Here is a 144,179-nt window from a genome sequence, read left to right on the forward strand (position 1 = left end):
GGGGCCCTACCTCGTCGTGTGTGTGCCGCTGGTCGAGGGGTCCCAAGCTCCTGACAGCATACATCAAACGGTCCGCCGATCTGTTCGCTCAATTAGCAGGGCAATTTGTGGCGGGGGCCGCGGTTTCTTCCAAGGAAGATGCCGTCTTTGTTGTCCTCTCTGGAACGGCTTACGGCGACGTGGCGACACGACGTCGGCTAGCAGGGACAGTACCTGGCAGGCATAGGCAGCCGGCCAGTCATCTACTTGTTTGAGGATTAAAAGAGCGCCGCTCCCCCGTCAGCTCTGGACGCTGGTTCCGAGAGAACTGGGGTTCCAGGCGTGGGAGCGCTGCCCGGCTACGCTTCTCAGCGACAGCATGGCGCCTACTAACGACGGTCATAACGACGTGCACACAGTCATGTTGGCAACGTGTGCCCTCCGGCCCTAGATGTCAGCTTTACTTTCCAAACAGCCTTTTGTGCTTTCACCAACTTTGCCCCGAATTCTGCCCCACCCTCCCTCCACATATGGAATGTGTCAGTATAGTTTCAGCGAAAACGAAACACGTGTTTCTCCTTTCCTTTTTCTAACTCACCCCAGAAGGGGCCCAATCAGGCACTCTCTCTGCCGGAGTCCCTCGTCTTGCTACAGGTAATTGTCTGCCGCCCAAGCTCACCCACAAAGTCCCTCCGCGACCTTCAAAGACTCGTCGCGGAAGGCGCCCTATCCCCCTGATTCCTTCTGCTCCTACCCCTTGTTTCTTTTTTTCTTTCTTTTTTTCTTTCTTTTTTGGTTCTATTTTGGTTTGCTCCAGCGAATGAGACGAAGGTTCGACACAGCATATGTTCGACACAGCATATGTTACCACTGTGAAACACCACAAATTTGTCGCTCTCTCCCGTTTCCTTCTTGCACCACCATGTCGATGCAGCATGTTCGCATAGCGTCGCACTTGTTCGCAAACCCTGACGAAGAGACCGGTCCACCGGTCGAAACCATTGGTAATAAAATTAAGTCAACCGCAAAGTTGTGTTTATTCTCTTCCCAAGTACGTTTGGCCCATTGGAAAAAACTTCTTCAGTACAGGCTCAAAAGAGTGTACCACACTCGCCGCCATGGCTACTGGTGGCGCTGACTGACACTCCCACGTTTAAATTCACACATAAACCCAATAAAGTGGCTGGGGGAATAGCCACCGCGATAGCTCAGTGGCAGAGCATCGAACGCGTTATTCGTAGGTCGTATGTTCGATTCCTGCTCACGGAAAGTTATTTTTTCACCCACTTTTCTTTCTTCTTATTTACTTTACATTGGCTCTAATAACTTCCCCTATACATTCCTGGGCATTTTTGTCAGTTGGATCTTATATATATATATATATATATATATATATATATATATATATATATATATATATATATATATATATATATATATATATATATATATATATATATATATATATATATATATAGTTATGACATGTAATCTTTAGGTATAATCCAAGTAAGTAAGTAAGTGGCTGTCTTCTTCCGGATTTGCAGCTCACATACGGCTATCTCTAACGATGATTGAAAGGCCGCCTATGCATATGTGTCTTAGACAAGTGAGCTTCGTTGCTAACGGTTGGCTTTATCTTTTAACTCGAATTAGTTGCCCTAATCCAAAATTGAATTAAAGCAAAGTTCTTCTAACTGGGATGACGCCTTCTTAATCCCACGTCCAACTCCTGTTCCGCTTGTTACCCATATTCAGCAACTTCTCGTAATTTGTTAATTTTTCCAACACAGCGGTTATAGCCAGAGAGTATTACTATTTGTATAGTCTCCGAAATCGGAAATTCGGGTTGCTCTGAGACTTCTCTCCGAGTTGATGATGGTTACAGCTTTCTTGAATTTTTTTTCTTTTCCACTTACGCACTATTTCTACTTGCGCATTTTTCCGGAAATCTCTTTCAGGATCACGAGGATCGCAACGTCCAATGTCAGTGTCACTCCTCTACCAAGACGGATATTTCTTTTTTCAACTTCGAAAGTTTCTGCACGAAAAAATTGTATGACTCCCTTATACCCTCGTATTATGCAAGCATATCAATTTCATTCCACGATAATTTATTATTTCTGCGGGCGCAACAAAAAGCCGTACTTGTCGTCTTCTCCCTTTAGGCCATAAGTCCGACTTTTTCCCTTTAGGTCTCTCTCCAAATGCTTAGTTTGACGCCAATATTTCTCTCCGAATTCCTGTCAGTGATCTCGGCAGTCAGGAAAAGTAGACCCTCAGCACTCAGAAGGTGTCGTTATTGCGCGTGCGTTTCCAGCATGACCGTATTGCTACATGTATAATGCCAGCCTCCTGAACCACGCGCGTTAGTGCCCGACGAAGAGAACGAAAATCTATCGCTGCTCGCTCTCCGAGCTGAACCGATCAGCTGTGCGACCGTTGTTGTAAACAGTCTGCGGTGCACGCAAATAGTAATTCACGTTACGTCTTTGGTGGAGATGAACTTGTGCGTTCTGTTCACGCCACCATCTCGTTTAGGGGCGAAGCTGCTTACGCCGTGGGTCGTATGTCTCGTGTCGTAGTAGTAGCCAGTTGCATCGCATTGCATATCGATAAAAAAAAAACGGTGTCACAGCATATACACAGAGTGAATGGTGATGAGTGGGGCGAACCGTCCGTCAGTTCGTTCGTTTGACTCTCCGTCTATATGCGTCCGTCCGTTGTCGCGTCGGTTCGTCCGTTCACTTCACCCCACTCGTAATCATTCACCTTGCGGTTATGCTGCGACATTTTGTGTGTGTGTGTGGGGGGGGGGGGGTGTTTCCAGCCGGGTTGTTCACCGGTTGTAAGAAACAAAATTCATTAAAAGTCACGGTTGCTGTAGATTCCACTTAGCCTATGGGGCCGCAGCAACATGTACGCGGATCAGCGACGGGCGGTACAATCAAAAACACCAAGGAAGACATGGACACAACTGACGCAGTTTGGCCTAGCTTGTCTTGCCAAAGTATCATCGACGTGCAGATTCACAGAGCATATCGATAGTTAACACTGATTCCACGACTGACAAGCTGTCAGAAGACAAACCAAACGTCACAGTGCTTCAGTCACTCTTATACCCCTGTCACACGGCCACCACCAAACTCTGTTAAACTCCGTCAACGTAAAGCTCCGCTAGGCAGTTCGACAGAGATGGAGTTGTATCAGTGTCACACGGCAATGACAAGGTTACGATAGTTACTGCGAGGAGGCTCAACCAGCACTGTTTCAGTTTCACAGAAGTATCCCAATTTCATCTCCAGGTGCTTTTTTGTGAATCTTTGTTATGCGGTTTTTACGAAAACACAATATTAACTACGTCTGAATGCAACAATGCATTAAAAATTATTTCAAATGGAAACACATTCGCTAATTGTAGCAATGCTGGCAGCGACGCTGGCCACCTTGTGCCTAACGCTATGTTTATTCACAGTTGAGCTGTTCTCGGCGAGTAGTTCGTTTTGTAGACCGTGTACCAAAGTTCTTGTGTTTCCTTCCCTCATTAGTGCATCCCAAGTCGCCCTTGAATTAGGTCTGGTACCATTACCCATTCCTGCAGTCGTCGAAGCAAGTGACGATGATGCAGCGCTGTCAGTCATTCCTCTCCCGGGCACACGCAAACACGGTGACAACAAGAACCGTACGCATGGACGATGCCGTCCACACCGCGCCAAAGAAACACGTTATGAATGAGTACTGCAACAGAAGAACGTTTAAAATAGGCAAAATGTATTTATCGTTGTCACTGTGGCGATATAGTGCTCGAAATTTTTTTATGACCAGCCAATACTGGGAACGAGATTACCTCGTTTCGCTGCAAAGGAAGATCGTCGAACGCCCTTTGCGAAATGCTCCGTTTACCTTCGTTTGCTGGGTATTAAACACACTTTGCGTGCTCATTGGCTTTCTGAAATCACCGTACGCTCAGTCCGTAAAACAAAACACTCTTAATCAGGCCCTGGCTAATCGCTAAATATATCCATGGAAGCGGACAAAAATTTACCGGTTTCCTGACTATATCATCATCATCATCAGCCTGACTACGTCCACTGCAGGAGAAAGGCCTCACCCATCAACCTGACAACGTCCACTGCAGGATAAAGGCCTCTCCCATGTTCCGCCAGTCAACTCGGTCCTGTGCTTGTTACTGCCAATTTATACCCGCAAACTTGTTAATCTCATCTGCCCACCTAACCTTCTGTCTCCCCCTAACACGCTTCCCTTCTCTAGGAATCCAGTTAGTTACCATTCATGACCAGCGGTTATCCTGTTTACGTGCTACATGCCCGGCCCATGTCCATTTCCTCTTCTTGATTTCGACTATGATATCCTTAACCCCGGTTTGTTCCCTAATCCACTCTGCTCGTTTTTTGTCTCTTAAGGTTACACCTACCATTTTTCTTTCCTTTGCTCGCTGTGTCGTCCTCAATTTAAGCTGAATCCTCTTTGTAAGTCTCTAGGTTTCTGCTCCATAGCTATATACAACTGACTATATACAACACTTTAAACGGTCCATGATAAAGAGTAGCTTGCCGGCGGATTTAGCCTTGGAATATTAGCTGGCAATTTCCTCGCCCAGTTTCCCTTTTTTTCTGATTGTCACTCATCACCAGGTCACATGCGAGGTCTTTAGCGGTCAAACACTTCAAGAGTAGTCGCTAACTCTGCTTCTTGAAGGTCCATTGACAATAGGTTCGTACGACATGTGGTGGACGCTGTATGGCCAGTGACTCTACTATCTACAATGGAATATACGGCACGCGTGAGGTTCATGCGTTCAGTGCTACAAATCGCAGCAACACTAAGCCAACGCGATTTTTCCCGCATGCTTAGTTCTTTTCGTCCTTCAATATTTTCATCCCTTTAACCCTTCCTCCAGAGTGTACAGGATAGCAAGTAGCTCGGCCGCTTGGTCGATCTTGCTGCATTTTCATCCTTTTCTATAATAAAGTTCACACTCACTGACTCCTTCCTGTTCCTTCTCCCCTTTTACGGCTCTTGAATACACAGTGGCTTGTCTAAAGTTGAATTATTCGCAAGTTTGAAGAATTTCGACCCCAATGTGCTTCGTGGATGTCATTTTCGCTTCCGAAGAATGTAATTTCTGGCACGTATCGACAACCAACTACTTTCGAAGTTCTCCACTTTGAGTAAGTGGCAAACATATTCTGGAGGCCAAAGAATAAAAGTCACTATGATATTTTATATTCTTGTTGAGGTCAAATAGACTCGATAAACGGCTGCAGTGTTTCCTACTTACGTTACTTCATTCATCCATTTCAGTGGTGGTGTGTACGTACACGTAGAATGCCACGCATTCCGTGTTGCATCAACTGGCTCGAAGCTAGATGTCCCGAGCGGACAGCAGTCAATCAATTCTGCCACGCAATGCTGCACAGGAGCGGTCACATCGCTGAATACGCGACCTTGTTCGACGAACTTTTGGAAGCGTCGCGTTTTGGAAAATACCCCAATATATATCTTCTTAAAAGAGATGAAATAAATAAAGCAAACTGCGCTTACCTTTCGAACTTCACATTTCATTCACTTCATGCAGTAAAATGGGACGCGACTGTCAGCAGAATGAAAAAAAAATTGACTATTACTACTATTGGGATAAACTTGCAACAACTATTACTTCGTTTGTATTTTATCAGCTATAAGTGTCTTGTAGTAATGGTGTGCCAATTCGACATGTTTGCGGGCAGTCCATTGAAATTTGCGACTATTACGTTTCTTTTTCTTTCAAATCGCCATTATCATTTCGGGTGGTAGGGCAATTGTCAAACATGTAATCTGCATTTAGCCGTATCATCCCCTGACATTTAACATGTTGAAAGTGAACATTATTATTATTTACGGCTTTCATCGTCTTGCCTCTATCTGCGGCTCTCCTTTGATCCCATCGCCCCCACGCGGTAGCCTAGTGCCTATGGTACTCGGCCGCTGACGCGCAGGTCACGGCATCGAATCTCGGCTGCGGCGGCTGCATCGTCGATGGAGGCGACAGCGCTGTAGGCCCATCTGCTCAGATTTGGGTGCACGTTAAAGAACTCCAGGTGGTGCAAATTTCCGGAGCCCTCCACTACGGTGTCTTTCATAATCATATGGTGATTTTGAGACGTAAAACCCCACATATCAATCAATCATCTCATCCCATATTTCAACAATGAGCGGTAATCTGGAACAGCGTCTCCGTGAATGTCATTAAACTTTGTTCTCTTTCATATCTTCGCAAAAGGCCAGTGCACTGACGATCACAACGTATCGAAATTGGCCAGTGAAGAGTGCACCGATTCGTGTCATAAAAATGGACTTTGTTTAGTGCCACACAGCTTGGTATTTTTACCAGCTTCGCGCTTCCCAGCGACTTTTGTTGCCAAAGAAGAAAAAAAGGAGGCCTTTTTCTCGTGCTTTGTCTTTTGCGCTGTTTTGTTTCCGTTACGTCGGGCAAACACTCCCAACCTTCCGCTTCAGCTGCTACTGACGGTGTCCTCTTATCGCAAAGTGAGAATCCCGCTAAGCTGTTTCAAGGTGACGAAATGTGCGCGGTGCTCATGGTCCACAGTATCCGCTATCAGGTACAAATGTGGTGGGAGGAGGAGGTGTAGAGCCCCCCCTCCCTTTCTAGTTACCCAAGAGGGGACGCAAAGTTAGCCTCATACATTGACATAATGGGCGTCGAGAGGAGGGCGCAAATTCAGCCCCCTACCCTCGCCCTCCCCTTTCGCTCACTTAAGGGGAACCCTATACGAACGCCTAAGGTTACTTCACGAGGAACCGTAGAAGGCGCCTGTACGATATAGAATTTTTGTAACGCGATTACTCTTTCAGTCTGATCGCGTGCTACTTACGATGACTGCGACAGATTTCACTTTCGAATGTACGCACGTTTGCTGTAATCTATGAGAACCTCAGCATTGTTGTTCAGGACAGAAGCTTGGTGCGTGCCCTGTTCGTACAAAAGCGTGTATGTTTTTCGGAAATTGACTGAAAACGTCGTACCTAAAGTGCATCATTCGGTTGAAGATGAGACGTATTAGACAATCCTCCGTTGACAATTTGACTTGTGACGCATGCACTGTCAATAAATGCTGCTGGTTGATAGAGACAGCGGCCGTATGTAAAGTGCAGTTAACAAGGTGCAAAAAAAAAAAACGGACTCACGTTTATCGCTTATTATAGAAGATTGTTCACGAGTAAATGACACCAATCAGTCAAGCAATGAATATATCGATCAGTTTATTGCACGGAGTTGGTTACATATTTTGATAATTCTGATGAACTTTCAGGTAATAGTGGAGGCCTTGAGTGGAGTTCAAGAACTTCTCCAGGTTGAGAACCATTGGCAGCTGCTCATTCACAGCTGTCCATCGCCCTCGCCTATTCGATGACGAAGATTCGTATCGCTGCGATTGAGCATGGAGATTCGAATCCAAGAAGTCGAGTATCATTGTTGCCATGCTGAGAACTAACTGGCTGACCTGCGATTTGGTCTCCATACCTGCTTAAATAACTTGAAATATAAGCTTCATGTGCACTTCAATTGCAAGATGCAGGTACACACGTCCAGCACACATGCGCATGCACTATGCGAGCTCACACAAAGCACATCGATTAGAATGAAGGAAAGAACTTCATTGAAAAGAAACAGCCCAGGCAGGTTTGGGTTGCGACAGAAAGGAAAGCACTGGCAGCGTTATCTGTGTCACGCTACACGAGCGTTCAGCGAGCAACTGTGAAAACATGCTACAGGAAAAGAAAAGAAAAAGAACAACGTTCCTTACTCACGCAAATCGGGTCCTTGCGTGGGCGATTCGGCGTTGGTCGAGTCGCACCAGAGGCATTGCCGTGACGACGATTTCAGTGAAGTCTCGTTGTATTCGCGCCACTTATCATTTGCACTCCAAAAGATGCCTGGTTGTTCTCTATGCACTCCAGAGCACCTGATGAAGTACAATTAACTGGTGGCTGGGCCGCACACAAACAGATGACGCCGTAGACTAGTGGTTGTTCCTTCTCGGTTTGTTTCACTGATATGAACGACAGGTACCGTACCTCTCTGCAACTGTAGCGCAGTGCCTATCCCTTTTTATTCACTAAAATAAATTAAGTTAATTTTAATTGCGGATGTCCACAGACCTCTGGTAGTATCGCAGCTTTTGCTGTTACCTAGTTAAATTTCCCAGACCTTCAGTAGTATATATTTATCACAGCTTTTGCCGATACCTTGTCATAATACCATCTTATTTTTTTATGCTAATTTTCCTTTCGTCAGTTATCTTTCCTACTAATATCAGTTCCCCAGTGACATACAAGTAACATGTCTATGCCTGCTATGGCTCGCGGTCCCGGACGATGTTGTATCTAACTTATAACCGCGAGTCGACTCCACTGGGCACTTTGTCGACTCAAAACGACAGTCGCTACACTCCCCACATTTGCACGAACGAACGGGGCCTTCTAAAAGGCTCCCGGGCTGACGGGGACTTCGCTGCATGGTTGGATGAACTAGCGGCGTGTTTTGTGCGTGCGGCGGCGTCTCTCTTGACGGGCCAAGGTCTGACGTCCAACGCGTTTGACTCGGGCGTTCACTTCATCTCCAATTCATTCCCTGGAAGAAGAACAACTCACCTGCTCCGACTGCGGGCTTCTTTTATTACAAGGTGACCGGTGGGCAAAGGAGAAAAAAACTAAGAAACATGAAGCGCAAGGAAAAGGCACATCAGAGGAGTGGCTCGCACGTGTCGCTCACCACACGGATGGCCTTGACCGGGGCAGCTGGCATTGCCGCGCGCTTACACAAGCGTATCACGCTGTCTTGCTGTTCACCTGTTCGACTAGGCAGCAGGCAGGCGCTTGCTTCACTTCTTCAGCAGCCGACAAGAAGGGTTAGCATCAAACGGAGATGGCGGCCTACCACATGCTTTCTCAGCAGTAGCCGAAGAGTTAAGCGAAGGAGGGCGAAATCGGAATATGAAGAACCCCCTCTGCGTGGCGTAATGTGAACTGACATTCAAGTGCAATTAGAAAAGTCAAGGTACTGAAAAAAAAAAAACAATCTACGCATATTCGCAAGGAGAAGCTAAGATGGGATGGCAATGGGCAGCTCACCTGTGGAAGCTGGAAAGCATACAACAGGCCACCCGCCATCGGCAATACGTCGCCGCTGAAATTAATGAACGTCGACGACTCCCTCACCTCCTCACACAGCATGGCAGTGAGTGGCTTCATTACAGCACGACGGTCAGCGCAAATGGACTTCGGATGATATGCTGGCGTCGAAGCAGTGTGACACGCACGGTTAGAAATCAACGAGGGGTTCCTACACGAAAAAAAAAAGAAAAAAAAATTAGCGGACGTTCCAGGCATGCAGCTGCTCTGCATTCGCTGACCACGTGAACGAGGTTAAATTGGACGCGGACCCAACAACTGTGCGAACGAGGACGAGGAACAAGCCAACAAAGCAGCTGTGACCTTCACAAAATAAAGAGATAGAGAGATTGCCTGCCGTAGCAATCAAAAATAAAAGCTTTCCGTACACTCGGAGTCGAACCTTCAATTTCCCTGCACGTCAAGAACAGCTGGAATCGCGAGGCACTGTCGAGCGAAGCGTAGGGCGCCGGCCTCAATCCGCGTTGCCGTGGCAACCATATTGCGTGCGTATATGACGGGCGAAATAAAGAGGCACGGCGAGTGAGATGACATAAAAATAACAAGACATAACGCCGGGCCGCAGCTGGTCGACACTCCGCGCTCCCTGTCCCTCCGCTCCCGTTTTATGGCGGCGGTTAAATCAAAATTTTGCTCGTCACAGGTTTGATGAATGGAACAGAATGGCCAATGTGCACCCATCCGTGTAGTTCTCCGAAGACGCGTGCGAAATGCTTCCCTGTATATAACTCCTTGGTAGCGAGCTTAGTAAAGTATATTGATTGATATGTGGGGTTTAACGTCATAAAACCACCATATGATTATGAGAGTGGAGGGCGTAGTGGAGGACGCAGGAAATTTCGGCCACCTAGGTACAGTGTATTTATACGAAATAGAACAAAATAACCGGGCCTATTAGCGGAAATGTCAATCTAAAGGCGACTTGAAACACGGTGAAATCAACCAATACGCTTGACGTTGTGTGCTGGTAGAGATTATTCTCAGACGTGGCCTAGTATAAGTGCGTCGGAAACGTTTGGCGGCGCAAAAAAAAAAAAAAAGCAGAGAAAGTGAAGGCCTCTGCGCATCAGAAACATGCTCCGGTGTCTAGAAGTGAACGACAACTGGCTACTTTCGACAACTGTCCTTTTTTTTTTTTGACAAACTTATACGTCCAAAACGGCGAGGGAAGCAATCTGTCAAATCTTCAGAGTGTCATGTTCATTTAACGGTCGAAAGAATACGAAACAATAGTGACAATGTCGCGGCCACATTTACGACAGGAAACACAACGAAAGTCAAAGGTCATACGTACCAAAAGCAGTAGAAACGGCCACATTCAGACTTTTAAGAAGAACAAAAAACACACGAACAAGACAGCGTTGAAGCTTTGAATGTACCTTGGAGGTCAGGAAATGTCGTGCTGAAGAGCTGCTGTCGCAATAACGCCGTTGGCGTTGCCACCTGGCGTTCACGGGCGACTGTCGAGGAATGGCATCGCCTCCTTGACTGCTCACAGAGAGAACCGAATCGAGAAAGAGATGAAAAAAAATTGTAAGAGAAGTAACGATGAATTCTAGGAAGGAATAAGAGAGAGTAAGCACGCACAAGTGGGAGAGAAAGTAGATGTGGGTGAGGAGGAAAGAAGAAGCAGGAGCGGGCGCATCCTTGCGATGGATGAACGATCACCTGTCACTTACGTAACGCCGTCGCCGCACATGCGTCGCCAGAGTGCAGATGTCGCCGAGGAAACGGTACTGCTATGGCAGCCGTCCAAAGCGCAGCCACACAACTGTTGCGCCTCTTTCCGTCGTATACTGTCGTATAGACTAGAATAAAAAAGGAAAGAAAAGGGCCGCTCGGCATCCAGACTTCCGCATTTCGCAGTCACACTCGTCGGCAGCGACGCCCAAAATGGTTACCCGCGATGATCACACAAGCGTCGTACCGGTCGTCTAGTCGTACAGGAGAAACTGGATGCACACTCTCGTGAGCGCAAAGGTGGCCGCCGACACGGTACAGCTTTGTCTGCGGCCCGCGAAGACCAAGAAGAATGGGGCGAACGGCCGTCGACGCACGACCTCAAGGCGCCTGTGCCCGACACGCCGCTGCCTGCTCTACGACCACGTGTCTAGCCGTCACGCTGCAGTGCGTTTTAGTCATCGCTCGGAGCACTGGCCGCCAATCCCGGAGGAGATCGTGAGAAAGGAAGAAGTAATCCAACGGTCTCATTCGCTGACTGAAAGAGGGGGAGGAAGTAGCGCAGCTTTGTGATGTTGATCTCGAGAAGACCGTTCAGGGAACTGCCTCTCGCACGCGCGAATAAACGCACTTCCGATAATCGCGCAAATAATAAGGTGTCCATCGTAACTTCGATGATCCTCTTATATGCCACACCATCCTCTTGTCCATTAGGACTAGGCCGTTCTCGTCATTCGAGATCGAATCTTACTAATGCTTAACGACCGCTGAGCACCAAGAATTATCAGTAGATTGACTGCCGGATGCACAGCTACACGTCTGTCCGCTCATGCACACCATAATGCACGCTCTCTCCATTGCCAGAAAAGAGTGACAGTCGTAAAGAGACAGGCTATCGCGGAGTAAGTAGAAGCATCTGGTATACCTACGAGATAAAACGAGTGCGACAAGCAGCTCATCCTCTGCCCGGCTTCCCCACGTGGGAGCAGCGTCGGGCGCTGGAGGGTCTCTTATGACGAGGCTCCCAAGGGCCGCGGCCCGACGGGTGGCTTCCCCGGTCCGACCGCGCATTAGCACACAATGCAATCGGCTCGCGATCAGCGGCGCGTGTATCGCGCCGTCACGGCCCCGCGATCGCCCGATATGGATTTCGGCATCGCCGCCGCTTGTACGTACATGCCTCCAGACAAGCAAGCACAGCGTAGCGTGAAAGGTCCGCGCAACGGCTGCTGCCGTACGCCATCGTGCACTACAACAATCGGACGACCGCCAATACGTCCTGCGATCCCGCAGCATACTATAGCGGCTCACTCGTAAGAGGTGCACGAAATATTAGCTGCGCGCGACGGTCGTTAGTGGGCAGGATGTGCATGCAACGCCCGTTGTTCTGGCAATAAAGTAATTAGTGAGGAAATGTAAGAGCGCTGTGACGGTAATGTAAGCGACGGCGAGCCACCGTTCGTGGCGTCTCGACAGAGGAACAGTATACACGTGCCGAAGTATTTATACGGCGTCGATTCATCGCGAGTTGCACCCTATTATTGTTTCTATCACTTTATTGTTTTCTCGATTGTCAATGCCGTAACCAACCGAGACCTTGCCTTTTGTCCCGTCCAAACGGGAAGTGAGTGCAACAATGCAACATATCTCGCGCATGTTGCTCTGTAAGGTGTGTAATGGATATATGATTTAGTCGCCCCTGACATGGAGACGCTGGTCCCCGGCAAACATGGTCGCTTAAAACAAAACCGTAACGAATGCGGTAATTTTTCAAATTCTCACGCGTTAACATGGCGGTATCACGAACCTGCTGCCTGATATCGGGCTGCTAAAATAATGCCATTAGAATGGTCGACCTTCTCCAGTGAGCCTTAATAGGCCGTCAGTCATGATACGACCGACCATATCGTCGAGGTTTGCAGGCTACGGCTTCATCAAGCGTGAGGCTCCCGGAACGGCTTTAATTCTCTCCCATAGTAGAGTACCGCAAGTGTCCTGCAAGTGTTAGAGTACCAAGTACTGTAAATCCTTAAGCACTTTTTCCAAACACGATTGTAAATGTCTGTTAACACGTTTGTTCAACAGACAGGTCGTCTATTGAAGGTTTCTCCAACGTGGATATAAATAATATGTTACTACTTCGGGCTAGGCGATTTACAAGACCATCTAACGTATGAGAGTACGTCTGCATCCGGTTTAAGCTCACACATTCAGTTGAACTTTATGTGTCCCCAATTAGCAGACAAAGGGAAGAACACAAACGAAATCATCTTAACAAGCCGAGAGCAATTAATAACAGCTAAAGATAATTCGAGAGAATCAACAGTTAAAGATGATTTAAGACAGTTTAAAATGGTGACAAAATTACTTTTCTGTGAATGCACAAGTGACGACTCATCTCCCGGCTCGTCAATGTCGAACTCAAAGGGGATTTCTCGGTGGTCCGCCTGGCACGCAAGGCGTATAGTCGTCACGCGATTTGGCGATTCATTTCAGACTCGCTAAGCACGCCATTACGCGGCACGAGTACAGCACGCCACCGCATATATCTCGGATATTTGCAACATGCAGGTATCTTCGCATAAAATACAAGTTTCTTTATCTTGACTCATACTGTACTATGTTTACCGACGACAGTCCCTGGGCCAGATGTAATTACGAATCCCACATTAAAAGATTTACTTCAAGCATCGCCTAATGCTCTTTTAGATATTGTGAATTATTCGTTGAACTCATTGATACCGCTACAATGAAAACTAGCCAAAATTATACTGCTAAAGAAACAAGACAGGCGGTACATATTAGACAACGTGAGGCCAATTGCCTTGACGTCAAATCTAGCGAAATCGATTGAGAGAGTTAGCCATACTGGAATCAGTAAATTTATTGAAGAGAAGTCAATTCTAAGCCCCCTGTCAAATCGGGCTCAGGGCCGGTCGTTCAACATGAAATGCTCATGTTGTTTTAGAGAGTCGTATACAGCTGGCACGACAGCACACAAATATGCGGCTTTAGTTACTTTGGATACCGCTAGAGCATACGATACTGTAGAGCACGGTATTCTGATAGGGCAATTGGAAAACCCTCGGTTTTCAGGCGCACATAGTAACGTGGATTCGCGAATCCTTTATGGACGGGAAGTTTTACCGTTGTAAAGGCGGCTTTTCATCGACTATTCACACATCAACGAGAGGAGTACCGCAAGGCTCAGTGCTGTCCCTGATGCTATTCAATGTGCTACTGAGCACGATTTCCCGTGACCAGAACATAACGACTTAAGTTTATGAGCTTCGGAATCTTGATCTTATTTTAAGTACTCTTAGCACTGTGATATACTTTCTCCAATTCAAAGACTACTGTGACTCTCGAAACATCTTGGGTGAAATTGCTACCCGAACCGACACTGGTGACCACGATTACAACCTTCATGACCGAATGCTGGCGGCTCTTAATTATTATAACTGTCATAAACGTGAGAAAACAGGTGAAATTTGTTTCCGTTGATCAAAATCAACGCACCAAAAATACTTTTCGGAGTGTGCGGAGAACGCCTGTTGACCATTTGTAGAATGCCGTTTCTGGCTCGACTAAACTTCGAGTCGCTGCAAACGTGTTCCGCGCTTCGCTCCGGGAGTTTCCGGCACCCTCGTGGCACTTCACCCTTTCGCAGAATCAGTGGCCGCCGCAGCAGGGAGTCGAACCAGTGGACAATGGCAGCAGCCGGCGCAGCAGATAAATGGCGGCGGAGAGGGCTGGCAGTCGGGCACAGCCAGCGGCGGCCGTGGACGGCGATTTCTTTTTTCTCACCGGCGGTGCAGCCACGCCGTCTCGAGTCAGCGCCGTCATCACCGGCGGGACGAGAGAGGGTCGGTGGTTGCCGGCACAAAGGGAGTCGACGAGGCACGGAAAAAAAAAGCGATGCCAGCCAGACAGGGAGGAGAGAACGAAGGCTGGGCCGGTCTGGCACCTCGGCGCGGCGAGCGTGCGTGCGTAGCTACAGCGGGGCCAGCAGCCCAGACGGCCTGACCTCGGCGCCTTGGACGTCTTCCCAGAAGACGGCCTGAACGGGTTAAAATAGGACCGACAGTACGGGGTGCCCACGCCGACCGCCCGGAGCAGAGAGCGAGACGTCGACGACACGGCGAGGCGAAAATAATATTAAGCCGAAGCTCCCACCTTCGCACGAGGTAACAACCCTCCCAGCAACACTTAAGCGTGGAGTTTGTGAAAATTTATCCCCATGCGTCGACCGGCAAGCCTCGCGTGACCACACACTTGAATACGTTTTAGATGTACAGGACATATGCAAGTTCCCTTTCACTCGCTTGCGTTCAGGGTAGGGAGAATATACGCTAAACACGAGGAAGTTCGATTGAAGCAATACGCAAGAACTGTCCATGCGAATTTCCGTGACAAACCTGGGGAGAGATCGCTGCCGCTGCGTTACATGGCTAGTATTCCGGAGTAACGTGCAAGTACCATCTCGCGATGCAAAATCGTCTTTGGTGGCCAAATTTCCCGATGCTAGCTGTTCACTATCATTTAACTCTCTTTGTCTCCACTATTGTCAGTGCAACCCAATTCACTTTCTAAGCTGTGAGTAGCCGCTCCATTTTCTATCAATGCACAGGGCATACGAAATACGGAAGGAAACCGATCTAAACTTGATTACAAGGCACGGCATTCGCCTGGCACGCGAGGAAGGATCAGCATATCGGGTCCTCGAATCACTGTTAGTTGCTATAAATCTGTAAGACCAATGGAACAGAAGCACGGTTTGAGCGTGGAGACGCCATCATGACACGTGGAGCAGTGCGAGTGGGAACGCTGTAGAAATCAACGCAGGAAAACACCTTGCGACCGCCTTATCGGCCTCCACTGAACGTACGACGCAGTCGACAGCTAACTCTTTCGCGACGCAGTCGAAGTCTTTCTTTGATTTTGCCGCTCGAGGGACAGATCGTGTGCACGCAAGCTCGGTCATGCGTCAGGGAACGGTGCCGGCAGGTCGCCGTTCCAAACAATGCGGCCGGCCAGCTACGGCAGCAAAAAAGAAAGAACACCGATCAGCCTGTGTGCACACTCACTGCTGGAAGACCCTGAACGAAAAACATGCGGCCTCCTTGCACGGCGTCCGCGTGCCCTACATTTTTTTTAGGCGGCGGGAGGAGGGACAGCACACGCTGTTCTAGTTTGCGACTGGTTATGCGACCGAGGCGACGAAGCCTTTCCTACAGCCGACACTGCAGCGGCGCTATACAATGCCATTACATTGTATCCGCGTCTCACGTGCGGTGTTTCCCAATCAATGAGGTTCGCTTTATCGCCTTTTGTATTGCACCTTACGAGCGGCGCACTGAAGACTGCATCCTACTTTCTGCTAGATGTCTTAGCTATAGTCTGACTTCGCAGCAGTGCTCGCTCAGCAGTGCTCGCTCAGTAAACGGGCCTTTCCACTGTGTTGTGTCAGGGCGTGTTGCAGAAGAGGTCCACGTTGAATGAACGTGACAACAGCTATGAACGTTTCTCTTTTATCCGTTAGTTTTCAGGGCAGCTTAGAAACAAAGGCCAGTGTCGCCAAAGGATGCTCGAGCGTTAGCTTTATTTCTAAATGCACACGTACTACCAGCTTCCTTTGCAACGGGAAGACGCTGGGTCGTCTCAGCTGCCACACACATCGCGCGCATCCTACGCGTTCACGGACGCCATAGGCGCGGTCGTTGGAAAGTACCCTATACGTATTTCTGTCCTTCCCACTTGAGCCGCCCAAAGCAAACAGCGGCGCGTTTCCACACCCTTGGCGGGGAGACTACAGTGCGAGAACGGTGGCCGCCACGTTGAGAAGGTCCGACGGGTGTTTCCCCGTCTGAAGCACGAATCCTGCCACACGTACGCCCGAACGTAACGGGAGGCGCGCACACACACGCGCGCGCAATGCACGCGGCCTCGTCCCATAAATAAACCCACGGAACATGACATTCGCTTAGGCTGAGCGCGCCAGCGGAAGTGCGAATGCAGCCTTTCCTTACTTCGAGCTTTGTTCGCCTTCTTTTTTTGCGCCTCACGCCTTCTACCACTGGCTCGTTTCCCCTCCACGGCAGTCTACATAGTGCTCGAACGGGCCCGTCCGGTGCCTGGCTACGGCGTTGCGCAAGACAGCGCTTTATTGCCTGCCCCGGCGTCTGGCTCGCCAGCAGCCTGCCAACCTGCGACAACGCCGAGACCTACTATGATGTATAGTGCGGCCCGCATCTGCGAGTCAAATGGATAGTCGCGTAGCTCCTGAGGAAGGTGGCAGCTAGGGGGCGCTGAGCAAGGTAGACGCGTGAGCGGTGGACGAGGGAGGGCTGCTGCCGCCGCCATTTGCGGTGCTGCCGTCCACGTTCACTTGCTACGTTCGCGTTCAAGGTCGGCGGCAGGGATCATCACTTGCCGTCCCTCGCAGAACCGCATCTGTCAGCGCTTTCGAAATGGCCGTTTTTATTGCAGCCCTTCGTTAAGCCACGCTACATACGAGTCTTACGCTGCACTCTGGCAAACTTTATCACATGCCGCTGTTCATTACACGGCTCTATCACACGCCGGACCGGAAACGTAGACTTAAACAAGAAAACTCTATAAATTCGCCGTGTTTTCTGCGCGCAGGCCTTGGAATGAACTGTCTTCCCAACCTTGAAGACCACGGAATTAACCTTTAAATATTATTTAGGAATGCCCGAGAACGCGGTTGCTACAATATCTCCTTATACTAGCATTTTCTATCTGGATCAGCGTTGTCTTGGCGACAATTTCCCGCTCCTGCGAGTTAAACGACAATCTCGGAATGCATGCCACTAACATCTGTAAGATCCCTCATCGACGGCAGAATAAAAGACGGTGGAAATATCGGGACCCCTACACTACGGTGTGCCTCATATTCATATCGTGGTTTTGGCATGTAAAACGCCGCCGCGTTTCATTTTACCGTTGACGAAGGAAAAAATAGCGCCAGCCCCCCTGCTGCACGCGTACAGCTGAAGCCGAAGGACGCATTGACATTGGCAAGGGAGAACGAAACCATCGCGAGGACAACTTCACCGAATGCCCCGGCACGTGCCTTCTATCAAGTCATAAGTGCCGCGACAGCCGGACAGCAACTGCCTGTCTCGAACGATCGAGTTGCAACGCACCGACGTCAAACCTCAGCTCGGAGCGCTGACAACGTGTCGTAGCACCCTGGTCCCAAAGGCACGCACGGACGGTTGTCCAGTCGGCTGTCCAGCCGTCAAAGCGACTCACGAAGCGCAAGCACGAGGAAGAGAGGAGGAGGCACGCGCACGAATTTCACGCGCCGTGATACGTAACTTCTGACGACATGACGCGGTCGCGCGCACCGAATTCCTCACGTCGGTCATGCGGAGTCGCGAACGCAATGAAGACGTCTAAAATCTAGGTGCAGGCAGCATATCACCATAAGACCGCTGTGCGCAAGGCGATTTCACATGTCGTCGCCATGCTCTTATTGAATCGAAGCTGCACCTTGTAGTAGATGTGAACCACGAATCGGTGTGTTCAGGCTTAATAGACAGATTTAGTTGTGAGTCCGCAGCAGCCGTGCGGATCCAGGCTGTCATCATTGTGAAAATGCCTAGCAGGCGGCATCCATACGGCTGCTATGGACGCGCAACTAAATCTGTATTATATAGTGCCCTATATTGTGTGCCCTGTACACTTTTATTTCAAACAGCTGCAACTTCGGAACGCAAAAACAGAGCAATATTTCAATCCCTTCATTCATATCTCGTTTTCAACCATTGCTTCTATTAAGCAGCCACCTGGAACATTCCAAAGCTGGCCTCGCAGCACCGATTCAATCTAAGTTTTCCTGACATGCTTTAGCATGCAGTGTTGTATATAGGGTACACCGAACTAGAATTTTGTTTCCGAAGCGGAAGCTAGACCAATCGTTGTGACGTGCTTACATAACATCTATCCATCGATCTTTCTACAGGATAACTTTTTTTTGTACTCATGGGGCGATCCCCTAAAAGCCACGCCTTACACCTTGATGGCTTGCGCTGACGAGATCACCGAAACCGCTATGAAGGGGCACGAAATCTGTGACGAAACGTAAATGTTATCAGTAAATCGCATGATATCTCTTTCGTTGTCCGCGTAGAGGCTATAAACGTTCCAGTGTCGCCATGACATTGAAGCCAGTTGATAGCCAGGAGACCACAGTTAGTGGTACGTTGATGAGACAGTAGAAAAAGAAACAACAAAGTAGTTTAAACTGGTAAGTTACACTCTGAAAAAAACTCCAGTATTTTTTCATTTCAGCATCATAGGTTTTCTGACAAGCAAGGAAACGAATGCCAAAAGTTTCAATTTTAAATTCACCGCCGAAATCCCCCGGTAAAGGCGCCATGGTTTTCGAAGTGCTTGTTTCGCATTTTGACCGCAGTGGCTCAACGAAATTGCCCGGAACTTGGTATCTGAAGTCTCTGGCTCCTACTGAAAACAATGTGCTTCAATTAGACCAATTAGGAGCTACGTAGGGCCTAGCAAGCATAGAGTTTCTTAAGGTTAACTAGAGGGGACTCAGGCACTGCGATAGTTCAGCGACCATGAGAATTATGGGTAGTACACAGGTTTGCCTATAGTCTTCGTACTTGCGGGCGGCGTATCGCATTTGCGGCTTCGTTTATTGCTGGTTTCGGTTTTGTTTTCAAAGAAAGAACGAATACTTTTCGATTTCGTGGCCCGATTTGTAAGTGTAAAAGAATGAAGTGGTGAAGCGCAACCGCTGAACATTTGTTGACTTTTGGTTCGTGAGAAAACAGCTCTACGCCACACGAACACACATGGAGCCAGAAGCAGGCCAGAAGTACGAAGACTAGACAAATCTGTGTACTACCCATCATTCCCATGCTTGCTGAAGCGCCGTGCGTTGCAGCTCCTATGGTAACTAGCGCCAGAGTTTCTTGTAGTGTATATATTAGTAACCTATACGTATATATTAGGAAACTCTATGCCGGCAGGGGCCATCAAAGCCTATGACGTATGACATCACGGCGACTGGTGCGGGGTTTTCAAGATGGCGCCTGCACTTGCCTTTTCGGGCGTCGTCTCGTTCTCCGCAGCAAGCGTGGCATTTTTTTTGTGTGGCGAGAAAGTAGTTTACTATAATCCGAGTAAAATTGTTGTTACCTCAAGTGTCCCCTTTAAGAACCTTCGCACATGACGTCACGCCAGACAGGCTCAGCTGGCCGGGCAGGTAGAGACGCTACGCGCGTGTTGTGTTCGGGCGCAATGCAGGGAGTACCGCAGGGGAAGAAGAAGAAGAAAAGAAGCGAATGAGGTGAACGGCCCGACAGTCACTGCCCTGGCAAAGAGCGATCGCGAGACCCGTCACACGCGCCCAAACACTCAGGTGGCCGCGCTTTCGCTAATGGAGTCGTCACGAAAAACGCCGGCGCGCGCGCCCCCGACCGCGGCTGCCGTCGCGAACATTCTGGGGTCGTGCTCGGCACAGCGAGCTAAGCGAGGCGCCGGTGACCCCAGCTGGCTCGAAAAGAAAAAAAGAAGGCACGATGGCGTGGACAATGCGGCGGCGGCGACGTCGAATGCGTGATATACGGGCCCGTATATGTGAACGGAGCGCGCTTGCGGTGTGACCGGGGGCAGCCCGTCGCGCAGTCAGCATTATGAACGCCCGCGCGCTGGAAGAAGAAGGGACGGCGACAGTCGAGCATTCCTAATGCGAAGAATGGCCGCGAAAAAAGAAAAGAACGCCCGAAATGGAAGAGCAGTGCGTTGCCCTCGTCGAGTCGCCTCCTCCTTTAGCTAAGCTTCATACTTCAGATTCTCAGAAACGATCTCTTTCACGGAGAAGGAACGCCTCACGGAGCGTCGCGACTCTGAAGCTGTTGTATACGTATGCAAAACTCGTAACTTGAACGAGCCCGAAAGCGGTATTTGCGAGTGATCTTGATAGTAGCTACTTCGAAACGGGTACGCACAAACAAGAAGGGTTACGACGTTCGAATACAGCAGTACTTTGAAGGAAATGGAGAGAGAAACTAACGGAAAACGCAGAGAGGTTAACCAAACTTTCGTTCGGTTGACTACCCTACACGTTGGGTAGGGGAAAGGGGAATGACAGATTAAAACATAAAGAACAACAGTACTGCAACTTGAAGACGACCCGACTTGACGAGTGTCTGCGGACTACAAGCGCGAGTTAGTGTTGGGTGTGTTCACATCGATCACGTCGACTTCGTTATAACCGAAGTTTCGGTTTAAGTAACCGTAGGCGCGCCCCGAGCACGAGGTGCCAGTGAGCCGGGAGGCCGGCGACGTCTCGTCGCGAGAGCGATCGATATCCGCTGTCCTTCGGCCCGGCCAAGAGAGAGAGAATAAACTTTATTGGGTTCCAATGTCGGCCCGGCCAAGTGACCCTCCCGCTCCGCCACAACCTTCCTCTCTGAAACTTGGCGCGAACTCGGAGCAGAGAGTGCCGCACGAACGCCCACACACGCAGGCGTACTGCGCGACTCGCGCTTCTGGGAACCCGAGCCTCGTATAAAAAAGCCCGTATCTGTGGCAACCAACCGTCGACGCGTGACCCCGAGCACGTCAATCCTCCGGGCCGCCCGTCACGCCGCTGTAGAGTGACGAAAGGGCCCGCTTCCGTTACGTCACGAACAGCGCCGCACCCTTTTCGCCAGGCAAACCGGGCCGGGGGCCCGACCACTCGCCCTCATCAGCAGCTTGGCCGAATAAGCGCTGCCAACATGACCGGCTGGACCATGTACGTTATAAGCTGTCACGATCGTTTATAGCAGCATTTCCTCCTCCCTTACAGCACACCAAAGTGATGGCCACCACCACTGAAGCAGCCTAAGCCTGTTGCAGACTGCCAGATAAAATGCCGTCATCCCAACCCAACGAGCTAGATTTCGAAATGTAAGCCCCGCCGAACATTGCGAGGCTTGAATTGAGGCTACGAGCTCTGCGACTGACTGGCAGCTTACATTTCTTTTATTTGACGCCTGATACTTACGAGATAACACCTTTCTATTTTCTTGGTTTTAGGGCTTAGAATGACGCAACGGACGTCGAAACCACAGAGAGCGGCGGCATTAGCCTGCTTGTACCTCTCTCAATCGAAAGTGTAGATATATTCAACGTTGTTAAGTGCTGTAGAGGGAGAGATGGTGACAGAAAACTGCAAGATCTACGCAATAATTTCTAATAGATATAAAAAAAAACCTGTCCAAACGGAATACGCTGTATAGGTCCTACGAGCAAGAAAGGCCAAGCGCCGGCTTAGTCAAAGCACTACGCGGGGAAAAAACCCGGAGTGACAGGCGAGCTCATCGCGGTGGCGCTGCGAGCGGTCTATCGACTTTCTCTCCCGATTTCCTCCTCCTTTCGCAGAGCATATTGCGCAGTCGCAGCAGCGGTGTTGGCTTCGCTGAATCGCCCCGGAGCCCGCCGCTAGCGATCTGCGAATCGCTGCACTCGTTAAGCACTGCTCTTCTCCTCTTATAACGAAAAAACGTCTCCACTTTCTCCTGTTCACACCACAAAAAAGTATGACCTCAGACCAGAAGCCGCAGCGCGCGCACGCGCACTTCTTCATTCGCTAAAAACGGTGAAATGTAGTTCGTGCCAAGCCTACGATTTCGTTTCCAACCTGAGTGCACTCTCTTATCCAGTCGTATGAGTTAGAGAGATATAATTTCGAAATGCGCGTCATTTCGCAAGGTTAGAACATTTACTTCACGTCGCGTTCAACACACTGGATCCCTCCCTGATATAAAGTTTCACTGGCGAGAATGATAGAAAATGTACTTATTCTTCAAGTTCCATGATGTTAAATGTATTGACGTTGGCTGATGTAACATAAGGTCCAAACCCACTTTTATAATCTTGAAGAATTACAAAAAAAGAACGCACCATCTGACAATGCTTCCAGGTTGTACGTATAATGTACGCACGTAAAACTATACTAATGTTTCAGAACTTAAAGGGATACGGAAAGAAGTCGGAAATAATGCGAGTCAGAAGCGGCAAAACCGTTCTCAGGCATGTCACTCTGGGTTTTATTTTCATTACTTTTTTGGCGCGCAATTTTCGCAAGCCAGTAGAATTAACAAAGCAGAGCACAATAAGCGATGGAGAATCGGTGCCCAGCTACAACGCAAACGAAATAACATATAACTATTCTCGCCACAAAAGCTAGGCTTATGAAACGGAAACGACTGAACTTGAAATCACACGTCAGTACGCCGCGTTAACCGTTATCGCGCTTCCATGTTCTTCAACACCGGAGAAGCGAACTAGCCCGAAGAGAGCGCCAGTTATGGCACTTAACCGAAAAAAGTCGCATTGCCCGCGCACAAAAGACAACCTAAGACCGGGATGGTAATTAAGAGCGGATGGAGGAGGCAAGATGCGGTTGCCCGTTGCCATGGGAGACGGCGGAGACGTCGAATGCTGTTGCCAAGCAACGGCAACTGCGAGGAGGCAGTTTCTCAGGCTCCCTGCCGCGCATTCGGTCTTCGATCGCAGTGAAAATGGAGACGCCCTGCCCTCCCCTCTCTCGTCCCCTGGGCACTTCGCGACGGAGATTTCCAGGAGGCCGAGAAAGGTCACCGATACGGTCCGCAGTCTAAACTGTGCGAGTGCGTTATGCCCACGTCTTCGTCTCCTATCTCCTCTCTCTCAACCCCCCCCCCCCTACCCCTAGTCTAGCGCAAAAGCCAGCCGATTTGATCATGCGGTTTCTACAGTTTACGTCGAGGTGACTACGAAGGCGTATATGTGATGGAGGTACATCTCTGGATTTCAGAACTGATAACTGTGAAAAAGATTCGGCGCTTCCATCGACGGACAGGAAGGCGGTGTTTGGGGAGATAAAGAAGTTGGTGATTTGGACGCGCCTGAATCCGCCATTATCGATCAGCTTAAAAAAAGAAGAGAGATAGATGAGCCGCTCTCCCTCTTATACGGTTCGCTTCGGCGTCCTCCGTTCTAGGGCCTCCAGCGACCACTTCACTTGTTGCGCGCGACATGGATGCTTGCGCTGTATAGCAAACCTTTGCACACCTTTGCTACGCTAGTGTCTATGCGAATGTTTGCTACGCTAGTGTTCTTCGAAGAGGCCCGAACACGACAGAACTTAAACTGCCAGCGATATATTAATTAGGAAAGAATGCACTACTGCTAGACGAACTGAGGCCTTTCAGGTAGTAAGCGAATCCATCGAATCTTTCAGGAACTCTGCGATTATTTCGTGAGCAACCCAAGATCATTAACTGCCGTGGGAGTCGCGTTCTAGTAGAGCGGCTATGTTTAACGGGCCGCCATGTTGCCCTTACGGCTATATCGTTTCGTCCCGAGCGGAAAGGCGAGGCAGCCGCGGAGAATGAGAAAGGAACGAAACGGGAGGGGAAGGGCATCGCAGCGGCGAAATCTCCCTTCCGTCCCATAGCGCGCGAGTGACGAGCAAGGGGAGACATGCGCGCGCAAGACCCGCGCGATGATGCCACGCCCCTCAAATCCGGCGGACGCGCAGGCGCGCGATCGGGAGCTCCTGCCGCATCCGCATCTGCATCGAGAGGAGAAACCACCACCCTCCTCCTCCTCTTCTTTATCCGGCTCCACCGCATCTCCAGCATCACCTTCCAGCCTCCCTCCCTCCTCCGGCGCTTCTTTTCAACCTCCGTTATCTCGCGCTCCTTTACATGCCGCTTCCTTTCCACTCATCCTGAACCCTCGGTCACTGAACACACGCGCTCCGCCGCCTTCTCCTCTTACACGTAACCCTCACATCTTTCCTCCGCACCGTGAACGCTTCTCTTCACCGCACACGCACCATGCTCACATTCGCACATCTCGCACTCTCCGTTTCTTGCGCACCACAGTCCGCAAGCGCGACTGCGCGGAGGAGCCGCCAACGCCAACAGCGATGGCCCTTGACTTTTGACATTTGCGCTGTAGCGAGGCGCGGGCAGCGTCCACCTTCACCGCATAGCACTTTCCCCCAAGCCTGGGTGAGATCGCTCCGCCGATACGCGTGCTGGTGCTGCAGGCAAGCCAAACCACAAAAGGCTATGATTTCTTTTGCATCGATTCTCGAGAGTAAAGCTGTCTCCATTGATCTTACGTGAGCAATCAGGTGTTCCGTGGACTGCTAAAATACTAATGACTGTTCAGATAACTTAAATAAGGCATCTGGACAATTTTCGTGCAGTTGTCTTTCTCCAATAACATGAACATTAGCGCTTGTACCATGAAATTGTACGCACGAAAGCAATGAACCCATGAGGAATTTCATCTGCGAACCACGGTTTTAGTTGCGTTCGACGCTATAACTAGGCACGACTTAAGATGCACAGTTATTAAGAAAAGGATCATCACACACACTTGCCTGCCGCACAGCGAAGCAGCCATGAGGGCTAAAAGGTAACTTGAAAATCTCGTCCGAAGATAAGCGGCCCGTTACGAGGTCCTGGAGCTTATACATCACGTGAGACGGTAAATCATGGCCTATCTGCGGTAATAGAAATTCTCCTTTGAACGCAATGAATGGCCCACCATGGCACGAAATCTTACTCAGCAGTATGGCGCCTGAGAAACTAGAAGAACATGGCTTCCATGCAGCAATCCTGTACCGCTTCTCTCCAGCTGCACTTAGCGAGCTTTATTTTTTTTATATAATACGTAAGTGTTGCAGCGGTTAGACAAAGGAAGCTGGATACTATGTTGCCTATTTCAAAGCCTAATGTATAATTCACGGCGAAGTACGCATGACATTAGCGGCCATGACGAACCGGTCTCCCGACGGCGCCCTGACCGCGATCGATAGCGCGAGAGAAGCGAAGGGAATCACCGAAAGCTCGAGCAGTACGACACACAAAACTCACGGTTGGAAGTGGTCGCTCGCTGTTCCGCCTCGCTGAGCTCCGGAGATGTCGTCGGCCAACAGCGGCTGGCAGGGTCCGAAGTGGCGGCAGGCGACCGCGGCTGCCCTCCGTTGAGACTGTCGCTCGATCTGGTCCTCCGTCATTCCCACGGCGGCAAATGGAGCATCGCTGATTTTCGCTCCGTCCTCCCCGCTGTGGTCCATCGATGAATGGAGGCCCAAGGTTCGAGCCTTCCGCGCGCTACTTCAGGTACCTGACTTTCGAATGCGTAGTCACAAGCACCTGATGCAGCACGTAGAGGCCAGGGGCAGAGAACGGGGGCTGGAGACAACCATGGCGACCAGTCGGGGAAGGCAAGAGGACGGCCGGAAAAGGAGCTGAAGATATCTATCACACGGACGCAGGCGATGGGGTAAGCAGAAGGAATAACGAGGATGGTCAGGGGACGACAGGGACGGGATGGGTGCGACGACGAAGACCGGGGAACGAAGAAGGCGCGCCGAGGATCCAGGGAGCGAACGGGTTGCGGGACCGCTAGAGGACGATCGTCTCGGTCCGCGCGTCGGGCCGCGACTACGCCCGGGCGGCCGCTGCGCCGCGGCAAAGTCTCCGCGCCGATCGATAATTCCGTTGCGGCGGAATGCAGAGGTGGACCCCGGCGCTTCGCTGAGCGCCCAGCACAGGACAGTAGTAGAAGTAGCGGTGGAGGGAAGGGGAATACCAGGGGGTGGTGACGCATGCGCCAACCGGCCGGCTAGACCCATCCCAGCAGCAGCGCACACGGCGGAACGATATCGTAGCGTCGCCAAGCGGCGGCGCGCTGACGACGAGTGCACGCACCTTGGCGGCGATTGCCGTCGCCGCAGACGCAAAAAGAGGAGGAGGAATAAGAGGAAGAAGGTGAGGCCTGGACCGTCGCGTTTGCGCAGGCGCGCCAGACGGCTTCATCATTGTACTTGCCGCCGAGCGCAGCCAAAAAAGAAAGGGTGAAACGAGACAGAAAAAAAGAGAGAGGCGCGTGGGAGAAGGCACCGCTGCCAGAGGAAAGGGCAAGGGAGACAATAAAAACGAAATGCGCCCGGCGAAGTGCGCCGCCTCATGGAAAGCAGCGCGCGAGCGGCTAGAGCGCATCGCAACAAAACGCGCGGGAGTTGCCCAGGGCGGCCGGTCGCCACCAGGGGCCTTCCCCCGACCGCCATTTTGTCTGTGAATGTCTGATGGGTGCGAAACTCCTGACCGACGTGCTCGGTCAGTTCCTTATCTGAGGCTCCTAAGCCCTTCCCGGACAGCTTTCCGGTACCACTCCAGAGACACCAGTTATGTCGCCGTTCTCGAACCAGCACCGCCTTTTTTTTTTTTTTTTTTGTAGGCGGACGCGCAACTAAGAGAGCGGGTGATCTTCCTCGTTTGATAAATCACGATAAAACCGTTGCAGCTGTCGGTGACTGGGAGTACACTGCGGCTAAGGAGAAAGCAAAAAGGTCGCGCCTCAAAAGAGATGCAACAAGTAGCAGCCCTCACTCAAGAGAACGCTGCCGTTTTCACTCTGTGCCCTCATCACAACGTCCTCATCACTGGAGTATGCTAATAGGGTGCGACCCTCCCACCACATCTTGCCACATGGCAAATTTACTTGTTAATTCAAACAACGGTCTTGAAACGAAAGAAACCACACATTAGCCTGTTTAACAAATCGGCAAGTATTTTAGCACGTGCGTTCTGAATTACAAAGTTTGCGCTTGTTATCGAACTGCCATCACAAGCTTATGTAAAAAAAAAAGACAGAAAAATGGCGCCTGACCTGGACATAGTTTACAGTTCCTATCACCGCTTCTCACGACACCTTTGCGTGGTCCAGTTCTTCAAAGGCTTTGGCGCAGACTGTAGGTGATCTCCTCCACTCGGACCAACGGTGCAAGGACACCGGTCTTCGGTAACCAAGGCGGGGCCTCGCTCCGGACGGTGAACAACCTCTCCTGGACAGAAGAAAAGAAACAGGCGGCTCAGGGGCGTGAGGCCATCCATCTCTACCCCATCGGCACGAATTCCGGCTATCATTAGCCAGCGTGGCGGCTCGCTCCGCACGATGCCGCCGCCGGGAAACCAGTCCGCGTCGCGACGCGCCTGAACCATCCCGCCGCGGCGCGCTCCAGACGGTCACGGGCCGCGCAAAGTATGCAAGGATCGCGATCAACCACCCTCCTCCTCGACCCGAGTGCGGGAAAGGATGTTGTCCTCCACGGCGAGAAAGGATGCGGATAGAAGTCTTCTACCCAGCAGTGTTCCGGGCGCGGGCGACCAAGGTATCAGAAGCAGCCGGTGGATGCTATGTATCTTCGGCCTAACGGGACTGCCCTCGTTCTTTGGTTTTCTATGACTCCCCTCTCTCTCCCTCTCTCACACGGGAATTAATGGATGGACAGCGTCAAGGCTCCAAGCTCGAAAAAGAATCAAGGCCGGGTCTTGCAAATGGCCGTCACATTGGAACTTGGTGTCCCTGAAGCGGACGTGCGATTTAGTGTTAGAAGAGCAGCCGGCCTGGTATGCTGGTAATTATAAGAGCCGCTAAAATTTATGCTGCTTTGATATGTGGTATGCCAGTATGACCAACGCCCCACTTTAAACGCTGATAAGACAAGTCATTCCCGATCGATGCCGTAAGCAACGCCCCTTAGGAGAACAGGACGCATCTTTCGAGGAACACATCTAGAGTTTCTTCGACGATTTTCAAGTCAGGGGGTCAGACGGAGTCAGCCGTGACAATTATGACATTTTAAATTCTCCGTCTCAGAATATAGGGGCCGTGAAAACGGTATTACCAGTGTCGGCGCCAATATAATATACGCAACGTAGTCCAAAACAGAAGACAGTCCTTCCTGACCGACAGATATACTAAAGTGAACGGGTATACTGAGAACCTGCCCAACACCCGCAAGCATGCACGTCTGAGGAATTGTACTGAAAATTTCTTTCAACTGCCTCTTCTGTTTTCTTGTCAACCTTCTGTAGCTCTTAGAACTATTATCCTGACAGTGACTGTGCCAAAAGTATTGAGCTACGTCAGGCAGGCAGGCAAATGTCCCAAACGTCCATACACAAAGTCATTCATCGAATCACAGAGTGTCTGACTCAAACTCTACAATAATCATGATTCGCGGCGATCTTTGCGCTATCACCGGCGTGGCAGATGCGCGCAGGGGCGTTCGAAGGCTCCTCGTGTTGAAAGCACCTAAACCTCGTATGAATGAAGCACGCCAGGCAGCGATATGCGCCTTTCGCGGCGCGCAACTTTGACAACCACGAACGCAAGTGACTGACAAACCCAACGTCAAGACAACTGCGCGGTAGGATCAGGACCACAGATGAGGCAGCGCGTTGGCCAAACGCATCGTCGCGGTACCCTCGCCGCCAGACGCGCCCGCAGAATGAGGACTCCAGCGTGCCCGAAACAAAGGCAAGCACAGATCCCAGAGAAAGACAAACCATCGCCATCGCCAGTCAATAACCGAATCGGGCCGGAGGTGTCACCCCGCCGGGAAAGCTGCCACCAGCCGAGAGCAAGCACTTTGCAGGCGTTCGGCGCTCCCAGAGCGAAGCCGAGCGGTCGCGACGACGGAGAGCGGACCGAGACGGCGCGACCTAGGGCTAACGTCTCCGCCTGGAAAGTGGGGTTCCTGGCGCCATCTGTTCGGGCGGAAGGGAAGCCGGAATCGGTGAGCGCTCGAATCGCCGCAGCGGGAGGAAGTCGTGGTGGTGACGTCATGAAGAAGCACGAGGCGCGGCAACTGCTCAAACTGCCGCGAGCGCTGGTGCGCGGTCTTCTCAGGTCCAGTCCAGCTCATCCCGCGTGACTCTTCGGGTATTCCCCGGTTCGTCGATCGGTACAGAGTTCAGGAAACTACGCGATGGTAAGCGGAGCTCCCCGCGACTGTGGCGCCAGCTGGGGCGCGCACACCGCTGTTGGAGGCACCGGCCAATAGCAACTTCGAAGAGCGCTCTTTTCCAGCGCCGCAGTGCTGACTCACGCAGTTCGCGAACAGCGGGTGACGAGCCGGAGGGTATTTCCATTTGACCGACTGCAAGGATTTCCCAATGATGGAGCCTGAATGTCACACAAGCGATCGTGCCCACAATACAGGAACTTTCAATGCGGCTTTCTATACTCGGGGACAACTTTCTGTGGTAAGGAAGGGAAGGCTACCGAGCCAAAGTGGGCATGTGACACCGCTGTAGAATATAGTGTCACAAAGGCGTCCATGTCTTCCGCAAGAAAATAGTAAAAAAGAACATTATTTTCTACTGGATGCTGTTTTTAAAGAGACGCTGCACGCACCGAGGAGATATCACTATTTGTCGCAGCTTTCTGAAGAGTCATTTTGCGTCGCGTCTGGAAACATCGCACGTGTTTACGTGCACCTCACAGTCAAAATGGCGTCTTCGTCTTTAGGTGAGCACACGTCGCCCTCCAGCTAATCCGACGACTCGCCGGAGGAGTTTATGTCGAATTTCACTCACAAGTGGCTGTGTAAGCGCACGTATCAAATTATGTGCAGTGGAATTACTTGAACACGGCCTTCATTCCAAACGAGAGCCGAACCAGACTACTTCGCGGAGGAGTACAAAAGCAGTAGCTCCACCCACATAGCTTTCCCTCCACTGCCACAGAAAGTTGTCCCCGAGAACAGACATCCTGTGGAAGGTAGCGTAATACGTTTTCCCGTATACTTATTATATCTGGTGCAAATATACCATGAAGCACCGTTTAAGATAGGCCTACTGTGCTTTAAATTAATCTTGCGTCATAACCGTGTCAACAAACGATGCCAGTTCTTGTTGCTTTATTTTTTCAACAGGTCGCTGTGCTGCAGCTCATTCACTTCTGAACAAATATTAATACGTTTCTTTGCTTACACCGGTATGCTCCAAATGCGCGAACCTCCAGTGTAATGGAGAACCTTTTTTGTCGAGATAGAGACCAAATACCAGAGTACAGTCCGATTGTCCTCTACACTCCAAATGACATTTCCGACATGTGCGCCCGGAGAATAGCTATGCATTTTCTATTTTACGTGTTCGTCTGCAACGTCTCTCGAACAATAAGCCCCAGTCTAGTAGTGCAAAGAAATAAACCTCAGAAAGAGAACAGCAAACGTTTTCATTCTCTTTTTCAGCTCATAATAACAGCGCCGTCCCGGCACACGCAGCCACATATACACAATCGCGGCGGCGCCTTTGGCGCCCCTTCATTGGATGTCGCCTCACTTCGCTTGTCGTTGGTGTGCAATGAAAAATTAAAATTTTGACGCTCGAGAGGTTGGAAGTTTAAAACACCGGAATCGTTACCTACTTCCTATATGACTTACAATGTTACGCTATATGGTTAGAAGCTTACTACTCCGGGACTGTTGAGCGCCTCCTGCGCGGCTCGACCTGGTATTGTTTATATGCTACAGTATGTCGGAGGACAATATACGGGCTCACGTGAAGATGTCGAGCGTCCTCAGAGCAGGAAACAACGGTCTGAAGCATTTCCCCTTCTCATTCTACGACGTACGAGGTTACGTTAAGACTATAGTTATAGCGCGAGAACAAAACGACGACACAGAGACAAGAAGGACACGAACTCTTGTCTCTGTGTCGTCGTTTTGTTCTCGCGCTATAACTATCGTCATGCCATACCAACTAGCCCAAGCTGCCACACTAAGTTACGTTAAGGTTACGTATGGGTTATGTTAAGGCCACGATACGAGTTCTCCAGCCTCTGTCCCCTGCCTCCTGTGCGACTTGACCTATATAGTATTGCCTATAAGCCATAGTATCCCTTTCACGAGCATCTGTGGCAGGACAAAGAACACGACTACGCCCTCAGAATAAAAAAACAATGCTTCCGAGCCTCCGCCTTTCTCTCTCTCTGCGACATACGAGGCTACGCAGAACAGCCACACAGCTGCACCGTCGCTTGTATACGGGGAAGCCCATTCATCAGGCACGTGGACCGGCTCAGAGCGCTGGCTGCATGCTCCGGAGCCAGAACACGGAGGGCCCCCGGCGCCTGCGGTCGACCCAGGACGATGACCTCGCGTTCGCCGCCAACGTTCGCTAAGCTGGCCAGCCGACGACGCGTGTGTCGCGGCTGCTGGCAACGGGCCATTCAGACACGCGCGGGGGCTTTGCAGCCACCACTGCAGTCGACGTCGTGACGCACGAGACCGCCACAACCAACAACCCGCGTGGGTGTCGGGGGCCCAGACGTTGAGAGTGAGGGGTGGCCTTTCAAAGGCTTTATCCGTGTTTTTCTCGTACTTCTGAGGCCATTATTGTCGTTTTTTTCCTTTCGCCCTTTGTTTTTCTCAAAAGAAGACATTAAGGAGGACGACGAGCCAGCGCTTTTTTTTTTTTGATAAAAATTGCCACTGATAGCTGAAAATATACCTCGCTGAATTTGGCATTGTGTGTGTGTGTGTGTGTGTGTGTGTGTGTGTGTGTGTGTGTGTGTGTGTGTTTGGACTGCCTCGTTGTCTCTTGAATTTATTTATCTGGTATAACGTGATGAGTGTAGAAATAACACCATTTCGCGAGGCAGCATTCCATCCTCGTGCATCTATAGTTTTCGTACTCTTCGGTCCTGTACGGTATTTTTCACTTCCTTTCATGCCTCGCCAGTTAACCTGCAGTAGCTTGTTAGGGTCGTCGTCCAGCCTCATCGACGGTGGATTCACCGCGTTACAATGTGACAGAATTGCGTTCGTTAACACCGACAACTAAAGATTTAGAAACAACCGACCCACATGAGCACCGTATTCCGAGCACTTCTGGTTCATGGCGTCGACACTGTGTGTCGCAGGCTTCCAAGATGTTTAAGAAAAAGAGAAGAAACAGAAACGACAACAATCATTTTAGTCTGTTGACCATTTATATGCATTGAGGCTGCTTGAGGGGCTTTCATGTAGTATATATCCCGATCTCCGCCAACACGGAGAGCATATAAGAGCTGCGATTGGCAGGAGCACATCGTTATGCGCAATGCAAACGCGTTGACGTTGCGCATGAAGTAACACAACGCACGGTGAAGGATCAAGAGGTACAGGAAAGAGCGTCATTCGCCGTTCGTCTATAGCTTTGCGTTTTTACCGTTTGCACAATATGAACTTTCTCTCCCCTCTATCTTTCATCTTCCCCCTCCCATGCGCAGGGTAGCAAACCGGCTGCCTATAGGCTGGTTAACCTCCCTGCCGTTATTTTCCTCCTGTTTTCCTTCATTCTTCCTTCTTCCTTCCTTTAGCCCAACAACACGTTTCACTAAGCATCTACTTTGCGCCGCATGCCTGAAAAGTAATTCGGTCATGCGTTTTTGCGTGACCGCTGTCGTAACGACTGAAGCCCTTGTAGCGACTCAGACCCAGGGGGAGCGCGCATCGGCTTTTCGAACATTGCGACTCTCGGTCGCCATTTTGCCTCGACAGCCGCGCCCAACGCACTTTTCTACCAGCAATGCCTCGCTGCGCGCCTATACCGAGATACAGCGCGATAAGGAGGAATAAAGGAAAGGTCGCGGGAAGGGGTGCGGATGCGAAGGGGAAGAGGTGCAAAAAATCGCAAGGAGAGACGGGACCGTCGATTTCTCTTTCTCGGCTATTATGTCACTCTCACCACCATCCCCGCCGAAAAGGTCAACTAGAGGCGCTCCCGATCGATACGTGAACACCTCCAAGAGGGCGCCACGCGCCGCCGTTTGCCCTTCTTCCCGTCACATTCACTCCCACCCTGCACATTTCTCAGACGCTTGCGTACATTACCACTGTAGTCTGCAATATGGCGGTCGAGCACAAGGACTAAATGGACGGACATTCAGTATTTCATTGAGCGTCAAAAAAATGCCGCAGTAAGCATATACTCTGCGTAAATTCCTACATGTGGCGCGTGTTTCATTTATGTCTGTGGGAGCCCTGCATACTGTTGTCTATGTTAAATACTCTATTTGCATCACCTGTAACCTACTCTTTACTTTTCATGTGCCATGTTTTGATACGCAAGTTCCCGTGAACCGTTTCCGGGCGAGTACCAAGAATAAGCAATCACCCGCAATCATTTACTACTGTGTAGAATCTGACAAAAGTCGATGTCAATCAGATGTTGAGGAAATAATTGCCAATTGAGCAATCCCCTAAACACTTTCTCGGCTTGCACTCCATATACTCGCAGAACATGCTCCGAGTCATGCACCAACACACATTTCGAAACCATATACTTGCAAATCCGTATAGACTATCTTCACGGTAAGCGAGGCAAATACCCCCCGCTGACGTTTACAGTCTTTACAGCCAATGCAAGCAGGATATCGAGCTTCAACGTCCAGACTAAGAAAACGGTCATTTAAGCATCACATCCACACGGCGAGGTGTGTTATCAGCGCCAACTTACCGCAGTACAGGCGAACGGTATACCGCCACGTGTTCTGCTTCAAAGCTAATGGGAACGGTTGTACGTCTAGTCGCGTTACAAACGTCGAACTTTATTACGCCCGCACATCAGACGCCACATCCGAAGTCCTGCTATAATCATAGTCGATCCGTCCCCAATGCCGCTGTGCCGCACTCACGCACCCCGCAGCGAGCAATTTCGCGACAAACGAGAACTCAGCTGCAAAGCCGTGACATTTTTTTTGTTTCGTTTCTTTCTCTCTCTCTTTACTTGAAGCCCCTGTGTAGTAACTGTGAAGCCCCTGTGTAGTAACTGTGCTCGTGTGCGCAGCTCCATTCATGAGTCTGGCCGGGAGCTGTCAGGTGCTTCCGCCCATTCATTGGCGCGGTGCACTTCAGTGTGTGTGCAAAACGCTACGTGCGTGGCGCGCGTGGGACGAAGGCTGCAGTGAATGACTCTATAGTTGTGCCAAGTCGCACGCAAATCTAGTGCACTGCACACACACATGCGCATATGCCGCCAGCTGCGAAATCATCCGTGTACGCTGTAACTGCACCGCATTCGACTGACACTGTAAAGTTCTCTATAAGCTGTATGCAACGACGTGGTTGGCACCACAATTTTTCGTACAGCCAGCGCGGCAAAAACATATATACGTATAAAAAAAGAACTCTTTATCTGGATTTCTCAATTTTCAGAAGTACTGCGGAAGCTTCGAATTGTTAAACAAGATAGCGGTCGTTGATGTCACACGAACACGTGGTATTAATGAGCACATTAATAAGCTGTGGGACATTACTGTGGGTTGATTCTATAGTACAATACAGATTGCAGCTCTTTAATACTGAAGCACTACGTGGCGTTAGACCGTGTATGTTCAACGTTATATGGATCAGTGGTAAAAACAACGATAGTAGAAAGCTTACCGACACAGGATGAGAGTCGGCAGTGACGTACGTAATGCAGTACGATACTATTACATGGCGCGACCTATACGTTCAGCATCGACCGGTTGGACGTCCCGCACGATCTACTTGCTGCAGTTCGTGTATTTAGCTAGAATGTTCACTTCCCAAACCATGAGCACCGTGCGGTACTTGTTATTTCTCAACTGCGGACGTAGTAGCTTTAGTCAAGTTCTATAGATAGAGCCGCCCCCACCCGCCACTGTTGCACGACCGCTTACGAGTCTGCAACAGACGGCATTCCCGTGACAACAACAGTCAGTGTACGAGTCTGCACCAGACGGCATTCCCGTGACAACAACTGTCAGTGTGTAAGCGACACCGTCTTTACAGAGCCTGCATAGTAAAACTGTAGACCACGACCCCTTCCGAAACGCGCTGAGACGACAAATGGCGTCCGCTGCATTTGCGAATCGGCATCCCTCTCGAGTACTACGTGTCCACACTTTCAGACTCTTCGGCCGCGCAATGACGAAACCGCGTGGGCGAACGAGCGCTATCCTTGCCGTGCAGCTGATACGCGTTATCGTAGCCGTGGACGCAGCAGCACTCGATGCGACCGCCCTTCGCACGACGACGAGGGGAGTCCCCGGGCCGCTCTCACACACAGCTGACCTCGTAAAACCGCCGAGTGCGATTAAGATCTTGCTTCGAATAGCTGATGATACCAGCCGTCCGCTTTTCGCGTGATGCGGCTTTACGTATATATTATACGCTGCTGCCCGCGAACAATCGCACATTGCGGCCGTTTATTCTAGCCTCTAATTCTATCGCGACTTGACAGGCAACCCTAAAGAAAGGGAACGAATCGAGGCCCAGCACTAAACCTTCAAACTTTCAGAATGGTGATCTGGTCGTTATTGCCAACAAAAAACACCTTTTGGGTGCAGATAATTATCATGAGATATGAAGAGACGTGGTGAGAATGACGCTGCCGAAATAGTCCCAGCAATCATGCCTCATATACGCAAATTAGCATGACATCATGCTAATTCATTAGCATGAATTAGCATGAAAGACCCCAGTTGTGGCCACTTGAAAGGAAGCTATCCGAAGCAGTTGTTACGTGAGCGTTCTTTCCCTTATCTGACTGCAGTTTATATGGTCACGTGACGGGAGATTAGTGAAGCGAAGCTGCTTCGAGAAATCACAGACGCGGAGCTGCTGAGGTTTTCCTTCTTTTTTTTTCGTTCTTTTCCTTCGTTTACTTGTTATTATTCGGATTCAGTAAACACATGTGCCACAACTTTCACATGTTACTACGGCGAGCACACCGAACATTTCTTAACGGAAAAACGGAGCGAAACGCCACTCGTGGTGCCAAGAACAACGCCGACCTCCACAGCCTAACCCAAGCCACTTTCGTGAGATTTTTAGTACTCTCGAAAGAGAAACCCTGCAATAACTGTCATATAGCTATCCCAAGCCATGCTCCAGAAAACTAATCGCGCTCTTCAGACTACTTAATTCAAGTTCCCTTTCTCGCGCGGATTAAGGTATACTATTACCCTTTTTACAACGTTACGCAACGGCTAACTTGCGAAAACCCCGCGCCGCGACTGCCCACTTACGTACAAAATGACGTCGCTGCGGCCGGCTATGCCCCGGGGCAAAAACCACTCAGCATATATGTCACCGTCGTTCACGGCCTGTCTATGCATGCGCAACGTGGCCGTACGGAGAAGGTAAATGGGACGGTAGTGTTAGTTAACGGCGGCTCAGTTGGCGGTGCGCCAGAAGCGGGCGTCACTTTGTCGCACCGTTAATGAAAGCCGACACACGCGCAAGGACACAAGGTTTCACTTTCGCGGCACGTCTGCACAGAGAGAAAGAAGCGCAGGTACGATTACTAATAGTTAGCCAAGACCGACAGAACGCGAAAGCTCAAAGGCGCGAGGAGCGGAGAGTTAAAGGAAAAAAAAACATTATTATGGCCAGTTTACGCGCTGGTATATCGTTCGAGTGCTGCAAACAGGCAGCGGTTCCTGGAGTGCCTGGCGGCGAAAAGTCTGTTACCTTGAAGTCCGGCAGCCAGGAAACGAAAGAGAAGCTATATACCAGAGAACACGCGGCGTATTATACGCGCAGGTGGTATTCCGGTATAACCTGGCAAAACGCCGCTTCCTCGACGTACGCACAAAAGACTACATAGCGTAGTTGGAGCGTCTTTTAGGGGTTCATTATGCATTATCGCCGCTGCTGACATGTGATGGAGATGATACCTCTAAAGACAACATCTTGCTTTATACTAACACAATGATTAGACACGCTTGCGCGATCGTGAGCGTAGTCTTTGAAGGCTGACGAGAAACGATGAGAACAGATGACTATGATGCGGGCGATTCTAGCGTTGTCGGAAACGCAGGGAGGAAACGGGCTGGCAGGCTGTAATTTAAAAAGCAACCGTCATCGCTGAACGATGAATATAGCGACATAATGAAACCCACGTAACTCCGCCTGAATGGCGTGCGATCGCCAACATCTATAATCGTTCTCGAAGGACGGGATGGGATTTTTGTCACCCGCTTCCCTCGTGCACGTGTCTGCATGCGTTACCAGATCTAGAAGGAGAAATCCATATCAACCCTATATCTCAATTTTCTGTCGCTCTAAGGGACGAGGAATGAAAAAGCCCTGATAAAGAATGGGTGAAGAGAAGAAAGAATGAAATAAAGAAATGCCTCTTGCGGAGCTATTCACTCAAGCGAACGTCCTGAAGATAAGCAATGCACAAGTTTGGAGGCCGAAGTTGCATGAAAGCGCAACGCACGGAATTATAGTGCCTGGTAAGCTTAGATCATTTTTGTAAATCCCTAAAGCTGTCACAAACGATTTCGACAAAGGTTACTAAACGTCAACATGCGAAATAATTTCGAATTATTAGCTGATGAAACGCTTAGCGTTCAAGGCTACTTGTCGAGACGTGTCATCCCTTATCTCACTTAATCTGTGAGAAGGCAACTGGTTCCGCATCTTGCCTTTTTAACAACACAGTCAGTTTTCCAGAACGAGAACTATAACTCACTTGGCGCCTTGTTCGAGCCGGTGATTGGTGCATGCCCCTACGCATTTTCTCTTCATCCGAAAGGTCTTCGGTGACGTCACGTGCCGCTGCGTGCAACCTAGCGAGAGAAAAATAAAACGAGAAGAGGATAATATGTTAGCTTTATGATTGTTACGACAAAGATGCGAAGAAATCAATAACGACGTAAAGGCGATTACCGCTTTCACGTGTAGCCTGAACACAGGCAATAACTTGGTATTCGAGGTTTGTGACTAATAAATAGCTCGAAAGTTGATGATGGCCCTGCATAATTTGTATTTAAAGGTTGGATCAAAGTACTCGGCTTTTGCGATCATCAATGTGTCACGCCGATAGCTACAACTAACTGATTGTTATTGGACCACCTGGGAAAACCTGCACACGACAAATAACGCGTTATACTCCCATGTATAACGTTTTTACATAAGCAATTATTACAGCTGCGGCCCTTATGCTTTCCGTGCTCAATTCACTCCTATGCCACCGAGTAGGGTAACAAAGTGGACAGTGTTTTAACGTGATTCATACCTCTTTCCCACTCTCTCTCCGCAGCGCTACGAGTTGAGAGAGAGAGCGCACGAAAAGAAAAATAGAGGCAAATAACTGACGATGTGCTAGTTGGCTGTACACAAACGACAACAGCCATTAGAATTAGTGCCAAGCCAGTAGCACGCGTCAGGACGAGCCAGCACAACCATTAACGACAACCATTAACGACAATTACAAATCGGTCGGGTAAAAAAGAAACACGTGTATTCCTGAACATCGCAAGCGAAGCGCGTACAATGACAGCGTAACACAACTCGAAGATGCAGGCGCTTTCTATCATAACCCAAAGTCAAATCGCGACGCCGTGTACTTAATTGAGCTGTAACGAAATTCGCGCCGAACAGAGCAGAGGACGCATGAGAGCTACACCTGGTCTCACACCGGGCGAGACGAGAGAAAGCTCCCGCACCGACGCACTAATTACTCTCGGTCGACGACAGCTCCGCCGGGTGCCTCGTTAATTGGCCAGCGAACAATCGCCGGCATTTATGTGTAACGCCGGCGTTGCATCGGGCCGTTACGCCGCGCCGAGGCAAGGGGCCCCGCCCCACGTGCGGCAACACGTTCTACCGGACCCTTGATCGTTCCCTGCTGTGGAAGCCGTGATTTGAGCGTTTGCCACAGCACGGAGCAAGCCATTTACCCCGTCGCGACAGAACAGTCCGTTAGACATGTGATGACAATATCGATGGCTACTTCTTGCAGGATTAATGCTCTATCTCTTAATGTCGAATTGCGAAAACAGCAGGGAGTTCCGATTGGCTGCGGCAGGCATGTAGTCAGGAATTTTCGGATGAAGTGGGAGAGGGGGAAGGGCACTTGCCACTCAGTCCTGGTCATTCAGAAAATAGACCTACTTTTATTGTTTGTTAACGCTAGAATAACCCCTTCCAAAAGAATTTTGGAGGGCAGTGGAGAGCGGGGGCCTAGGGCACCCCCCTTCCCCCTGGTTAAGGACCTGAAACGCGCTCACGGAGGCCGGTGGACCGCCAAATGGCAGTCAGCGCGAGTAGAGCCTTCTGATGCGACGCCAAATGCTGTCAGCGCAGTAGAATTGGCTCCCCTGTTCTCCGATTCCAGTGCAGAGTAGCTCGCATCCAGTTATCCAGCCAGCCTTTTTCCTTTCTCTTCTCTCCTCCTTCTTTTAGAGACACGAAGAACGTAAATATACGGTTAACTTCTTTGAACCTCCTTTATCAGGTCAGATCAACATATCGAAACTATCCCAGTCGATATAGCATCAGCAGGACTTCGTGTTCAGCACGCGCCCGAGTTATTAGGGGGGTTGAGTGCCGCCTCCGGATATTAATAAAGTTCTTTGCCTGCCTGTCTGCCCCCGCATACGCGCTTGTGTCACGGCGGCCCACAGACAAGTCGTAACTTGATTCCATAAAAATGAAGAATATAAATATGAACAAAGGTGACGCAGATAACTGCTGCATACGCGAGTACAATGGAAAGTTGGACGAGCTGACTTTGACTCAGCACACTTCTAGATCCGCCAGCTACGTACAACATCCTTATCTTATCCTAATCCTATCAGCACGTCCTCCTCTCGATGTCGATTGTCGTTGTAAGACGAAAGCCAATTGAATGAGAAGAATATAAAAAAAAAGATGAATTTCACCTACGAGTCGCTTCAGATAAATGCACAAAAAAACATAGGACAATTTTCTTTAGTGCCGTTTTACATCGGGTAAGGATAGACAAGCTCGGCAGAGTTGAAATGTCTCGACAACCTTGGCAACGACAGATCTGCGCGGCACGTGCTTCGGGTCACGAGAGACGAACGTGTCCGCTCTTTTTCTGGTCAATAAAAGATAGGAGGAAAAAAAACACACACACCAAAACGTGAGCTCTGTGACCCGGAGGTCCGCGGATTGTGGTGTGTAATGTGTGTGTAAGAAATTGCGGTCTTATCGCTAGCGAGACCGAAAACGAGAAAACGCGATAACGAATGCATCCGGGTTATCCTGGACTCACCATGAGAGCAAAGAAAAGCTTCCCCTCCGCGAAAGCTACCGTGACGATGATGCAAAACGCGGCCACACGGTTTCTCATTAAACACTTCATGAGGTGCATGCCACCTCAGATGAGCCGGCACACTTTGCAGGCACACTAACTTTGTAGACCATTACACGGAAGGGTGTGAGTGACGCCATACTGAGAAGTTAACTTGCATGCTTTGTATCTAACTCTAACTAAACGAACGGTGTTACGGTAGACGCGCACGCATGAAAACGATTTTTGGGTTGGTGCATACGATGTTTCAAAGCCTTATTCATTCACGTTGCGATGTACAAAAAACAAGGCAACATTGACTTAACCGATTAAGATGACGGCACCCAGATGTCTTACGGAAAATAGTCTGTATGGTTCGACGCGCACATCATAGATAGCTACTAGTGATAACATAACCGGTTATCAGTGTAGACACAAGGACATACATTAGAAACGTAAGTGTGCTGCGCTGTCAGTGCGCTATTCAGCAAGACAGCTACGGCATGTTCTAATGAAAAAAAAAAAGGAAATAGAGATACAGAAAGCCATGACTTGTCAAGTATGTGACACGCTAGCTCATTTTTGGGTGCCACGGCGCTCCGACGAGGTCAGGCTCCAAGCAAAGTTCATGAGCCAGGACTCACAAAAAGGAGCCAAAGGACACATTTTCTTTTTCTTTGAGTGCAGCGGGAAAGACTAAGAACAATAAATAGTCAGCTTTAACTCTCTTGAGGGTAGCCTCTTTGTTTCAGGGAACGTGTCTTTCAAAGCATTATCCGGTGTGCCTTGAGCAAGCTGCACGGTTGTGTTTTTTTTTCATTTTTTTTTTCATGGGGCGAATCTCCTTGGGGTGTGGGCCGTTCCCTTCTCTGTAATAGTATGTTGTAGTAACCACTTCTAGTTAGATTGAAGAATTGCTCACTAGATGGCGTTGTGTGTATATGCCCTTGGAAACAATATCAATAGATGGCGTAAGTGGTTTTCGTATCATAAGAAATTCACAGCATATTCGCGGAATGAATGGTGTGTGGGGCGAAGCGTCCATTCGTCCGATGCGTGCTATAGTGTGATAGGAGTGGACATGCAGACAGACAGACAGACAGACAGACAGACAGACAGACAGACAGACAGACAGACAGACAGACAGACAGACAGACAGACAGACAGACAGACAGACAGACAGACGGGCGGACGTACGGACGGTTCACCCCACTCATCATCATTCACTCCGTGGGCATGCTGTGAATCTGTTTTTTTTTTTCTTCTTATCTGATGCTACAGTCCTCAAAACCCTATGCAGCCCAAAAAGTCGCGCGATGACCCTCCTACAGTACTCTTGATAAGTAAGATACTCGAATTTCCGATTGTAGACATTCTATACTTTCTCGCCGTGCACGTGTGTCGTAGCCCTAAACTGAACAAAGTTTAGCCTCTGTGTCTTCCTCCTTCCCTTTCTCTTTCTCTGCCTTGTCTGTACCAACGTTCTTAAACATAGCTATGTTAGGTCCTCGCCGTGCCTCACTGCTTCACTAGAAAGCCAGCTCAGCGTCTGCTTATCTTCAAGGTTCTGTTACAAGTGGAGAGATGACCTGGCGGTAGGACAGACATGTAGGAATTACACTCAGTAAGACAGATACCCTAAGAAGAATTATTCATGTCCCAGAAAGAAAGTGTTATACTCCCTGTTCCCAGCATACTGAGAGTTAAATAAAATCTACGAGGCTTTAAGCAGCGATTGCGACCGCATCCTTGAGATTTTCCAGATTAGGTAATTTCAATAGGAGATATTCTACGAATGCGTGTTAACAAACGAATTCGCCTATATGGAATTCTCCAGAATGTATCTGTGTTCGTAGAAATATTAGTTTTTGTCGCTGCGTATCTTTTTTTTTTAAATTGAATATCACCTGACTCTGTAAGACACGTGACGGTGTATGCTACGACGGGGGTTCGTACACCCGTGCCATAACAGTCGTGTATTAAGAATTTGGCGCATTTTATGTTAAAGAACCCCATGTAGTCCAAACTGTTCCAGAGTCCCCAATAAAGGCGCACCTCATAATCACACCGTAGTTTTGGCACGTAAACCCCCCGGAATAATTATCATGACCATTGCTCTAGCTATGTGAATGTATCTACTTCTTTCACACATGACTGCTACACTGCTGATATTCCCTGAAATCAACTTTACGCAAGCTTATACGCAACCCACGCAGCTCCACGACACAGGTATCAACGGCTTTATGAAACGACCCCTTTCTACACCGGCTGCAGGAGTAAGACGCAACCCAAGACAGGAACTCGCGCAGCTGTGTCTACGGGTTGTGATCAGGCGCAGAAGCAATGGAGCGGCCCTTTAAGAGCCAGCGCTGTATGCCTACAAAGTATGAGAAAGGTTGAAATTCTGCGAATCGCTCTTTCTGCTAGTAGATCGAGCACATTCGAAGCCGTCAACCCTTTCGGCGCAGTTTCCCAGCTGTGCGAAGTGGCAGCTGTTTCGCGTGACGGGGTGGCGACTCGCAGGTTGCTTCAGAGATAGAGCAGAGAGAGGGGGCAGATGTGAGATGGAAGGCCTTGCAGGGGCATCAGACAGGCACACGAGGCGTCAGGTGTGCATCTAGGCGGAGTGTTCGTTGCGACCACGGATCGTAACGCCACGGCTGCTCGCAACAACCGCCACCTAGTGCCGCGGGGCGCATCGCAGGTCACGAGACAAGATTGGCGCGCTCCATCAAAACCTGTCGGCGCTGCGTTCAACGAAGCAACTCTTCTTTTTTTTCACAATCAACCTTCGGGACGGAGGTGGCCCAATGTCAGGTCGGGCCCTCCCTCTCCCAACATCGCTCACTCACTCTGTCCTGCAAACTGGACGCAACGAGGCGAGACCTTGACGAGCTGGACATTAAACGGCGCATGGGAATTTGAAAACCTCTCCTTTGCGAGTAGTCCCAGATACTCTCGCGCTGCCGCATCCCTGAGTCACCCCTCTCATCAACCACCTCCTGCTCGTTTATGGCGTAGACGTGTCCAGGATAAGCTCAAAGCGAACCGGAAATTAAACGCACACTTGAGCGATTCATGAATCACCTTTCGCTGTCCCACCGCGAGCACGAGGCTGGCTCACCGAGAAGAGCTTTTAACGACCACAACAAAAGACACTTGATCAGGGACTACGTACGTGACAGGTATTTTGCATGAGGTACATGCTAGAAGAGCATTTGAACTCTGGCATGTTACCATGCTCCTTCGCACAAGTATGTAGATAGAGAGGATAGAGAGGAGATAGAGAGGACGCCTTTCTGATTTCAACCTAACAACCAATCCGTAGAGCATCTTGACAGACTGGCAAACAAATCGCAGCCGTGCTGACCAGCTGCACTCGTTGTAACCAATAACCAACCAGGCCAGTGATCGTACCTGAAACTCTCAGCAAGCAAAATACATTCAATTTGTCTGAACATGGCAGGGGCAGCTTAAGCGAGCGCAAACACATCACGACGATGCAAATCCACAGAATTCGTCAGAACATGGAAAGCTGACAACCATGAAATTTGCCGCCCGAACATACCCCGGACATTGCACCTCACCACGACTGCGGCTTTTGAACCGTTTCACCAGAACCCTTACGCTCCTGAAGTCACTAAGCGAGCTGTATTTTTCCTAAATCAAAGAGCGTTACAACCGCCTGGCAGAAAGTACACGGTTGAATGCATACCCCCATCATCACCTGCCTCTCCCGAGGGCACCAAAGGATTGATTGCGGACGAAGTGAACTCTTGTTTCGGTTCGCTGGTCAAACTTCCGGCGCCAAACACACACACACACACACACACACACACACACACACACACACACACACACACACACACACACACACACACACACACACACACACACACACACACACACACACACACACACGCACGCACGCACGCACCGCACAATCTGGTCGCTGCTCCTCAAAGCGTGACACCCTCGGGCGGATGCATGTATGAGCACGAGTGCCTGTAAACTGGCGCCAGCCAAACGACGGCGCAAACAATAGGTCAGCTTGAGTTATCCCAGAGATCACGAGAGGCTTTGCACTCGTTTTGAGGTCAATGACCCTCAATTGAAACGATTGTGAGAAGCCTAATATTGCAACAAGCTACACGTGGCTTCGTCGGCGCGCCATTGCCGGCACCTTTCCAACGGCGGTATAAGACGTGAGATGTCGTCCAGCGTTGTGATAGTGATAGATTGGTCGCCATTAAAAAGGAACATTTCTTCGTGTTCATGTTGCCACGTGCGACTGTGGCGCTTCACACTAGAAGGCTCAATCATTAGATTGAGTCATCTAGATATCCTGGGTATCTTCTTTTTCCTGCAGACATGCTTTGCATTGCTCTTGACATCTCGTTGTTAGGTATTTCTATCGGCAGCTGTTTTATTGATCTCTTCTTTGTCTTTACTATTTTTCTTCACAAGAATATTCTAAGCGCCTGCGCCGACTACAGTGCCGCAAAAGGGGATTACACTCCGCGGAGATCGCTGACGACGTTCGGTATCAGAGGCCCCGCCGCGGTGGTCTAGTGGCTAAGGTACTCGGCTGCTGACCCGCTGGTCGCGGGTTTGAATCCCGACTGCGGCGGCTGCATTTCCGATGGAGGCGGTAATGTTGCAAGCCCGTGTGCTCAGATTTGAGTGCACGTTAAAGGACCCCAGGTGGTCAGAATTTCCGGAGTCCTCTACTACGGCGTCTCTCATAATCATATGGTGGTTTTGGGATGTTAAACCCCACAAATCAATCATTCGGCATCAGGGCGCCGGCGATGAGCAAGCGCTCGGCAGCTGCAGCTCAGCGACAGACGGGGGTAGGCACTGGGGCGCCAGCCAAGCCTCGCTGAAAAAGGTACGAGCTCGAAAGGCGGCGTTGACGAGAGATGCAGCACAGGCGAGACGTCGGCGCCAGAGGCAAACAATTGTTCCGTCCAATGTTGTTGCACAACGTATCGGGGTCGTCGTTCACACCGAGGACAAGGCACGGCACACGAGGAGCTCACGCGGCAACGGCGGAAATCCCTAGCGCAGACGCAGCAGATGCCTTGGCGCCTCCAGGTGCCCCTCAGACGGGGAGGAAATGCAGAGACGGCAAGGCAGCCTGTGCGACAAGAACGCTTTCGTACGCGGCGCTCTACGCTTCACCTGCCGCACGACGGCGGCGACCGCTCTCGAACTGTGCGGCGGGGCGCTTTATGACGTCACGGAATAGCCTGCAGCTGCAGCGCCTGAGCATGTGTGACGTGCGTTGTCGCACTGACGTGCGCGCGAGTGCGCAGGCTTCACCATTTTTTTTCCCCCTTTTCTTCTCTTTCTGCTCACTGTACGCGTTGCACTGACGTCAGGGACTGTGCTGCGAGAGGAACATGTGGCTGGCCGTCGTGTACTTGAGTATTGCTTCCTTCATTGTGTGTTTGGTTTTGTTTTTCCTCGTTCGCTTCTTCCGTATATGTGCTTGCGGGTTCAGCCGTAATGCTTTTTGCAGAATTTTGCGAACAAACGGTCAGTATTGCGCGAGAGACTTCTGACGCAGAGTGCTCTCACGTGTACGCGTCGAACGTGGTTAATGTACATCTTTCTGTTCTCCTCTTTTCACTGAACTGAACGTAGGCGCACTCGAAACTACATGCCGCAAGTATCGAGTCGGATAGCATGGCAGGTACAGGCATGAATGTAGATATAAAAAGTGTTTAGTAAGGCGCAAAAACCACATGAAGTGCAGTTGCACAGTGGCACAAAGAAGAATTTAGCTTCTGTTCTACGGCCAACAGTCTATCATGCCTGTGCTCTATCATAATCACATAGAAGCTCATCCCGCGTTTCTTTCGAAAGCAAGCGCAGTTACTAGCTTTTTGGCTGAGTATGAAAACTCGCCGTTGCCGAGCATGCGACGGAAGCTTTTTCCTTGATCTTCCTGTTTCAGAAATCTCCAGCTGCGAAGAAACCATCGCGCACCTTCTATGTGAGTGCACCCATTTGAACGCGCAAAGACAAGAACTGACTGCAGCTCTGGATAGACTGGATGATCGGCCTTTGTCAGAACAAAGGACTCTGGGTCATTGGCCGAACCCATCATCCCCAGCCCAGAAGGCTTTGAAAGCTTTACTACGCTTTTTGCGGACAACTGGCCTCAGAGACAGACTTTAGTGTCTTATACTCTTTGATGTTGCCTTTCCTCTGTCGCTAATGTTTTGTAATTTCTCTCTCTCTCTTCGCAACATTTCTTTTTACCATCTTTTATTCCCCCCACCTCTTTCCCCAGCACAGGGTAGCCAGCCGGTCTAAGAACTGGCTAACCTCCCTGTGCTTCCGCCTAAACTTTCGTCCTTCTCCTAAGAACCGTGAGGTATATGACGGACCCCTTTGCGTAACTTTTGTGAGCTTTTGAATCGAGACACGATGATCCCCAGTTCGCCTATGCTTGTCACTATCGTACTTTCCGCCATCTGTCCCTCATCACCCCCCCCCCCCCCCCATATAGAGACTAAACGGACGATGGGCTGTTTTATTCTGGCCCCTTTCTCTTTATGTGCCCACAAAAAGCGCTATCTATGATATCTATGAAAGCCGAACGTTTTTGAAGTCGAAATCGTAGGAGAATCATGGCGCGCGACCTTAAGATTCACCACAGCGCATTCAAGCAGCGAGCAAAGCTCCCGAGAAGACGGGCACACACATTTTCTCACGACACTAATCAGATCCTGTCGGTAGCACACATTATAGGGGGGTCCTCACGGGAAACCGCGAACCTCAATTAAGAGCGTCACTGGGGGATCGTCCGTGCGGAATGGGACTTCCGGCGTTACGTATTACGGAGGAAAGGACCGACCTAAGCAAACTTAGCAGCAGGAATACATGGCGTAGAACCAACTGTAGACAAAAACAGAACGAGCAGTATCCATTGCACCGTCGTCTACGCTGGAACACGCACCCCCATGTGCCGACGCGACGCGTGGCTCTTCGCGCCGTTCGTAATGGAGACGCTACGGCGCCTACGGTGAGCAACTCAATTCCGCCCACCACAAATGGCTGGGCAGGGACTGCAGGTTACGCACGATACGCACCATAAATCAAAGCTGACGCGTTGAGCTATTCGCCGCGCACTTGAAAGAAACCGGGCACTTGGAGTCACGCGATCCTTTCCGGGTAGCAGGCGCAAACGCTGGTGGCGCCACCTTTGTGCACGTTGGTAAAATGAGCGAGCGTGCGGCAAGCGTATGAGCCGGTCTCACTGTCCCGGACCATGGGAACAACTGACCGTCTAACGATGGACTACGCTATTTGGCTCAGAGGGCAGGCCAGCAGACAGCAAATAGCCATTAAAACTAACGGGCCCCATTAACAGAATAGGCGGGCAGACATGAAGGGCTTTGCCATGCACAGACTATTCAAACGACCAGTGCTTCTAGCCCAAAGTAGGGCCGACAGCTTCATGAACAAAGGTCAGTCGTTGTTGGACGCCTTAGGCTCGCTAGCGTGGCTTATGTTTTTAAGACTATTGCTTACTTAAAGCCGGACATGCATGATGACACATCCCTTCCTTGACATAAATGCGGGATATAATAGAGTGGACTATCTAATACCAGCGATCTCGCGCGGCAGATAAAAAAATTCACAGATGAGCGATCGCAGCGCCGTCTGGGAGAAAACGCCGAGCAATCATGTTGACTTGACTATCGCGAAAAAGCACGAAAAAAAAAAAGGACTAATAAAGTAGCCGACCGCGACCGCCGGCGCTACCACCCAATCTCCTCGACCGTGAAAAACCTCCCGGCCGTCACGTGCTAACGGTGGCTTCTCACGCAACAGTTTTACACGCAACACAGCCAATAGCTGGTGGACTCACTCTAGTGGTCTTCATAAGCAACGCTGAAGATTTCGTTGCAATTTCCGCTCTTGGAAGCACCTCGATCTTATGCGAGATCGCATCACGGAGTCCTCTATATTTTCCAGTGGCCTGCTCAATGCCTGTCTCTAGAGGCCACCTACATGGTTCCTGATGAGGAAGAACTAGCAAGCGCCCAGAGGGAACGTAATCAGGCCCATTATAACAGCGCGACATTAGGAAATCGGCGTTAACGCAGGCAGCGGGTTGGTTGGAGCTTGTGCTGCTTGTGGTGTGACGTATCTTGCGCGCTGTTATGTATACGTCATCAGGTAGGCCGCTGATAAACGTGAATGTGCATAGTACATGCAATGTAAACATTCTCACTCGACACACACACACACACACACACACACACACACACACACACACACACACACACACACACACACACACACACACACACACACACACACACACACACACACACACACACACACACACACACAAGAACTGAGCATTCTCGCATGGCTGCATCATGCTAAGAAACGCGGATACGTTAAAAAAATGTTTCATTGGCATAAAACAAATTTTGACCAGAAATGTGATTATTTTATAAGCTATTTCATACTTTTATAAGATACTCTGTGAGCTATCCTTGTAGCCGCTTTCTGAAAACATCGGTCGGTTCACTTCTAAATCATCTTTGTAACTTCTTTTTTGAAAACACGGGTTAGCCAAAAGTGGTAACGGCATATCATGTTCACTGTGTTCTAGGAAGTTTGATGAATGGTGGAAGTTTCTCGTAGCATGTGTAATTTCAAAGCAGCGAATGTAGTTGTACAAGACAGCTAATGCGCATCGATGGGCTAGGTTAGGTTACGCTAGATGGGGCAGAAGCAGACCCTGCCCACTGACATTACGAGGGCGTTGGAGCATCTCAAGCCAGCTTATCTGCCCCAAGCATCCCTTTTATGACTCAAACGCTCAATTGGTCCCTACATTTCCTATCCTCGTTTTTCCCGTATTTTCCATCAACGTATTCGACGGGGCATTTGTCTTCCTCGACGAACTTGCTAACACTCGCCAGCTTTACTCACCTACGATGCGATGACGTCATAAACGGAGCAGTAGTAATAAAACTGGGGCAGGACATTAACCGGTAAATGTTACGACAAGAAAGGCATGAACATCAGTAAAGTTGACGCAAATGGATTCGCTTATTATCACAGCCTCACTTCGCGTATTCGATCAGGTTGACTGTTGCTACGGGAAGAAACCTCGGCCTAAATTTCTTATTGCCGCGCCTCCGTCATTCTCCCTCGCTGGGCACTGAAAGCGCTTCAATGAGCATCAACACTTTGCGATGTCAGACCGTGGGCACGACTCTACATCCGTACGTGATGTGGTTGTCGAGAAAACGTTACATCAACCGGGAAATGAGCCAACAGATCCGCACTACAAGACAGGGTGTGTCTACAGGCGACGTTGCCGTAAGTACGTGGTATCTCCTAAAGCGACACATCTGCAGCAGAAGAGCGTTAGCAAATAGGCGGAAACTCTGAGCGCGTCACGTACGCGACGCGCTTGCCACCCCCCCCCCCCCCCCTTTTTTTTTTTTACGCGAAAAGCCCGTGCGGCTGTAGGAGGCCCGACATTTCACAATAGCTCGCGGAAAACGAGCACCGCCATCCGAATGGCCGAACTCGATGCCGGATTCGCTCGCAAGGCGCGCCATCCGCTGACGTCAGTGCGTCCCGCCAGAACGAGGAGTACAACTGAGGCATCAGAAAAAGTTCTACAATTTCTCTCCGCAATTTCCTGCCTACTTAAAAAAAGTTAATAAGAATAAAACGGAAGCGTAAAAAGCAATAAATAAATAACAGAAGAAACTACAACGGAACGCAAGCGGATGGCTCACAAGGCATCTGCGCAATGAGGCGCCGGCTTACGTTTCGCTGACGTCGATCGACGCGAGAGTGAGGAGTTCAGTCCGTTCGGCAAATCCGAGTGCGGCGCTCCGCGTGACGCACATGATTTGTGATGGCTAAGTTTGGTGACGTCACAAATGGGCAACTGCTTCTTGCATTCAAGGAACCCTTGTACCCCTTATTGAAAGCGCGATTTGTCGCTCCTCTTTCGACGGCGGCAAAGTGTTCGCGCTCAAAGGAGGAAACTTGATGGCAAATTAAACAAGGTAATATATAAAAAAAAGGTTACATAAGCCGCAGAAGTACAGGATAACACTAACAGCGGTAAGATGTTATAGTGGTGAATAAAACTCGACAGTACCGCGTCATCGCGATTACCTTCGTGTCCTGGATAGGGCTAGTAGGTGTTTTAGGTGCGAGTAAAAATAGGTCAAGTGCGCCTCATAAGACCACTGCAAAGCATGCTGCTGAGTACTTCTATGTCGCAATATATTTTTAAGCAATAAAATCTGATTTCCGCGATTCAATTTTTGAGCACCATGAAAGAAGCACTACGATTCCAAGGCGATACTGCCAACGCTCGAGGTTGACAACATTGAACACCGTACTATACGGCTGAAATTTGAATGACGGTTACGCACGGTACTATAAGAAAATTAAATAATGGCACCAATGTACAGCAGCAACACGTGACTCGTCAGCGTCGATTATTAAATGTATTGAAGTAACTGAAGTAAACAAAGAAAAGTCTAGTCGTGGTAAAGGAGTTTCAAGAATTTACTCCTCCCTCCGTTATACACGTGCAATCTCATTCGGAATCGGACAAGACAAGCCTATTGCTATAGCGGTGAGGTGTTCTAGATAACATCCCGCGTTAGATATGAGGGTGTGTTCTATGCATACAGAGTGAGTTCCCCGATAACGAAACGTTCTCTGACAATGAATAGACACGTAGTTGAAGTGTTGCTTGATCTTGAAACAACCTTCAAGAAAATCATTTGCCAATACCTATAACCTCCGCAAACATGGCTTGCTTTCTGGAATCAGAGTCACGACTAGCAAATCAGTTTTGCTTAATGAAGTCAGGCCAACCGAATGCCCAGGCAGGTGTTTAAGCGACCCTTGGCGGACTTAGCGAGCTTGCTCAGCGAGTGTGCGCAGGGCTGGCAAACCGAGGGCCTCTTATCACAAAGATCCGTGCTCCGCGTGACCAGCGAATCGTACCTGGTGAAATGAATCGGCTCCATCATGCCCATCCAGAACAAAAGAGCGGCTTCCCGAGATGGGTGTCCGGAGGCTACACGAGGACGTCTAGGTCGGCGTCTTTCGGGGCGCGCAGCGGTCACGCTGCCAGCTCGTGTCCACAAAGTAACGATGCTGCGACTGGGAGAGGTGTCCATCGTCGAAGCGTTGTGGGATGGCGTCGATGGGACTTGCGCGGCGGCGTAGGCCAAGCGGCGCACGTGCCGAGGCACTGTGGCGCCGAGCGGCCGGACGAACCCTTGTGGCGTGCAGCCGGCGACACACGCTTTCCCGCAGCCTACGCGAACGCCGCCGCGATGGGGGTGAGAGAGCTCGCCGAGTCGCGCGTAGGCGTCGGCGCCGGCAGCGCGACGGGCTTCGGCGCCGCCATGACGTCACCGAGCGGCGCGAGTCACCGCTTGCGCAAGTGGACCGAAATCGAGCAGCGGCAGCCGAGCCGTGACGTCAGCGCTTCCTGAGGGTCGCCGCCGCCGCCGAGCTCACCCTTGCCGCAGCTGGAAGGCGGCCTGCATCCGCGCTTCGTCTGCTAACGGAGCCCTTTGAATCATGGGGGAGTTTTAAGAACATCGCACGTGGTCGGCAAAATGGCGTTTGCACCGTAAACTTGAAATTCGTTTGAATCGGGCGCTACGAAACGAATGTGTTGAGAAATCGCAGAGCCCCGCAGGATGCACAGAACAGCTGGTTCGTTGTTATGCCCTGAATCGACACGGAAAGAAAAAACAAAACAAAAAAACAGCGATCTTTGTTAACACTGATTGCACGACTACGCCATGTTTTCTTCTTAAATATTACGACGCAAGCGAATGCCGTACGTCGAAGCACGCTTTGAGGCGATCGGTGGACAGAGTAATTACGTAGTTTCTACGTTTTGGTCTCGTTGTAAACCCCAAGCGCCCACGTTAGACGTCACTGCACAGAGTGGCTCACGGATACCATGAATGATCGTTTAGGGCGGGCTCCATGACCCCATGAAGTTCCGTTCAAACTTGTGTCTTCACAAGAGCAACCAGTCCTGAAGTTTCTTTTCCTGTTTCCTTTTTCATTCTTTTTTTTTATTTTTTATGTGTACAAGGAAAACGTAACAGATATAGTCACATAGCACCTTGAATGTAACAAAGCATCGGAAGCGTACGGAGTTCCTGCATATTCAAACTTTTAGAAGGTTTTCAAGTTGCGCAATCAATTCTGAACGCAAGTTAAAGCCATGCAATGTCATCAGAACCCGATGCTGGTGTTCTGGTAGCGTCCGTCCAATATTGCTGACGAGTCCTTAACCCTGGTTTGTTCCCTGACCCACTCTGCTCTCTTCTTGTCTCTCAAGGTTACTCTATAATTTTCCTTTCCATCGCTCGCTGCGTCGTCTTCAATTTAGGCTGAACCCTTTTGTAAGCCTCCAGGTTGCTGCTCCATAGGTGAGCACCGGCAAGATGCAGCTGTTATATACCTTCCTCTTGAGGGTTAGTGGCAGATTACCATTATTGATATGAGAATTCTTGCCGAATGCGATCCACCCCATTCTTCCAGTTATTTTACCCTCGTGTTTCGGCTCCACGGTTACTACCTGTCCTAAGTGAACATATTCCTTTACAACTTCCAGTGTCTCTCTACCTACCGCAAAGTGTACAGTAAACACTAAACTACTTCTCTAAGGACACATTTTACTTTAGTGTTTTACCGATTCCTATGACGGAGGGATCAATCATGTTTCTTTTTCTCCTTTTTCCACGGAAATTGGGCCTCGCAATCTTTCACTGGACGCAAACGCGGCCAAGCATACAATTGAAAAAAAAAAAAAGGAGAGTACTTGAGGAGTAACAACAGAGTAAACGTAGATGTAAAATGTACCGAGCAAAGCGCAACACGATTCACTATACAACAATAACAACGTACGCCACACTAAGCGACCACCCAAGGACGCCTTCAGAGTCAGCGCGTCAGCCGATCACAAAAGCACGATAACGCCGACCGAGGCGTAGCCACACACGTGTTCGGTGACTAACGCGGCGCTGGACTCACGGAATGAAGGCTGCGCTTCGCCGGAGGAACGGCGATGATCTCATCGTCATGTGCGCACGGAATGCATGGCGGAAGATCGTGAGTCACAACACAGCTCACGATAGCAGTCACAAGTGGAGAAAGCCACGTCAGTATACCGCACCGCACTAGGCGGCGAAGTTGCAGTGTAGTACAATTTGTATTTAGCGTCCCAGAGCGCATGGCATATCTATCCGAATATATATATATATATATATATATATATATATATATATATATTGTAATGACGAAGACGAAGCAGAATAAGAACAGCCGGCCTGCAGCAAAGGCGTTGTGTCTTATTTCTCGTCCTTACAATGGCGCAGTCGATGAAGAAGACGTCATACGTCCCGGCTTCGTCATCCAGGACGCCCGCCGACGTGCAAATGCGGTAAGCGTCGCTTGGGGACGGCGTCAAGGCCTCCTCAGCAGCTGTTCACCTGCCGCCACTGCCACCACCGTTCGGGGATGGCGCCAAGGCCTCCTCGGCGGCTTTAGTATACCCATCACCGGTATTTCTTCATGAAAAGGGACACCGTCTACGCGTCCTTCGCCACGGATTGTGCCGTGAGCACAGGTCGACAAGTGAACCCTGCGGCACAAGCCACCTGTCCGTACCCTCGTGGATCATCGGCAGCGTGGTTCTCTCATCGTAAAAACGCTGTTCACGCTTCCTCGATAATGGAGCCGACAGCCCTCCTGCAGCCGGGAGCACCTGTGCCGCCATTCGGGGACGGCGTCCAGGCCTTCTCGATGGCTCCTGGGCAGGCTTGCCCCGGCCCCACCACGACAGTACATGGCCTGTCGTTGACCGGGAATGCCGTTCACGCTTCCCACTGCGACAACGTCCTGCTCAGTGCTTCATCGGCACCTCAGCCGCTCAGGGGTGCTGTTCAAGCTCCCTCGGCCGAGGGTACCACAGCAGTGAGTACGCTGATCGGGGAACACGTCCCCACTGGCTCCGCATGTGGGCCGCCCGAGAGTGCCACCGAGCTTTCGCGCACCATTGCGCGACTCCGCCTCGAGGTCGGCGCCCTGACAGCGTCGAGTTCTGCGATATTCCCTGCTGCCTTGCCGGGACTTCACATTATCGATGAGGCGTTGGCCGCGGCCGCCTCGCAAGACCATTCAACAACTTCCCCCGAGAGCCGCAGCAAGCTCCAGTATACTCTCGCGGCTCTTTCACACCAACTTGGCTGTGTGGCGTCGCTATTTTCTGGAGCTTCGCCTGCCGTGACACCACCACCGGCTGCCTCCGAGCTACCCGAGTTTCGCGGCTTCCAGGACGATGCCGTCGATTGGGTGGCTACCATCAATGCTCTCGGAGCTCGCAAGGGATGGAGCGACAATCAGAAGTGGTGCGTGGCCTTAGACCGCCTTCAAAATCCTGCTGCTGCGTGGCACAGGTACGAAGGCGTGCGGCAGCAGTCCTGGGCGGACTGGAGCGCCAAGCTCATTGCTGCGTTTGGAAGAATTGAGTCTGACCTCACTGCTACCTCTCATTCTACCCTCGCCACTACCGAGCAAGGGGCTATTGAGAAGCACAACGACGAGGCAGCTGCACCCTCTGCCAACCTGCCCTACCTCGGAGATCAACCTCACGAGGCGCCGCGCCCCCCTACAGCTGTGCCGCGTGCCCCCTCCCCGGACAGCTTCCCAGAGTACCCTGCGGCAATCATCGAGACAAGCTGGACGGTGTACTCCTCCGGGCAGATCTCTGACTCCGCGTCGACACCTGACACACAATTACCCTTGACCCAACTTAGGACCGCCTATAAAGCACAGAAGCCAGTGAGCCAGCCTCCAAGCTGGTCAGCCCCAAATGGCCTGGATCCATTGACCTGCTGCGTGACGACGGCGGCTCTTTCACAACCAGCCGGAGACCAAGCACACGTCACAACGGCCAGTTTGACCCATAGTAAGGAGCCGCACCATCCCCTGCCACCTTTGCCGTCATTGGCCGAGTGCGTGGACGCTCGTAACTTGCCAAATGCCGTCTCCCCTAACGAGCCACAAGTGCCTACTCCACCTGAGGAGGATGCCATCGAAGTCATTCCGGTGCAGTTCACGGTTGCTCCGGATGGCGAGGCAACTGGCCATGTCGACATGAACGCACGTGACGGATTGGCAAAAACCTCCACTTCGACCAGCAGTGCATCAGCGAAGACGCTAGAGCACGACTTGCGTCGCAAGTCTACGCGCAAAGTCTACACAGCGATGTCGCTGATATCTATCGATATAGCCCATCGTACCTTCCCTCGCTCTGAACAACGCAGGCGTCCCCGCTCAGTGTGGGCCGCAGTACTGCATACTGGTGTCCCTGCAATGTCATCCAAGCAGCGAAGGGGTAGTCATCGCGATGGTCCGCCACCAATGCGATCACTCCGCACCAGCCAGTATCACCTGCTGGGTTTACATTCTCCAGGTGACTACATTAACTTGCCGCGCGGACGCGACCTGCAACGACCACCTCGACACAGCCAGGGTCGTCCACCAGAGTACAGGACAGTTCCACAGGACAGCTCGAGGCGTGCACATGACAGACTACCACGGCACTCCCAGTGCCGCCCTCCAGAGAAAATTGCCCTTTGCGCGCTAGCAGTCATGGCCGAGTGTAATGACGAAGACGAAGCAGAATAAGAACAGCCGGCCTGCAGCAAAGGCGTTGTGTCTTATTTCTCGTCCTTACAATATATATATATATATATATATATATATATATATATATATATATATATATATATATATATATACAATTCCCGTTACTTCACGTAAGCAAGAGCCTAAGTCGAAATGATGATGTAAGCATGAACTACTATTTGCCATGCAGTGTTGTTCGCGACGTCTGTAACCAATGTACTCGTGGTTATGCGAATGAGAAAACTCACCAGTTCCAAATGGGCTGACTCAATGCGTTATGATTCAAGAATAAGAAACAAAAAAGAAAGGGGAGGGGGATGAACATTAGTGAAAAAGCATCCTTGAGTAATTCTCCATGAGGAATTTTAAAGGAAAGTCTTAGTGTATTTCGATGTACTTTGGAGGGCGGGAAAGAAACAAAAGGAAAGCGCCAAAAGGTCCAGGCTTCCCTGATCGTGGGCCATTCGCTTGTACATTTCTCCTTCACATTAATTTTTTTTAGAAAAGGTCTCTCATGTGTTTAGCCCTTACAACTTCGTGTCAACCAGCATACGCCTGACCTACGCTATTTTCGTCTATCCGCATGCTCCAACTTCACGATTACATGCGATGTGACTTCTTGATACTCCAACCGTTCTAGTAACCACGTGTGTTTAATTGTTCTCTTTAAGAGGCCATATAGTAACTGCTCGAAAGTGCAGCGAGAAACAATAACGAAAAAAAAAAACACAAGGGCGAAACAAGACAGCAAGCACGAGCTCCAATGTCGCTTTGTTTTGTCCGTGTGTTTTTCCTGCAGCAGTTTGTTGTAAATATGTGCCAACAGGCCAGAACCGGCATCTTATTCAATAATAACGGCCCATTATACCTCAGAAATGCTTGTTGACGCCCGCATCATTTATGGTATTACGTAATTCAGCATGTTTTTTTTTCTCGCTCTCTATCATAATCGCGGAACAGCGAGGGATCACGCCAGTGAGTGACTAACTTCGCAGCACGTGCCAAACAGGAGTCACGGACTCGGCGAAAACGGTCAATCAGGGCGTCACGAAACACTAACAGCTTCGGTGAATAATACTAAGAAAAGTCGCCAAACTTGCCAATTAGCATTACCGCACGAGTTTTTAGGAGGCCACAACGGCGTAGGAATTTCCGCGAACAGGCACAAAGCCAACAGTTTCCCTCGAAGGACACTCCACATACGCCTGCCTTTGAACATTGCATACTGGCGTGAAAGAGGAAGTATTTTGCTAGCGCACGCTGATTTCAAAATGTTGCAAACTTTAGGAACGTCCTTCTACAAAGCCTGCGTTTTCTTCTTTTCCTTTCTTTAAGCGAACGAATACGAATACGCGGCAGGGCTGAATATAAAAAAAAAAGTTTAACCTGTTTTAACAAGGCTTAATATAGCACTACAATTGACCGACAGCTACTCTAAAGAACAGTATTAGTGAAAGAACGTTATTGTGAGTACAGGTATAGGTGCATTTTATTGTGGTGTGTAGGCGTCCGGTGAAAATATTCAGTCCTATAAGAGTTAGCCGTGAAGATGCCTCATGTGAGACACAGCATATTCGCAATTTCTCCACTGACCTCAGTCAAACTTGGTAGGAGAGGCATCGCGCAGTGTAGCCAAGGGGTGGCATGCACCTTGGCTACACAACAAATCTCACTCCCCGACATTTTTTTTGTTTGCCAAGGCACAGAGCGCACATCTGACTAACTTGCTCCCCTTTTAAAATTAAGGCGTTGCGCCCCCCCCCCCCCCCGCAATAGAATGCCTACCTAAGCCCCTGGCTTCGTGTAAAACGTTGGGTGATCTATTAAGTGGTTATTTGGTGATTATCATTATTGATTTGGACTTTGCGATCTTAAAAAAAACGCTTAGCTGTGCGTAACACGGAATCAGAATTGTTCATTAACGTGCTTCTAATACGAGTAGAAATCAATTTTGATATTTTGTTTTGAGTGTATCAAAAAAAAAAAACAGCGATCAGTTGGTAACGGCAAGACGATACAGCCACCAATCCTCTAGGGCAAGTATCACATATAAGGGACAAAGAAAGCAACGAATGAAATTATTACCATTTCTCAGCCATGTTAAGCCCATGGTTTTTTGTGCCCGGCCTTCATGCTGCGCGTCACGTGACATGTTTTGTTTTCCGCTTTAGTAGCCGTTTAAATGTCGCCTTAGCCACGCAAGCTTGCACTGCTTTCGATTTCTTTCGGTCAACAGTTATGCACGTATGTGAAATCCAGAACGTGGCGCTGTTCATAAGCAACGTTGGAAACGGTCGCATGTGTCATTGGGTGCAACTGCATTGCGTACTTGCCAAAACCCAAATCAGTGGCGATTGGAGGACACGAAAATAAAGGCAAGGCTTGCACGTCCACGATACTACTCGTCTAAACGAGGTAGCCTTGATGACGCCCCCCCCCCCCCCCCCCACCTACTGAACACGTGTACTGCCCTGTTTATAAGCCGTTTGGAATGCTATCGACCATGCGCGTCGCTTCAACGTACATGGAAGCAAACAAATAAAAACAAGTATTATTCACCCTAATTATCAAAACTACACTGTAAAAAATATCCGTGTTTTAACGTCGGAGCAGACCGTAGAAACTACAGAGTAACATCTGTTTCCTGAAAAATAGCGAGACTGGACGTTTAAAGCACAAACTGTGCTGCGGTTTATGGGAAACAGCAGGAGTTGCCGTAAAGCAGCAGTCGATGTTTCCGTTCTTTCGCTCCTTCCGTAAAACACCAGAAAAACGTATGTCTTCTGTACTTCAAGAACACGCTTCCGTGATTTGTGTGCACGGCGACATACTGGCTGAACTTTGACCATTCCCCCCGTTCGACAATGATACAGTGAACTAGAACAGAAAGTTAAGCGACAGCCATGGGCAATGCCTTGAGAGAGCTGTCGGCGACATACTGGCTGAACTTTGACCATTCCCCCCGTTCGACAATGATACAGTGAACTAGAACAGAAAATTAAGCGATAGCCATGGACAATGCCTTGAGAGAGCTATCGTGGCGGGTGGCTAACGTATACATACAGCGGCAACGCTGCAGTCGCCGACTAAGATGAGGCGTCCCACAGTGTGTAAGGAATGCGCAGATTCGCATTGTACGCTCATGGAAAGTCAGAAAACGAAGACGGAAAGTGTGATAACTGGGCAGGCTTTGATGAGGAAATTAAGCTTAGAGCAACATTGGGTTCGAAGATAGACTAAGAAATACGAGAGAATGAGGAAGAGAAACTGTTCATTAACTCACAATGGAGAAAAAGAGCTGCATGCAGGATCACTGGAAAGTGCCAGTATGGATACATATATATATTCGGAGAGGCGGAGAAGGATAGCAGCGGTAAAAAAGAAAAAGAGAACGTTTCAGAGTTTTTACCGATTAAGGAAGAGGATAATTACAGCATTATGATACTTCACCGCAAGGGAAGCTAAATTTACTATTAGTAGCGAAGTCGGGTTGCCATAAAAAGTTATAAAGCGAGACGATATGGTGGGCCAGCCTTCGTTAGTGTGGTCACACTGACGAAGGCTGGCCCATCAGCCGAAACATTTGTAATTAGTAAAGGTGTTTCGGCGTACGTCGTGCTTTTTCGCTTCCGATATATATATATATATATATATATATATATATATATATATATATATATATATATATATATATATATATATATATATATATATATATATATATATATATATATATATATATATATATATATATATATATATATATATATATATATATATATATATATCGTCGAAAGGCGCTGCACTTCGTTTTCAATCTTGCAAGATTGAAAGCGAACAGGTACTTGTACTGCGTCTATGAGACTTTATTGACAAAAGATAGTGAAAAAAAAACATACCCGTCCAAGAATCCCTGCATATATGTGAATCTTGATGGTGTGCATAATAGTTTACGTTTTTTTTTTTTCGTCACATCGTGAGAATGCACGACACACAGAAGAAGAGACAGTGTACATGTTCTCCTATTTTCGTTCCTTTTTTTTTTCGTGCTTGCAAGCCTTGACTTGTTTAGTGAGAGCAATCCTATAATCGTAGCTGCGTTGTATAGTTGGCACACCAATTAACACGCAGTCAATGAAACACAGTAATGAAGTGTATTTTAAAAGGGTGCGGTTTGCTGTTTCTTTGTATGAACTCGTTGTTTTCACGCTGTTTCGCACCGTCAAGCCTACCATGCAAGCTCAAGCCCAATAATAAAATTTGGAAGGCTCGGGGAAACGTTTGTTCTTTTTATGAATTCATGAGTCTACTCGGTGAACACCGACGGCGACTTCACTTCGTCACCGAAGAATTCATCGGTTGTTGAATGGTTCTCACTACCTGCGACGAGAACATCGATTCTTCAGAACTATTTCCCTTTACACCACTTTTCCTGAATAACCGATAAATTTTTTGCACCACCATAGCTCTTCCCAACCACAACAGGCCAAAAGAAAAAAAAATGCGTTGATGGTCACACAAAATAACACGACTGCTGCGGTGTGTCCGGCCATCACTGCCCAATAGAATGGGTGCAAGATAGCATCGGTGCATCGTGGTGTCGGCTAGAATACAAAAACAAATTGTAGGCAGGCGCTAAAGTAGTCAGTTTGCCCCAAAGGGAGCGTCGCGAGTTCGATTAAAAGCCGCACCACCCGCCGGTGCCGTTTCAGCTGAGCGCCTCCCTTCGTAGCCTAAGAGGGCGCTACGAGCGTCGTGTACATCAGTCACGGCTGCATCTGCTCCCACAAAAACGCCGGATTGCCCCGGAACTTCTCTTCCTGCCTCCAAGATTCCTGTGCGCAAGGTCAGTAAAGCTGCTAAGACTCTTTTGCAACCAAAATCTTCGGGACTTAAAGCACAGAAGCGAAAAAAACCCCACAACGAGGACGCGCCCGGGGTACGTTCAAGGCTAGGCCTAACAAAGCACCCGCGCCGACCCAACACTGGCGCGGGCGCAACGCCGGCTACTAGTGACCCCAATGCCGAAGTGCCCATGATGCTGTCCGCGTTCGACATGGACACCACACCACCTTTGAGTGCAACAGACAAAGCACACGTGTTTTCCATGCCTGCACCGCTTGCAAGTCATACGTTCATTACTACAAAAATAGGTGTAGGAGACGACAGGGGCAGGAACTATCACTTGGCTGTGTGTAAACTTATTTTGCCATATTTGGCGGAATCTGAGTGACAGCCGTGAGGTACGATTGGTGCTCGCATTTTGCATGCAGGTTGTGTTGCATCTTGTTATTGATTTACGTGCTCAGGACCAAGTAGTGCTAGCAGTTCATTTGTTTGGTTCCTCACTTGTCAAGTTTTTTGGCGCACTCTTCACTTGTTCAGCTCAGTGGTCTCTGGCACCCTACGTGGTCAAGGCAGGCGGCTATTGTCAGAGCTCTCTCACCTTCCTGCGAAGTCCATCACCTGGCACACATCACAATCAGGTAGGCATTTATTTCACCGTTATCGATCATTACCTATCTTATAAACAGTTATAAGGTGCACTCGCATGCCACAGCTCATACGAGCTAGGCATGTAACATGTCTGTCGCTATTATAAGGTGAATAATGAAACACGTGTTTGCCATGCTTGCATCGCTCATACATACCTTATTACTAAATTAGGCACAGAAAACAGTAGGGGTAGCAACGGTAACATTACTGTGCGTAGGCATATTTCAGTGCATTTTGTGGATTTTTAGTGTCGGCTATGAGGTACGACCATAGTGCTCGCACGCTGTGTTGCACCTTTATTGAGTTGCGCATGCAGGAAGCAGTACAGTGAACAGTTTAATTCTTCGGAATTATATGAAGCATTGCTTGCACTCAGCAATAACGGCATTTTTCCTTTGTTAGTGTCACTTAATTGTATTATTGTGGTGAAGCCTGCTGTTGAGTTGCATCTTTGTAGTTTGAGGATGTCACAGGTCTGTTTGTGCACGCACTCATTAGTGATCTCCTCGGTGCCCATGCACATGGCTGTTATAAGGTGCACTTGTAAGCCGGATCAGCAGGAGTCTGCTGTCACGTACACACCAGGCGTGTACGTGTCTTTGTCGTCTTATCGAGCGCAGAGAAAGCACTCGTGTTTTCCATGCCTGCATCGCTTGCAAGTCATACGTCCATTACTACAAAAATAGGTGTAGGAGACGACAGGGGCAGCAACTGTCACTTGGCTGTGTGTAAACTTATTTTGCCGTACTTGGCGGAATTTGAGTGACAGCCGTGAGGTACGATTGGTGCTCGCATTTTGCATGCAGGTTGTGTTGCATCTTGTTATTGATTTACGTGCTCAGGACCAAGTAGTGCTAGCAGTTCATTTGTTTGGTTCCTCACTTGTCAAGTTTTTTGGCGCACTCTTCACTTGTTCAGCTCAGTGGTCTCTGGCACCCTACGTGGTCAAGGCAGGCGGCTATTGTCAGAGCTCTCTCACCTTCCTGCGAAGTCCATCACCTGGCACACATCACAATCAGGTAGGCATTTATTTCACCGTTATCGATCATTACCTATCTTATAAACAGTTATAAGGTGCACTCGCATGCCACAGCTCATACGAGCTAGGCATGTAACATGTCTGTCGCTATTATAAGGTGAATAATGAAACACGTGTTTGCCATGCTTGCATCGCTCATACATACCTTATTACTAAATTAGGCACAGAAAACAGTAGGGGTAGCAACGGTAACATTACTGTGCGTAGGCATATTTCAGTGCATTTTGTGGATTTTTAGTGTCGGCTATGAGGTACGACCATAGTGCTCGCACGCTGTGTTGCACCTTTATTGAGTTGCGCATGCAGGAAGCAGTACAGTGAACAGTTTAATTCTTCGGAATTATATGAAGCATTGCTTGCACTCAGCAATAACGGCATTTTTCCTTTGTTAGTGTCACTTAATTGTATTATTGTGGTGAAGCCTGCTGTTGAGTTGCATCTTTGTAGTTTGAGGATGTCACAGGTCAGTTTGTGCACGCACTCATTAGTGATCTCCTCGGTGCCCATGCACATGGCTGTTATAAGGTGCACTTGTAAGCCGGATCAGCAGGAGTCTGCTGTCACGTACACACCAGGCGTGTACGTGTCTTTGTCGTCTTATCGAGCGCAGACAAAGCACTCGTGTTTTCCATGCCTGCATCGCTTGCAAGTCATACGTCCATTACTACAAAAATAGGTGTAGGAGACGACAGGGGCAGCAACTGTCACTTGGCTGTGTGTAAACTTATTTTGCCGTACTTGGCGGAATTTGAGTGACAGCCGTGAGGTACGATTGGCGCTCGCATTTCGCATGCATGTTCTGTTGTGTCTATTGATTTGCGTGCTCAGCAGTTCATTTCTTTGGAATTGCACGACACATTGCTTACACCCGACAACATTGCGAATTTGCACGTCACTTAGCCATACTACTGCTTAACTGCAGCTAATCCAGCATGGGAGTCCTTGTGTGTACCCAAGAAGTTGGTGTATGGCAACAGAATCAAGCGATCGCATATGCGAAGTTTTGGGTGCCCTATCTTGAAGCCACCCATTTCCATCTCTTGCGCGTACTACTGGCAGGCTACGGTGCAATTCATACTTGGTATCAACTGTTTGATTAGTCAATATATCACAAAAAGCTTTAAGTAATTGTTTAAAGTAATTATGTTTCAAGCTAAAATTTTAAAGTAATTGTATTCAATATTGGACCTGGCTGCACTTGAGAGGCTGAAGCTGCTTTCACATATGTGCAAGATATGAACATCTGTTGTCAACATTAGCGATATAATGGATAGCATTACTTAAGTTGTGAACATGTGTAATGTTGGAGCATATGCTAAGCTCACTTTTGACTGCACATTCAGGAATAGCCTTTTAAGAGACCCAAGTTGCGCAAGTATGGGTGCAGTTTTCTGTAGAATTTGTGCAGTTAATGTTACAGTCTCCGTCATTATTTCTTTTCCTTGCGCCGCCTGCTTCAACTTAGTTTAAACATTTGTAGCAGGTCAAGAATATTTATATTCACTGTGCTCTTATATAGAGGACTGCTTAAAAAGCATTGGCTAATGTTCATATGAAATTGAACATAACCTGACATGCTAACCAGATATTGGAATGATTCTACTATTGTAGACTGTAAGGTATTATTACCATTGTAGCAGTGTTTTTATTATAAAATTGGGCGGTCTGAAAAAGTGCACAAGCCAGTGAATGTAATTTAGCAAAATAAGTGCTCTACCTTCATTGCAGCCATAACATCAATGAAGAATGCCCACTTGCCGGCATTGCGCACAGACATTTTCAACATTGACCGACTACTTCGAGCACTACCACTATCACAGCAGTGTGTTGGGCGGTGCCCTTTGCCCTTGTGAGCCTTGTGGAGCTTTGTTTAAAAACTATCAGAGCCTAAGAAGTCACGTCTTCAGACATCACAAGAAGCGATGCAGCAAACAGACTGATGATGCGTTTGTCTGCTCTGTGTTGTCATGCGGGGCGAGTGTGCCTACTCGCACGGAGCTTCTTGGTCACATAGCTGCCCATCTGGAGAGTGGAATTGATGCTGTTATGTGTCCTTTTGTGGGTTGTGGTAGTGTGCTGAGGTCAGCAGGTTCCTTCAGAACACATGTTTCAAGGTATCACCGGGGCAAAACTGCAACACAGTGCACGGAAGTACCTGAAATTGAATCCAGTTCAGATCAAGAGCACAGTAGCACACCCCCTGCTGATGTTGGAGATAACTGTGAAAGGGAGTCTGGTTGTGACAGCGATTTGCCGCTGAACCCCTTTTTTTTTTTTATAGTGATGTCATAATCGTGGAGTGCACGCCATTTTCCTGCTCATATGCTTTGGTGTTTACAAAAACAAAAGGAGCCTTTTTTATTTTGCAAACAAAATCTGTTGCAATCAATGCTCTATCTCGTCCACTTCTTTTTTTCTTGTCTATGTGGTTTACGTCCCTACCTTTCTTCAGCCTGAACCTACTAGCCAACAACATGTTCTAGTAAGCTGGTGCAGTAGTTTCAGGGTGGTATTCCCCACCAGTCTGTTTTTTGTCTTCTTTTTTTGGCGTGTCACAGCTGTTGCACTCAATTGTAGGGTGGTAATATAGTTCTACATTTCAATCAGTTTTCACTTTAATATCTCTACAGATGAATTCATCTATTATCAAGTAACTGTTATTTACTTTGATTTTTGGAATAATTGCAGGAAATCTTCCAGGAGAGGATGGCGGCCTGTGCGCCTGCATTATTTCAGATGATGGAGGAGGCGCCGACGAAACATACTATGGAACTGGTGGTGCGCGTGAGAGACGAAGGACAAAGAGAAAAAGCAGTCCAGGTAGCTGTGCTACCATTCCTCTGCGCGCATTTTAAGGAAGACAAGAACTACCTTTACCAAGTATTTGAAGTAAGTTTCACTTTGTTGCATTATGTTAGTACAAAACTGGACAGTAACATCTTTTCAGAAAGTGATGTATTGGTTTGTTGAGAACAGCTTTAGGTTCTAGATTTTATAGAATACAGTCGATCCCGGGTATATCAAACTATGATATATCGAATTATTGGCTATATCAAAAAGTTGAGAGATCCCCTTGAATTTCCCATGCAAAAATACGGGACTGCTGTACACATCTATCGAACTCACGCACAGCAGAACATCCGCTAAATTGAACTCTGAGCCACGCTAAAGCCCACAAATTGCATTTTTCCTAACAAATAATGATCATTTATAGCCACAATTCGACAAGTTCCGATCCCTTTTCGCGTGCAAGTGACTAAAAGGGGGTGCTGAAAAGTGAAACATTGAAACTCCATCTTGCTGATCTAGCTCGTTGCACAGCACTTGTGAGTGCACCGGTATGCTTGATGTGCGATCTGCAGGTTTTAACGTGGGGGCATGGTGATGACCGAGGGCACCAAAACGAAGTGGAATGACTTAAGGAAGTTTAGTGATCTCATTGCGATGTTCGCATTCAATCGTGTATGATGGCATGTGGGACTGAAAAGCGTGGCCTTCGAGATGTGCAACTTCATGAGGTATTTTGGTGCTTCCGGTTTTAGAACGCTCATTTCGGAGGCTACGCTTTTTTCTAGCTTTCCGCACCAAAGCAACAGCTGTCGGTTACAAAATGACAAAGCCACAAGTGACATCGCTATCACCAACATGCTGACGGTGGGAGCTTGCTCGTTTGTGGGCAGCATCGCCTTTTGTGGCTTGTGGACCTGTGTACTTCTCGCCTCGTTACTGATAAATCATCATTTGGAAGTCGGCGCTACACATTGATACGCTCGTAGCGATAAAAATCATGGCTGGTGCTAGGAGCGACCTCAAGTAAAGCACAGTCGTGAACTGTTTCTTTGCGGGCTTTGTGCCAGGTGACGACTTTGAGTGCGTCATGACTGCTGTCAAGGGCGTACAATGCCTCAGTAAATTCTATGCCTTGTTAGTGTTTTCGGGCACCATCTCGGACAGCGAGCGGCTTCATTGGAGCAGAAGACGACGTCGCTGGTTCTGACTGCATGGATGCCGAGATGATGCCCAATGTTGACGGTGCCGTGGAATTATTGCTTTCGCCACCAACGCTCTACGGAGCTTACATTGGCATTCAGTGCCACTCAGCGCTGTTGTGGCCGAATGAGCTGAATTTGCTTACTTGGAAGGGTCCAGTGATATTGAGGACAACTGAAACTTGGTGGCACGCAAAAAGAGAGAAAAGTTTACAGACTATTTTCAAGTGAAATGAAGTGCGATAACTTGCAAAAGTAGATGTTCAGGCCTTGTTCTTTATCATATTGTGAGAGAATCATTCTTTAAGTGCTTGTTAGGATTTCAAAAAACTGTTTTTAGGTCTGAGATGCTCTAATTTATGCCTTAAATACACATATTTTGTGTTTCGACTCATCGATATATTGAACTACATATATCGCGATCCCCTTCGAGTTCAATATATCTGGGATCGACTGAATGCTGTGCAGGTTTTTAGCACAAAACAATAGCTTTTTCAGTTGAATTTTGTGAAAAAAGCTGCTTTTGTATAAAGGAAAATTAAACTTTGACTGCTGAAATCAGTTTTCTTCTAATTTCACAATTTCTGAACTTTGAGCAGACTTAACTTTTTTACACTTCTTAATCGATGTATTTTCTTCCCATAAAGAACAAGTGCAATGCTACCGTATGAGAATTTAGTGACCGCTGCAGCAAAATTTTTTGACAGAACAAATATGCTAAACATCCAAAAATACCTAATTCATGAATTGCTGGACACAAGTTAAAAGGAGGATAGTGTAGCTTTGCATATCTTTTGCCTTTGTGCTTCATTTTAAGGTAATTTTGGTGGCTTTGTACAGCAGCATTATTCATTAAAATTACACCGGAACACGCGCTTTGTCACAAGTATCAGCATTTGAAGATAGTGTAAAAAAAAGGCAATTTTCAATTTTTTTGTGGAACTTACTTTGGTTATCCGCATTGTGTCGTAGTCACAAAAATGTTCTGAAAAAAAAAATACACTGCCCTTGAGCCAACAGTTAGTGCGGGCAGGTGCCATTGTTTCATCAGAGCCACTAGGATAGGGAGTGAAGTCCCCAAGCATCCGACTATAAAGTTCACAGAGTGAATGAGAAGGAACGTAGCGCTGTGAAAAGTGAGACTTCATGCAACAAAAACTGTGTTGGGGCATGGTGCACGCATGGTGAACCACAGTGCACAAACTTGGTTTACTAGCCTTTTTCAGGCTCAATGGGAAAAAAAGTGTTTGTGTGCAATCAGAGTGCTCCACATGCACAAAGCATTAGTTTTTTGCAATGCACTGCAGAACAATGTTTCTCGTCACTTTGGCTGTAGTGCCTCATTACGACGCAGTGAGGAGGGCACTAAGAATGGGAATAGGCCAGAGTTGTTGCAAGATGTTGCTCACTTTGTCCCTTGCTGTCGCACATGCAAAATAATTTTAAGCAATACTATCACCACTAACATTGATATATTGACCTGCAATCATTCAGAGTTGTCTATGATGTTGCTGTAATCCAAAGAGAAAAATGAATCAAAATGTGAGCAGGTTTTTTTGCGTGCTCGCTATCCATTCTACTTTGCTCTAAAATTGTTCCAAGTTTCAAGGCTCCTAGGTAGGTAATTTGTACTTGGTGCACACAGCCTGCAATAGACCAGGAACCATGGTGGAAAACGGAATTGCAGGGATCGCATCTCTGATTTATATATTGGAATGGCCGCAACTGTACATATCTCTTTGTGCTTTTGTGTACATGGGATATTTTTGCTCATCCAGGAGGGAACAAGCATCACTGAAAAGCTTGCCGAGTTGCCATCAACGCCTACAATCATTGCACTGGGTGAGTTCCCTTGTCGATATCATTATGTGTTGATTGTTGTGCGAGGAGGTCAAGTAAATTGATGACATTTTACAACATGAGTGTGAGCCTAACTCCAGCTACAAGGTGCAGTAGATACTTATACACTTAAATAACAGATGTTGTCAGAGGAGAAGAGTGGAAGATGAGGGCAGACCTGCAACTGGGTTTTATTCAGTACACTCATGCAGGGAACCTGCGTTCATTCTGATAGTCTGAGTGAAGTATCACAGACACAATCATTGCTTTTGTTCATTAGGAAAAAAGCCTAGGCAAGCTCAAGTGCCATTGGGTCACAACTGCATCTCAATTCTTGTCTTTGCCAGTAAAGTCTGCCATGGTTTACTAAAAGTAAACAATTCGTATGCATTTAAGTTGGGCAGGTGAGAACCTTGTCTGGTCTTTATCAAGGGCTGGTGTTCCCTACATCATTCATTTATACATTGACCTGTATGACCAATGTTAACATTCCTCCATGTCTGAGTGACTTCGTTATCCTACTTGACGAGCGCACGTCGAACTCAGTGGGGTGGCACTTAGTGCAATCTTGCACACCTCATAGAGGCAATGCGGGGTCTTAGCATTTACCTTGAACGGCACAGAAGAGTAACCTTCACCCACAAACTAGCTCACCAGACAAAATGCTGTGCTTTAATATTAACCCAACTTTAACATCAGATCATACATTCTGAACATATTTACCACGAGCATGTGAAGACTTATTTTATGATTGTGCGTATTCGAAGACTGAAAAAGGCCATTGCACATTTTTTCAAAGGAAGCCTTGGAAAAATTTTGGGAGCGTACAAACCACTAGTAGGGTGTGTAAAATTGCACTAAGTGCCACACCTTTTAGTTTGTTAGTTGCTTATCAAACCAGGAGGAATGTTTACATCAATCAAACAGGCCAATATATATATGAACGGCGCAGGGAACACAAGTTGTTGATTCCTGACAAGGGTCTTATCTGCCTCTGACTTCAGTGAAAGTCCATTGATTACTTGTCAGAAACTATGACAGCCATTACTGGCAAGAATGAAATTCGGAGATGCAGCCTTGACCAATTGGCTCCTAAGCTTGCTGAGGTCTTCTTTTTTTTTTTCAGGAGGAAAATGATTGGGCCAGCGTATTTGGCTCAGATTGTACAAGAATTAATGCAAGTCTATGATGCATAGATGAGGAATTTGCAGACTGTAGCGTGTAACCATACGTGTTCTAAATGAAGCCCATTGACGAGTCTGTACCCATCCTTGTGCTCTTCTCATATGTTTCATTTGAACCACACCTTGATAACCTTAAAGGGCTCCAACACGAAAAAGGGCAGCAGGTGCGAAGGTGGCCAGAAGTCTCGCACAAGTGTGCACACAAAGATAATGAAGTTGGCCCAGAAGCTGCGTTTCAATCAGTGAAAGTGTGAGCATGAATCATACACATTTTCTGATGATATCCGGTTATTAGAGCTGAATATTATCTTGATTGTGGCTTTGCATTTTCAATTTAATTTGTTTGTAAGTATTATGAGCCTGGCGTTTTCTTTTTTTTTGTCCTTCGGAGTGTAGTCAAAATATACTGCTATTATTTCACAAGAGCCAGCACATGAAAATGCACTCTCAATTGAGATTTCTATATACTGTGAATTGTGCCAAGGACATATAGTATGTTGTGAAAAGAGAAAAATGGAAGGTTTGGCCTTAATTTTATCCTAGTTATCAATCTCACTGATGCTTCGTTAAAGAACCCCAGGTGGTCGAAATTTCCGGAGCCCTCCACTACAGCGTTTCTCATAACCATATGTGGTTTTAGGACATTAAACCCCATATATCTATCTAATCTCACTGATGCTTATGTTAAACAGGGTTTGGAAATTCATTCATCTAAACCAAGGGCATACACAGAACTTTTTAGGGGGAGGGGGCCCTTTTTGATCTGAACCAGAGGTCTGGGCAGGCAAATGGTAATTTTGCGCTAAGTATTTCATGGAGAAAAAAGTTTGGGGGGAAGGAGGGGAGAGGCACGGGCCCGGTGTGCCACCGCCTGGCTACGAATAAGTGTAGTGTATATTCACATGATGTTTCTTAGTTCAGGTCAAGCTCTTTCAGTTTTTTTACAGGATCCTCAACCCCCCCCCCCTCCCACCTCAGCATAGTGAAAAAAAACATTCTGTGATCAATAAACAGTGCTTAAAAAATTTCACTAAAGCTGCTGCTTGGGCGAGTTGGTTCATGATTAAAATATGTGCCGTCTTTTTTTGCGCTGGTAAATCTATATTAAGAAAGTTCAGCCATAATTTGTAGCTATATGTGGCACATAGAGCTTAACAGCAGAATGCAAAGTTGAAAATCAGTATAGGTATTCACCCGTGCATTCTGCTATACAATAGCAACAAATATTTCTGAAAATGTAACTGCTCATTCTGAGCATGATCAGAGCCAGTGGGAAACTTCTCAGGAGCGCCGGGCAGGCCCTATACATCCTGTGCATTTTTGCTGATTTTAGGTAGTTTTCTCAGTGACTAAAAGGGATATTCATATAATCCATACATCATTTTCTTCCAAACTTTTTGCTCTTTTAACTTCATAATATAGAATTTTTGTGAATTTTTTACCACTAGAGCTTGACTTTTGAGTTAATTGGCATCTATGAAAATTTGTAACACAATAACGGTAAAGTGCATAGCTTCTATTTTGCTTCAGTAGCTGTATACAAAAAAAATAATCAACTGGTTATCTTAAAATACATGGGAAATAATGGTAGCTAAGTAATAAAAAACTGTTTTGAGATATGGAATAAAGTTCAAAAACAGGTGAAAAGTGATCGCACTGTCAGAAACACTGTTCAATTATTTTGTTTAGTAGTTACAAGCTTGGTAATCACTGCCAAAGTCAATTTTTCGCCGTGGAGCCTCTCGCAATGCTTGTCTTGTTTTTTTTTTTTGTGAGATGTCATTCAGCTCTATCTGCAACGTATCGTCAAGTGTGGTCAACGATTTCCAGCAAATTCATTGTAGTTTGGCCAAGCTTCAATCCTATCTCAGAATAGAGGCTCGTGTGATACTACCATTATTAAATGCAAAAAAAAATATTCAATGTCGCCATTTCTAGGACTCTCACCCTAAACAAAGAAAGGAAAGATTCTGTGACTCAATTCCCATTAACTCAACACTTACACTGAGTCGTTCTCACACATTGTTATTCAGTTGCATCAGAAATATTAGTCCATGTCCATTAGAGCATACCCGTTGTCCCCATGTATATACGTGATTCACCTCGAAAGATGCTGAAAAGGCTGGGAGGTTTAACAATAAAGAGCTTGCTGGTTCAGCACCTCAGTACGTCACAGGGATTTATTCACATTAACAAGAAAACTGTACGGGCTTCAACGAAATTTACACTTCCTCAGAACCTTCTTTACCCCCAGCATCTAAGGTTATCGACAAGCACGGCAAATGCAAGGTGTAATGATGCTAGGAGCTGAAAGTGTTCCAACCTATGTATTCTGAAGGCGGATTGTGAATACAAAGGTGCACAGTGTCTTCGGACTGCTTTAGAAGTTACCCGACAATCTTCTATACACAGCTGACTCTAGACAAGCATTTTGACTTTTGTACGTCAGAAAATTAGGCCGTAAGCATAGAGCGAATGCAAGGGGCTTGCACTAGAGTGTGTTTTCACTGGCTACTTCCTTTTGGAAAAACTGGTTTTGAGCCACCAAAAATGCTGTTTATGAAAAGCACGAATGTGGATGCACAAAGGGACACCCCTCCCCAAATTGCAAAGAAAACAAAGCGATTTTTTTTTTCACATTTTGCTCTACCACGTGCCCCTACTTTTTGTATCAAGGGCCATATACATACACAGAGAAGGCATTATAAAGTGTGTGTAAGTTGCTTCTTGCATTCATTTGATCACTTGTTTTTCACATTCTTTTCAGGCATAAACATGCTGAAGTGATGAAGAATGGTGATGTAGCAAGCTACAGCACATGTATTATATGTAAATAAATTCATCTGTGTTTTGTTAATGTTGCATTATTATTTATATGGTATGCAGCAGCAGGGGTGGTTTACACACACACAGTACATAAAGACTGCATTAGTGTAGGTTGAAACAGTACATAAAATTGGACATAAAACTCAATCATGAGAATCTACAGGCAGCCACATAAACATTCCATTCCATCCCGTAAAACATCGGCTTTTCGACAGTACTGGTCAACAAAAGCTTGTGTTAGTTTTTCACAAATTAAGTTACTACCAAAACTAAGTTTATTTTATGCTCAGTGAAACAACTCTTTCCTTCAAGGCAAAGAAACTACACAAAACCTTAGTCAAGCACAGAAAAGCCATTAAACGAAACCAGGTGTTTTACTGAAGCTTCTGTTTTCATTAATAATAACGGAATAATTTACAGCCAGACTGCTCTACAGCGATCTCCGTTTATTCCTCCTCTAAATACAGCAAATTCTGTATTCCTACAAACAGAGTCATGATGTGTTTGAGATAACAGATTTGCTGTGTTTGGGATAACAGATTTGCTGTGTTTGGAATAACAGATCTGCTGTGTTTGGAATAACAGATTTGCTGTGTTTGGGTTAACAGATTTGCTGTGTTTGGGTTGACAGATTTGCTGTGTTTGGGTTGACAGATTTGCTGTGTTTGGGTTAACAGATTTGCTGTGTTTGAAATAACAGATCTGCTGTGTTCAGGAATACAGATATGATGTGAAAGAGAATACGGAAAAATGTATAACAGAGACTTCGTGATACGGAGCCTGCTGTTACTCATTTACAGAATGCCTCCGGCAACGATTTACCAGCAGCTTTTGCTGTGTACCGAGACATTTTTTTTTACAGTGTAGAATGTAGCGAAATTTCAACGTAATGTGAGACAGTTTGTGCTGGCCCGAGATTTATCAGACCATATATGCCGGACGCTTCTGCAATTTTTCAAAAATCTCACAATCAGGCCTCACTTTCGCGTCCATTCGATAAGGCTTTCTCGATCGACCTTGTCTTGTTGTATTGGGAATTACCCTCGTTCTTTGTCGAGCCCCTGCGCTTCGGCTTTAACGATTTCTTCCCAACAATCACGAGCCGATAGGCTAGGACGTCCCTGAGTCAACATCTACACTGCTGATCTCTCCTCCATAACACGCACCGAAGGGACGGTTCGGCGTTGGCATTCCGTCGCTGCAAAGTGCAAAAGAAATCACTCCGCGCATCTTGGCAGTCGGCGTCGAGAGGCTGTGACGTACAGACCAGGGAAATCTTATCGCTATCGCTGGGCAAAGGACATGCAGCGTTGTGTAGTCCCTCTCCCTGAACGTGCGACACAACGCGCCGTGCTACTCTGACTGATACTTTGAACCTCGACCCGGCTGCGGATCACCACACGGACATGGTGATTCTCGCGTTGGAAGGGCTGCATTTACGAACCCGAAGTGATGCTAAAAATATGCAGAACGCAAAAACTACAAGTTGGCCAACTATAGCTTTCAGCACACAGAACAACAACTTCATTATGCAAATGGCACGTTTACCATACTGAGCATCTTCGTGATATTGAACATGTTTATCATAAAAATAATATCTGTGGCTTTACACTCCAAAATCACGATATGATTGTTAGGGACAGGGACTATGGTGGGAGGCTTCGTAAATTTAGACTATCTTACGGCGTTTAACCTTCATGACGTCACAAAGTACACGGACTTCTAGCAAAATTTTGCCTCAGTCGAAATGCAGTCGCCGCGATCGGAATCGCACCCGCGACCTTCGGATCAGTAGCGAGCACCATCGCGGCGGACCATGTTTATCATGGTAAACGTGTTAATCATGCCACCTGGCATTCTGACAGGGCAGCTGTTCCATCTGTGTATTTGTACCGATGAACACGGATTCGCGTCCCCAAGATTTTCAGAAAAGTTAATGCCACACGTGATGTGGAAACGAAAAACCCGAAGCCTTTCTTTGTAGCTGTTGCACCGGTCTAGTATGTCCAAAATTTTTGGCGAACCACACATGAACAGACGAAAATTGCGCGAAATAACATAGTGAAAAAGGAGCAGACCAACACGATCAAGCAACCATTTTAGCCAAATAACAGCTATAGTATACTTGAAATTAAGCTACTTGCAACGTAACAGCTACTTGCAACGTAAGCGTCTGTGTTGTTTTGTTTAACTTTCTGCATCTGTTGCTTCGCGCGCTACCTTCATGATATAAACGTGCCAATTAACTGGCCGGAATGCCAACCTTGGAATAACACCCATTGTAACACCTTCGCAAACGCGCTCTGCGTGTCGTATACATGCCGTATGAAATGCTATAGATTGCAGCGCCACACTGCAGGCTATCCGAGTAACGATGTTGCTAAGCGCGCGGGACATCCGCTGCGAACGACGGTGGCGCAACAAGAAACGTGCGCTCAGGCTTTTCTGCGACGAAACACGAGTATCTGAACCGTGTACGCGACGGGAGACCGATGCGCACCTGAGAAGAGGATGACGGCGCGCGCCCGGATAGGACAGTATCCATTCACAGCAACTGCGCAGTTACATTCGGCTGGCCAAGAACGGAAACCACCCGACCTTTGTTCGCGACGTTTCCTCTATGCGATGGAGACCGCTGCATTCTTCACCGACGTCCTCCGTTGAAAAATCTACGCGGAGATGATTTACGTGTTTGAAAATTGAGGGCCGGTATTACGAGAAACATCTTGGGCTAAAAAAATTTTCGTAAGAAAGCATTACAGCCAATTGCACAAGCGAAGCCTCGTGACCAATCAGAAAACTCGCTTGCGAACAAGCAGTTCTATGCTGTGGACCGGATATCGTTCGTATAATAATTATCTGCGGACTTCGAGATGCATGCTTTCACCGCAAGCAGCTTTGGCCTTTCCAAGAATGAAGTATGCATTCCGCGTGTCACGTTTTGCCCACAGAACAAGTCGGTCGACTCGCTTACTGCCTATTAACTAATGTCGTTTACGGGCGCGCGAGCTTGCACGAAATTTGCAGCATATCACATTTAGTAAATGCTCATGAACCGTCTTGCAGCGTCCATTTCCACGTATCTTTCTACTTCTCATCTGTTTCGCCCTTTACCACCACGCCCAAACGTATATACGGTAGCGAGCTAGATATTTCTGCTTTGGTTGCCTTTGTCGCTTTACTTTCGTACATCTTTCTTTCTCCGATTTTCAGAATGCGACAGCGATTCATTACATTGTGTCTCGCGAGAAAATCGTACACAGAGCGCCTTACTACTAAGCAGCCTCGATAAAAAAAAAAAACATGAAGCAAGGCGTTCGGAAGCTTACAAGAAGGCTTTTGTTTGTACGTAATGTTTTCTCCGGCTGTTGCTACGCCGTCGGCGGCATCAAAGAACCCCGTTTCAAGATCTGCATGGCGTGCATCTAGACACTCACGTCGTGCTTGAAGTTGGCGCTCGGTGCTAACGAGCGCCGGCTGAGCCGGCGGCAATTCCAGTGCACTCCCAACCGAGCACTTGCCGGTTTTACCGCGGGCACACACGGATCTGCAGCGTACAGCAAACCACGCAACAACGCCTTGCGTTTCCAATACAGCGCCGTTTCATTTCGTCGTAGGTAAATCCGTGAAAACGAAATTTCAAGGCGGCGTTAATGAGCTGGTGACATTTTCTTGAATGAACACCGATATACTCGTGCGCTGTGCGATTGAACAGAATTTAATGATTACCATGTGATCACAACCTGTCGGAGGTGTGGAGTGCTTTTCTTGTGGAACGCCGCGAAGTGGACTGTAGTACATTTTAGCGTGCCCCGATATGAACGATGTGCCTCAATAGCGGGGTATTATTCCTGGCGCATAATGCGCGCCGGCTCTAAATTTGTGCCTAGTCGGCCAAATATACAGCACGAACAGACCCGATCGCGGATTATGACTGCATCCAAGTACTGCCATCAAAGCTCCATGATTTCTTTTCATGCAACTCCTTGACAGCCATTTAAAAATTTGCTAGATTATAAGCCGCATGTAGCGATTACAAATACCAGGTTGAGGGTAAGATGAAGGTTTTTAGCGATGCTGGTGAGCGCCAGATATCGTTGAAGCCAGTGCTCCGAAAAGGAGACTTGTATTCTTCGGGGTATCAATACGTTGTTGCTTCCTGACGAAAATAAGTCCCTGTGTCGAAACGTTATCTTCAACGACATCTCGCACCTCATCATTTTCTGCCTTGGTTCCGCAACATTCTCGACGGGCTCCCCTGCGACACGGGTTTACGTCAACAGTTCTGTGTTCGGCCACCCAAGCTTTACGCTTCACGACGACGGGAGAATGTACGTGTGACAACTGAAAAACTACCACTTGTAAAAAAAAAAAACTAAGAGAAAAGTGCGAACCAGCTCTCTGTCTGCGATAGGGTCGTGGCCTCGTGTTGGGGGCCTTGTTTACACAATGGGGCGGTATCCTCGCTATCAGCAGCGTTCCACCACGTTCACGTGCGAGATTGTGGCCAAACACGCCCTCACACCAAGAGCGCACGTGACCGCAAGCCGAGCGAGAACAGCTGGTGTTATAGCCCGCGAGGTGACTCACGGCATTAGGCTATTTCAGGGCGAGCGGAATAAACATCGATGAAGTGCATTCCTGTGGCCCGTTCAAGGCCGGTTAGACGTTGAAAGAAGACGTTACTTTCGTGTTGTATTTTTTTTTCTCCATCTTTCATTTATTTCTGCCAGTGTACACAAAAAGAACGACGGTTGAAGGATGAGAAATAAACAAATAGTAGAGAGAAATGGGAGAAGTGTTTGAATGTTAAGAGTTATCGTCGAGCAAGACAAAGTACGATTCGCGATGGCCACGACCGACTTGGTCACCTTGACAGCCAGCTGGCTATATACAATTACGACGGTAACCAGCTTACAGTCAACCCGCCGCGGTGGTGTAGTTGTGCTGGTTTACTGTTCACCCAAAAGTAGCGGGATCAAACTCGGGAGGCCGCGTTACGATGGATGTGGAATGGCCGAGGCCTACCTGTACTTAGGTGCACGTTAAACAACACCAGGTGTTCAAAAATTTTGAAAGCCCCCCCCCCCCCCATAATACGTGCTGGAGATAAAACTCCAGCAATTATTATTAACCTTCACTCAAACTTACTTTTAATATTTGCAAAAGTAAATTACATTCTAACTTCTTGTGTTCGTAGTACGCAATTATTGGCGACACCCGTGAAATGCGCAGTCGAAACCGGATATATTGAATCTGAAAGGGTCCACGAAAAACTGTTTATGAATGGGTAATTCATAAATAAAACACTTGATAAGTCAATGACGTTTTCGCAGGTATTTTTTTAACGTTTCACCATACACAATAATTTGTTCCATGAGGCTTCTATACCTACGGGTTCTGTTTTATGCGGCAATGTACTACTTGACATTACACTACACGTAATGTAAATAAACAAGCAAACGAGTGTTACGCACGGCGTGGTGCGGCACCTGTAAGAGGATTCCATCTCAGCCAGAAGCCTGCGAGTAACGTGACATTAGAACTAAAGCTATACCGGTGCTGATAATTAGTTAGGGCTTTGGGTAAGCCACCTCTGACAACTGGTGGCAGCGCTGAGCTGTATAAGATCATGTAAAAATAGACTGCAGCTCTGGAATCGATACAATACAGTAAGTCACATATGTGATGACACTTCTCCATGAACTGTGTACTGGTTACCTCGCGTTAGTGTCGACGTTCATATGGTCATTTATTTTAGGCTTCTACAGAACCAACGATGGTCAGCGCAAGTTTTCCCGGGCACTGACGAAAAAAATGTATAGGCGAGCGATGCATGGTATCGATTGCTACTGCATAGCAACAAACGCTTCAGCCTCAATCACAGAATGCAAATAAAGGCTAACAAGCATAATTTTTATATTTGAAAAAAGAAGATAAATAACCTTCCACATCTGTTGGCCAAGAGCACAAGAAGCATTCGAAAATATAGAATGATATACTTCTTCAGGGAGAGGCTAAATTGAGTAGGTAGTCCTAACTGAAAGATACTTTGTAATGTAATATGCATCAGTCGCGAAAAAATTTCTGGTGGTTAACACAGTGAGATTTCGTAAAAAGAATTTTCAAAAGTGGTGGTAAGCTTTTGGAAAATGCACATGCGAAATCCGCTATCTTATTAAAAGCCGAGCTCCAAAGAAAAGGCTATGACCTATCTTGAGAGCGATACCTTTTGAATTGAAAGATTGTAGTAGTATGTGCAACAGTTACATACTACTCATATTGTTGCAACAGTTACATGCGTTTGTACTTCAATCTATACAAGTAAAGCGGGATGCACATAGTCTCAAAATTAATTTCTTCGTAAGCTTCACACGAAATAGTACTATAGTACTCCCGCGACTAACACAATAGCTCATGGCCTCAAGAGAAAAACGATTTTTGTGTATTAGTAAAGTGAACTTTCACAACCACGAAAACATCCCTTTTACCGTGACAAGATATCTGGTAAACGAGAAAACGCGCGATATGCAGGGGGAGACGCCACAATGAGATTCTCGCACCAAAAATCCGTTACGTAGAAAATTTTGACGGCATCCAATGAGTCTTGCGTAGCTTCTAATGAATAAAAATGAAGTACATTGTCACCTTTGGACGTAATAGACCTAGCGTGAGAAAATTCAGAACATATCAGCGAGCCAATGTCGTGAAAATAAGAAAAATACATTTTAAGGTTACTGGCGTAACGCACTAACCTTTTGGCGCAAAATTTGAAATTGAAACTTCAACCTTAATTCTATCAGATAACGAGGAAGCTATGATAGTGAAAAATTATAATATTGCATTTCTCAGTGTGCAGATTACCAATGTGAACCAAGTCGTTGTTGCTGTTTATTGTCCCTTTGAAATGGGTAGGGAAGTCGTATACCAGATATTACTTTGACATAAAATCTTTGTTCCTGTAACACCGAGCAGCACATTCAAAGCTGCTCAATGCACGCTTCAGGAAATGAAATCTTCGGCTAACCTTTCTTCTTGGCTTCCCCAGCTCTTCATAGAAATGGGGCCAGGCGAGGAGCTGTGTAGTACATTTGTTAGACGTCCAGAGACTGGGTCCACGATGAGCTTGGGGTTGGCTGCCTGCGCGCACGAGGAACAAAATAAGGCAATATCAGACACGGAACCAGGGAGCAGCCTACTCGTTATCTCGAAGCCAGCACAAACAGCATCAATGAAAAAGCCCACTCCCTTGCCGTATGTAAGCACGCGATAGCGGTGGCAATCATTGCATCCTTCAGGATCATCATCCGCAAGCGCTCCTCACCATTGGTCCCCGCCATTGATGACAATATGTCCAGAATTGCGTTTTGCTAGTACAACATGATGATTTGTTAATCAGGATTAAGATGATCCCTGGGCTGTTTATACGAGAGCAGATGGAGGAACTGAACAGTGCTCTACGACACTTCAACAATGTCTGCGGTATACAAAATAGCACAAGAACTGCCATGTGAATCATTAGCTATCGTTGTTCAAGATTGAGAAGCTGTAACAGCTACGCCGAGTTTGCTACGTTTCGCTGAAAAGAAAAGAAATAAGAATACAATCGTACATTATGCATGCCAGGTCGTTAGCACAACGAGGCATTTTTCTTGCACCTATTTCCCCTACCCCAGTGCTGGGTAGCAACCAGGATGCCAAAATCTACTTAACCTCCCGGCCATCCTTTCTCTCTCTCTCTCTCTCTCTCTCTCTCTCTCTCTCTCTCTCTCTCTCTCTCTCTCTCTCTCTCTCTCTCTCTCTCTCTCTCTCTAAGTAAACACGTTTTATCATTTGTTGGCAATCTATGCTAGTTTGATGGGAATAGACAGCACTGCTTTCTTGAACTTATACTGTTGCTTTTACTGCCAACGCTTTGTTCGCATTCATAGGTGCACTACAGTGAAGTATTTAACGCGAGGACGTTCAAAACGTTTGTTGAAAACCCCCGCTGGACACGACTGCAGTTATTAGCATATAAGACAAGAAATATCTTACGTAGCATGCGCTTCATGTCATCGTTTAAGGTAATTGCGTGCATACAGGGAAATCACCACACGTTCTCGCTAGCGCTTTCTTCACATTGTATCGCTAGAATGCGTGTTATTGTCGCACGTCTGCCGGCTGTCTCATCGTGCAGCTTTTTCGCTGCATTTGCAAATAAGACACACACGGTGATGTTGTTGAACATAAGCAAGATGGCTTAGCAAATGAGCAACAAGTTTAAGGACCAGAACATGCGCTTCGTTGAGTCAAAGCCAATGAAAGTTTGGACTTCGTTGCAATGCACGTTGAGTGCGAGTCTGTGGGTACCTTCATACGTACATAATGTGATCAGCGCCTTTGGTTACGGGGATGTCTAGACCCCACGGTAATAGCCAATACGGTGGCGTTGATCCTTGTCGTTACAGTCAGAAAGCAGGCTGACTCTATAATTTGCCGGCTATATGCGCGAGATATCGCCAGTTATCAAGAAGTAACTCTCGCTAGCGTATCTATCTATCTATCTATCTATCTATCTATCTATCTATCTATCTATCTATCTATCTATCTATCTATGTATGTATGTATGTATGTATGTATGTATGTATGTATGTATGTATGTATGTATGTATGTATGTATGTATGTATGTATGTATGTATGTACGTACGTATGTATGTATGTATGTATGTATGTATGTATGTATGTATGTATGTATGTATGTATGTATGTATGTATGTATGTATGTATGTGGTGGTGGTGGTGGTGGTGGTGGTGGTGGTGGTGGTGGTGGTGGTGGTGGTGGTGGTGGTGGTGGTGGTGGTGGTGGTGGTGGTGGTGGTAGTGGTTAGAAGATGAGAAAAGGCACCTAATTTCTGCAACCCGGTCGGGAGCACAGCGCGTATGCATGTATACCGGTAAGGCGCGGTTCTGAACCCATCTGTCATACCTCCGCAAGCTCTCGCGTGTGCGGTAGGCTCCCTGGGGTGCCTTGGTGCGCGTTCAAGACAACGCGTGCATCGAGGCACCCTAAGGCTCCCCGAACTTCTGGCAGCCGTTCAAGCTCTTCTGTCCCAGCTAGACTCGTACGCACGCCACGGCAACAGGACGCCAAGACGGCGTGATCGCCGCGTAATCCAACGGGACGACGTGTGCCCGCCGACACCCGCACCGTCAACGGAATGCTAATGGAGACCCGTCCGTTTCGCGGTAACGGCTCAGTCGCTTTCATGTGCCCGCGGGAGCCTTGAGTTGCCAGAGACAGCGCGCCCAGTCAGCGCCGGTAATAGGCTGGACACTCGCCAGCCTGACGCAACGGCACGCACCTCGTGACACCGTCCAGATCTACTCGGCGTTCTGTCGCCACCCGCAGCGGCCGTGTCTCGCGTGCGCATGAGCGACGGCTGGTGGCCACCATCGCGCCGCCGGCGACCGCGTGCTTGTGGCGCAACACGCGCGCCTGGATTGAGCTGCGACAGCATAGCTGTGCCAGTCCGTTATGCGGACATTCTATTTCCGGGTTTCCAGGAGCGACCAAGGTAACAAGAGCGTGCGCACCGGTTTGGCTGGCACGCAGCGTCGTCTGCAGCGGCCTTTGTACAGAAAGCGTATTGTCAACCCACGAGGCCCGTCAGACCAGAGCTGTCATCAAGTAGTGCGCGGGAGGGGAAAAGTGGAAGAGGAAGGGCGCCTAATTAAATGAAGGGCGCTAGCGTCCAGATGCTTCTGGCATACTTGCCGCGAGCTCATCGCCGGACACGGCGTCCAAGTGATCGAGGCGATAGCAAAAGGCTTGACTCCTGTGGTATCTATGTCCACCGTCGAATTGAGAACAAGAAAAGGCCTGTATATGAAATTGAATAGGGCTGTCTCTCGTACTGATGTGTTGCGAAGACGAGCCCCAGTAGTGGTATAAAGAAGAACCCCAGGATACTCCACCCATGACAGCGACATGTTCGACTATACAAGCGCAACCCAATACAAAAGCAACTATCGGCATTGCAACAACGCCTGGCTAATGTTCGGGCCGTTCTAAAGAACTTGCATGAGCCAATTCATTCACTTCACTGTGTGCTTCACGTGTATAAGGGGTGACCAGGAGCATAGTGCGCAACAAAGATGCATGGTCTAGCGAATGCTAGCGCCGCTCATTTATTTGCATTCACTTCGGTATTCATCCGGCTTCATTATATGGCACATACTATAGAAGATATTCCTTTTACATCAACACCCAGCGGGTGCGAATTACCGGAAATGCACATAAAGCCACTTGCCGTGGTCGTAACTGCGAGGCGCTCATCACAAACACAAAAAGGAAAGTAGGCCACGCTATGCCGCCACGTGACTGTATCGTCCACCGTGACGTTTCTGGAAGGGCCTCTTCGCTTTCTTGCCTTTACACTACCGCCATTTTAGAGCAACACGAACGCAGTAAGGCCGAACAAAAGCTAATCAGCTTGCAAATGTGCCAGTCGATCACTATGCGCAAACGAATGCGCTCAGACTTAAACGACTGAAGGTATTTTTTCGTCTGTATATGTCGAATCTGAGAGAGAGAGAGAAAGAAATAGGTGGGAAGGAAAAGAGATTGATTGATTGATTGATTGATTGATTGATTGATATGTGAAGTTTAACGTCCCAAAACCACCATATGATTATGAGAGACGCCGTTGTAGAGGGCTCCGGAAATTCCGACAGTTCTGGGGTTCTTTAAGGTGCACCCAAATCTGAGCACAAGGGCCTACAGAATTTTCGCCTGTATTGATAAAGGAAAAAGTTAGGGACTCTTAACTTGGTACAAGTAACCAGTCTGCTACCCAGCACAGGAAAGTGTGAGGTGACATAGGCGCATTTCCCCAGGACATCAAAACTTTTTTTTTTTCTAATGCTTTCCTCCTGCCTTGTGCATATAGTTTTCATTAGCTCTGAAACTCGCATGACAAGCATTTAGAGTAAAAAGATGAGCGTTGAGGTATTTTACAAACCATGTCCTGCTGTCTGACTCATGTAGAACATAATTACGCCATGAATTGAGCAATTGGTTCATACGCGGTCGCGTTGATTCATTTGCCACACCAGCTTCAAAGACAAACCGCGTTACGGCAAGCACATCGCGTATACTTCATCTGCAGCTGACGAATTACAATACGTATACATACCGATATGACCAGTTACATTAGGACATGTGTGGTCCCATCTGAGTTTGATAATTTTTTTGTGTGTGAATCACTCGCATACATGCTGACATTACTGAAATTGTTGAACATTTTCATGGATACATCATGTAATCCATGAACATTTTCATGGATTACATGATGCAAGTATAGACAGATGTAAGTCCCGTCGTAGTGCACTACTCAGAGGAACGAAAAATAAATGAAAGAGGGCATGATATCAGGTAAAATTCAAGACCATCGTAAGATTACTTAGCCTACGTTAACCCGAAGAAGCCGGGTAGAGTCAATTTTACAGGCTGATATTCCGTTCTCGCGTTCAGTTCAAGGGTTGGCGAGTCGGTCCTAGTTGCCGACGAGCTCTGTCAATCCGCTTGCGATATCTGGGTTGACTCGACCTTTCTGCTGGGCAAGTACAGTTGAGTCAGGCTTAGGGCCAGCCCGCCTGCAATGATACGTCTATGAGAAGTTGTAGCCAACTCTACACGTCACGGCAGACATTTGAGTGGCTCAATGCCAGAAAGGTAACTTATTTTTTTTTCTTCTTATTGTTCTTTTTCACGTCCCAATGTGGCTTACAACCAGTGCGGGGGATTGGCGAAGAATTGATTGGTTTTATAAAATGACATGACGTTTTAAAATAATGGAGGTTATATTATAGAAAGTTTGCAGATTACATACGAAATTATGGTGCTCAATATAATGTATGATGGTGGTGAAACTTTATAACCCTAAAAGGAGTTGTGAAGGACACTCGGCTAGATGCCAGGTGTAGAGGGCACCTCCCAGCCACGTCCACACTTATGGTTAGAGGAGAAACCCGGAGACTTACAAAGAGGGTTGAGCATAAATTGAGGACGACGCAGCGAGTAATAAAAAGGAAAATGGTAGGTGTAACTTTAAGAGACAAGAAGAGAGCAGAGTGAATTAGGGAACAAACCGGGGTTATAGCTCAAATCATAGCTCAAATCAAGAAGAGGAAGTGGACATGGGCCGGGCATGTAGCACGTAGACAGGATAACCGCTGGTCAATAAGGGTAACTAACTGGATTCCTAGAGAAGGCAAGCGGGTTAGTGGCTTTGTCCTGCAGTAGACGTAGCCAGGCTAATGATGATATATATATATATATATATATATATATATATATATATATATATATATATATATATATATATATTGTTTTTTACCCATCAGGCTTCATCGTCGTTCCTCTGAACACATACGCGCGACAGAGTTGCGCCAGACAGATTAGCATTCGCTCCTTTGCATCTTCCTCGCGAATTCGCTTTTCGTGTTTCTGTGTACGCTCGCCTTCGCTCACACGCGGCATTAGCCTGCGCCAAGCCGTTCACGCGGCGCGTGGGCGACCGGAAATGCCGGCACTGCTCACGCTACTCCTTTCCCTCGGCCCTCCATGTGCGGCAGCGGCAGACTCCGGGTGAATAGCACGACAGGGCGGTTGCAACGGCTGCGGCAACAGCGCTGCAAGAACCGCACTACGGCGGAAAACCTTTTCGAGCAACCGCCTGCCCCCTTTGCGCGGACAGCGAGGGAGGAAGTCTCACGTGGAAACCGAAGAGCGCGAAAAGAAATACACAGGCCTCGGCGCAAATACGTTCGAGAAGATAACGTGACTCCCGTTTACGACCGGATGCGAAAGAGTAACGGCACGAGCCCGTAGCATTTCGCACGTGTCGTTCGATTCCCGAAAGCCACCACCTGAATGCGCGCGGTGCCACCTTCTTCTTGAGAACTAGTACAGGAAAAGCACTGCCGCACGTAAACGCGGTCATGCAAATGCGCTTCATTTCTGATGTTTTTTTTTTCCCTTTCCTCCTCGCTGCATGAAACTACGCTGTCTCGCAACTACGTTGCTGAAACGAAGTTGTGCCCGCCATGTTGTATAACTAGTCTATTTATTGACAAATACTCCAGCATTTGTGGCCATCTTCGGAGCAACATTACGGCAGTTACACAACAAATATAGTAAGGCGTCCGTCAGTAAGAGTGAATACTGTGTCCATCTCATTTTTTATTTTTTTTCGTGGGGCTCAACGTCGAAACTATCTTGTCCGCTCGCGCACACGCCTGTACAAACACGACGATAGTTTTAGCGCGAGAACAAAACGACGACAAAGAGACAAGAGGAACACTTTGTCGTCGTTCTGTTCTCGCGCTATAACTATCTATCGTCAGGTTATACCAACTAGTCCAAACTGCCACACTTCTAATGTACACACACATTCGGGCAGAACTAAGTTTTTAACTCTCATTTTTCCTCTGTGTATACAGTCCGGTTCACTGTTAGGAGTAATAGTCCGGCAACGATAGATGTAACACCGATGAAACTGTTTTCGTATAGCGATACTGTTAAAACACCTCTGATATAATGAATTAGGCTTTATAAGCAGGGAATGTCTTTTCGGTTTGTTCGTTGTTCGCTGTATATCAGCGATAATCTATGGCAGAAACCGAAAGGTGCGTGCTCGTTAACGAGGGACCAGACTGTGCATGCACATGGGAGAGCAGAAACACAATCATCAGGGCGCTACTGAACGAACAAAATGCTGTTTAACCAGCGAATAGCCATTAGCCAATTGCCAATGAATAGAATATTAGCCTACACATAGCCATCACTAGGCGAGCGTTAGATGACATCCATCAGAGCCAATTAGTCAAACTGGTAGGCAGCGTACGGCCGTTCGTAAATTGCGCGCTACTTGGGAAAGCTTCGCTAAGACGTGCTGTCTAGACTGCCTGTTGTCAACGCTGCTGCCGCTGCCCACAATCAAAGCGTGCCTCAAGTCACGTACACGAAAGCAGATAGCAAACATGGATGTCACAATAGTCATAGCAGCAATCATACATGCCAAGGAGAAAATACCCAGCTCCCGATCCCTTTGTTGCGGAGTCTTGCTAAAACAGTGGCAACCCTCATTGTTTCGCACTCTAGACGGAAAACCGATCAAGAGATCCTATTGCAACCTGATGTCCAAGCTTGGGCCTTGAAGTTGCCGAAGGGGACCAAGCCTTAAACAAAGGAGTCCAGGACCTCTCCATGAAGACTTGCACAACGTCAGGTCTCCTGCAACCTGAATCACGGGCCAGCCAGACTGGACGAAGCTTTTTAGTTTCTAGTTGGTAGATATTATAATAATAATAATAATAATAATAATAATAATAATAATAATAATAATAATAATAATAATAATAATAATATTATTATTATTATTATTATTATTATTATTATTATTATTATTATTATTATTATTATTATTATTATTATTATTATTATTATTATTATTATTATTATTATTATTCATAGCGTATAACCTCCTAAAACCAGGATACGATCACGAAAGACGTCGTATCGTGAAGGAGGGCGCCGGCAATTTCCAATGCGTAGAGACCATCGATCATTCCTCTGCCGCTGTTACCGCTTTGACAAACAACGCCAGACTCAGTATTGCTTTTTGGTTTGACATTAGAAACAACAATGGAAATGAGGGTGCCTCTATAGATGCGTGGCTTAAAACAAACAAACAAACAAACAAACAAACGAAAACGAACCCAAAGAAGCGAAGCGAAAACGTCATGATGACGTCTTGCACATGAGAACCGCTGTGACGGCTAGCATTTTTCGTTCCGGCGTATATACGTGCGCACACAGGAATGCATGACGACAGCGCCGACGAGAGTGGCGTCATCGCTCGTGGCGTCAAAAAAAGGTTCAGCGTAGCACTGATGGCTCCTCTTCATTTCACGGCGACTCTGTCTCTGGAATTTGCCGGGCTACTCGAGCTGATTTCGAAGTGTTGCGCAGCAATACGTTCCATCTGCTTTGCGGTTCCCGCCTCTTCAGATCACGTTCTGAGCAGCGCACACGCATTCGTGGAGTGACGTGCCGAAATGTTTCTGGAAAGTGACGACATCGTCGTCTCGAACAGTTTAGTGGTTCAATAGTGCAGAGATGCGGCTTGCGTTTTGTCAAGTTTCGACATTCCCGGAGGGCGGCTGCTTGAAAGCGACCGCATCAGACGGGGCAGCAGGGGCTTGCCGTGTTGTAGCACGCGCTCGAGTCTCACTTGTTCACAGTAATACTCCTTGACAGCAATTCATCGTGCTTTTCTCTTTTAATTTATTTATTGGGACTTCTTTGTTTATGTTATATTTTTCTGTAAAGCCAAAGCTGTCAGCCACATCTGAGGAGCTATATTCACGGTGTCCGATTCGCGGACATGTGCAATTCAGTTATACGCAAAAAAACAACAACATAACAACGCTTAGTCATGACGTCACGGCGCGCTTGACCACGTCAGCGCAGAGCCCACCAGCACGTTCCCAGCTTAAAATAGAAACAAGTGGACGAAATCTAGAGTAACAGGACTCTTAAACAAACTTGTGAAGTCTGCAAGTGCGTATGAACGTGTTCAGATGTTTGAAGAGGGATGCAAGGATTGCGTACAGACCATTCAGGGGCGTCAGGCGGGCGGCCGCGTTAAGCCTAATTCAAGGGCTAACGTGATTAAAGTCTATGCAGGGCCTCAGAGATTAGAGTCTAAATGCGGATCTCTCATACCGCCTTTCCGTCTTTCTCATTCGTGTCGAGAGTTGTGAAAACTGCGTGGCGTCAAAATGACGATGCGGAAGAAAGGCCGCGGAAACAGGCTCGATCGAGCCAACCAGGGGAGGCCGAATCGCACATGTCCCCGAAGTGGACATCGTGGGAATAACTCCCCTGCAGATGCTGCGGAATGCCTTGCACACATCTTTGAAATTTTTTTAACGAGGTATGAAAGTAAATAAAAAAACTGAAACTCGTGATACGATAAACATACCCAAAGAAAATGTCTCTGGATTTACTGCAGTAACAATAATGCTAAGACGTCCCTAACGCTGCTGAGAAGAAACGTGCCCTCATCTTGCAAAATCGATAGGAATAGAAGTGTGGCAGATCCAGCCGCCAACGCAGCGAACTTTCGAACATTGCCTGGTATTGACTATTTTAAGCATGCGTATCTGTACCGTAATACTGGGTTGCTGATTGATTGATATGTGGGGTTTAACGTCCCAGAACCACCATATGATTATGAGAGACGCCGTGGTGGAGGGCTCCGGAAATTTCGACCACCTGGGGTTCTTAAACGTGCGCCCAAACCTGAGCACACGGGCCTACACCATTTCCGCCTCCATCGGAAATGCAGCCGCCGCAGCCGGGATTTGAATCCGCGACCTGCCGGTCAGCATCCGAGTACCTTAGCCACTAGACCACCGCGGCGGGGAATACTGGGTTGCTAATCTTGCCGTTCTGCATCTTTAACAAATAAACGAGCAGCGCTACATTGGACCTAAACTCATAAATATAGTTAGGTTGGTGCACTCGACGTTTCTTGGCCTTATCAGTTCACGTCGCGATATACAAAAAGAAGAAAACATTTGTCCGACAGGGCGGCGCCCGTATATGTATTACATAAAATGGTCCAAAGTATGCACGTGCGAATTTACAGCAACATGAAAGGCGAGCCCTTATGAAGAAAAACGCCCCCCTGTAATTCTATATTTGACGCGTAGCAGTCATCGTAAAGCAACAGGCCAAACCAAAGGTGTCATTAAAGAACGCTACAAAGAAATCGGCATCACGAAAGCGAAAGTTATTGCGAAACTTCGGAGCGTCTTGTCACCTTACTGCGCCACACTATTCAAGTGCAAGCGCTAGCATTTACCTTAATTACGCTACGAGGGGTTGGCTCGCTTTGCCTACCCACTCATCTCGTCGCAGTTGTCGAAACATCTACGTGTCATAAAACAATCTCGCTGCGCAAGTCATAGACGCAGTCCATCCTGGTCGCAGAGGCAATGACTTGCACATGTATTCGGGCATAGCGCCCATAGTAAGGTCCCTAGACGAAACAAGTTTAGCCCATAGCAACCATTTCGATAGGCTTTTTTTCAACGTCACTGCCGGCAGTGGAAGGTGGTACGATTACAAATAGCAGGCACTGAGTCGACGTTGAGAACGCGACTCGCCTTTGCGTCACGTGACAAGTCATCCGCATGATCCACAATCGCGTGACAGGAGCACGGTGCGGGCGACGCAGGGCTCTGTTGAGCCACCGGTCTTTTGGCAACGTGCCCTAAGCACGAAAGGTGAAGCGTCAACGCTCTGTCAAGGGTTTACAGCAGAGGTCGGCAACGTATCGAGGTGGAGGGCCTGATTCACCTGAAGTCGTCAGAGTGGGGGCCGCAAGGCAAGTCAGGGTATAGAAGGGGGGGGGGGCAGCAGAAGATTTGCAGGCAAAGAGAAAAAAATCGGCGAATAGAGAATCTACAAAATTTTAATACAAGTCATGCTTATTTTTCGCAGTCATATAATTAAGTTTCCAATTTCGAAACATAGGTTCCAAATTGAAAACTCTATTTGAGGTAAAAACTGCCATGCTTCAGACAAGTAGTGACAAACGAAGTGGTGGGTTGGGGGCCACATAAAACTGTCTCGCAGGCCGTATGCAGCTCGCAGGCCACAAATTGCCGACCCTTGGGTTAGAGGTAGGCCGCTAATAGAATCACGAGCTGTCGAAGGGGTAAACCCTTTGGCTTACAGGCATAAGGCGTAACCATAGGCGTAAACCCTTTGGGGTCTTATAAGTCATAACCATACGCCTAAATCCTATTGGCCGCATAAAACTGTCTCTCAGCCCATATTAGGGTGAAACACTCACGCAATCTATGCGTGCACTTTTAACGATAGGGCTGTCGGCAGGGGGTAGAGGTAGTCATTTTAAGAAGGGCATAAATTCTGCCGCATACCTTTGCTCAATCGAAGCTTTCACGTCATTGTTTATCGCACAGGTTTGTGGCTACGTATATCCTTTCTTTTTTGACAATAATGGCAACTGTTGCATTCAACTAACTGTTTAAGGCCTACTTCCCATCTTTTTGCCGTAGAGCCGAGTACAAATGATGGAGCCACCGTGAGTAGCACGTGATCGCTCATTTCTCAATTCTGCATCCATTGCAGGGCTTGTTTTCTTGACCAACAGGTGGGAGGGGGGGGGGGGAGCCCGGGAAACTTGCCCCCCTCCCCCCGCTCTTCTCGCCCCTCTAATGCAGAACCATGCACATGTCGATGACAGCAACGCATCGTTACAGTATACGAGGGATGCCAAAGTATATGAGCGCGCTCTACTACAGAATTTCTTCGACTTCGACAAGGCCTAAAAATGTTTACCTTCCACAAGCAGTGCGCCGAACTGGCCGCCTCAAAGGAGCGAGAGGCGCATTCACCCAACCCTTTAGCGTGGGACCTTTATAAATATCAGGATGGCAGAGAAGGGGTGAAATAAAAGAAACAACACAAATGCATTTGAAGCCAGGGAGGAGGCGAACGGGACATTCCAGCCGCGTCCGAAGCAGATCGCTGGAACCAGTTTTTCGGTCGACCCGCGCTACCGCTTCGTTCATGTGAAGCGGCGACTCCGTAAAGGGATCGCTATTTATAGTGAGCTGATGCCCTCGAACACCCGCTGAGTGTCAAGTGTCCGGTTAATGGTGACTCGATTGATGACGACCTGTGTATGAAAAGCCGAACGAGTTGTTTGCTAATATGTTAAGTTATCAGGATATAGAAATGTGTCGCTATTTACACTACTTAGAGGGTTCCCCCCGAACTTCTTTGCATACATTTTAAAAGCCCTTGATGCCAATACGTCTCATAGTCGGCGGCGATTGGAGATAACGATCTAAGAATGGAAGGCCCGCGAAAAAATAACAATAAATAAACGAGGCAGAACAGCAAAAATAATAACCTAGAAGGGTTAAAGCATCTCTACAATCACATAAGATAGCCACTCAGCGTGTGAAGCACTGTGACGCAGTGCTAATCAGTTAAGTTCAGGCACTAGAAAATATTGCGCTGGTAAATTTACTTTTGCAGGTTGCGTTCTAACAGTGCTAAGTCAAGCTAAATGGACCACACGGTATTGCGGTACATAATAAATTGAATGGGGTAGCGGTAGGACAAATACACGAACGAGAAAAGACAAGTGCTTTTTTCGTTCGTGTATTCGTCCTAACGCTGCCCAATTCAATTTATTAGGAACTCTTAACCAACTAGCCCCCCTTACCGTTATTCTGCAGTCTTGGGGGACATTGCTGAAAGCAAAGGAGCACTGTTCACAAGAGCACTTGGCGAATTTTAAGAACTGTTTTAACCAGAGGACCTGCTTGCCCTAAATGGATAAACGGGATAATATTTCAAGGGGGATTACGTGTCAGAATATATCCAGGAAACATGAATGAGTGGCAGTTATTTCTGCCTGGACTACTGTATACTCTCTACTGTATACTCTCTGTCACACACAAAAAAAAAAAAAATCACCGAATTCACTTCGCTGTCCATGGGTCTCCACTGCGTGTGCTAATCAAGGCCGTGGCCAGAATAGGAGGCTGTTACTATAAAATTGTTTTTTTTTCTGAGGGGAGGGGGGGGGGTTTAATGGCAGCACAGACGCCCGCGAATAAACTTTACTGAGAAACACGACAAAATATTGCGACAACATAATTTTACAATTCATATTTAGCAAGTACGTTCGCACATTACGCTAGTTTCTAAAGAGCAAGAAAAAATGTTTCTGACCCCTGGCAGTGTACAGCTGCAGTACGGTTAACGCTCAAGTACATTTTTCGCAATGCCTACAGACACGATATCGCTAAAAAGTTACGAAAATTTAAACTTGCAAAGTACAACAACGGCAAAAAAAAACAACAAAAAACTTACGCTTTGCAGGTAAAAGTGCACCTTGCGCTTTCGGGGGTCTCAGACGCGGCCGCGTCTCACCAAGAATGCGCGAACGGGCCCTGAACGGGATATACCGCGAACGCCAGCGCCACCACAGTGCCGCCATATTAACGTATTTTACATTCGTTCTCACTTTATGTGTTTGTTCTCTCTCCGGTGCAGTCAAGTTTGGGCCAACTTGTCTTGCGCGCCCGAACACGCAGCTCTCATCCTCTTGCCCCCTTTCCTGCGGGCAGCGCGCGCGGACCAAGATGGCGGCCAAACAACGTCGAACAAAACAGGCACATCCGTCCCGAACAAAGAGAGCGCGCACGACATAGCCGCGGCAGCGCCGGCCGCGGAGTTAGGCCTCGCGACGATACGCTCCCAACAGGTCAAATATAACTTCCCTAGTTCATTAAACGATATAGACGCTCGGCACGAGGAACGAATTTCTGCAAACACTTCTAGAAAGTTCGTAACTGAGGCTCAACTTCGATAATCTGAGACGGATGGCGGCACGAGGAAGACGATGGTCCAGAACAAAGAAGGGCGAATACCTCGTCATCTAAACGTCCTTGGAATCTTCTATCTTTTTACTTTTAAGTATAGTATGTCGTGTTACAAAATTAACATATTTCCGGCTTATCGACGCAGAGGCTCCAACTGCTGAAAGACGGAAGGGGAAAAAATAGAGCGATGATAGCTAACGGTTACTAACATTGAATACCAATCGAGGAGCCCGCGAAGTATTGCGCGAAGTATTGCGATGTAAAGCGATGATAGCTAACGGTTACTAACATCGAATACCAATCGAGGAGCCCGCGAAGTATTGCAGGTTGCACCGCGATGTCGAAACAAGCAGCGCAGCGCGAGGAGCGCAATGCCGCTGCCGACTTTCCTTTGTGTCAAGCGCGAGACGGGACCTTGGTTTGGTAGCGTCCTTGTCGGGCCCCGGCGGAGACCGGTGCAATAACCGGCGCTTCCACGAAACACCCTTTCGAGACTCCGGCTGCGTTGTTTACTAGCGAACGAACGTCTCTCCTTGCATATGAAGAAGTTACTGCGCCGCGATACGAAACAAAAACGTACAAGAGGAAAAGGTCGTCGCGCGGTGACGTCACGTGGGTGTGCGGCCGAAAACAAAGCGGGAAAACAACAACAGCTTTCCATACTGTTGTGCGTGGTAGTGCTCACGTGCGCCTGATTCACTGGCACGTTGCTGCGAAGTAGTTAGGGGCCTCACACTACTTTCCTAGAAAGTTATTCGCGATTTCATTTAGTAAATCTCTATTATAGTGGAACTCGTTCTTGATCTGATGCTCAAAACTCTTCGCATCTCTTGCCTCCGTTCAGTTACAAAATTACATAGATAAGTGGGCACCCCCCTGGTGCCTCCAGGCAGCGGGGGAGCCAGTATTCACGCATCATAAGCTGCGACGTTCACAGGCGGTGCGAAATTAGCGCTAGGGTGAAGAGAAGTTAAATTTTGATAAATAGCGAACGAAGCCGATACCTGCTTTTGATATTCAAGTCAAAGCTTTAAAATCTCCTCGCACGTACCGCTTATCGATCTTATTGAACTGAGGCAGCACTTTAAGAATGCCGAGAGGTCGCCGCTGCGACTGGCGGGAGCATCCTGACACGAAGTTCAGCTTTCCGAAAGGAGCGCGAAAGCGACCGACGATTAGTCGAATGAGAAGTACTTTCCAAGGAACTACTAACACGCAAAACGAAATCGGTGAATGCGTGCGGCAGTGTGGGCTCACCTTGAAGGGTACAGTTTTCCAGCGCGCATGCATGGGTCGGAGGTTGCTGTCCGTCGGCGACGCTGCACTCTTCATGTCTGCGCTGTGTTCTTCCGCCGGCGCACATTATATACACACAGTCACGTTTCGCTTCCTTTTTTGTTGCCACCGGAGAGTCTCGATCGATGCCGTCTGACTCGGTGCTCGGACGTCGGGTGTTCACAGCAAGAAACGCCGCACGGGTCCATGGTGATTGAAGAGAAAAAGAAAACAGAAAGGAGAGTTACTGGGGGTAGGAGATTTTTGTGAAACTCCAATGACGGAGGACGGCTATGATACAGTCCGGGCTCCTAGCCTACAGCGGTCGCTGTGTGCAACCGACGCTGCGTAACCAAGGCGTTAGTCGTGCGGGCAATAAAAGAAAAAAAGCCGCGAGGACGGGCGCTGCGCCGTCGCGACACACACACCGAGCACGCACTGACGCCGCAGCCGCTTGGCAACTCACTTTTTATGCGGCTCGCTCCCAAGTTCTGCGTATCGACATCACCTCTCTGCTGCTGAGAGAGCGCGGCCGCCGGAAGTTACGAAAAATAAAAATGGCGGAGAGACTATGTGCGGGCGGACTCCCTCTCATGCGCCGCGTCTGCTGTCGGGCCCGGCGCTCGCGCTAGCGCAGAGCGCGTAGCGCAAGCAGTTGCCGAGCTACAGGCGGCTTCTCCTTCTTCTTTCTTCCAGCGGCCTTTGTTATTTTTTTACTCCACTCATTTCGGCTGCTTCGTCTATACGGCCTGAATCTTTTTCTGGAGGAGGAGACTGTAGAAGACATGCGGTTTTTCGTAGAGAGAAAGGGCACCCCTTTCGGACGCGCCAGAGGGCCTAGACGAAATCTTTGTTGACTGTTGTCGGTTTATTTGCGCTGGCGTGCGTGTGTGCCTTCCGTTTTGGAAAGGGCAGGATCCGTCTGCGTTGTCTCGCAGGATGACGACGGCGTTTCGCGATGACGCGTTACTCGCTGCGGACAAGTCAGTCACGTGATTGCGCATCACACTCTGACGCAGCCGACGGCCACGTATAGTCGAGCAGGGCATGATGCGGCTGTTTAGCTGAGGATGCCGTAACCCGCTCCCGTGTGATTTGTTGTTTAACGCAGCGGCACGTGTGACTGAAGGGGTTACGCACTGCACAGTTGTAGCCTGGTGTCCATTAGACCTTCCTAGCTATTCGCGCGGTGGGCAAATGAGTAACTTTCAAGACTTTTCCGACTGCCGATGCTAAAATGTCTTAACATCATCATAGCTCATATCCACAAAAGCGGTTTACACTAAAGATTTTCGTGCAATGATATATTTCATTCAATAGCGACATGGGGCATGTAATCAGTGACGGTGGCTTACCAACGGCAGAATGAATTTACGAAAGAGATGTTTTGTATATTCGGCCCCAGAACATTGCAAAAATTTAAAGTTCGCTTACGAACAACAACTCAATGCAAAGAATAAAAAAACAAGCGGCAATTCAGTCAGATTGCAGGAATTAATCAGGTGTAAAAATCTGGAGCAATAATTTAAGTGGCTTGCTTCCAGCTTGTTCTCTTCTTACTGAAGGGGTCACTTTTTCGCTTGTATTTGTAGTTGGGTTTTGTTTCTGCTCATTTCAGTGGGAGGTCACAGTCTACGTACAGGTGACGCGCTTGTTTCCGCGTTGGCTTTCCCACATGCTGCGTCACTGAGACCGCGACGCATCAGCCGCTAAGCATAGTAAGCCCGCCCTTGCAGCGCTTCGAGCGATTGATCTTATAGCCAAGCGCGAACTCTCTATCTCTGTGTAGTGCAAAGAGAAGATACGGAACTTGGACGGGTGAGAAGGCCAACATGCCTTGCCCCATCCTGTCAAGCCTTCTGTTACCATACCAATCCTTTATTATTTTTTTGAAGAAATGAGAAAAGGGTCACTATCTTTGCGGGATCTCAAACCGAACAGTGTAGTGATGGGCAATGAATCATTTAAACTCTTCGTGATTATACGCATATCTTATCCTGTCAGCCATGTCTGATGTCCTTCCTGCACACAAGTTTGTGATTTGGCTGACCTGATGGACCGATAAGAGCAGAAACTTTCATGGCTCTGCACCATATTAAGCTTGAGGTGCAGTATACAGCGAGAGATGCCAAGATGAATAACCAACAAGCCCGCCGTGCAACCTTAGTCGAATACAGCGAGAATTTGATAAATGTTATTTTTGAGACGTAGTGGATTAGGAGTTGAAAGGGGCCAATATAAATTCGAGTTAAGCAGTACCTTGAATACATTTTTAATAAGGCAGGTTGTTTTATACCATTTATTATCAAAATGTGTTCACATCCAAGTATCAGTAATACCTACAACATTTTGTCAATTAATTTCTCGTTGCGAAGACCTGCTTACTAAAACAGAGAATGAGTAATTATGAGCAATCAAGTACCAGGCTGCGCAACCCAGGACATGTTGAGTTACTATGGTGTGTGTGTGTGTTTGAAATAAGTGTTTACTATTTAGAGTGCTTTGTTCTCTACTATGGGAGAGCAGAAAGTCGTCCCAGGTGTAAACAGTAGCTCCGGCTTCAAGTTCCATTCACTTTTGTCCACGATTGGTTTAGCATGAAAAATCTGGCCTCATGAATGATCAAACTTGTATCACAGCTTGTCATGCCTTATGCGTAGAAAGAATTCGAGCGTGAAAATTGGCCGAAAGCCTGTATTCAGTTTGAAGTTTGATTCGCTATTTGAAAAATGATCTGTTTTATGGGCAACGATTTCATCGGTATTGGCTGACAACCATATTCATTAATCGAAAGTTGCAGATAACGAAAGCTTTTGAAGCTCTCACACCAATCTTAAAAAAAAAAAAGCGGAATCGTTTGTGTTGTTCTTTTTTTTTTGTACTTAATGAAACCAGCAGGCAATTAAGCAAATAAGTGCGTAAAGGGTGTTATATAATGTTTGTTGAACCGTAGTGTAGCGGTTAGGACCCAAATTGAAATGAATGAAAACCGATGGCCAAGCACCCTTTCTGTCGGTGTGATACGAACCCACAACCTCCCAATTACACGTGCAATGCTCGCTGCTTTTGCTACGCGTGGCATTGAATAACACTTCCACGTGTTAAACGTTCAAAAATGCCCAATATAGTGGACGAGAGAGCACCACACATCCTAACTCAATTGGTGGAACAACCGGCGCGTAATTCGAAGGTTATCGGGTTCGAATCCCACAAACAGAATGGGTGCTCCGTCGTCTACTTTACGTCCTTTCAATTTGGATGTCAACCATTATTACACTGCAAGTAAAAAAAAATGTGGGCAGTTCACACTTGTGGTACAAGCCTAGATTGACAGCAGTGCTTGTGGACGACCTAGAATATCAGCAAAGTATTGATTAACATGATCCTCGTTGGCATGGTCTTAGTGAGCAATGCATCTGCATTATTAGCAAAGTCTTAGTTAGCTTGTCCCTAATAATCAGGTCCGATCACTATTCTTTTTTATTCCCTTTATCTGTTGTGCTTCCTGAGTATCGATTGAACTTTAATAAATTTTCTCGCAGTGTTTTAGGCCACCCGGGTTCAGCTCCCACAATAGTACGCTGAAGTTAGAGATACTGTATATGCTGCCTCTAGAGAGCATATAGACGGTTTCAAGGTTGCAAGTGTTGTACGCACAAAAAGCTTCCGGTCACCTCCTTTACCAGCTCCTAACGTCGAAAGTGAAAGCACGTTTTCAAGTTCTTTTCAAGGGTAAGGAAAGTCTCTCTTTTGTTTTTCACATAAAAGGACCGTGCTTAAAGTACAAGAGCCGCTCTTGTAACTTTTGTGTAGCTCAAAAGAACATTTATTTGAATATATTTCACCATATAGGGGAAGTAAACAGTATAAAATCAGCGGGATATTTTTTAAAGCTCTTGTTGTCCAGTGATGCTATTAAGGCACATCGGTGGACAAAACCGGATGCCGTGAAGGGCCTGTGTTTGTAAACAGTGAAAGGGTCTATACAGTAGCTCTAGGTGAAGTCATGTGTCAGTGCCAGGTGGGGACGCGAGGCGGCTGGACAGCCCTGCACAGAGCGGATAGCTGCGCAAAGCGGAGACTATACGGCTCTCGGCGGTATTTGGAAAAAGTATATAACGGTGTTGAGAACTACGTGCTCGACTATGGGAGAGCTAAATGCCGTCCCGTGGGCCTCAGAGCTGTGTGTTTAGAAAAAGTAGTTAACGATTTAGAGCACTAGGTGCTCTACCATGGGAGAGCTGTGTGCCGTCTCTGAATGCGAGACCTTTAATGAGGTCAACGATGCTCTAAATAAATGTCTCGACTACCGCTATGCGCAACTACGCGTATTAAGAAATCTTTACATTGCACCTCCATCCTGCCAACCTAAATGAATGTGCTGGTCATAAGCCTTATTTCTCTCTAAATCACTGAGCGATCCAAAAAAATATGCGTCATTTCTTTTGATTTTTCAAACTAACGTCGCCAGGAGCAAATTGCCTTAATTAATATTCAATTTTAGAATGAAGAAGAGGAGAAAGAGAGCGCACGATGGCTGATTTATTGCGTCGTGTGCTAGGCGTATATAGCTGTGCCCGTTGGTAGATGATATAATGTGTGGACCGTCCATCATCCTAATCGTTTTCTAATCACGCGAACCATCCGCAAAAAAGAGCTTACGCAGCTCCGCTGTTAATGTGTCCCATGCCTTCCTTGACTTGTCTGGTGGTTTCGTCGATTGATCCATTCGAATAGAATCAGAAAGTTTCTTACGCCAATGCACTGGCTGCCAAGCTGCAGACGTTGTTTGTTTTCCCGTCTGGCGTGTGCTTCGGCGACCCGGCACCCACACGGAGCGCGTGATTCAGCGGCGCTGGCCGCTGTTCGAAGAAGCAGTACTCCGAACCGGAGTTGAACCCCCCCCCCCCCCCCCTTCCCCCCTGTGTTGATGCGCGTCCGGCCTCAGGAAATAAGAGGAATGTCCGTGTGGCTCTGAAGTTCCTGTGATTTGTTCTGCGGTTCGTTTATTAGATGCGAAGCAGGTCTTTGACTGGCGTGTGTAACGCCGTAAGTACGTGCGTCCATACGAACTCGCCGCAACGCGTTACCCTCGCCGCAGGTGTTGGACGGGTGCCGAGTAGGTCACAACGCTGCTGCTCGTTGACGTCACGCTCCCCTCTCTCACCTACCAGACGTTTACTCGAGTAAACGCTACACCGAGTCTTGCTTCAAACCGTCAGGCTTCAAACTTCTAGCACCTGCGTCGACGCCCGTTTCAACCGGGCACCACTGCTCGTTCGCATCCCATCCGAGTTCCCTTCGGGGAGATGGTCCATAATTTGGCGCATTTATTTCTCTCAATAGTGTTGGCGCGCAGCCCTCCCCAAGCCATATGTTTTTCCCGTCTTCCTTTTTATACCGGCAACACCATTTTGTTGGTTGCCATGTCTGCTTTCACCTCTCGACATGTACTGCCGACTGTCCGGTGGTTCATTCATTCATTTTAAAACACGCTGAAGTTGTCGTGTATTATTCGTTGCCTTCCAGCTACAACAAAATCAGACTTTGTTTCTTTTTAGGGGCGAAGCTCCTTGCGCCATGGGTCGTATGTCCCGTGTCGTCATAGTCGTCGTAATAGCCAGTTGCATTGCATAGCATGTAAATAAAAACGGCCTCACAGCATATCCACGGAGTAAATGATGATGACTGGGGTGAAGCGTCCACCAGACCGTCCATTCTTCCGGGTGCCTGTCTGTGCGTTCGTCCGTTCCTCCATGCACCCGTCTGTGCGCCCGTCTGTGCTTCGTCCCCCTAGTCATCATTCACGTCTTGGATATGCTGTGATTTTTTTTTCTTTACAGATACTACGCTTTTCAACCGTTTACTCATTTTTAACAATGCATAAATTTTTGTGACGCAGCTCATGTTTTACAACTTTAATTAACCTGACCTTTGTTTCTTTCCCATCAGAGACAGCATGGTTTCATCAGGCTCACTTCAGCGACAGTATAATGTGAGTATTTCTGCTTTCACAACTATTTTTTTTTTAGATTTCATTTGCAGGGGTCGCTCTTCAAGGCAATTTCGCGACACACTGTGGCAAGAAAACAGCAGTATGGCGTTTCAAGCATATCAAGCTTCAAATGTGACGTCTAATGATATGTAATTTTTGAAAAGCCACTAAAAACTACCTACAAAAATACAACGATATGCCACGCTCTTCTCTGCCGACGTTTCCTGTTTTTGGCACGAAACTTCGTGACGCTTACACAGTGCGATATATGAGGCATCAGTAGAAACTCTCAGGTGATGCATATGCGAGAAGCATGAATAGTGATCTGTCTGCTACCACGCTTCGCCAAGAACTTTCATGCCCATTCATCGTTGCATCTCGTTTGGCTGTCATAGTACAATTTCACCTCCTGTATACTGTATAATAAATGCGCGAGTGGAAATAACAACGTTTAGAGCATATGTATCAAACACACAGCCCGCGGCTTGTACGTGACTATCGTCGTACACTTGTTTTTTTTTTTATTTTTCTAATTAGCATATTCGTAAGCTGCAGTGACGTAACTCGTCTCCAGCACTATTTTCGGAAGGCGTTCCACGAGGTCGCCTTTCTATGAAGTATAACTATGGATGGAACAAAGACTATTTCAGAATCGGCGTCCAGATTTTAATAATTCTGGAGATTACTATCGATATGTTTTACGCATCGTGACGTCAACTATATTTCAAAAAATAACCCGTATATGAAATATACAAAAGATCTTCTATAAAGCTTGTTTCGAAAAATTCCGTTGAGTGACTGTCAGCAGAATACAAAAAATAAAACTGGAAATCTCAGATGTCACGAGTGGACATGTCGGCACGAAATCTCAAAACAAGACTTTGACCCCGATTTTATCCTCTATTGAAAAATCCATGACGGTGACATTAGAGTTCTGAGAGTACCGTTTATCAAGCTAAACTGATTAATTGTTTCAGTTTAGTGTCACTTTAGACGGAACGTTTCAAGTCCTGATATGATTCGTTTAGCTCAGTACTGACGCTATCGACGTGTCTTCCAGAAAAGTAGAAAAGTAGGCAGAGAGGAGGTTATAACGTTTGCAAAAAAAGGAAGCAAACGCGAAGGAACTGCTCTATCGCCTTCGGAATCAGTATGGCAATGATTCCCCTTAAAGTGACATTTGCTCGTCACAGATAAGCCCTGAATATCAGTATAGGTAAATCTATAGTATGTCATCGTGAATGAGGAAAGACATTAGGCATGCGAGTCATTGCCGCGATCACCGTGGAAGTTCAACACGCTCTCAACACGTAGCGTTGAGGGCGTCACTCAACGGGTGCCCGCAGGAGGTTAGCGTATACGACACATCCGCAACGCAAACGCAAAGCTTCGCATGCGCTATTCTAAAACTAATATACAGTAAATGCAGCAACGTGGCAGCCTTTTCCTATGCATGCAAACGAACACCGCTCCCTGATTGCACAGACAAGGAACTGGTCTCGCACGGCGAATGCTGGAGTCGCTGACTATAGCAACTGCCGGTGTGTAACAAAGACGCGGCAAGCATGCTTCCTCATCGCCGACGTCGGTGCGTGAATTGCGACCGCGTTTGCCACTTGCGGTTCAACGAAGAAACATACGCGTGCACTCGATTGCAACGCGACAACGGCGTACGTCAGCACTCTCGCTCTTTTCATGCTTATTTACCTTATTTTTCCTCCTAAGCTATACGCCGCCGTGAGTAATAGTATAGCGGACACTCCATGTAGCAGCGTTTCCCACCAAGCCTTGTGTTACGCGAGCTTTGTTCTGCTGCTTCTCCACTATGTAACATCTATCTTTCTAATAGCGCGTAAGCTTGTTGCTCAACTTGTTCACCGTTACATAAAAAAAAATGGAGCGTTAATTTTATTCCATAAACGTTCTTGGGCGATTCGTTCTCAAACGTTCTCAAACGTTCTTGAGCGAGAAAACATCCCCTGGTGACGTTTAGCATGTTGCTGTCCTTCGTAACAATACGCTAGCTCTATACGCCACCCGGATTTGCATGGAGCCTGTGTTTACGAGAGCTCAGACGAGTCCCATTGATGGTCAACAATTAGATATGTGTTGAAGAATTGACAATGGTCATCAGTACTGATGAGGCGATCTATGGGCTCAATTACGGATGATAGGGAATCGAACGGTGAATGAAAACTTACTACACTCCCGGGCGTGCGTTGTCGGATCAGTTTGGTGAGGTTTGATCGTTCATCGTTATTGGATCGCTTCTTTACTGATGTGCGCCTAAACTGAAATGCGTGATGCTTTCAGATTTCGCCCCCGTTGAAATGGTTACGCCACGATGGCGAATCGAGCCCATGCTCTCGTGCCTACAAGTGACCGAGCTTAACCGCTAAAGCATACCACGGAAGGTGGCCGTGCGGTAAGGCATATTCAAAGCGGATGGCCTTCCAGGAGGCATTGTTGACGATAGCTCCAGGGAAATTTCTTGCACCGGAATAGCTGCTAAGCCCTTGAGACGCTACGATACGAATTCCCTTAAGATGTTCGGGAACAACAGGTTGTAGGAAAACAGTGAATACCGCAAACAAAAAGAAAACAAAGGAAGAAAGAAAAAAATCACAGCATATTCACGGATTGAATGATGATGAGTGGAGTGAAGCGTCCATCCATCCATCCGTCCGTCCATCTGTTCGCCCGCCCGCCCGGCCACCTGGCCGCCCGCCCGTCCGTCCATCCACCCGCCCGCCCGTCCGCCCGTCCGTTCGTCCGTCCGTCCGTCTGTCCGTCCGTCCGTCTGTCTGTCTGTCTGTCTGTCTGTCTGTCTGTCTGTCTGTCTGTCTGTCTGTCTGTCTGTCTGTCTGTCTGTCTGTCTGTCTGTGGTGTTTGCTCGTTTGTGTAGCGACGAGGACGAGCCGACGTGGCCCTCCGCACCCTCCGCTACTCTTCGTCCATGCTCCACCAACGATCCGACACGTACGGCGACAAACCAGGAGACTGAGAGAGACACTCGTTTCCTGCACACTTAGGCACAGCCCGCGCAGCAGCAAATCGAAGAGTAGCGGTACAGTGCCATCTAGAATAGCCTCACTCAAAGGCAGTTTGAGTGTACTCTTTTGAAACAGTGCCACCTATTATATTTTTCGGGATGTACTGCCGGTACGCCTGACGCGGGACAAGGCTAAACCTTTCAAAGAGGGCAACAGCGGCAACCAAGAAGTACGTACAAGCAAGGCGCATTTGTAGCACTGCATCATCGCGTCCGTTCTACGATATGCCATGACTTTCAGGTGCAGTCTGCGGACAAGGCCACTCGTGCCCGTGCATCAAACATGGCCGTTATCTTGTCCCGCTTTGTGAGACTTATGTACTGACATCAGCCAACGTGGCATATATGCCCAAAATGCATTTGTTGAATTCGCATGCGTGGCCTCTGAATGATCTTGAGTTTGCCGACAGAGCAGTGACCTGCGCCCCTTCTTCACGTGCTCTCTTACTGACAACAGCATGCATAAAGGGCGGACAGCACGTCATACGGACGTCGAGTAAAAGACGACAGGCACGTCACAGAGGTGCAGATGTTAACAGTCGCACGCCAAGCCAACCTACGATGATCTTTACAGGTTAGGAACTCGGTATTGAAAGAAGGTTTTGTTTTCTTGATGAAATGTTTGCTACAGTTGTTAGATTTATAGAATTTAACGTCTCAAAGCGACCCTCATGGTTAGTTCACGTGCACTGACAATGCACAGTACACGGACTTCTATAGCATTTCTCCTGCATCCAAAACGCGTCCGCCGTAGCATTGATCGAATCCATTTCCCAGGTCACCAGCTGAGCACCGTAACCATAGAGCCACGGCGGTGACCTTAAGCTTTCCTACAGATTTGAGAATAGACTACTATGAATTCACGCGTTATTGGTGGCCATTGCGGTAAGGGCGCGTTTTTTAATGTCAACTTTCTTGGTAGTTAGTTTTGCACAAACCGCTATATAGGCCAGCAGATATGGCACTGCGCTACTCCGCTTAGTCTGTATAACGAGTCCCTTCGTGGTGAAAGAGATCGTATAAAGAATGCCCTAAATTCAGTAACCTGCCCTTAGTATTGAAAAGAGGTTGATCGGCAGCCTAAAGGGCAAATGAAGGTTCACGAACCAGGAAAAATGGGAGCAAAAGAACGAAGAACGAAGCTTCAGTTCTCGCAGATTCATGCTGCGAACAAGTCGATGTCAAATAAACTTTTACATTACCGAGAATTTGGGCTTGTTGGTGTAGCATTATCAATAAGATAGCGCGCGTAAATCACTAGGACTTAGAACGGGAACAGCGCTGTCGTGGGTTCCCGTTTCGTGTCCTTGTCGTTTACTTGCTTTGTTTGGTTGATGACGTCCGATTTTATCGTTCGTTACGTATACCCTCGATAACGATCACACTGCCGCTCCTGAAACATTACCACACTCCTCCCCGTAACGAGAACTGGCAGAGTCTCGTGAGCGGTATCGTTGGAACGAAGAGCCCCTGTCATGTGACACTAGTGCAGCTATGTGCCTTGAACGGTATGCGGAGCTTTGGCGTGGTTAGGTGAGGGGGGGGGGGGGGCGAAGGGGTCAAAGTTTCGACGCAGCCCCTCTCTCTCCCTTCTTTTTCTTATTTCTCGTTGGTATGGCTCAAAAGACCGCCGCCTTCATAACGCATGAAAAAAAAAAAAACGAAAATGATACAATGGCATGCTACTGCTAATAGCCTGCCTTTGGTCACCGTTTTTCCGGGAATGAACATAGAAACACCTGTTGGTGCGCAACATCCAGGCCCTCCGGCCGCCATAATATGTGGTAATAATCCTGTTCTCTATAAAGAGTGATGGAAGAGATCCAATTGAGTGAACATATGGGGCACACTTTGCACCCCAGCACCCCCCCCCTTTTTTTTTTTCACACACCTATTTCTGAAGCATGGACAGGTGAACGGGGAACATTTCGCAGGTGACTTCTTCAGGCAGGCACTTAATTAGTGTAGGTGTTACCATAGTTACCACTCTTGGTTTGTGTAGAGCAAAGGCGTGTCACGCATTCCTTGTTCTCACCGTTCCAAGATTCAAGCGAGATATGGTTCATGATCAATATACTCCAGTGTCGTGCACTCGGATGCGGGCACACACGCTACGACTATGTGGAGGTGAAAAATGCCACTTAGACCTAGGCGACCATGGCTTATTTTGCTATTCTATTTGTACACAACAGCTCACGCGCAAATTGACGGAAACGTTTCCTTGTTGGAGAGAAAGCCGCTCCTTTCGCGCATCGCGGTGGACGCAGGCGTGTCCCAGTAAAGCCGAAAGTAGGTCCCTTGGAAGCTTTCCGCTCGCCATTCAGAGGTGCTGCCGTGAACTTGCGAGTGGAAACGAATCGTGCCGCCGCCGACTGTGCATACGCGCCTCTCCTCACGACTCCGCAGCCGTGTACGTGGACGCGAGATTTAGCTGTCATGTCTGCATCGGGTGTATTGAGAACGTGCACGAGGGACTATGCAAAAAACACTTCCTATAACTCTGCTTTTAATTCTTACGGTGGCCGAGAGCTGTGCCTCCGCTTTGTCATATCTTGGTGGGCCCCTATAGCTCCTGACGCAAAGAATCTTGGCAGCATGACCTCGCAGGTCAAGTGCGCGCTGGCATACACTTGAACGTATTGGCTACAAGAGGAATGCATGGCCAGCTGTCGAATGAAATATCGATCGTGAACGGAAAGGTACTTCAAGACGACCATTTTTTTTGACCGAATAAGACGGTATTTACCTATATTTAAAGGCTCAATATTTTACTGAAGTTGGTTCACGGCGTCTGAAAAAATCATCGCAGCGCACAACCAACGCCCGGACACACAAGGAACTCGGGATTGGCGCTATTTTTCCTTCAGAGCTACTGAAGAGGCCTGGAGGCCTGTTGATAACTTTCATTTACCGCACGACGAATGTCTTACCACGCGCGCTGATCATTAATCGTCCCTTATTTATAAAAGATGAGGAGATGACTCCCAAACAAGGGTCCGGCTACTCCTCGGCTCATGAGTAGGTGTAACATTCAACATGCATGGTTAAAATCAAGTAACGTTATCACGGCAGTCCGAACAGTTTACAAAAGAATGTGGTTAAAAGAGCGAGTCGGCTCGATACACTCATGACAGCTTAGCATCTGTGAGGTTCTGAGGCAGGCTGGTGAGAAATAGCAGGTGCAAACACCGGCTACAGTGGTCGTTAAAGCCGAATGACATTATGAAGCTGTTATACTTTATTGTTCCATTATATAGGACAATCAGAAAGACAGCTGCACAAATGTACTTGACATTGTTTAAGAACGCCTATCGATAAAGGGAGAGGAAAACGGGTATGTGCTGTAGTGGGCAGTGTGAGCAGGAACCCTGAATTCAGGTTTATTCAATGATCATTTGTTTTATACTTGTTCTAGTCTTACATGTTGAATTGCCAGACACCTTTCCGCTTGAGCATTTGGTTCCAAAATCACTTTTTTGCTTGCTAACTGCGTTCAGTTGTTACAGTGTTGAGAAGCTAATTTCAAAGCGAACGCTCATATGGCTCATGACTTTACGCAGCCGCCACACACGCGTACAGAATGCGTCTATTGGGAATGACTGTTGAATAATCACGTCGGTGACCGGAGAAAGCATGTCTTAATGATAAAACCACGATATGATTACGAGAGACGCCGTAGTGAGGGGCTCCGGAATTTGTGATCATCTGATCACAAAATACATGGATGTATGATTATTTCGCCTCTACCGAAATGCAACAGCCGTGGCTGGGATTGAATTCGAGAATTTGGGTCAGCAGCAGAGCACCTTAGCCACTGATCCACAAAGGGGAATGAGAAAGCTTGTCTTATGATCATGCATTTTCTTACCTTTTCAAAGGAAGAAAGGCGACGCCGTACGTGCATGCATGATCATTCGTGCCGCATTTTTTGGTGGAAACATTACAATACTGTGTACGCACATGTCCAGCTTCAACTGGGAAGTGTCTGCTTGTAGAGGAGACGTTTTATAAAAGCATGTTTTGACACGAGAAGCCATTTCAGTAGTATTTCGCAGACGTGCCTGACAGTTTGGCTGACGACGTAGCTGCGATGTCGGAGGTCGTCCAGTGATGATCTGAAAGACGTCATTCGTTCTTAACAGCGCCAGGAAGTTCAACACTCTGCCGCGGTCAGCATTTGTCTTATCGGCCGGCACCCCTACAACGCATTTACTGAAACAAACACTGGATTGCTGGAAAGTAAGCTAGTTAAGGGACCCATGTACTAACGCGATAGCGTTGTAGTTCACGGGTCGCAGAAATCGTGGCGTCGTTTGTCGTGAGAAAAAAGGAGAAAGAGAGTAAGATGGAGAAAAAATAAAAGGATATCGACGTTGCCTGTGAGAGAAAAAACAGCTTTAACACGTGTAACATTGCGGGGCAGAAGCGTAAAATCCCTCAAGGCATCACACCGTGCGAATCACGCAGCGAGTGGGTGGTTTAAACGTTCACTCATCACAAATCGCTTGGGTATAATTATTTATCACTGTCAACAAAGTGTACAACTGAAGTAGGGCGTGTATCCTCTTACGAATGCTTGTACTATATGTTGGGTGTTTCGCTGATTCACTGAATGATGAATTACGGCGTAGTGACTGATATAGTAGGCCTCGAAAACCTAAATGAATCCCCGGCCCATGAAAAGCGTATGAGCTCGGAATACATTTGCACCATTTAAGCCTTTCTTGAGTGGGCCTAAATGCACCAGTGTTCCTAAATTTTGGCTACATGGGGACGTGTCTTCCGTGACCACTAATCTAAACCACTACGTTCGCCATCCGTGCTCAGTAGCTCAACATAGTGGTTGCTTAGCTTCGTAGTGGTCTGTATGTCGCAATATTATAATTGTATTGAATACACTTAATACAGAAATTTGGATTAGTTATTACTTTCTGTGTCCCAATTGCTTAGAGTACACTATTTGTGTCCTTTTGTTGTTGTTTTTTTGCTTATTGTTTGTTCAAGGTGCTTAGGAATGTATGTGTCTCCAGATGCTTTCTTTACCTCACCTATTGTATATATTACGATGTTTTTTTAGGTATTTCATTACTATTTACTGTCCTGTTCTTTCTTTATATTTGTGATGGTTACATGTGTGATCAGAATTTGCAAATTGTATCTGTATATAATGATGTTCTTTGATTGCGGCTAAGTTGTGTATGACATGTTATTTTTAGTTTTTATTTTATTTTATTTTGCCAGACTGTATTTCGGAGCAAAAGCCTTCGTCAGGCTATGTAGCCTTTTGCTTTTGCTTCGTTTTTTCTGTTGCACGTACAGAAAAAAAAATAAATCTCTCTCTCTCTCTCTCTCTCTCTCTCTCAAATATTGAACACGTTTGTAGTTTTTGCTTGACCATACAGAAAGGACGGTCCTGCAGGTATTCAGGTATTCGCTTCAACGAGCGGTATCAGTCAGGAATGTAAGATTTTTCCCTCATCGCTTCCTTTATCCATGTGCCTGTGTATAAAGTGTCGACGATATTCTGCGCAACCAGTGAAACCCCATGGCATCCGTACTGTTCAAGAGCTTGGCTGTGTCCGTATCTGCGGTGGCCTGCAAGCTTTACTTCGTAAGGGAAAGGAACCCGTGCTTTTAAAATTTTAGACAGTGATCCTTGTTATAAAACATCTTTATGTACGTAGAACGTCGGAGCTAAATGGCCATACCTTTCTACCATTAGAGTGATAACTAAATTGTCGTCAGATAGCATTTTATTCTACTTCAGTACAAGTAGAGTTCGCAAGCGTTCCTCGATTAGAATGCTGTTTTGCACACAGGTGACCTTTGAAACGGCGTTACTAGAAATGCAAACTACGTAACGGACACCTTGTACGATTGTATATCATGATACGACAAGCACTATGCTGAATACCACGCTGTTATGTAAGCGTTTTGATTAGACTGGCGCTGCTATTTTCAAGGCAAGCTTGGCGAAAGGTTATAGGTGAGTGATTAATACGCTTGAACATGCGAAGAATTGGCAAACAGATTGCGCGGCAAAACAGTGTGGGAGATTTATAAGTGATATAAATTATGTGTACTGAGATTTTTTCCGTTACAGCCACTTGAAAGTGTAGTCGTTACGTAATCTAGCTTCGGATGTTGCCGAACTTCTCTGGACGAGCGGACAATATTGGTGCAATCAGACCCCTTTATAATAATTAGAACGTTCATTCTTAAGAAGATAATGTCTCAGCGAACCTCTCTAGACATTGATGACCGCTTCTGCTGTTGCCTGCTTTGCGTAAAGCACAGATAGGTGAAAATAAAACCCAATAGTTGCGTGCGCGAGGCGAGCACACAAGTTATGACTTTCATTTCAGCAGTCAGCGGTTCTAATTAAATGGCTCGCGTGTTCCTTCTGTTGGTACGAGAGCAAAAGCTTCTCATGACGATGATGCTGAACAACACGTGCTAAATACATCAACGGACAAGAGTAAAACGCTGCTAGAAACGGTTGCTTCAGTTTAAGCTAGCTCAGTGTATGAACAGAATATGTCGGTCTCGATGGTTTGTATATGTACCTATAGCGCACGTGTTCGTTCTTCAGGCATTTGTGTGTTCACGCTCCAAAGTGTGGCTCGGGTTAAACACATCATCATCATCATCATCATCATCATCATCATCATCATCATCATCATCATCATCGCCATCATGATTTTCAGTGTCATTTTTTAATTAAATGTATGTAAGGAGAGGTTGGTGCCAATGCGTGACGCCGGCTACTCCTCTTTTCTTGCACGACATTCGACATCACATATTAGCCAAGAAACGCAAGGCTATACATAGGCGCACAGCAGAACACTTACGTACTGAGACAAAATTTTTCGATACAGAAATTTCTCAACACTTCACAGAATTTGGAAAAACACAACTAATCACGCAATTGAAATGTCCGCAGAAAATATGTAAGTTCAGTAAAATGTCAAAGGCGATAATGTATCTTATATACTATACACTGTTAAAGGTTTTCATCAAGATATTGTAGCAAAACACAGAAATATTGTCGTGAAACTTACTGGTTAGATATAACGCAAATGCATTTTCTCCTTTTTAGGTTTATTACTTTTTAGATATTTCCAAATCCTCCAGTAAGTGAACTACTGCACGCACAGCAGTGGCTTGTAGGTTTATTTTTGGCCACAGACCTAATATTTTAGCTATTGATGGATGTCGCTTAACCGCAGAGTTGAGTTTTTGTAAAAGTTTTTTTTCGAGGTCCATCACAGCTTTTACAGTGTAGAAAAACGTGCACGACGTATTCTTCAGCTTCTTTATACGAGCAGGCAGGACTACCAACTTTTATTTTGTACAGGAAGGCCTTCATGTAGGCCATGCCAAGTCAAAGCCTGTGGATGACTGTTTTTACAAGTGTACAGCGCAGGACGAATATATTTTCCACAATCTTCCGTTTACCCATTACTGTGCGGGCTGATTACATTTTACCATGCAAACGTGTTAATTTCGTCACATTATCTAGCTTTCTGTCATCCACGACTGCGCTTCCCGTTTTTTGGTAACAGTTCTATTAGTCTTACTGTCAGCCTGTTGTCTGCCCTATGCATATAGTGGCTGGCCCAGGTCCATTTCTTTCTGTTGATGTCAACCAGGATATCTGCTACCCCTGTTTCACATCTCTCATGTTAGTCCTATAATTTTTGTTTTATTTCACTCTACGTGGTCCTCAACTGTCTCTATAGTTTCTTTGTTAGCCTATACGTTCTACGCCATATGTTAGAAATGTAAGTATGTAGGAATTGTATACATTTCGCTATATGGACAGTGGTAGATTGCTGTCATTACTTGGGAGCGCCCGCTGAATGCTGTCGAGTGGGACATCAAAGCTCTGCATGCCCAGTGTTTTCTCAAAACTTCTTTCACCATGCAATTTATTTTTTGTTCATTTCGAGCAGTTCGTCTCTTTTTTTTTCACTCAAGCAAGTACACGCAAGTGATTCTGTAATTGTCGTTAGGCACATAGGGAAGAAGTTTATCATGACATTTTTTTCCCATGAGGAAGTTCGATCCATTACCAAGCTGCCTGCGTTATACGGTCCTAAATGATTCCGCTCCTGACGTCACTTTTATAAAACCCTTTGATTCACTCAATCATGCATAAGTGGTGACGTACATTCCTTACACGCTTTCATGGGAAATCTATTTAGAGAGTGTGCACGGAGATTTAGACAAGTGAGATCATTTGATGAGGATCAAGCGTTGGTGTGATTGGATGGTTCCAGCTCCAAAAGCGTTATCTTTGTTGCTAGTTTTTCTTGCCGACTACCATGAAAATGCGATGATAACGTTCCGTAACTCGTTTGTGCAATACGTTAGGTTGTTTGAAAACTGTATGGCCAGACAACGACGTTAGCCGGCGCACATGTGACGTCACGTGCGGTGTTGTGAACTTCTGAAAACATGAAAATGTCTCGAAAAGCGTTGCGCCATTGCTGCTGCAAGGTCTCTGTGCACGTGCGCAATCTTCACGAGGAAGCAGATGGACAACGAAGGCCAGCAAGCGTCGCTGGCCACAAAGGGGAGACAATTGGCGCTCTGTGTATGAACTGTCGTGTCCAGCGATGCGTGAGCGAGAACTTTCGAACAAATTGTATTGTTTCTCTCGTTGCCCGTAAACATTATTTCGCTGTCAGGCAGTAAGTCGAGTTGGACGACCCTTGGACTTCTGCTCGTGCAATGCATTTTGTTTCGTAACGCGTGACATAATATCCATTTACTGCGTCGGCATTTTTTGCCTAGTTCTCCAGGCACAAATTCTTACCCACAGTGCCTCCCAAATCGCCCGAAATGAATTGCTCCATAAATAAATTGTTTGACGTAGCCCCTATCTATATGATGAAGCTGGTACAAATATACTGCAATGTAAGCAGTCACAGCTGCGAGAAATAGACGTGTTAAGTTTTTAAAGGGAATTTGACAATTGCATTATTGTGATCTGTGTTGCTAGTGTTGCATACGAATGAAACGCCTCAGCTGACGGCTTTGTAGAAAGGTAACTCTGGTCCTTAGCGAAGCTACCTCTACGCAAAGCAGCTTTTGTCTGTAGCTTTCCTTCATCAATGTATTATTATTATTATTATTATTATTATTATTATTATTATTATTATTATTATTATTATTATTATTATTATTATTATTATTATTATTATTATTATTATTATTATACATGTGAAGTTTCGCTGTTTCCTGCCTCGCGCGGCATATTGCAAGATTCGGCAATGTTATTGTTCATGAAGTTTTTTTTTTCTTATTGTCAAACTTCAGAAATATTCATACGAGAACTGCGACATACGCCGAAATTATGCGCCTATGATGTATGCTCATCGCATCAATTCTTCCTTTCTCTCCTCTGCGCCGGGTATGAGGCCACTCAACCAGGTAGGCAACGGGGGATCAGCCACCCTTGCCCCCGAAGTTCGTCCAGATGGTCATACTCCTGGACTTTTTTTTTTTTTGCGTAGAGAGACTTTGTTTCGAACAATTACACCTCGCCCTTCCCTCCCTTACTTCCACCTCTCCCCTCCACCCCCCCCCCCCCCACCTCCCCAAAAAAATGGCAACGTGTCTCGGGAGGACCTCCCTGCTCGTCTCGCGTGAACGCCTCTCTGTCTGCTATCTTTCTCCTAACCTCGCCTGTAATCTGAGTGGTTTTGCAGAGAGGCCGGTGATATAGCGATGGCGTTTCTAACGTGCAGAGGGATGGTGTAAATAACGTACATGTAGCCGATAACTTGACGTGTTTAATTGCTCTGCCTCATGTGCTTTACTGCATTATTTGCAGTCCTGTCCCCCGAGGCAACTTCACTATTGATTATAGGTCTGATGTGCAACTTGCAGGCTTCGAAGTACCGCGCCAAATAACACTATTAAAGCAACCCCAGGACGTGACAGCTGTCGATAGGACATACAGCGAAGAGGTTTATTATCACATAAAGGTTAAAACATATTCGGCGAATAGCGAACGAAGATATCAAAAGTACAGACAATAGTGACATCGCTGGAGATACCCTTAGATTGGAGTTTGACACATGATAATCAATGCTTTCTGTGAACGGTACAACACAAAAAAGAAAACGTGAAAAAGACCGATTGCAGCAAAATTAAGTGGAATTCAGATTCATCCTTTATTTACCTCCGACACAAAGTATAAAAGACAGAGTTTGTCTTATATTATTCAATGACATAATTATTTCTGGATTTCTTCATTATCGTGTCATTATCTTACTAATTGTTATTGGCCAGTTTAGCGGTTTACACCTGAAAACCACCAGTGTCATGGCTTGATTTGCATAATAATGCGCCAAATCTATTTATTTGATGTCAGTAGTTACAAGAACCGTGAACTGAGTCATTACACATGATCATTTTTAGTTTCATCTTTATGTCGTTATGTTGTCAGAAGAGTATCAATCTGGCGCAATTTTCGATGTTTGCGTTTAGATGTCAGAAACGTTGATATAATTATGACAGACGCCGTAGTGGAGGGCAGCGGAAATTGTGACCACCTAGAGTTCTTTAACGTGGGTCTAAAACTAAGCGCTCGGACCTGCAGCATTGTGTTTCCGTCTAAAATGTGGCTGTCACGGCTGGGATTCGATCCCGTGACCTCCGTATCAGCAGTCGAGCGCAATAGCCACAACACTACAGCGGCAGGTATGTAATAAGCACCCCCGACATCATCGTACTGAACGGGCAGCTAAATTTTTTTCTTTGGCAAGCTGTTGACCGCCGTTAATACACGGTATGAATAGAAAACCCAACCCGTGCGTGCTATTGGCACGTGTATGAAACTAAACAATAGAGAAATGAAACAACGAAAGAGACGTAGTCGTTTCGTAGAGTACTGAGAGTGTAGTAACGATAAGACAGACTATAGAGAGGACTTCCGCGCAGTTGCCTTGAAATTACCGCCTTCAATAGGTCTACGTACATCAGAGAACAAAAAAAAATGTTATACGTCTACGTCATCCCGAAGAAAGAAAACGTTTCAGGCACTTCGAACAGCTGTTCGACAGACGTCATCGGTTGAACCGAGAATGCCAAATAAACGGTAAATAAATATGACGTCAAGGCTCCGTCCTTTATTTCGGCTTGCGTGTATCGGGCCTTACGCGTTTTTCTGGCAAACAGTGGAATACGGCGTGTTGTGCGCATCTGCGGTAAGCAATTACAATGGAATAGGAGCTGAGAACCTTTGACGTATGTGTGGCCCGAAAGGACGCTTCACGAACTGGACGCTATTGTTTTCCAACGTCAGAAGAAAGCGAGTCAAACTGTCGGACAAGACCGCATAAACAGGTCATCAATGACGTTCGAGAATACACGCACCAACGTGACGTTTAAGCGTCGTCGAACTTGTTTTTAGAATACTGAAATTAGTTATGCGGCTCGGCTGCCAGAACGGGCCTTCATCACGCGACATTTTTCCAGCTCGGACGTACGTATATCCCCCGATACTGTGCTTTAGAATATAAGTGCACGGACCATATCAATTCAAACAAGCATTGGCTATACCTGATAAGCCACGAAATAATTCCTTCAAACTGGTTTCACAAACAGCAAGCTTGGTTAATTTCACGTTCGGAGATTTTATCGGAGCTCTAATATTAAACTAATGCTTTCAACTGTGTGCATTTATTAGTATGCGACATGGAAGAGATAAGGTTAAGCTATCGTAACGATTTTAACAAATCACTACTGGTAAACTATGTCTGTTTATATTTCATCAACCATGTAATATAATCTAAGCAGCCTACGTAATTTGCTTCCTGTGCTCGAGATTAAATTATCTTTGTTCTTCAGACCGACTTCGTAAATATTTATCGGTGTTTCTTCGGCATTCAAGGAGTTCCGCAACTTGTAAATAAATATCAGACAAGCAGCTGCGCACTCTGGGATGTGCACTGTTAAGTTATTTGACACGAATACCTTAATATGCCTAAATCGATACAAGTGCTCGTTTTTTATTATTTACAGTCACGTAAATGGTCATATTATTACCCAACTGATTATAGAAAAAGTACGCGAAACCGGAATGATCAGGTGTTAGGGTATGCTAAAGTGGTAATGTAAGAGCATGTGGGAACGTGAGTTTATAAAATAGCGATGCCGTTGATGCTATGTGTGCTTTACTGTGGAAGCGATGTATGTAGCTTTTCATGTTTTTGGCCTTCCGAGGAAGTTGTGCATTATGTATCTAAAATAAAACCAAAAACAAATACATGGACCATCTTCTCGAAGGGAACGCTGGTGGGATGCGAAGCAGCAGCGTTGCACACGACGTTGACCTCGTTGAAACTGCCGTCTACGCGGGTGCTGGAAGAACGGATTGAAGCGAAACTAGGTGTAGCGTTTACTCGAGTAAATGTTTGTTTAAAACGCAAAGACACCAGAGGCAGGTTGGGTTTCATGGAAGTTTCATCGCAAATAAACGAGGTGAAAGAGCGTTCCCACTCGACTTGCGGTCGGGCGTTGCGGGTGGTGGAGAGGGTTACGCTAGAGAGAAGTGTGTTGCGAGCGGGTGGAGGAGCCGGCAGCTGCGGGCGCTGCGGAAAGCGTGCTGCGGATTGAGGGAGAGAGTGACGTCAGAACCAACTTGCGAGGGTAGCATGCGAGGGAAGCGTGACGTCAACGCGCAGCTGTGACTTGACCTACTTCGCACCGCTCCAACTTCTGCGGTGAGGGAAACGCGTTGCGGCAAGTTTGTACGGACGCATGTACGTTCGGCGTTACACAGATGAGTCAGAAAGATGCTTCGCACCTAAAATACTCGCAGTCGATACTAGAAATTATGCACTGAACGCTAATAGATAGAACAACAAGAACAACAAGAACAACAAGTTAGAAGACGCATGTCTGTTTCCTGACCAATAATAAAAAGTACAGGCGTCTTTTGGGCCAATAATATAATATGAATATGAGGCACGCCACAGCGTAGTGTAGAGCTCCGGAAATCCGGGGATGAGGGAAACGCACTCCGGCAAGTTCGTACGGACGCATGTACGATCGGCGTTACACAGATGAGTCAGAAAGATGCTTCGCACCTAAAATACTCGCAGTCGATACTAGAAATTATGCACTGAACGCTAATAGCTTATATCGGTATATCTGATGCGATTGCTCCCCGCCGCGGTGGTCCAGTGGCTAAGGTACTCGGCTGCTGACCCGCAGGTCGCGGGATCCGATCCCGGCTGCCGCAGCTGCATTTTCGATGGAGGCGAAAATGCTGTAGGCCCGTGTGCTTAGGTGCGGGTGCACTTTAAAGAACCCCAGGTGGTCAACATATACGGAGCCCTTCACTACGGCGTCTGTCATAATCATAGGATGGTTTTCGGACGTTAAACCCCACATATCAATCATCAATGAATGGAGCTATGGCATTTAGTTCAAAGACTTAAATTGCGATAACTCTTCTATAGGAGAGCTGCCAGCAGCTGTCTCTTTAAGAACACAGGAATATCAGGAAATCGGACTCATTGCATGGCATTCACCATTCCAGTCTCGCGCTGCGGGTCACGAACAATCCACAGTAGCGTTCGGTTTGTTCCTATCGCATGCTTGCCGCCATAGGGTTCTCTCACCCTCAGCTGAGGCGTAACTAAACCAGCTCTGTCTGATAAGCCGCGTCGACGAGTGATTCTTGCGGCCAAGATTCTCGCGAGAGAAAAATAATCTCGTCTGTACACTCGAAATTGTGACCCTCATTAAGTGCTAGTTATGACCGAAAAATGAGAATAAAAGTAAAATATATTGGCAGATCCCACGTACAGTGGGAATCGATATATGCTCGTCATACAGTCATGTTATGCCATACCAAAAGTGGTATTGATACCGTTATTCAAACGGCCAGGAGAAATGAAAGTCATAGGCAGCTAGATAGATAGATAGATAGATAGATAGATAGATAGATAGATAGATAGATAGATAGATAGATAGATAGATAGATAGATAGATAGATAGATAGATAGATAGATAGATAGATAGATAGATAGATAGATAGATACGCTCAAAGAAGTCACCGTAGTTCGCTAAGAAATGCTTCGTATTGAAAAAGAGTAGTGTCCGGGATATATCGAGCACTTTCGGCTGGGCAAGAATAAGAGTGTATAGCTAAACAGCTTTATCGACAATCGGAATAAACAACCCCAACCCGTATTGTCGCCTTGCACCAGAATGTAACAAAATAGCGCGAGCAGTTGACTTGGCTGACGTTAACACCACACTGACCCTATATATCGACGCCGACGTCGCGCGCGTGCATCTGTTGTCGACATCCCGCGCGCTCACTCGTGACGTTGTACAGAAACTGGCTAGCGCAGAGCGCCGCAGTGTTGTGTCGCTCGACGTCACGACAGTCCTCCTGCGCGTGCGTCATGGAGGTGCGGTGGCCGACCTGACCGCACGCGGGATGTTCGTTATCGTCGCTCATGAGCGACGTCCTCAGATTCGCTTCGTTCTTTCGAATGCAGAGCATTTCTTAGTCGCACGATGTCACGCTTCGGCGTCGGCGGGGCATGCTCGCGTCTCGTATCAACTGTCGCTCCCCCTCTCCTCTCTCGCCTCGCGAAGCCGACGTAGGCAGCGTCTGCTAGTGAAAAAATTGGCAGATCCCACGTACAGTGTGAATCGATTATATGCGAAGCACGAATGAGAAATGTGATGTCACTTTATTATCAGCAAAACGAAGTAATTAGCAACAATGTTCGACGGAGTGCCTTTGGACGTCATGCAAACTCTATCTGATTACGCCAACAATGGTAATTTGCAACAAAAGATTTGCAGAAGTGCGCTTTAAAAGCATTCAAAATTATCATTTGTTAAGGCGGGCGTTTCTGGCAGTTACTAGCGCATGTAAGTTTTGTTCTGTGTTGATGTTTATGAGACTATTGGTTATTTTTGTCTTGGTTACGCTATATAATGTTGCTTTTTTTACATCACTGTGTATATACAGATGTGTGATAGCCGACTATGTTGTCTTCACTATTATGCTACGTCTTGACTGTTATGTCAAGTTGCATATTGTATACGCTGCGGATCTCTAATGTTTGGAAATTGAGGCTCCGTGTGCACTTTATTGGACGCCTCTAAAAGCTAAGGAAGCTAAGCAGAAGCCGTTGCCTTATTTACGCGTCAACCTACACTTACACATTGTCAACAACAACAACAACAACAACAACAACAACAACAACAACAACAACAACAACAACAACAACAACAACAACAACAGCAACAACAACAACAACGACGACGACGACGACGACGACGACGACGACGACGATGACGACGACGACGACGATGACAACAAGTTAGAAGACGCATGTCTGTTTCCTGACCAATAACAAAAAGTGCAGGCGTCTTTTGGGTCAATAATATAATATGAATATGAGGCACGCCACAGTGCATTGTAGAGCTCCGGAAATTTGGACCATGTGGAGTTCTTCGATGTGCCCCTAGAACTAAGCCGCTGGCATTTCCCACCACCCAGGGTTGCTATCGGTGGACTTGAAAAGAAGCCAATACTCAAGCCAGCAAAAACCAATTTATCCGCGTCATTTAATATTATCGCCAAGTTACTAGTCATATAGAACGGAAGTGGTATTATGAATGCACTCTTTAACACATATCAATAAATAATGCCATTTTGAACAAGTAAGATGATACAAATATGAGCACAATGCTTCCATTATTGTTTGGTCCTCCAGCCACAGATAAGTTGTGAGTAAGTGAAAAAAAAAGATATAAATTCTTTGCGCATGCGTATAGTTTATGCAGAGAAAATAGAGTTCTTACCAGATGCACAGCTATATTTGAGCGTTCCAACTAGCAAGAAGATTGCTCTTAAGCTGCAGAGCAATTTCCATGAGTAGAGTTTGCATAATAAAAGTTTATTTTCAGATAGGGTAATCTGGTCGAGGATCTGTTTTTGTAAAGTTGGCACGAGAATGTGCTTCGCGCGTCAGAATCACTCACCGTAAAGACTTGCGTGTAGCATTAGCGTAGACAACATGCAGCAATAGCAGCGTGCTGGCCAATTGTTTGGCAGCTTCGTTACACCGAATTCGCAGGTGCTCTAAGGGTTGCGTTAGGGTGCATCAATTCACACCAGCCACCTGTTGAATGCAGGACACCTGCACGAAATGGCCGAAATTACCGATAAGTTTAAGAACAGTGTGCTTTATCTGCAAATAATGAAAATTTGGATACTTAATGTGCCAAATAAGACGCTCAAAGGTAACCAGAAAATAGCCGTGGCACCAACCAAAATTTTTCGTCGCTAAACAGGATCGAAAATTGCCCATTTGGCGCAGAGTAGCCACCAACGGCAACCCTGCTTCATAGAAAAACGAATGATTGCTGCAGCCGCGATCAAACCCGCGTCCTTTGGCCAGCTGCCGGGTACCCAATTCGGGCGTAGGCGGGCGCACTCTTCGATTTACACCACCTGCCTATTTAGGTGAACATTACCTCGTTCTCACCCCGCCGCCGAGTAGGGACGGCTTTATGCTCTCCCATAGTAGAATAACTCGTACTCTAAATTGTTAAAAACTTTTTCTAAACACAGGAGCAGTCAACTGTAATCTATAGATTCCCTCATTCACTATGACGTTCATCATAATCGTATCGTGGTTCTAGCTCGAAAAAGACGATTCAACTAATAAAACCTAGAGGGGCCCTGCAACACTTTCGGGGGATCGTCAAAAAACGTTGCCGATCGGTAGTAGAGGCTCCCGAGACCACTTGAGTCAAATATTACAGCGCAGCACGCGGTTTGAAATTCACAATAAATGATCAAACTCAGCTAAAAATTTCTTTCTATTCACTCGAGAAATGACGGAAGACGCCCTAAAATCGCGCGTAGAAGGCCATCTATCAGCCATTGGTTTATTTGAACATGTCGCGCTTGATCGTTAGAGAGATCGGCGTGGGAGGCCATGAATTCTCCACGCGTGCGTGCGCAGTCACACAGAAATAGCCGCGTATTCAAAGAAAAAAAAAGTACTCAAGGTCACGAGGCGCACGTGGCGTATTTTCTTTGCCCCTGCTATTCTTTCTTCCATGCTCAGCTTCCAGCGCTTTCGCCGGGACGAGAGAAGTGGGACTCGCTCTCTGGATTTCATGCCGACCGGTTGTGCCCCCGAGATCTCCGACGACAGCGCAGCTCTGGCTGACTGGCTCGTCCTACGCCATCTCCTGCCGCCGACAAAAGCTCTGACTGAGTAGTGCCCCGTCCTCGGACTCCGGCGATTGTGTCCATCTTTCCTATCTTCTCCTTGCTTCTGGGTGTCGCTGTCCTTGTGCCACGCTCTCTCCTTCCCCCTCTCTATCTATATACCTTTAGTCCCATTCTTTTAATCCCTCCTTACCCCCATCCCTCGTGATGGGGGTAAGGAGACTGTTGAGGGGTCGCACTTTGATGCAGACAGTTACGGGACTCACTTTTATCTTTTTTTCTCTCTCAAGAATCACATAAGAGAAGCGCGAACGCTTTTGCGGCGTGCAACAATTCTTTGAAACTCCGCTTGTACTAGACGGATTGTTAAAATTTTTGCGGCGTTTAATTCGTTAGGCAATAGGCTCCTTTATTAAATACATTCCATGGTTACATGAAAAAAATGTGTCAGGGCCCCTTTAATGAAGGTTTCGGCGTTTCTTTCAATAAACTTGAACAGTAGGCACTATTTTAGTGTACATAATTGTAAGTGGTCCCGCGGGTTTTTAGAGCACGACATCGCGTTCACTAAAAAAATAATGCGAATGAAGATCTAGAAAAATACGTGCGCCTATTCTGGGGAGACCCGAGAGTGTGCATACGTCAAACTAATGAATCTAAGTCTTCCGTCATGTATGACAGCTCCGTTGTCTACAGCATTTCGAAGCGCTTCCTTTTGTTTTCATACTTTGTACAAAGTGCAGCACTGACATTGAATGATATTAAGTGTCGAAACCAACGGAAAGTACGCTCCACGTCGTCAGCGTTGTAAGTTACCTTCTTATAAGGTTACTTTTTACGAAGGTTACCCTTTAGAAAATCATCCATGTTGTTATCGTCAAGAATAGAACTAGAAACTGGTGCAACTGGTGAACTAGAAACTGGTGCAAAGCGTGAAGGAGGAGCACAGCTGAGTGGCGCTTCTTGTTTCTCTTTATTTTTCACGCGAGAAGCCACTTAGGGTCAAGGCTTGTCGGTTGCCCATGCTCACGGTGACAATGACGATAACGCTGATGACGATGCAACGTACCCACTATACGTTGCATCGTTTCACTGCTGATGGCGATGAAAAATAAGCGCGTCCCAGACCACACATTATCTTTCTCGCACGAATGAAAACGAAAGCGATTGCGCCCTCGCCCGCGAAAGGCAAAGCCGAAGCAAACAACAAGCTACCCCGGAGCTCGTGAAGAGCACCCTGGAGCTACCCTGGAGCTACCCCGGAGGAGAACTCGCGAAGCAGTGGCAAAAGCGGCAAAGCCGACAACTAGCGGTGAGGGTGCGGGAGGCGACGGCTCAACGACAAAAACACATTGTATAAACTGTACAGCGTCGTTTTCACTCATTTGCGTGCGCAAGTATAGGCAATGTCACCGGTGATTTATGGTAAGAAATATCCCGTTGCTTCGCTCAGTCGTTGTGAGTCAGTTCGTGGATATGCGTGGATATATTTTTATTTCTCTCGTTTCTTACTCGTAGCCCCTTCCCTCTGTCTTTTGTACCTCTTTTGTGTATTTATTTGTTTCTTTTTTCTTACTACCTCCCCAACTCTGATGAAAAAATATTTATTCTTCTTCTGGTTCTTTCTTTCTTCCTTTCTTTTCTTCTTTCTTTCTTTCTTCCTTTCTTTCTTTCTTTCTTTTTCTTTCTTTCTTTCTTTATGCTTTTATTTCTCTTGTTTTCTTCCTGTCTCTCTGTATGTTTCTTCTATACCATTTTTGTGTCACTCACTTGCTATATCTTTCTCGCTCTTTCTTTCTCTGGCTCAGTTGTTTATCTTTTTTTCTATCATTTTTTATATTTGTTAAGTTTATTTGGCTGATTCCTCTCTAACTTTCTCTTTCTTCTCATCGGTTTATTTCTCCCACTATCTCGATGCTATCTTAATTTTTCTCTCTTTCTCTCCATTTTAGTATTACTTTCCTTCTTTCTCTCACTCTGTCACAGGCTTCATTTGCTTCACTTCACCGAGCCGAGTTTTCATCCAACATTGCACTTGCTGCATTTGGTAGTGGGGCTTGTCGATTACCTGGGCCGCACAAAAACCTGTGGAGTTTTGCACGATGGAGCATGACTCACCAATATTTCAAACATATTTGCTGTTAAAATTATGCGTACACCGACGATAATTTTCCGCACGAAACCTTAAACTCAAATATTTTATATGCGCCCACACTGTTGACGTCAAAGAATATTCTTTGACGTCATGCTGAGCTCAAAGAATATTATACAGTGGGAAACATCGTGTAAATGCAGAAAATTCCGAATTCGTGCTGCCTATTCGCTGTGAGTTTTTAGCCCAGGGATAGGTAGTTGAATGTGTAACAGCATATCTTGTATGCATGCAAGAAATCTTAAATAACTCCTATGAATGTAACAATCCAACAAAAGGTACTTGAGTTTTGCATGATACATTATTTTTTGAACATTGGAAAATAAACAAAAAACATTCAGAGACAGGGAAATAGAGACAGAAAAAAAGAACGACATGGATATCAACCAAAAAGGAAACGAACCGTCCAATCGTTATGAACAGTTTTACAATCTATTGAAAAATATCCAGCCAGCTGCACTTTGCGAACACTATCGAACAGCGAAGCCTATGACTTTTCATCAGATTATATCGTACCGAGCTACATTTCTCAAGTCCTCCGTACGATGGCGCTTAGCTTCGGCTTACACGAACTCGCGCTCGGTGACGGCATACAGCTTCACACATTGGGCGTTTTCTTCTTCGAAAGAATGAGAAAGAAATGTTCACCACCTTGCAAGAACTAACTTCTGAACACTGGCACTGGCACACTCGATCCACTGCTTCTCTCCGTCACCCAATCTTGGCGCGTATTTCGATTGTTCACCCATCCTCCACGCTCCTCCTCGTTTCTCGCAGAGCAGGCAGCGCTCCCCTTCCTCCCGATGCTCCCTGCAGCCAGAATACGAGGCAACGTGATCAGCGTTTCAACAACGTCGGACATGAAAACTTTGGGACCTTCACCAAGAATGGCTTCGCCGTTAAAAGAGCGCAGTTCGCACTCGTGTCGTAAGGCTGAAACCTTCAGTGGAGCCAATGTTCGATCTAGCTATGTTCTGCCAGCAATGCCAAGTTTTTTGCTAGAGCTGCCTAGTTTTTGCAAGTAGTACTAATTATGACCAGACTTGGCTAAAAATGTCCCATCAGTACAGGACACGTGATGATGTAAAATCACGTGACTAGATGTTGCGTGTAGTAACGTGATCTTCCATAATTCTAGTCTCTTGACAAGACACTTGTTACGTGATTTGTGGTCCTTTGTAACGTGTTGCTACGTGATTTTCAGTGCTTGGCTAGGCGTTTCCTGATGTTACAATATTTTAATGAGGTAATAAGCTATTACATGCTATTACGCGAATTTAGCCGTGTGACTAATTATTACGCGAAATGAGGGGTAGTCACGTTGCTAATGCTACGTAATCTTACGAAATTTTCCGTCTTGTGACTAGTTCTTGCGTGATATTAGTCACGCGACTATAGTTATTGCGTCATGTCGCGTAATTCCAGACACGTGACTAGATTTTACGCAGTTTCTAGTTATGTGGTCATAATTATTACGTAATGTTACGTGATTTTATTCGCGTAACAAGCTATTTACGTGATACGTGGCATGTGATTTTCAGTCTCACGTGATGTTTAGTGATTTCAGTACCAGAACCAGCTGTCACGTGATGGTGCATGCTATTGAGTCACGTAAAAAACTCGTCCATTATAGTTATTGTGCTTTGTGTCCAGACAAATCGGCGCTCTTGTACTGAGAGAGAAGCAGAAGTTGAAGCCGGCTTGAAATTCTGCTTTCGCTCGCTACGGGCTCACAATGATGATAACTCGTGTTCGCACTACCAGGTGCAACCACTCTTCTTGGCGATACCTGGCTTGTCACATGTATAATTCTCTCTAAATTTACGTGAACCTTTGAAGATTGTAAGTAGCGCAACATATCTGTTGCTACAGGCAACAACAAGGGTCATGCGTTAATATCCAAGCAACAGGTTAATGTGGCCCCGCCGTGTTGGTCAAGTGGATAAGGTACTCGGCTGCTGACCCGAAGGTCGCGGGATCGAATCCCGGCTGGGACGACTGCATTTTTGATGGGGGCGGAAATGCTGTAGGCCCGTGTGCTCAGATTGGTGTGCACGTTGAAGAACACTAGGTGGTCGAAATTTCTGGAGCCCTCCGCTACGGCGTCTCTAATAATGATATGGTGATTTTGTGGCGTTATGCTCCACATATCAATCAACCAACAGTGAAATGTGACTGGGTGAAATGACAAGTGACTTCGATCGTTAGATTGTCTTATCAGAAACGGCTGATCGTCTGCAAGTTCACCATCGCGAAGGCATCAATTGTTGAAAAATGGTGCCTGGGCGTTCTGCCGGCGAACTTTCGAGGGCCGTCCGCCAGGGTGCACCAGTGGCTAAGGTGCTCGGCTGCCAACCCCAAGGTCGCGTGTTCGATTCCGACCGTGGTGGTCTAATATCGGTGGAGGCGAAATGGTACACGTTTACTGGGTGGTGTGAGGGCGCGATAAACACACACACACACACAAACACACACACACACACACACACACACACACACACACACACACACACACACGCACGCACGCACGCACGCACACGCACACGCACACACGCACGCACGCACGCACGCACGCACGCAGTCGAAATTTCAGGAGCCCTCCACTACGCTGTTTTTCATCATCGTATCATGGTTTTTGGTTCGAGGACCGCATTCCTGTACCCTTGACGGTGGCGGGTTTTTCGCAGAAGATGTCACCTCCTAAATGTGCAACTCGTAAGAATCTTCGATTAAAAATGAAATGGAATTAGATTTTCGGAAAATTTTACAAGTGTACCTAGGCGAGCTTGGTGCTCTCTGCATCTCTGTTTTTTTAAATATAATTTATGGCGTGACTCTTAACAATGGCGTCAAAAGATGTTTCACTTTCAAACGGTCAAACACCGAGTGAGAAAGCAACGGACAGTCGTGTGCGTTGCAATGTCAGTGGCGTGCGAGAAACGCTCGTGCACCCTGCCCCGATAGCACGTTATAGACTACCAGGCGAGAATTGTTATTATTGCCCCCTTTAATGGTATTGTGTCCTAAACGAACATACTCATAGTCAAGCTTCTATGTAAGCGCATAAAAAGTCATATGTACGGACTCTATCAACGACCTGGTATGTCTGCTGCCCTTATATTCGGCACATTCTTAATACGCCAGGGACGGTATATGTACCGTCGTCAGCAAGCTTAACTCGAACGCTCTGCAGCGTGACCTGTACAGGTTTGACTGATGCCAGTTGTGAAGCGCTGGGATAGTATGTCGGCATGCATGCTTAACATCTATCTCGGCAACAGAACCCAAAGCTACGTGGTGCTCTCGTCAATCAAACCGTTTCGGGATACGCTGTGGAGCGTTCGAGTTAGGCTAGCAGACCAGTGGACATAGTGATTGCTCTGATTGCTCTTTTATCGGCCCTATTTTGTTCTTGTTTTTGCGTATTTATCTTATAATGATATGTTGATGGCATAGGTGGCTCTAGGATAGCCTAGCTTTCCATGTTATTTCATTTATAAATAAAAGATAAAATGTAATATAATGCGCCCAGCACGTGTCCTCCACTACGGCGTGCCCCATAATCAGATCACGGTTTTAGCACTTTTTTTTTTACTTTCCTTAAAAGATATCAGAACAACTTCGCTCCCTTTCGTCCACCGCTCCTTTTTATGATTTGTTAGTATTCCGCAATGGTTTCGACATGTTGTGGCTATGCGAGTGATGGCGCAGGATGACAGGTGAGCCACGGACGGCGACGACCTTGGCGTTACTGCGCGGCGAGCGTGCGCCGAAGACCCAGCGGTGACTCGGCCCGGGGGTATCACGGGCGCCCTTCCACGCATCGTCGGCGAGGCTCAAAAGGCTTGTCGGCAGCGCGCCGGCATTGCGTCATTCACGCTGGCGCGTGACGTATCTGGGTCGAGGCCCCGCATCAGACGCAGCGCAGAAGGTAGCCGGGGAGAAGGCGCGAACCCGTAGGCTCCGAAGCACGCGATGTGGAGGCGGAAGGGGCCACTGGAGGCGAAGTCATTAGCGATCATCATCTCGCCACTGCGTTCGCCAGTTCGCGTGCTGCCCCACTTCGACGACCGGGAGAGGAGCACGTCACTCGAAGGACGCCGTGGCAATGGGGAAACCCTGTTCCTTTTATCTAGTTCTGCTCATTCGCTCGTGTGTTTGGTTCTTATCTTCGACTCGGCGAGATCTGAGTACGAGTGGCGAGAAAAGTACACTGTACGATAGGGCGTCATCGATACGTTATTGATCGGTTTGCGGCTCCTCGCGATTCATTGGAATCTCACTGATACGATCTTCAAGGGAACAGGAAGATGAGAACGTGTTCCCAGAAACACGTATTGTCTGAAGCAAGCACGAGACATTATAAAAGTGGATGACCTCGAAGACCAACAATTGAAAGGCATCTTGTTGCCTCGAGTAATACTTCTCCGCGTAATGGTAACAAAATCATTCCCGCTACCTCTACCAGTGAAAATTTTTCCACACAGCTACTGTAGAATATGCGTGGCCGTGGGTGCGCAGCACGTTGTCCATAGGTGGTTGGAACGCTGTTTATGCTAGAAAGCTGCAATATTGAGCTATGAGGCTAAATATACCAACAAAATCGCTGTTTGACTATCGTATTGTTTAATTTTAGGCGAAAACGCAATCACGATAAACGTGTGGAAGTTCGTTGCTCCTCCGTTACGATACTTGGAGAATGAGAGAGGGGCGGGACGTTTGTTTTTCTGTACACAGAATAGTAGATTCCACTGTATATCAGACCTATATGCGAATAAGCCGCCATGGCCATACAGTGGTTATGGTGTTCGAAAGCAGAACCAAGGTTCACGGGTTCGAATCCAGGCCATGCCGGCAGCATCACGAACGAGGCGAGAATCCCAAGGGCCCGTGTACTTAATTCAGGTGCACGCTTGACAACCTTAAATGGTCGACATATCGACAGCCTTCCACTACGGCGTCCGCCGTAATCGTGTCTTCGTTACAAGACACAAAAACTCTCGAGAAATATTATGACGTAACTATGCAGAAATGGCGTCAAAATCACGACGTCAAAAACATGAAAGAAGGGAATTTCGAGGGCACGTTTCTATGTTTCCCACAGCCTTAATGAAAACCAGCAAATGATGAAGAAAACCAGCAAATAATGAAGCGATGAAAGTTGTATGGGACGTTAATTGGGCTGTTTTGGGTGTGTTGCAGGATGATTGTGATGCAGATGTCAAGAAATCAAAGTGAATCAAAAGAAAACTTGCCGCGGGCGGGGATCGAACCTGCAACCATTGGATTATGACCCGGAGGTCTTACCGACTGAGTTGCGATGGTGGTCGCCTCCTAAACAACGGTCGACGCACTGCGCAACTTGAAGGGAGTTTTGGGTTGAGGATGAGGCATTGACCACTGGCTACACGCAAGCGAACGAGAGGAGTCAGTGGGAGTGACCTCAACTCTGAAGCTCAGGTCGCAGTGCATGGGAAATCTATATGATTTGAAGGCTTTGAACTGGCACTGTTTTAAGGTTGCAAACATAAGATGGCCCTCGCGTCAGTCCTTCAATATGACGTGGAATTTGTGCCTACTTTTGTTTGAAAAAATAAGAAGAAAAAGGCAAGCAAGTCGTGGAGCTTAATTTACACGTCGGTTTTCTTTAATTTTTCAAAGATCAGGCTGCTCATACTGCAGCTTCCAGTAGTTCAGGCTTCGGCGCATTTTGCAATGTTGAGGCAATATCGTCTGCTGGATGTGCTTACCCGTATGGATTCCCACTGAATGCATAAACAAGCCTGAGCGATAGTGTATTTTGAGTAAGGGTCTTATCAAAGCACCGTCTTGTATGGGAAGAGTCTTTGATCTTGTTTCCTCTGCACAGCATGCACAACCTCCCACCTAGTGTCTGCAGATTCAGAGTGTCTTTTTAAGTGACTTTCGCAAGGAAGTTTAGAACATTTATCAATGTATCGCTTGATACCACGCTAACGCGCAGTTGAACACACTAAAGCGCAGTTGAATGAATAATAATAATAAAAGAAAACAATGTACTGCCCAGATATATTTTTATTGAGGATGTGTCAAACGGAGACGACATGAACCCTGATAAGAAGTTCTAAACTGAATAATTACGAGATAGCAACATTGTGAGGTAATCGGAAACCCTGCTGACCATGCCATAAGCTGTCTAGCATGTTGGCATGTTTCGTCGGCATCTGGACTGTGGAGATCAGCATGAGGAAGAATGGGTCCTGCAGACCTACACGATACGGTTACGATACCATAAAACATATCACGTAAAGAAACACACACGTTCTTTACTGATTGTGCAGCGGAATTGACATTCTTATAGTCACGGTGCAAACTCTACGATAATCGGTGGAGGTCTATCTCGGTATTCTGAAAGTTCCTTCGCTTATCTGGCGTGCCGGCACTTGAACTGTCGCCGCTACCTCTCCGTACAGAGTAAAAGGTCTTCTATCTGCTCGACTTTTTGTTAAGTGTGCTGACGGGGTACCAACATTCTGAATGGCATTGTAGACATGCTAACCCTACAGAGTGAGAGTCGAGAATGTCAGACGCGAGGCCTGACCGTTCCGGTGCCCCGTAGTTGGTTTTCAAATCCAGCATCCCTCTCCCCAACAACCTCCTACCCCTCCTGTCGCCACCGTTAGCGCTGCGACGGCGGTTCTATTTCGAGGGAGCATTTCGCCGCACACTGCCTCCACTGTGGACGACTTGACTCGGTGGCACCGCGCTGCACTAACTCGCGTGGCTCGCGAACTCGATGGTGGCGGCAGGCATTTGGAACGGAGGCGATGCAGGTCACGCCGTCTGGGCTTCCCGACTGGGAGAGAACTGTGGTATTTTCTTTTTCCTACAAACAACCACCCACGCTCCTGCAGCGTATATGCCAACCGTCTCTGCAGTGTCTGGAGGCAATGGACTCGAGTGCCCGACTGTGCCCTGTCTTGGGCACGTGATCAAAGCCTCGGGCTTCTTTTTTTTTTAGACGCCTTCACTAAGGCTTTATGGCTGGCCTTAATCAAGGCCTAATCAATGTATGTCCTTAATTAAGGCCTTAGGCTTTAAGGTCTGGTTTTAGATACCCAATCAAACGGAAAAACAGACCATCGGCATCCACTTGAGCTGAGAAAAAAAAAAACTCACGCGATCACAAATGACGTCGTTATGGTGCAAAATCTGACGCCGTACTTAAACAACAGATTTTCGTAATTCGTGACGTTGTCATGTCTTCATAAGAAATTCCGTGAGGGTGTCACCCCGTGACAACGTTGATTTGCCGAAGAACCACCGCTCATAGAGGCAGTGCAATGCAAAGTCACTTGTGGACAGCATAAAGGGGCGGTGGCGGGTGGGGGGGGGGGGGGGGGGGAGAGGGTCAACACAATTGACTAAGAAAAAGAAGTAAGTGAAGGAGGATTTCACCTTAGAATAGTTTTAGGCGAATGGATGATGGACAGCGTGGGTTTCTCCCTTCTCCATAAATATATCGTAGCCGTGGGCACTTCTCCGTATACTCCGGATGAATTACGCAAATAACTAGTAGCGCTGACGAGACTAACAGTCAGTGTTTCTAGAAAAGCATTCCTTATTGCACATTGGCTCTACGCCTTCAATTCAATTAGTTAGCGTTTTTTTGTGCGAAGAAGGATTTTTTTTTCTTGTCTGGTGTTATGTACGACCAGCCATGGAGGCTCTAACAGCCGCCATTTTGGAGATGAACAAAGTTTCGTTAACATCAATGCTATAATATTTCACTAACCTTCACAGTAAAAAATGGCGCTATGACTCTCCGGGGCTAGTAGGCAAGTCGGCGGCTTTTGCAACACGATTCATTACGCATATGCGCTCAGAGAAAGCAATTATGCATGGCCAAAAAAACTTGTTTACTTTGGGGCTGATCATACTTCTGCTTATTAAAAGGGTTCCGTAGTTTATGTCTAAATCCTGTTCATGTCGTTCATAGCACGTAAGTAAGTACATCAATGGGAAAGTGCCGGACTGTAACCTTCATTCCTCGTGGAAAAAAAAAAAAAATACGGGCGCGGCTCTTAATTCTGACGTCTTCAATCCCGCCTATAGGGAAGTAAGTGTGGCACTCGCCCAAGCTTCCGCCAAAACACGGGCGCTCCGCCTCGATCACACATGGCAGAAGCCGCTCCGACTCATTGTCAAACGCCCGCTGGCGACATTGGACGTGGGTTTACGTTACCACGCTGCCGCAGCAAACACAAAGCACGCGAGCGAGTCGATGAGATTGCGTGTCACCGGTCTGCCTCGACGCTATTGCAGACAGGCTCATTAGCGAAGATAACGTGCGTAGGCTGTTTATGCTCGTGGTCAGATAATTAGTGGCTTTAGCTTTAGAATGGTCTTATATATTCTCACAATAACGATTGATATGTGGGGTTTAACGCCCAAAACGACCATATGATTATGAGAGACGCTGTAGTGGAGGAATCAGAAAATTTCGACCACCTGGGGTTCTTTAACGTGGAACGGAATCCGAGTACACGGGCCTACAGCATTTTAGCCTCCATCGAAAATGCAGCCGTCGCAATCAGGATTCGATCCCGCGACCTGCGGGTCAGCCGCCGAATACCATAGCCAGTATACCACGGCGACTGGGTTATATATCCTAATAGGTTAATAACTTGAGCGCGTATCCATGCAGCACTGCCATTTGTCTTTCCTCGCTTTAACGTTGCCAGCACATCGTTCGCTGGATAGAATTTATCGACTATACTACCCTTCATGATGCGTCAATAAATCCCAGTTAGTAATGAGGTGGTTATATTTGATATGACGTTCATATTCCATCACGGCACCCGCCAATGCAGTTTTTTATAACCCATTTGTCCTTATATATCAGCGCAGCTAGTGTAATTACAAAATACAATGCTATAAAAAAAGAAAGAAACATGATATTTTGCGAGTTTTACTAATCCGAAATTTTACTCAGTCTTTTTGTTTCCCGTAAAATACTGCATCTGATTGAAGAACTGCTAGCCCTCGTGGGCTATGAAACGAAACTTTGCGTCATTCTCTTATTTTTTTTCTTATCATGTCCAATATTTTTTTCTTATCATGTCCGCTTCAACCCGCCCCATAGCAGGATAGCGAATCGGCTGGAACCTGGTTAACCCTTCTGCCTTTTTTTTTTTTGCTCTTTTTCTCTTTTCTCTTTGTCTCTGCGACAGTATCAAACTTCTACCATGGCAATTTCGCTCGCACTGATTCTCAAAGTTGTCTGACGAAATAGCCGGCACTCTTACAGTACCGATTCGCTTCTTCGCCTCTCACGTGCAACGCAATTCATATCGGGTGCAGCTCGGTCTGCCATTATACGTATTCAGGAAATGGTTTTCGTTCCTCTGTCTATACTTATACCATTGTTCCTGCTCGGCGTCGTTTTGTAAGTGCGAGCTACAGCGGCGTAAATGCGAACCGCAAGCGAACGAGAACCACCCAACTAGTAGATATAGGTGAAGGGCTTCCTTCTGCGGAGCGCGCGACTGCCATACGCGGGCATGGTGTACATACGCAATAGTGGTAGAGACACACCCGCAAACAATGCAGTGTGGAAAGAAAGAAAGAAAGAAAGCAAAAAGAAAGAAAGAAAGAAAGAAAGAAAGGAAGAAAGAAAAGAAGAAACTAAGAAAGAAAGAAAGAAAGAAAGAAAGAAAGAAAGAAAGAAAGAAAGAAAGAAAGAAAGAAAGAAAGAAAGAAAGAAAGAAAGAAAGAAAGCTGTTCTCTGCGGCCCCGCTATTCCCACAGGAGCAGGTTGCCGCTCGGACGAAAATTGATGAATCGTTGCGCTGGCTCAAGCAACGCGGCCGCACACGTGGCCTAGATCTGGCTGCTGACAGCAGTTGCGTATCGAGCACTGCTGGACGCGTTTAATTCCTTCGTTTCGGGTGGGCTGAATTCACGCGCACCGCGAAGACGGAGAAATCCACGCGAGAGTTTCCAGAAATGTAGAAAAAACAGCCTCCGGAAATGCCGTTATTTTTGGTGCGCGCCAGCCTGTCTTCTGTGCGTACCTCTGAAGGCAGCGCGCTCGTTTTGCCTTACCTGAACGCGAGAAGGCACGCAAGCATCGGTTGCGTTTCCGACGGAAAAGTGGTTCGAACAAAGAAAGTGATTGCCCATGCGTGGATGAGAAGACATATATAGTAGAGAAATAAAGGAAGGTAGGATGGGTGGTTTGCTACCCTACATACGATGACAGCTGGGTGAATTTACAAACATGCATCTCTATGTCTGTTTCCTTGCGCGTAAACATCGTTCGCGAGTTGCGCACCTGCAGACTGGTCATGTGGTTCACTGAATAAAGCCTCGTACTGCTCAGTACAAGGTATCAGTGAACAACAACATTAGGAATTATAAGTGTACAGTCATCATGTTAACTGTATTTTCCTCATGTTATCTATGCAACAAGTGCAGTGGCGTTGTGTATATAAGTCTGCACATTGTATGTCTGGTAGTGCTTTAAAAACCTTTTAGGCGTATTTCAAGGGGCTTTTAACCAATTGGGCTGGCAGTGCGGAAGCCTTTCATATTGAAGTCACAGTGATAATTTTAATTTCATGCAGATAAAACCTGAAGACCAATCTATCTAAAGTGCTACCTGACTTGTGATCGAGTCATTTTTGTCGAACTAAGACATTGTACTGCAGCGAGGTTTTTTTATTCTGCGCATAGTTTGAGGAACAAAAAGAAGAAAAAAACTTCCTCTGATATATATGCATATTTTCTTTATATGCTATGTATGCTTCTCACGTTCTAAACATTGATACCAACGGATTCCACCTGTTTTCGTTTCTTTAGCGCAAGAACGCCAGCACATGAAAGGGGGTGAGACATGACGCCATCTACTTAACTGGGTCCGGTCGTCAGTGATTAGAAAAGTTATCATGAATGTACACTAGCTAGCCTATTACTTCATTCTGCTGAACTACTCTTGAGTCGTGTTATATAGACATTACTCTGTCGCTGCTTCTCATCAGGGCCGTTACCGTTCAGCCCTGTTGGTAAGTCACACTTGGGAAATGCTTAAGCAGCAGTGACAGACAGGGATAAACGAGCGTACACGCACTAAGTCACGATTGTGCGGGCCCGCCATCTCGTTCCCTTCTCTAACCGCGCTTCGGTTTCTCGTCAGCCTCAGACTCTCGCAAGAGCGCAACTGGGTTCGACTAACAGGACATGCCGCGTGACTTGGTTGCCACATTCCTCGAAGGCGCGTGCCAGAAGAGCGTGACTGCAGTGCGCAATAGATCCGTCATTATGTCTCACTCATTCAGGTTAACTTCAACTCCGACGGGCACTGGATGGTTGACTCGCTTGCATAATTGCCGGCAGTGCCAAGGACTACTATCCGTCTGCTGTTTCCGCGGGATGGCCTAAGTACCTAAAGTAAAACGGTCGTGTAGCATGACACTCACATAAGCAAAAAAAAAAAACGAATAAAAAAACAGCGAAACTGTGTACAACGCAGTTTGTTTTTTTTTTTGGTAAAAAAAAAAACTCACAGAAAGCATTCCTGTAATGTTTACGGTTATGGTTTGTCGTGTCGACAATGAAAATTTACATTTATTTCAACTAAGGGCAGATATAATGCATGTTGTGCCACGATATACTCCCGCCCTAGATACCTCTCACACTAACAACAATTAAAGAGATGAGGATAATTTTGTCTGCATTAATAGCAGTAATCAACTTTAACATCTTTTTTAAAGTGTCCGGTAAATAAGTTGTCTCCCTAGTTTTTTTTCTCATTCACAAACAAAATGCAGATGTCAGACATTGAATGCTACATACATACATAAACACACACACACACACACACACACACACATATATATATATATATATATATATATATATATATATATATATATATATATATATATATATGTTACGAAGAGTTTAAAGGTATGGAAGAAACAGTATTTCGACCATGTGGTGTTCTTTAACCTGCACTGACATCGCACGATACACGGGCCTACTATAGCATTTTGTCTCCGGCAAAATGTAACCGCGAATGGTGTCAAACCCGCTACCTTTGGGTCAGCAGCCTGGCACCGTAAACATTGTTCCATCGAGGCGGACAGTTTATAGGTATACCAATGCCTCAATTAATTTAGTAAATTCTACTGAAACACGCGCATGAATATAAGATCTCTTTCTGCGTAGAACACTATTACAAGCGAAGCGAAAGGTATCCACGTGTACATGAAAGCATTAACAAACACAAGCGCACACCCATGCATCTCAATATAAAGAACAACATTATAATTAGTAATAAACAGTCGTGTCAATCTATAACGTGCTTCTAGCTAACGCGTTAGTAGGCATGTGCATTTTTTTCTTTCCTTCTTTTGTAAAGAGAGAGATGAAAAGAGAATGAAATTGGTGGTTAATATTGACAAGAACAGTCTTTCGATGAGTTTAATCACTTTCTTCACAAAGGTGGTGAAAGAAATAAGCGACGTAGCAATGCAATCGCAACGGGGAGTAAATATTTTATTACTTAATAAATTATTACCTTACGCTGATTCGCCACAGAGCATGATGTGCGTGGGAATTCAGTACGCGAGGGGAGTTCCGTTATTCGTTCGAGAACGTCGTCGTTTAGGTTTTCTCGTTCTGTTCTCTTGAACAGATACTTCCACAACAACTGCTTGCCGTATTCTGGTAGGAATTCAAAAGTCGGGTGTTCTAAATGGTAACTAATGTTTAATCATTCATTTATGTATTTATTTCGTTACTAGAGAGGAGAGTGGTATAACACCAAATAACACAGAATGGAGAAGACAACAGGGATAATAATATTCGTGGTTACGTGTAATGTTTGCTAATTCTTGATTATTCAATCTTAGCTTAGGTTGAGACCGCTACAGCACCACAAGACAGAATAGCCTAAAGTACCGAGGAAAAATTTATGTACAAGAAACATTAACTCACCAGAGTGAGTTTAGTATATAGGGCTAATATAGCTTAATAATTTACACGAGTTAGAGATAGGGTGCACCTTGACTTCGGTGGCCGAGAGGACAGGGCCCGTATTCGCAAAAATATCTTACGCCACAAATTTTCTCAGGTGAATATTTGAAAGAATCACGATGCGCACATGTCATTAGTGAAACAGGCTGACTTGCTGAAAAAACACTTATACGAAATAAAAAGTATTGTGAATTTGGCACCAGATCGTGGTGTTACAATAATGCAATATAACTTTATCCGGTGTACTTCATTCATTCATTCATTCATTCATTCATTCATTTCTGGAAAGGCTCATCATCTGTTTTATTGTATATAGTCTTTAGTATGGCAGCAGTATTTTGACTCAAATAGATATTCAGCGGCGCTCCACTGTCGTCACACGCGGTTACACAGACCCCTGAAACTGGTGATGGTTAAGTCTAAAAAAATCATGCGAGCACTTAAAATAACTCTGCGAAGCCTTGCACGAGCGCTTTTGTCGACAAATTCCTTTCGCTGCTCGCAGCCGCCGCTGCCACAACCACGCCGTCAAAGAGGGCCAGTGTCGGCCGGGGCGTTCTTGTCTCGGCCGGCCTTCGGCTGCCTTGCGCTGGAACTTGGCCCAGTGGCCCAAATGCGCGCTGATGGCTGACGGACACGGGACTGCCGACCAACCGCTTTCCCCGCGAGCACCGCTTGCACTCGGCGAAAGCACGTCTGACCTTTCCGCTAAAGAGGCTGCTTGTTTAAACGCCACAACAACGTGGCGCCTTGCTGTCTCGCTGTCGTTGTTTCTTGGCGTGTAGACTGGTTATAGTCGTCGCAATACAAAGCCCCCCCCCCCCCCCCACTATGTCCCATCAAAAGCAAACGTAGCCAAAGAGAATGCACGAGTTGCCCGTCTTTCTTCACCCCGGGATAAATGCCGTTGTCACCGGTGCAGCAATCCTCAGTGAAATCGACGCAGTCAAACAATCCCGGCGCCGCCGACCCTGGTCGTAACCTTCACGCGCGTGCCCTGGCTCCTCCGTTAGGTGGGCCCTTAGACTAGCAGCCGCCCCAACCTCCTCGTTTTGCCGAGAAACAGGGTTCGCTATTGATGTAAACAAAAAAAATGAAGCAAAATGTCCTTCTCACACCGGCCTTCTATCCATTGGTTCCCGACCATCCTGTAAGACAATAAGCGGTTCTTAGAAACATCAAAGATTCTCGACCACTAAAATTGCGAAAAAGTTGCATGGTGATAACCCTGCATACTGATTAATTTCGGGACCGGTACGACTGAATCAATGCACTGGGCAGACATGGCACCCCCATTAGATGATCAGGGCGGAGCAGCTCCCCGCCACCTTGCACGCCGAAGCCCTCCCCGGTGCGCACTGTAATGGCCATCTCCACAAAAGAAATTCAAGGGTTTAGTTGTGTGGTGTAAATATGCTACAGTGGCAGCTTGTGTACGTAACAATCGCATAGAAGAGACAGGTGACGCAAGTGAACGACATGTGGATTGAAAACGATGAACTGCACTCCCGTAGAACCATGGCGCGACGCATTTATTCACGCCAGCGCCACACGCGAGAAAGGGACTCATGCAAGAGGTGTAACCATTTGTCGAAATCTTGAAATCAGAGACGACTGAAGCAAGCGTGCTGAGCATCTGTAGAAGAACTTAAGGATATTGAAGCAACAAGCCTTCTCGAAGTTTCCACTGGAATTGTTCGTGTTCGCATACCCGCGTCTTCTTCTGAGCAACCATGTTATATAGGACGTCGAACTACAACATGACATATAATTAGGCAGTCTTCATGTGCGGCCTCGAAGTGGTTTGTTATACCTTTAATTTCAAAGTGCAAACGTTTCGCTGTGTCAGTGTCCTCACGCAGAAAAAACAAACGCGCACTACGGGTCAGGCGGGCTTATTCGTGCGCTTGGTTAGTGTTTCCTTCTCCGGTCGTCTCCATAACCGTTAATTCATAACGTTTAACTTTGGTCCTTTGTAGTCATCATTTTGTTCATCGCATGAATGACAAACCTGAACCACTGTTTTCAAGAAATAACACTCTCCGATACGGGCAACTCGAGGCCGTGGCACTTTTTAGGACAATAGCAGACCTTTCTACGTCTTCCTATTAAAGCTTAATAGGAGAGACACGGCCACTACACAGTGGTCGTAGAAATACATTGACACCTATCCAGTCTTCCACGCACCTCGCCTGGAGAAAACTGCTGAAATTGAAATACAGTTTATTTGTTTTCTCAAAAAAAAAAACGATTTATAGCGGGATATGAATGGGGTGCTCATCGTGCTCTCAAACACTACAAAATCATAGCTCGCAGTGACAATTGGTTGTGTTAAAAAAAACAAAAAACAGGAGCCTCTTGAACAGCTCCCCCTTCTTTCATACCTCAACACCGAAGGCTTCGTCCCGGCAGACTCGATTGCCTTAGGTAATGCGCGAGGGTTTATTATTCGGCTGGGACATTGTGTCAAAATACCGAACCACGTGACACATTGTGGTAAAAATGGTGTTCCTCATTCGGCGCTCTGGCCGTTAGTGGTGCTGGGTAACATTACCAAGAATTAAGCGCACATAAATACCTCACTATGTAGTCGTAGCTCCATTGGTAGAGCATCGGACGCGCAATTCATTCCCATGATTTGGGGACATCAATACGAGGTTGTATCTTTCGGTGGCAGCAACGACGTCCTGCCATGACAGAATGAAAAATAACAAAAAGAAAAGCATATCTCCTAATAAAGCTAGTTATCAAAAACGACTCCAGGTATAGCAGAGGCCCGCTGAAAAAGTTTGCTAAAATTGCAGTATCGCACTAACAAGCGTGTAGCTTCCAGGAACAATTGAACACGGTCCATTAGAAACACACAATGCCTTATAATGGTAAATTATTAAACACTCTGGGTTTGTAGTGCGACACTTAACATTAACAGAATGTTCAAATAAAGACCGCACTGCATCGAACCGGGAGTCTTTCTCGATAACCAGCTTTTTTCAGTTATGATGTTGTTGTTTTTTTTGCCTATTTCCCATTCAGTTACGGCAAGCCACCGCTGTGGCCTGTTATAGGTAATGATTCATGTACATGCCCCCAAAGCCTACTCATGTTGAAAGTCGAGTTGTGATACCACTAACAAAAAGGATACTTTCTAGCTCACTTTAGTTCTTTTTCAATTTAGGTGAAAATGATGACAATGCAGTACAGTGCGAAGAAATTTATTTAAAGTAAAAAAACGATGAACCCTTAGGCTTCCCCTTTAAGAGTTGAACGCAACTTCAACCACTTAGAGCACACGTTTTTATTCTATGATGTTACTCTAGGAACTTAAATTCTAGATTAATACAATATAATCCATTAAGTTCAAAAAGGCTTGGTCAGTGAAGCTTTCTCATATGGCTGAAGTTTCTGTAATTGGTATCACGCTTCAAACCACGAGAAATTATGCACTTGAAGTGTTTTCGAACGTGCTACGCACCGATTACGCGGTCTTGAAGGAATACGCGAAGTAACGTGCGGGCCTTCTGCAACGGGTGCCCATCTTTAAACCAAGAATGCGTTATGATAATCACATGTTTTGACACCCGATGGCAATGCACGCTTGTGCCACACGATATCACTGCGATGTTACATATTGTATTGTGAAGCCTGTATACGGACCCACTCTCTGGATTTCGTGCCAACCGGTTGTGCCCCCGCGATCTCTGACGACAGCGCAGCACTGGCCGACTGGGCTCACCCTACGCCATCTCCTGACGCCGACAGGAGCTCTCGCCGAGTGGTGCCCCGTCCTCGGATTCCTGTGACCGTGTCCATTTTTCCTATCTCCTTTTTACTTCCGTCGTTTTCTGTCGTTCGCTGTCCCTGCGCCTCGCTTTCTCCTTTTCCCTCTCTATCTCTATACCTTTATTCCAATTCCTTTAATCCCTCCTTACCCCTATCCCTTGTGAGCTACTGTTGAGGTGTCGCACTCTGATACGGACGGCTCCGGGGCTCACTTTCCTCTTCTTTTCTCTTTAAGAATCACATAAGCCTGTATACAGGACGCGTGTGCTTGTAAAGCATGAATGTTATTTTCATTGCGTTTCAAAGCAGATGAATATATTCTAACTGCGTTTTTAAGCAGACGCGTGGCTGTGTGCTAGAACACCTTATTGGCACGCAAACGGCCTGGGTTCTATCCTCAGCTGGGCCCGGAAATTTATTATTTATTTTGCTTGCATCTTTTTTCAATTTTTTTCAGTCACAGACAAGATGGTTTTTCACTCACAACCAACAAAGTCCGTGCCAACGCCGACACTGGAATTTCTGCGAAGCGAGCTCTTTAACGATGTCACGTTAAAAACAACTCATGTGTCCTTTGCTTTTCTTGCCTTATGTGGGTTACGTTTGATTAGTTTTGTCTAACAAGGAAGCGAACCCCGCCAACTACGCCCCTGCTTTCGTACTAATTTACGTGCCACTTTACGCTCAGTATTGTGGCAGCACCATACACGGTCAGGCGTATATTCGGGTTTTGCTGTTGAGCTACGCTCAGTACTGTGGCAGCACCATACACGGTCAGGCGTATATTCGGGTTTTGCTGTTGAGCGTGCAATGCCGGAAGCGCGCGACTCACAAAAGACCCATCCGTCGCTCCCATTGAGGAATTGACTCATCGGTCGCAGACCAACCCGCGCACTCAGTCGGCGTCTCGTGAGGAGAGTTGAATTTCTTCGAGGCCAACACTCGCTGAAGAGAAGGAGAGGTCGAGCGGTGGCGTACGCCGAATGAGTCACACGGTCAGACCACCTCGTCGCAGCCGAGCTAGGTCAATCCGCTCAGCGGAAGCCGTTGTATGAACAGGAAGGGCGGATTAGATGCGTAGAAGAAATGTCAATTTCAGTTGGGATTTTATAAAAGCATTCCGAATGCCGTCCTTTTCGCAACGTCCTCGCATTCCTCGTTTAGCGTCAATGTCGTTGAGATTCCTTTCGTGTTTCTTCTTTTAATCCACGTGTGAATAAGATTTAGATTTTTTCCCCTGTTTTTTTTTTTAATCCACGTGTGAATAAGATTTAGCGGATCAGCCTCCTACGTAGAGATATCGAACGGTACTTACTATTAAGTAGAGGAAACGTCTCTGGTATCTCGGCGTTCAAGGCAGTATACGGTTTGATCAACTAAATCTTTATAGATGTTTTTACCAAAAAGGCATACTATGCGCTTCTTTCCAGCCTTCTTCTTCCTTCCTAAGGAATTACGAAATCCCGGAATAGCAGTCCCATGGACCCAGCAGTTCCTGAAGGGCACAATCATATAGCAACGCAACTTTTGAGCCGGAAAACGAGTTGTCTGTCTGTTACAGAAAGCTCCCCATACTCCTGCTGCTGAAAATTCACAGGACAATTCAGTGACTCTATATCAACACCCGCCATGGTGGTCTAGTTGTTAAGGCACTTGACTGCTGACACGAAGGTCGGAGAATTGAATTCTGACCGCGGGGGCAACATTATCGATTGAAGTGAGAATGCTTGTGGTGGATGGCGGACAAAACATTTAATAACCATCAAATTGTTACAAAGAGGTGATTGGGTTGGCGTCTTATTGGCCTCCTCGTCTCACAGCACTAGGTGGAACCCTTATTCCGGAGCTCCATTGGCAAGCAACGCCGCCCGCGTCCGTTGAACCAGGGACTTTTGGGCCTTCAGGTCCTGACAGCTGAGCAGGGCCGCCTCCCAGTCCTCTCTCGTGGGGTTGGGGATGGGGGGAGGGGGGGATAGATGGATTAAACTGGCACGCCCAGACTATGTGGAAGGTGTCAGTGACCTCTCCGCAGAACTGGTACGGGCCATCAAAAGATGAATTGAGATGTTTTAGCACCGCCGGGAACCGAGTTTTAAAAAGAGGCGCTCGTCAGCTCGATGCAGTCCCTTACAAGGGTCCGGATAGCACCGGTGCTCCTCCTTGTAGCAATTGGTGCCTTAGGCACTTCAATTTAGGCGCATATCAAAGAAACCCAGTAGGTCGAAATTTCTGGAGTCCTCTATTACAGCGTCTTTCATAATCGTACCGTGTTTTTTTTTGATAAATCGCGTACGTGAATAGAATGTTCGTGTGATTCGAATACCTCGCTCAATTTATAATTTGAATGGTCCTCATTGAAACATTGGACATTATAACTCGTAGGGGAAGAAGCGCATAGGGCTACTACTAAGTGGAAACTAATAAAAAACACGGCGTTTTCCACTTTGCACACTTTGTACATTGCCCTGTGCACTATTCCTCCACACGGCATGATGATCGATCGCCAACTTAGCCGACTATTGACTTTGCTGAAGCGCTAGTCACTTTCTGAAGCATCTGTATATTTGAGCCTTTTATATACAGTTCCTCTTAATTCCTCACTGAAAGAGACATGAACGTCACGCCAAGAGTATTACACGCAGCATCCGCACTCTTGAGCACGTTCTCTGCTGCGTGAAGCCATCAGTATATGAAAGAGCAAGAAATAACTTCAGAACTCGGTGTGTGTGTGTGTGTGTGTGTGTGTGTGTGTGTGTGTGTGTGTGTGTGTGTGTGTGTGTGTGTGTGTGTGTGTGTGTGTGTGTGTGTGTGTGTGTGTGTGTGTGTGTGTGTGTGTGTGTGTGTGTGTGTGTGTGTGTGTGTGTGTAATTTGGTGAGGAAAAGAAGAAAAGAGGAAAAAAGGGCTCCAAATTGTGCCACAAGGTATAACATGCTTAAATCAATTAAAAAGAAAAGTGAAGGAAATTAACACCAAAAGAAAGCTTTGTTGTATAACAAAAAGAAAATAAAAGTGAATAAAAAGGGAGGGGAAGAGAAAAAATGGGGAAAGGAAACGAATCCACCAACTGCGAAACCGAACAGGGGAAATGGCGCAAATTCAGTGGATCTTATTTTCAAACTTGATATTGTAGAGTGATATATTAAATATGCTTCTTTCTCTTGATTAACAGATTTCTTCCCTTGAGCTTGTCTTGATATATGGTTTCTCGCTTGAAGTATGTTGATAGATCCTGGTTGATTTGGATGGCTTTCCGAGTTCTGTGGAGCTGAAAAAGAAACGAAAGCAAAAAAAAAGATTAATACAGTAGGTGTTTTCGGACTATTCTTTTATCTCTTGCTTACTCTCTGTCTCTTTCTCTCTTTTTTACCTCTCTCTCTTCCTCGTTTTTTATGTTTTTTTTATAATTGTTCATAATATAGAATGCGTAAGGATTGACTCTATCAATTTGATCTTGCGTCACCTTGGCGCTGGAAGTGCCCCACCTCGTTTGGCCATGTAGCCCCATCGGCGACTGATCAAGATTTGGGTTGATGTGTTACATTTTCGTTCATATATGTTGTCATTTCTTTTTAAAGGATATTTTGTGTTTCGTGATTTCTAATAATCATGTGAGAGACCTTTATAGGCCCATCGTACTTATTCATTGTTTCAGAGTGCATGGATGCACTATCGAGAGGGCTGAGTTAACCTCCTCGGAAACGCAAACGGACTGGAGTGGAATGACACTTGCTTTTGCGGATCCGCTTTCAAGTTCGGTGCACACAATACGAGGGCTGGCAGTGCAAGGCCATTTATTCAGCTTACAAAGGGCCACACGCTGTCATCACTTAAGGAGGCTGCGTGGTCCAAGCGGCTGGGCAGTGCAGCGCACATAGTGGGGACCAGCGCACAGCAGCACATCTATTATTATCTACAGTGACTGATCCGTTCATGCGGGCATGTAGGTGGCTGCAATCATGATATGTGGGGTTTAACGTCTCAAAACCACCATATGATTATCAGAGACGCCATAGTGGAGGGCTCCGGAAATTTCGACCACCTGGGGTTCTTTAACGTGCACCCAAACCTGAGCACACGGGCCTACAACATTTCCGCCCCCATCGGAAATGCAGCCGCCACAGCCGGGATTTGATCCCGCGACCAGCGGGTCAGCAGCCGAGTACCTTAGCCACTAGAACACCGCGGCGGGGTGTGGCTGCAGTCATTTGCATCTATTTAGTGATAGAGCAGCAGATTTAATAATGTCTGTAGTTTTATGTCTGAAAACCACGATATGGCCCTGGAGGGATGCTGTAGGGAAGGGCTCGGATGATTT

The 144,179-nt window shown here is 47.0% G+C and overlaps 2 protein-coding genes across 3 annotated transcripts; one reads left to right on the forward strand and one right to left on the reverse strand.

The window, feature by feature from the left end:
* Positions 1–7,242: 7,242 nt before the first annotated feature.
* LOC142814256 (uncharacterized) lies at positions 7,243–95,118 on the reverse strand. 2 transcript variants are annotated; one of them, XM_075892684.1, is made up of 4 exons: positions 94,617–95,118; positions 79,905–80,017; positions 38,202–38,298; positions 7,243–27,766 (listed from the first exon to the last, which is right to left on the reverse strand). In XM_075892684.1, the coding sequence occupies exons 1-4, from the start codon at positions 94,689–94,691 to the stop codon at positions 27,653–27,655; spliced, it is 399 nt and encodes a 132-aa protein (XP_075748799.1). In that variant the 5' UTR covers positions 94,692–95,118; the 3' UTR covers positions 7,243–27,652. The 2 variants fall into 2 exon arrangements, with proteins under 2 accessions (XP_075748799.1, XP_075748800.1); XM_075892685.1 differs by lacking the exons at positions 79,905–80,017; positions 94,617–95,118 and adding an exon at positions 51,789–54,048.
* On the forward strand, positions 62,178–72,908 carry LOC142814255 (uncharacterized). The gene is made up of 4 exons (XM_075892683.1): positions 62,178–63,019; positions 65,728–65,928; positions 68,807–68,870; positions 72,819–72,908. Exons 1-4 carry the CDS (start codon positions 62,801–62,803, stop codon positions 72,836–72,838), a joined length of 504 nt encoding a protein of 167 aa, XP_075748798.1. The 5' UTR covers positions 62,178–62,800; the 3' UTR covers positions 72,839–72,908.
* Positions 95,119–144,179: the final 49,061 nt, after the last annotated feature.

Source organism: Rhipicephalus microplus, chromosome 4 (assembly GCF_043290135.1).
Source record: "Rhipicephalus microplus isolate Deutch F79 chromosome 4, USDA_Rmic, whole genome shotgun sequence".
Taxonomy (NCBI): domain Eukaryota; kingdom Metazoa; phylum Arthropoda; class Arachnida; order Ixodida; family Ixodidae; genus Rhipicephalus; species Rhipicephalus microplus.

Excerpts from the sequence above, each read along its gene's own strand:
- LOC142814255 (XM_075892683.1), top strand. The coding sequence starts at position 62,801 with ATGCAGGTTGTGTTGCATCTTGTTATTGATTTACGTGCTCAGGACCAA. Across the intron at positions 63,020-65,727 it reads CTGGCACACATCACAATCAG|GAAATCTTCCAGGAGAGGAT; the intron begins GTAGGCATTTAT and ends GAATAATTGCAG. Across the intron at positions 68,871-72,818 it reads GCCTACAATCATTGCACTGG|GCATAAACATGCTGAAGTGA; the intron begins GTGAGTTCCCTT and ends CATTCTTTTCAG.
- LOC142814256 (XM_075892684.1), bottom strand. The coding sequence starts at position 94,691 with ATGAAGAGTGCAGCGTCGCCGACGGACAGCAACCTCCGACCCATGCAT. Across the intron at positions 80,018-94,616 it reads GGAAAACTGTACCCTTCAAG|GCAGCCAACCCCAAGCTCAT; the intron begins GTGAGCCCACAC and ends TCGTGCGCGCAG. Across the intron at positions 38,299-79,904 it reads TGGGGAAGCCAAGAAGAAAG|GTTGCACGCAGCGGCACGTG; the intron begins GTTAGCCGAAGA and ends TTCTCTCGCTAG.